Raw genomic sequence first — 107,048 nt, 5'->3', positions numbered from 1 at the left:
CCTTCTATTCAGTAACAAAATAATATTTCTGCCCATTTCCTAAAAAGAGACCCTCTCCTTAATGCAAATTCCAAAATCATAAGAAGTAGATATCATGAAAAATAAAATATTTTCTAATTTAAAAAAAGGGTTTGAGAAAGTGTTTCCAGAGACTGGAATTTGAATTAGCTATATATAAACAGTCAGCAAACTGTTTATCCCTATTATTATCATCCCTACTATTGCTTTTATTTGGGTTTTAAATTTGTACAAGCTGTTTGTGATTGTTATTATGAAAGACAGAATAATGAATTGAAAAATATAACTGAAGGCTCACAGAAGACTGTAGATAAAACAAATGTGGATTGTTGACAATGTAATTTTTTTCATACCCTTATGCTGGTACCTGTAAGAAAAGGAAATTATTTACGGGTGGGCTAACCAGCCAGCAAGAGCAGTTATTGCTTACTATTTTATTTTACTTTTAGCCATTCTGAGAAATTAGCCCCATCATTATTCATGGATTACGATAGCCTTTTGTTCATTTTTCAAAGAGAATAATGCCACAGATCACTTGTAGACCAAAGGTTTGAAAAAACTATTCTGCAAGGCAAGCTTACCTCACCACCCACTTCCTGTCCTAGATACCCCCAAGTGAAAACAAGAGCAATTTCTGGCTCTCCAAAACAGCACAAGGGACACTGCAGTTGTTTCTGGTCTGAAAGGATGCTGTAAAGGGTTGCTTGGTGATTTGGGAGCTGAGGAGGTTTCGTAAAATTGGAAATCAAAGGCAAATTTGTGTCCTTTTTTCCAATACTTTGACCATTATATATTCAAATATCAGCTGCCTCTATACTGAGAAGTTCCTAATCCTAGCTATGAAGATAGCAAAGTGATGAAACATTACAGAAAAAATATGTAAGGGGTAGGATGATGTTCATGGCATTGTGATTCAAGCTCCACCACTTTGGTACGTGCAGGTTTTCTGCACTGGCACAGCTGTCTTCCAATCAGCAAGCAAGCCAAAGTCCAGAGATTTGCAAATTCAAAGGTTTTGGAAGCAGAGTCTTTTTTACCTAGAGCTAGAGATGACAACTGTAACAAAATAAAGGCACGGCACAGGTCAAGACCAGGAGTCTGACAAACATACAACAAATCCTCCCCCCCCCACCCCAAATAAAGAGGCACAATAAGATGGAATCTGGAATTCAAAGCCCGGCAGAACTGAGGCTTGAACAGTTGTTTCCACATTTTTTTTCTCAGGGAGTGAAGCCAATCGAGCCAGGCTGAACCACCTCCCAGCAGCACCATTCAGCTACGTTGCTCATTAGAATCTATTCTCCTGTCCTGCCTGCTTCTTGACTGCCCTATCTGACATGTGAAGATCAGCCCTCTGATTCTATATGTTTAAAACATGCCTCTGCTTGGGACAGGGTTGGGTAAACCTCAGAATGTGAAAGGCCTGTTAATAGGTTCAGGCAAGGATTCCTGCAGGCTTGCTAGACCTGACGGAGCAAGAGTGGAGTCATTGGTTTCGACGCCGCTTGCAATCACCTCGCTTATGAAATATACTGTATTTGAGATTTTTGTACATCTGGTTCCCCTTTACCCTGTTTGGCACAAACATTTCTGTCGTTTCGGTTGTTACCTTGCTTCTGTTGTTTCTACAGCTGTTTTCTTTTTACCCTAATGACATCATCAGGAGATACTGAATTTTCGTTTTCTATTTTCCATGCCAGAATTTTGCACCCAGATATCAAACTGGCTACGTTGTGTCGTTCTGTTGATTTTCTTTATTTTTGTTTCCCGCTCTAAGGTTCTCTTTTTTCCCGGGATATAAATGGAATTAAAATAAATAAAATAAATAAATAAATATACATAGAATGAAGGCTATTGCTAAGCACATTGATTTGTGCTTTAAATTGTAAGCCACCCTGAGTCTTCGGAGAAGGGCGGGATATAAATGGGATTAAATAAAATAAATAAATAAATAAATTTGAGGATTCACAGGACTTAAGCAAGCAAGCCCAGAGGCTGACTAATGGATTTAAGCCTCATTTTTTAAAACATAGATCCTTATGAGCCTCAGCCCCAGTCCACTGCAGAGGCAGCCCAAAAGCACCCTTAGCTCCACGTTCGACTGAGCTTCTCTCTTTCCTGATACCAATCTTGCCACAAAAGCTATTAAGGTTAAATGTCTATGGAGTTTCTCAGTCATCCAGGTCATAGTTATTCCAAAGATGCTTTTTTCACAAAGCAACTGGACTTTCTTGCTTTTTCTCTGAAGATGTTTCACTTCTCATCCAAGAAGCTTCTTCAGCTCTGATTGGATGGTGAGGAATGGAAAGATTTATACTCCTTGCAGAGTGCTATTGATTTGCATTCTTTTAGTGAATCATTAATGCTACCTGGAGGCTTATCTGTGTCATCAGGGTCACCTAAGTGGTGCAAATATGTGTGGAGCCTTCTAGGAACTGTGATCTGTGGCAACATTTTCTGTTTTTGTCTTGGAAGTGGTTTGCCCTTGCCTCCTTCCTAGAGTTGAGAGAGAAAAGGATTTTCTTAAAGTTACAAAGACTTGAGATTTGTGCTTAAGGTGGGACTAAAATTCATGGACTTCATTACCAGTCTAATGCTTTAACCTCTACACCAAACTGGCTTTCATTTCTGTTACCTATTGAGAAATAGAAGTAAATGAAATAAACCATTCCATGCCATGGTTTCCTTAAAGTCATTTTTTAAAAGTGACATTTGAATCTGGGCTGTTTATTAAATGAGTTGTTTTCTCTAAAGATGAATCTTTGTTCTTCTTGCTCTCTGTGCTGTGACAAATTCCATAGCCAAAGTAAATGAGAAAACCTGCAATACATTGGATAGCAATATCATTCTTTTCCTTTCAAAATGTAAAATAAATAGAATAACCCCATCACAAACACCCATATAAAATAACATTTAGGGTAATGTAGTCTATGTAAGTAAAATGCTTGTTATCAAGGTTATCAAATTTAATACCTCATCCCTGAGTCATACAATTAACAAAAATTGCACATAGTAGTAAGCCAAAATGTGCCTTGTTTACTTTCAATTCTAGCCAGATGTGGTTTGTCTAGTAAACCATGGTTAAACAATGGTTCACAACTCACTAAATCAAAACCTCAACCCAAACCGTAACAGCATAATAAGTTAATAAACTGCCTTTCCTCTGGTGCTTTGGGCTGGTAGAATCCTTAATTTTATAAGTTGTATATAATTTGGATTTGATGGCCTGTGTGTCTCATTGTTCTGATGGTGTGCAAACAGATTTCATTGAAAAGCATCGGTGATACCCCAGTCAGATGCATTAACCGATGTTTTAATTTAAATTTTAAACTGCTCTATAGCCCCAGAACCAAAACAAAAAAAACACACAGAATAGGGAGAAGTCATTTAAACAATAGAATCCATCTCCCTGCTCAATGCAGAAATTCACATTCAACCATGTCAGACAAATGGCAGATTAGCCTCCATTTGGACACATCCAATGAAGGAGAATCAACCACCCATCTGGTTAACTGACTCCACCGTCAACTAGCTCTTTGTAGCCTTGAGAAGCAGAAAGCACTGCAACCAAGACAATAGTCTTGCAATGGGATTTGAGAAAGTGTCTCAGAATTGACCTCCCTTGTTCTATAATCCTTTCTTCTGTTAAAGAATAAGCCATAATTAGAATTTAGTAATTTTAGTGAGATAATAATCAAGAACTTTGCCTTATCAGGTATTCAAGGGAAACAGATGGACAAATCATGACTTATTGATTTGAAGCCTATTGAGTACATCTCTAAACTTACCAATAAGCAACCATACTGAGAACAGAACCCAGGTCTCATAGCTCAGCTGGGCCATCAGGAAACTATTGACTAAGATACTGATGATAGGTAGGAATGGCAGGCATGGTACCTAAATTAATACAGATATTTAGGCATTAGACTTTAATATAAGTGTGGCTTTCTATAGGCCTCATATAATACACCAACATTCCTTTTGGGATTCCTAGACTCTTCCAAAATGGGCGAAGTTAAAATTGTCTGATCTTTTTCTACAGGGTGAGAGGGTGGTTTTAAGACTTAAAATATCCAATGTATTTCTTAAAATCTATGCAACCCACAAAAAATCAGATCTTTTTTCCCAGGGGGGATTGGTAAATTTTAATGAAATAAATAGATGCATACATTTTTACAGTTAACTATTTCACCCTACCTAAGATATGCAGATGATACCACTCTAATGGCAGAAAGTGAAGAGGAACTGAAGAGCCTCTTGATGCGGGTGAAGGAGAGTGCAAAAGTGGGCTTGAAATTCAACATTAAGAAAATGGCATCCGCCCCTCTCAATTCCTGGCAAATAGATGGGGAGGTAATGGAGGTAGTGACAGATTTTATTTTCCTGGGCTCCAAAATTACCACAGATGGGGACTGCAGCCAAGAAATTAAAAGACTCTTGTTCCTGGGGAGGAAAGCTATGGCAAATCTAGACGGCATACTAAAAAGTAGACACATCATCCAGCCAACAAAAGTGCAAATAGTCAACGCCATGGTTTTCCCAGTTGTAATGTATGGCTGTGAAATCTGGACCATAAGAAAGGCTGAGCGCCAAAGAATTGAGGCCTTTGAACTATGGTGCTGGAGAAGACTCCTGCGAGTCTCTTGGACTGCAAGGTGATCAAACTGGTCAGTCCTAGAGGAGATCAACCCTGACTGCTCTTTAGAAGGCAGATCCTGAAGTTCAAATTCAAATACTTTGGCCACCTAATGAGAAGGGAGGACTCACTGGTAGAGGACAGGAAGGCCTGGAGGAATGTTGTCCATGGGGTTGCGATGGGTCAGACACCACTTCGCAACTAAAAACAAAAAATTTCACCCTAGAAATTTTCCCTGGTTTTCCCCTCAAAAACAAAAAAAGTATCACCTCCTATGATAAGTTCCCTTTTCTACTTCTTGTCCTTTTAATCATTAGGAGCTAAATGATTAAGCCAAATACAGCAGGACAAACAGTACTTTAATAGGGCACATCCAGGAAAAAACAGGACTGGGAATAAAAAAAAATGATCCTGGACTAAGGCAATGGTAAATCACTTGTATTTTGTCAGGAAAACTACAGTACATGGACACACCCATAAAATCATCAGGATCAAGTTAGATTAAAAAGAACTTACAGTATTATATTTTTTTCTGAGTCATTATAAAGAAAAAACAACTAATTAATTAAAGTAATTAATTAATTAATTAATTAAAGTATCAGAATTGAGCCAGAACAGGAACACCTCTAAGGAGAAAGCCAAGCATTCTACTAGGGGGTCAGCATTCCTCTGAATTAAACTCATGAAAATCTGCATATTGTAGAGGTGATTACAGAACTCCCATCTTATCCTGTCCGTATTTCAAATTACAGAACTCCTAAACAACATGCCATCATCACTATCACTCCACCCCAGTTCTTAACACCAACACTATCACCATGGGGAGATGATTCTTCAAATCACTGAGTAAATGCTAAACTACTGGAAGTGTAGAACAGCTTTGAATCATGAGAAGAACAAAAAAAGAAGAGCAGCTTCATTTAAAAAATGTACACTTTGATTCGAAAAACAAAATTAGAGAAACAGAACAGACTACAAAGAAACAGTTATTAGGCCTCCCCTTCACAGTTGTCTATGTACGTAGCTCGACTTCAGAAGATTCCATCCATCTGGACCTAATCTCAGCATTAACAAACTTAACCTACCCATGAAATACGTTTTTCTTTTTAGCCTATCTCCATGAAGGCATCTTCATTTTGTTTCCAGTCTAACAAATGAAACACGGTTAAGGTCCCGTTAGGTGTTAACAGTGTCAAAGTGTTTGTTTTTTTTGCTCCATTCTGCCATTGGAGCATGTTAGGGTGCGTAAAACTTGTTAGCTTTGTCATCCATTGGTTTAGAGTGAAGTGACAGTAGTGATTTGAAATAAGGACATGATAGATTGGTAATGGGAACAACAAAAATTAAAGAAATCTGCTTCATTTGTAGATGCAGATTACTTCAGTTAATGAATGGATGGCTGCCCAATGTTCATACCTCATGCACATATTTGGCTTGCTAACCAAGCATTTTGCTGCTTACCATGAAATCTACTTTTTTCTGACTTTGAGGCTGTCTCCAGATGACCAGAGATGCCAGTAGAATCCCCAGCAAGTTGGAAGAAAGGCAGACAATACACCACAGAGTTCCAGATGTCAAACATGGCCATCTTGTGGAGGTCAGCACGCACATAACACAGATGAAAAAAGCTGGATAGAACATGATCCGTGAAAAGCATGCAGGGGACAGGCACATTTTCCTCATACAAGACCAGACCATCCCTTTACATGCAATGGAAAAGCTCAAGACAGATTGACATGACTGTTTAACCTAAAACCCTTTAGGAACTAGTAAAGCTGGTGTAAATCATTAGTTAGTTATGCCTAGGGTTATAGAGCCATTTTGAATGTTGTTCAGTACACATATGATCTGGTTCTTTCTACTCCAATTGATGGCTGTAATATTTAATCTGCATTTATGCATTTATTTGATGCAATACCTTTCTTATCTAATTTTTATGTGTTCAGTGAACAACAAGCTCAGAGATAATGATGCCCAAGGATATTATGGTTGGTCAAGGGCTAAATGAAGATGAACAAAATGAAATCTAGACTAGATAGGATGCTAGTGATCAGATTTTTATTATCTTAAAATAACTGCTTGTAGTCTGAGAGAGCTTTTTGCTTTTAAGCTGGTTGGATTTGGCAAAAGGAGTTCACACCATGATTATGTTTTAATTTAAAAAGCATATCTACTGTATAAATGGTGCAAACTATAACAGTTAGCTTTCTAAGGGGAACATTATAATGTATGTGATTAAATTATAAATCTGCAAACTTTTCCACACACTGATCTTAACTTTCAAACATTTTAATGCTTAACTATATTCAGAAACCTGTTATAAAACTATTTGAATGCTTTGGTGGTAACATTTTGAAAATATTTAAAGATGTCTTTGTTATTTTCTATACAAAAATAATATTCCCCTATGTTGTTCCAATTTCAGGGATTATATTGGACCAACTTTCTTTGCCTTTAGAAGAATAGTCAAGGGACATCTCTTTCTCTTCTCATATTGATTCTTAATAAGTTTAGTGCTTTTTTAACCTGTGTTTCCTTATTCTTCTATTTGGTATTTTATATTTTAGACGTTAGCTGTCTTGATTATTCAATTGAACCCATGAATATGCTCATGGACATTTCAGGCTCCCTATTACTTAAAATTTTAAAGATTATTTTAACAAAATAATTGGGAGGAGGGGGAGGAAAAAGCTGGCTATCTTCAAAACAAAATCTCTAATAAGAGCCTTGGTGGAGCAGTGGGCTAATGCCTCCTTAAGTAACACCAGCTGCCTGCAATTAGTGCAGGTTCGCATCCCACCAGGCTCAAGGTTGACTCAGCCTTCCATCCTTCCGAGGTAGGTAAAATGAGGACCCAGATTGTTGGGGGCAATTAAGCTGACTTTGTAATAATGCCGCTTGGGAGGGGTGTGAAAGCCCTAATAAGCAGGCATATACATAGAATGAAGGCTACTGCTAAGCTTGTAAGCTGCCCTGAGCCTTCGGAGAAGGGCGGGATATAAATGGAATTAAAAAAAATAATAATGTTCTTTTATTGATAAAAATGGCTCCAGGATTCCCATAGGCATCATTAGAAAATAATAAAATAAAATAAAGTAAAGTAAAGTAAAAATAAAATAAAAATAAAAATAAAATAAAATAAAATAATAAAATAAAATAATAAAATAAAATAATAAAATAAAATAAAATAATAAAATAAAATAATAAAATAAAATAAAATAAAATAAAATAAAATAAAATAAAATAAATAGTGGCTGCTAATTTAAAGAAAAGAAAAGAACATTATATCCTGAAGGGCTAGAGGTGGTGATAGAAAGCAACCAATTAGCAATCTATCTAATGAATGCCCACTATTTTAATTAGGTAAGCCTTTCTCCATGACAGCCATTTTCTGAAGAGACCAAAAGCATGCTCTCAGAATTCTAAATGTGCCCAACACTCACCAAGAATAAGCACTGTGTATGCCACCAGTCTGGAAGAGTGATGGGACGGAATTGTATCAGGGTGTATTAGGAGGTCTATCCAAGCCATTCTGCTTACAGTTGTCTTTTCTATTGGGTCTGGAGAACCAGGATCAGGTTGGTACCTGCAAAAGCATTTAACAAAAAAAATCAATGGTGTCTTATTTCTGATGGAACTGGCATCTCCAGGCGATGTTAAAAATATGTCAGAACCATTGCAAATAAAGTCGTTGTCAGAAAATTAAGAAGGCTAAGGGAGGCAATGGAGACCTATGAGCAAACGACAGCTTAGTTTTTGTGGTTTCAGATTCTGATTCAAATTCTTCATTAAAATTTCCAATGTAAGAACAAGACAGTTGGGTAGACAGGGAAAGGGAGATGCAGAAATATGAAACTGCAAAAAAAAATCTCCATGGGAGTAATGATCCTATGCTCCAGGAACAATGTTCCAGGAGCATCAATGCTGTCTATGGAAATTAACTGAATATGAAAAATAATATATTACATGATAATATATCATTAGCATTCTTCTAATATTGAGTCATTCTAAATTCAAAGAACTATAAGAATATCTGGAATATTGACAATCATATATACGTTTTCAGTATTCTCATTTGGTACCAATAGTTACAAGTGCAGCTTATTACCTGAGAAGTAGAATGGAGACAGCAACTAAAGTGTAGGCCAGCAGTGTTCCAATAGACATCACATTAACCAAGATCTTCAGATCAAAAAGGACAGCCAGCAGTGCTGTGAAAACAGAAAAGGGTGCCTACTGCAAGCAAAATCAGTTGAATATTTTCTGTTGTTATAGACATCTGTATAAGGACAAGATGTCTAATACTTTGTTGAAACAGCTCTTGTAAATGCTCGTCATGGTTTCAGTCCCTTGAGTTAGAAATGAGGTATGGGAGGATTTTTGTGTGAACAGGGAGTGTACTTTGAAAATAACTCGGTGTACTCTGGACCTCATGTGAGGTCAGCACCTCTCTGCTATTCATTCAGTAAAGCACCCAACTTTCGGATTTTTGAGTGAGACTGTAATAAAAGGCACTATTTTAGGGAGTCAACTTAAGAAAGGGTCAACAGCATCTCTAAACTGTTTTCAAAGTATGGACAGCCCTAGCCATGATTCAACAAGGGTCAAGTTCAACTCAAGGAATATTTATCTTTATCATTATTTTTCCCAGAAAAAAACAATATCTAGGCTTACCTGAAACTGCTCCAGATACCAAAGTTGAAATAACTGGATTTTGTTGGCTGTTCACTCTGGCTAAAACATGAAAGAGAAGTCCATCCCTGGCCATTGCAAATAAAATCCGTGGCATTGGGAACATAGAGCCCAACAAGCTGAAAAAGAACCGCAAGAAAAGAGTAAAATATCCATGCTAATAACTCTTGTTTCCAGTGGCAATCTGCATTACATGCATTGGAATAGAATTTGCAAGAGAAAAAAATCTACAGCTTCAGGAGAAATGTGAATCATGGAATTGATATTTTGAGAATGATATACCTCCATAGAGCTTGATGACAAAACAATGTTTTAGGTCAGGAAATCATTGTACTTTAACCTCCAATATGCCATACCTGATAATAAGTAAAATAATCTGCAACGTGTACTTGACATACCTGAGACACATATACCTACAGTGATTTGTTCTTACAGTGAGCAAAGCGGGTCCACTAAAAAGCCAATCACATAAAGGATGGACAGGCTAAAATATATTATGTACAGTATTTGCCCTCTTTTGTTTCATTATTTTTTGTTTTAATCCTGTTCTGAATGTAAACTGCTCCAAGTCACTTTCTACTGAAGCAGCAGAGAAGCCTAGTAAAATTAACAATAATCAATTACTGTATTTTGTCTAAAAAAAATCAAAATCAGTGAATTATAAGGAATGGCTGTAGACTCAAGATAATCAGATGGAAAGACATGCTCATAAAATGCATCATTCATTCATTTACAGAATTTGCTATCCCAAAATATAGTGATTGCCACATATAAATTTACTGAGCACTGATCTACCAGAGCTTATTAATGACAGTTAAATGGAACCCAAGTTTCAGAACCTTTAAAATCAATGGTTAGCGAGTCAACCTTGTGTGACATGTTGCCTTCCTGCCTTTGTCACGGTCTTGGACATATCTGTATGGCTATAGTTAGAAAATCCTACACAAGATGGCTGTTGTTATGTTCTTAAAACATAAGGATACGAAGTAGCTCTACCTGGTTGTAAGGGCACAGAGTGACCCCACGGCAACAGCATACTTGGCTGGTCTCCATCCAACATATTCAAAGGCCACTGGCAATGGGCTTAGTGGATCCAAAAGGTGATAGGGCATCATGAGGGTCAGGGCAGCAGAAACACCAAAATATATCAGGAAACAGATGAGAAGTGAGAAAACAATTCCTAGGGGGATAGATTTATGAGGATCCTTCACTTCTTCACCTGTTAAATACAGATGAGAACCCGAAAATCACTTTGTAATATACACTTTCATACTTCTGATTATTTATTTAATGATTGTATGAATTGTGCACAGATATGAAACCAAATTATGATAGAGAAATAAAAACCCAAAGGAATTCATCTACTACTAGGTACCACTGTGCAGTCAGTCACTGGGACTGGAAGCACATTGAAATAATATGGCTTTAAGATACTTCTAGACTTAGTGAGTAAGGGACATAAATGCCTCTGAGGGAAAGAGCTCTGAAAAAGGTCTATCTCCTGGGGCAGGGCGAGTGATTTCATCTCTAGATGACCAGATTTCATGGGCTGACTCCATTCTGATAAGGTATTGTCTATCTTATTTCAGACACCAAAAATGTAGAGTATTTTCCATTTTCCTCTTAGGAGAACCACAGAACATAGGATACCTTTAAAAGCACCTATATCTCTTCTTGAATTCACATCAATTTTTATAATAATAATTTATTAAATTTGTATGCTGCCCAACTCTCAACATCTCTGGCTGGCTCACAACAATTAAACAAATAAATTCCAATAAAACGTAAAAAAGAAAAGAAAAAAACATGCTCAATGAAGTAAGGGGTTTCACTCTTCCTCGCCAAAGGCCTGGGTCGTCATAGCTCATCTAAACAACAGCAGAGTGGTGGCCATCCAGATCTTGGGGGGGGGCACTGCTCATTCCAAAAGGTAGGCACTGCTACAGAAAAGGCATATTTCTCAGTGGGTTAGGACACTGAGCTTGTCGATCAGAAAGTCGGCAGTTTGGCGGGTCAAATCCCGAGTGCTGCGTAACAGAGTGACCGCCTGTTACTCATCCCAGCTTCTGCCAACCTAGCAGTTCGAAAGCACGTAAAAATGCAAGTAGAAAAATAGGTGGGAAGGTAACGGTGGGAAGGTAACAGCGTTCCATGTGCCTTTGGTGTCTAGTCATGCCGGCCACATGACCACGGAGACGTCCTCGGACAAGCGCTGGCTCTTCGGCTTTGAAATGGAGATGAGCACCAGCCCCTAGATTTGGAAACGACTAGCAAACATGTGCGGGGAACCTTTACCTTTACCTATACTCTTTACCTATCCATGGATTAACCATTAAACAAAATAGGTATATGCTTCTGGCACCAAGGGAAGGGGACACCCCCTCCCCCGGTATCGTGCCTTTAACCTTTTAACTGCCATGCTCTATTTTTCAGCTCTTGTTGGGCCAGGTGTAGGCAGTGGTGGTATTCAGCCAGTTCGCACCAGTTCGGCAGAACCGGTAGCAAATTTTTTGTTGCCCAGGCCCAGAATGGACTTCCAGAAGCAGCATCCACACAAAGAACAGGTTGTTCACATATATGAATCCTGCCACTGTGTGTAGGACATCAATTGGCCTTAATCTGGCACTGTTCTTACCTGTAGTTGCAATGCAATCAAATCCAACAAAAGCATAGAAGCATGTAGCAGCTCCAGCCAGAGTGCCTGAAAAGCCATATGGCATGAACCCTCCATTTCCATATTTCCAGGTGTCATTGCCAACCACAGATTGGTTACTTTGAAGAAAAAACCACATTAAATCAATCAATCTGAGAAAATGCTGAATGGGTATATTTGAACTAATTGGAAAGAAAGTATTTTAAAGAAGTGTTGTTCTTCCGGGATGATCTTGGTGAATTTAACTACTAAAATCAATTAAGAGTGCTGTGGGGTATAGAAGGAATGTTATACTGGGAAAAGTAAAGTTCCTGATTTCTCTAGCGAAAGGGCAGCTCAGCTCACAAATGAAATAAATTCTAGCTATTCCTCTAACAATAAACAGAAATATCAGGATTATGGTACCTTGCAGAAAACATTCACATACTTAAAGCTTTTTCTTTTTTTGTAAACTGATACTGAATCTTTTGAAAACATATTTTGTGGACATTTGTTGGTTTTTTACTTGAGCACTGATGAAACTAGTTTCTTACCTAAGGTTACTGTCAATCAGCCTTCGCAGATCGTCTTCACTTAATGTCCAATTTTTCAGGTCTCCTTTGAATAACCCACTAATTGTTATGAAGACAAGGATGACCACATTAATGGTTGTAAAGACTTTATTCACTGTGGTAGATTCTTTTATACCTATGGAGAGGAGGCCTGTGGAACAAAGAAGGCAGAAGAGGATTTGTGCCAAGATCTTATTGTTGTTAGGTACTATACTTATGAATTGCATATGGCACAATGTGAAAACGTATGTCAAGAATATCTGGATATGGTGTTGAACAAGCTCCCTTTACTAACTGAGAGTACAGTTTCTGATTCTAAATAGCTTGTAACATATAACTGCCAAAGGAACCAGCCAGGGATATTTCCTGCATTATTTTATTTATTGGATTTGTGAATGCCACCTCACAGCAAGAAGTTTCTGAGTCTAATATATAATTAAAAAAAACATTAAACCAACCAGACCAAAACAATACTCCCCAATATGCAAACATTCAGCAGCCCCCAGGCCTAGAATCCAAGCCAAATCTTAGGAACTTCTAGAACCCAAGGAGAGTGAGAGACCTAAATATCTCTGGGTTAGGGTTCATTACAATCTTAAAGGATGGGGCTACGTCAAGCACTCCAAATAACATAGTAATAGGTTGTGGAGGTGCTAAGGGACTAAAGATCAGAATGCAGGTTTTCCATGTCAGATATCTTCAGTGCAATCTTCAGCACCTCCCATAAATGCTGTGAAAGGTTTCTGAAATTCTGAAAGCAGTCCGTATAACCCAAATGGAACCTGGTCTATTCTGAAATAAAGCAAGCATGTTAATATTGTTACATGAAACGTGTCTAGGAAGATAGCTACGAGAAAGTCATCAGCAGCTCATTTTTTTTAGTTTCTACAGTACGCAGGGGTAGATTTGGAAAGCAAATAACAAACTTTTATTTAGTACTTTAGTACTTGGCAACTGCCAATGTCTTCTTGCAGCCTTTTCAAACCCTATTCCTCCCAATCAGTTGGAATTTAACACCCAAAATTCATATCCATGCACATATTGAATAAAACCATTCCTTGCCCTGAGAACACATGGCATGCTAGCAGGTATAGTAAACGGTAAATCTAGTGAGTTGTGAGTGGCAACTGCAGGGTTGGGACAGTGTAACTGAGATTTTGATACCATCATTTGAGTCTGCCGGAGATGAACAAAGGGCATAGTAAGAAGATAAATTTGTTTGCTTCTAGAAAATGGTTACTTTGATATGGGGTTGGTTTCTAATAGTTACAAGATTGAGAAACAATCATGCAAACATACCTGTAACCAGGAAAATGAGGCAAACAGCAAAGATATCTGGATATTCAGCCAGGCCTGGGATGCTCGTGGCCAGATGTATGTTGAAAACATTCCCCAGGTTTTCACCCAAAATTTGATCAAAAGTAGCACTCCATGCTCTGGCTATACTGGAGGCTCCTATAGAGAACAGACCAGGTAAACCAAATATTGTCAAATATCAGGCAGAGAATACCAAACTTTAAAAGCATCATATTTTGCAGTCCAATCATCTCTTCTATGAACACACATCTACATTGCACAAGAAGATGTTGGTAATTCGGGGGGGAGGAGGAGGAGGAGGAGGAGGAGGAAGAGGAGGAACCAAAAGAAAAAGAGGAAGAAGAGGAGAAAGAAGAGGAAGAGGAAGAAGGAGGAAGAGGAAGGAGTTGCAGGTCCAGAGACAGCCTAAGATAAAAGTTTAGTATATGACTTGAAATTGGCTTAGAAATTGAATAAATAAACAAACTTATTCCATCACTTTTATTATCTCACTCATATACAACCTAAGATGCAGAGTCCAATTCGTCTATTTCACACAGGCCCTGAATTGCATGCGCACACACAACAATCAGAAGGGGGCTTACTGCAAAGCTAACACTTCAGTGCATTTAAAATACCTTGAAATAGGAACTGTACAGTGAATTGGCTTTGTGCCTCTTATCATTCACAGGCCAATAAAGAAACCTCATGGGCTGAATTACACTAGCGTTCCCCTTGCCTAGTCTACGCTGCATGGCAGAGGATCTTTAGATTCTACAGCATTTTTAACAGAGGCCTTTCCCAGGGTAGCCCAAAGATATGGGGTTTGGAAACTAAATGGGTTATAATATTTAACCCATTCTCTCTAGAAATTCACATCTACTTAAGCACTGTCTGGCTATCTTTTCTTAGGCCCAAAGCTCTGATATAATTGAAATCTAACACACTACTAGAATGGAGAGGCCCAAGCCACGATAATACCAATTACATAGGACAATAGCAGGTTCCACCCCGTGACGAATGCACATAGCTCTCCAACTGTGATGTAGCTGTAGAGATATGCTGATCCTGTTAGAGGCACCCGGGCTCCAAATTCAGCATAACAAAATCCTGCCAAAATGGATACCATAGCAGCAATCAAAAAGGAAATGATAATGCTAGGTCCTGAGGTATTCTTGGCTACTTCCCCTGCTAAGACATACACCCCTGCACCTAGAGTACTGCCCACACCAAAGGCTACTAAATCCAGGAGATTAAGGCAGCGATGCAGGTGTGATTCTCTGTAGCCATTGGCAGTTATTATTTTCCGACGAGAAATCATCTGAAAGAGGGAGATCATGGAACTCCGGACTGGCATCTGAAACAGAAAGAGAAGATCCAGTTTTTCTTCTATGTGTGATATACTTTCAGATATTTAAAGAAGGCTATCATAGTCATCCTGATGACACATAATGGCAGCATATGGTCCAGATTTGCTGATAAACTCAACAATTGAGCTAATTCATAAGTTATTTATATTTATCTTATGAATCTTTTTTTATTTTTTGTCTTTTTCTTCAGTATTCAATGCATTTTACTTTTGCATGTCGCTTTTTTATTTTAATTTTTTTTAAAAAGCATACTGTTTTGCTAGCTCGAGGACTGGAGGAATGCATATTAACAAGGAAAAGAATCAGAAACTGATAAATGTTTTACATGAAAATCGTTACCTTACAAACTGCAGTTAGATGCACGGACAAGCAAATGGAAACAAAACCCAATAGCCTGAAAAATTATATACTACTACATAAAAGCTTATTCTGGTATACTTTGCAAACAATATTTCCTTAATCATTTTAATGCACGTCATATGTTGATTCAGGTGAACGAACCTTGGAAAAAGCTAATTTGGAGGGCTGTGCAGAAAATAAATATATAAATGGGATATAAATAAAAAAAATAAAAATAAAATAATCTCTTGATGAAAAAATACAAACACCACATTCAGTTAGCCCGAGGGTGGTCCATATAGGGCTTTAGAGCCAGTTCCATTTTGATGCAAATCCCATGAGATTGTACAAGTTTTTTGTAGAGCAGCTACAGCATAGTCCCATGGTGACGAGCTTATGGCACGCCCTCTCTGTGGCCACGTGCGCCGTCGCCCTGGTCCTAGGTCTTCAGCTGGGTTTTATAAAACCTTTTCAGTTTAGGCCTCTGCTGCCATGTGCAAAAAGGTTCAATCAATCAATTTCAATTTCTCGCGGGGGAAAAAAAGATCTCGCAAAGTTGGAAGTGATTGATTGAACTTTTTAGTTCCACCCAGTCTACCGTTACCACCACAGCCATGCCCACCCAATGGGCCACGCCCACCTGGCACCTGACGATACGTAAGTGGGTTTTGGGTTGCAGTTTGGGCACTCGGTCACTGGCATAGTCCATGCAGAATTGCTAAGTTTATTTTGGAAATGAGCATGCTGGAACTCTGCAAAGCTTATAGGTGGGGGTGGGGGGGTGGTCATTTCTCATTCCTGGAAATGCCTGCTTGCTACCTTTTCCTTTTCCCTTCTAACTCTGCAATGTCTTTATGCTGAAGTTTGTGGACAGAGAGAGAGAAAGCTATAAATAGTCTCTCCATCCAAGGAAAACATGTGCACTGAGTGAGGGAAGGAGGGCACTAGTTCAATGTTATATTCTGTGTTCTTCTAATGGGCAGCTGCAGAATCATCTGGAGGCCTTGGAGGCTGTGCAAAGGACAGCTGCTGGCCATTGAGAAAGTGGCGAAAAGGATCTGGGGAAAGTTCAAGAAGTGACAAGGGCAGTTGTGTATAAAAATGCTCTCAGATATTCTCAGACAAAAATGACTTGAGTGGAAAGGTTGAGTCTGTTGCTGTTCTCTCTTCAGTCAGCAGGTTGCAGAGTTGTGTAACATAGTAGCCAAAGGTCGATTTGAAGATGGCCTTTAAAAATAGCCAAAAATAAATAAATACAATAAATCATCATGTTGCCCACTCATGAAGGTGGAGATAAAATATTGAAGACTGATGCTTCAATCAGAATGATCAAAGCTAGGCAAATTAATTTAACTGCCAGTTATTTGACCTGAAATCAGGTATTCTTTCTCATTTCTTCTTGATCAAGCATAGAAAATGCTTTTGGCTAAGCTTTTTTCCCCCTTGATTTTGTTTTTTAGCAATTAATCTACCTTTATACTTGCACCTTATTTCCTTTCACACTTCTCCAGATTTTCAAGATGCTCACTTTAGGTCCTAAATATAGATTTTGATTTGTAAACATGCCAAATCATAAATCAAGTGTTTTTAGAAATGAAGTTTGTTATTTCAAGTTCATCTAGCCATCTAGTCTGTTTATAACATTCCCAAATCAACATTCTAATCGCTCATTATCTGTTTACAGTTAGTTCTCGACTTCCCATCACAACTGAGATTAGTATCTTGGTCATTGATCAAAGCGGTCCTTAAGTGAAATGACCATGTGACTGCTTTGTTCAATGACCACAATCCTAGCTCTCCTAATTGTGATGATTAAATGATCATGTGGCTCACTAAATGACCACACAAGGCTGGCACAGGGGGGAGAACAGAGGCTCTGGGAGGCCTGCCACCTGTAACTGTACCTGTACCTTTTAAAGTTTAGAGCCTGTTTGGTCTAGTGGTTAAGACACCAGGCTAGAAAGTGAGAGTTGACGTGTTCTAGTCCCGCCTTAGCCATGAAAGTCAGTTGGGTGTCCTGGGCCCAGTCATTCTCTCTCAGCCCAACTCACCTAACAGGGTTGTTGTTGTGGGGGAAATAGGAGGAGGAAAGTATGCTGGATATGTTTCCCATTTGGAGTTATTTGTAAAAATAATAAAGGCAGGATACAAACTAATAAAATACAGGCCCACAGGCATGTGGAAACTGCCAAAGCTGGGAGGCCTGGCACTTCTCCATAGCCCACTAAACCAGGGGAGCCAGGGCCCTCCCCCCAACTCACCATATTGGGGTCTACTTACTTTTGCCTTTTCCTACCACTGCTGATAAAGCCTTTCTAGCCTATAAAATGATTGCCTTCACTAGCTTTCTGGCCTGAAAAGAGCCTTTATAGCCTTTGTCCTTCTAGAACAAGAGAGAAAAGAGCCTTTCCAGTCTTCAGATTGAAAGAGAAAAGTGCCTGTCTAGCCTTCAGAACTTTCCTTGCCTTTTTGGCCTAAAAGCCAGCGAAAGCGATCATTCTGAAGGCTAGAAAGGCTCTTTCAGCAGCTGCAGAAAAAGTTACAGATATGAGACCTCCGGGATGGCAGGGTGAAAATAGGGCCTGGGTGGTGGAGATAGCTAGCCAGGGATCAGACAAAGGCCTAAAGAGCCATGGCAACTTTGTGCATACCGATGGGCCAGGTGGGCTGCTGAGATGGAGGAGAGAGAGAGGCACTTGGGGAAGGGTGAATTGCTGTGTCCCTGCAGTTGTAAGGGTGGGCACCCTGCCAAATGCTCAAATTTTGATCATGTGACTGTAGGGGTGCTGCAACAGCTGTAACTTCAAGCACGGAGTTGAACCGACAAATGGACATTGAACGAACAGTTGAAAGTCAAGGACTACCTGTCTCCAAAATACATTTTTAAATTCTTAAACTTGCATAAAACTTCTTTTGCTAATGATTGTAGGAAATTCACCCAGTGTATGAAACTTGCATTCTGAAGGTTTCAAATATTGAAAAAGCAGGTAACAAACCATTTCCAAAACTAATTAAGAAAAAAAGTATGCAAACGTTTGAGGATGCCGAATCATGGCTTGGGCCAAGATGGTGAGCCCTTGGCTCCCAGAACAGTAAACTGGCTGCCTTATGTCTCCTTGCAGGGAGTTTTCCTTCCACCTTTCCCAGCACTAAAGCCTTTTCTAGAGAGTTGGGTCTTTGCATAATGCATCCAAAATATAGTAAAACAATCTAATTATGTCAAGGAATTCATTAATCCTTATTGCCAAATAATCATGGATAACAGCTCTAAAATGTTATTACAAAAGTGTATTGACTCCCCCAAAACAGGGTAAAGTAAAACAAGTGTTGATTTAAAAATAAAAACATGTATCAATGTAGGAGATTTTCAGGAAAGGCAACAGAATTATAATAGAGATAGGCTTTAGAGCTGGGGTCCCCAGCCCCCGGTCCATGGTGTGCGGCATGCCAGAAACTGCTCCGTGCAAACAAGTGAAGCCCCATCTGTGGGATGCAGGCAGCACATGAAACCACGCCTCCTCCGGTCTGCAGAAAAACTTCTCTCCATGGAACAGGTCCCTGGTGCCCAAAAGGTAGGGGGCCGCTGCTTTAGAGCAACTTCCAATCTGGTGGTTATAATTGCTGGGAATGATAGCAAAAAATAGTTTAACATAAATGGAAGATACCAGGTGGGGAAGCCTACTTTGAAGGAGGAAAGCGGCTTTGGAATGAACTGAGGATTTTTGCTTTGGAATAATAATCAACAATGTTCATGATGAGAAGTAATGAAAGGTAGTCTTTCCAATAACATGAGTAAGACAGATGCCCAATTTTCCATTCCAGACTGCATTTTTAGAGATAAGTTACTTGTAGGTTAATCAGATTATTCTTCCTTTTTCAATGGATTTAAGAAAACCCACACCTAGAGGACAGGGAGGAATTTATGCTTGTTACCAAGCTACTGTTATGAGAATGAAATTAATAATAATAATAATAATAATAATAATAATAATAATAATAATAATAATAATAATAATAATAATAATAATAATAATAATAATAATAATAATAATAATAATAATAATAATATCGTAGTAGTAGTAGTTGTTGGAAGGGACCTTGGAGGTCATCTAGTCCAACTTCCTGCTCAGGCAGGAAACCCTCTACCATTTCAGACAAATGGCTGGCCAGTCTCTTCTTAAAAACTTCCAGTGTTGGAGCATTCACCACTTCTGGAGACAGGTTGTTCTACTGGTTAATTGTTCTAACTGTCAGGAAGTTTCTCCTTAGTTCTAGGTTGATTCTCTCCTTGACTAGTTTCCATCTGTTGGTTCTTGTCCTGCCTTTGGGTGCTTTGGAGAATAGCTTGACTCCCTCTTCTTTGTGGCAGCCCCTGAGATACTGGAACACTGCTATCATGTCACCCCTTACCCTTCTCTTTGTTAAACTACACATACCCAATTCCAGCAACCGTTCCCTATATGTTTTAGCCTCCAGTCCCCCAATCATCTTTGTTGCTCTTCTCTGTATAGCTGGTCTGCATATGGCACAGAGTTAGTATACTGCGATTTACAGATTCCAGCATTCAAAACTAAAAACACAAGCAAAACACGTATGCCACATCAGAAGAATGAAATGGTCAGAGTTATACTTTATTTAATGAAACAGCATTTGCTGAGGGAGAGGGAGGCAAGCAAAGCTAAGAGATCATATTTCATTGAGCTAGAAGATACTGTTCTTAAAAAAAGTGGAAAAATTATACTTACCCATATATGGTCATAAAGTCAGTTAGTGGGATGTTGTCTTTGATTTAAGTCATGTGACCCATCTGTGGGTTTTTGAGCTCTTGTCCATTGCTGCTGCTGCTGCTGCTGCTAATGGTTACTAGCTCCAAGTCTGAGGAAAGTCCTCTCTAGTGGGGCTCCCTTGACTTTTGGCAAGCAGGATCAGCCCTACTGTTAGGCTAACTCAGAGGTAGGCAACCTCGGCTCTTTTATGACTCATGGACTTCAACTCCCAGAATTTCTGAGTCAGCTGCTGACTCAGGAATTCTGGGAGTTGAAGTCCATGAATCATAAAAGAGCCAAGGTTGCCTACCCCTGGGCTAACTTTGTGTATTGCCCTGTTCACCGCCCTGTTCACCGCCCTGAGTCCTTCAGGAGAAGGGCGGTATACAAATTAAATTATTAAATTATTATTATTAACTGAAGCTGTCAATTTTGACAGCTATTTTGGAGTAACCTCAAATGGATAGTAGATTTGATTTTTTAGAAAGGAAGGGTTTTTCTGCCTTAGGTGTCAATAGAACTTGGTTATTCTTGTGGGAGTTTGTCACTTTAGAAAAGGGGGTATTTCTTTTTTCTACTTTCTGCTGCAGCAAAAGCAGTAACTACTACTGCAACCAAAAACTTTTCAACAGCATCATCCTGCAGCTTATGTGGCAATACTTAGCATTCTTCCAGGCTGTTGAATCTACTTTCCATTTTAATTTTCTTCAGTGCTTCAGAAGGATGCTACATCAGAAACACAATGGAAATTAAAATGGCATCTCCATTATTCATTATCCATGTTAGATAGAGACAGAATTAAAGAAGGCCAGGACAACTGCTCAAGGATGCTGCTGGACCCAGTCCTAATTGGGTTTTGTAGATATTCATGTCATCCTACCTGGATAGTATAACTTGAGTCAGTTTTCCCCAGCCTGGGCCTTTCATATGGTAAGATGAGCACTCCCAACATGACCTATCAACTCAAAGTGATTTTCTCTGGATATTCTGTGCATTAGTCTAATCACCTTCTTGACACAATGGATGTGAGATGATCTCACGAGGACGATGGATCGTTAAGGTGCTTCCAAGTAAAAGGCATCACGCAGAGATGAAATCATATTAGCTTTATTCAATGATAGATCAAAGAGAAAGAAATACTTGGCATGAAAGCATTCATGCCTGCATGTGAGAGAGAAACAAAATAAAAGAAAGCAAGCTAGTATTACATAACTAAAACAGAAGAAGAACTAGAAGCTAGGAGTAGAATCTTAAGAAGCTAGGACTAGAAGAAGGAGCAGCCACTCGTGCAGAGGTATTTATGGGGGGTCTTTGTCCCTCCCTGACCATAAAACACTCTGCCAATGGGGTCTGAGACCCTTGGCTCATCAGTGGAAGCAAAGAAGCCTCTTTGCTCCCATCTGATGACCTTTTTGGGGAACTGCCATGGCTGGCACAAAACATCTAACAATGGAGGCAAGTGATTAAAGTTTAAAGATTGCATTTTTATTTAAACCCAAGGCACATAGTAAAATTCATTTTTCAGCATTTTCTATTGCATTCTATTAAGGACTAAGTACATTTTTTGCGCGTGCTAGAAGGGGCCATTCATATTCTTGCTGTATCCTAACCTCATAAACACGCTTCCTCAGAAACAATTCAACAGAGTTCCATCTGCTGGGTCCGTGTGCAGAAACTGCAATTGAGCCGATTAATCAGAACCCTCTCCTCTCCCAAATCCCCGAGAGAAAGGCGAGCCCAAAATTGAGACAAGACACATCTACGCCAACCATTTTCCTTCCTGATGTACTCTGGGCGGTATTTCTTTTCCCGGCAAGTTAGAGATGTGCAAAAAGAGGCTCGCCCGCTGTAGCCAGCCTGGCGTTTCTCCGCAGCAAACATCGTCCTCTCTTCCCCACCCCACCCCCACCCCCCTTTAGGCGCGAGAGGGGGGCGAGGGTGGTGCCAAGGGCCGGCCAGAATGGGAAGATTCCGAGGCGTGTGACGTCACGGCTCTAGCGGAGCGCGGAGGAAACAGCTGCATTGCACCGAGGCCGGCCTGCCTGGCTTTGATCCCTGCCCTAGCAAGAGCCCGGTTGCTTAGCGGTGGATCCTGCGGCCTCTCCTTTCAACTGCCTTAGGGAGCCTCGGCCCAGCAAAGTAAGGATTTGTATGCCTGCCTATAGCTCGCTCCCTCCCTCCCTCCCTCCATCCATCCCTCTCTGTGTGTGTGTGTGTGTGTGGATATGAACAATTCAGCAATTGCACTGGTAACAGCTGCTAAACAATCTTTATTTAGCAAACTCATAAGCGGGGGAATAGTGCCACATCGATTCACATAAGGGCGGGGAGGGGTGGAGCTCCTCGTTAGTGACTTTTCTCTATAAATGTATATTTGTAAGGCGCCGGCGAGGTTGGCTTAAATTCAGGGTAAGCATTGTTTGGTGATTCAGTCATAGAGAACTTTTTCTTTTCTTGCCCTCCTCCTCCTCCTCCTCCTCCTCCTCCTCCTCCTCCTCCTCCTCCTCCTCCTCCTCCTCCTCCTCCTCCTCCTTCTTCTTCTTCTTCTTCTTCTTCTTCTTCTTCTTCTTCTTCTCTCTTCTTCTCCTTCTTCTCCTTCTCCTTCTCCTTCCCCTTCTTCCCCCCCTTCCCCTTCCTCTTCTCCTTCTCCTTCTCCCTCCTCCTCCTTCCTTCTCTTTTATACGTGGGAAGAGAAGTTACTAAGTTATTCAGGATGGTTTTGCTGAACTAAAGAAAATCTTTGGAGGGATTTTGTCAACATGGTTCCAGTGAGTGAAAATGGTTCCGATAAACTGATGATTTTTTCCCCCAGTGTAATTCAGTCTTTGCATCCCGTCATCAAAACAAAATAGTTACTTGTTTAAACTGTAACCAACTTCAAATCTGAGAGGTGAAACAGTACCATCCATACACGTGTAGGATCTTGAAAAAAAATCTTCATAAACTTTTTGTAAACTGACTGATACTGCCTATTTGGGAGCTTTATTTCTGCTAGCCTTGTACAGTTGCATTTGAAAATTTATCTTTTCCTTTTTTGTTTACTAGTAAGCAGGCACAGTTGAAATCTTAAGGGCCCTTTTTGAGGGAATCCATTTTTGGCCTTATTACCTAAACTTCAGTAGAATGTATTTGGCAGAGACTGTTAGTTGTAAGAATTAAGCCTCATGAAATTAAATATCGAAAAAGAATAAAACATTTATAATGTTACTTCTTTTTGGTTTCAAGGCCGATTATTTTCATCTCTGAAAATAATTAGCCAATTGATTTATTCGGGGAATTTTACCCAACTATGCTTTCTTCCAATGTTCCACAGAATTTCCACGCAGGATGGAAAAGACTTTTTCCCATTTAATACAGAATAATATATTTTCAGTTAATATGCTTGCCATATGTTGGCAAAGGAATCTGATAACTCAAAGCCCCCTATTGAACTGGTCCCCTTCTGCTTTCTACGGGCTGGGTGGGGTCCTGAGTATCATACAGCTTGGGAAAGGTTTTTTGCACATTGACTTGGAAAGAACTCCTTCTGAGTTCTATGCTATTTATTTAAATTGGGAAGTTGCTTTCTCCCGCTGCAGGCAACAACCGTTTTTTAATGATTGCTTTCCTAGTACATGACTTTCAGTGTTGTTTTTTTTTAAAAAGTGCTGTATTGTATTAGTTGGTTTGTTAATGAAAACTTCATTTTGATACAGATTTTTAGCTGTATTAAGTAATGGTGAGTGAGTACTGGGACGATAGTTTAAAATCTGAACAAGATGCCTTTGTGTAATTTTTTTTTCTCACTGTCTTTAAGAAACCTGGCAGTTTTCAGGAAGGAACCTAAAGAAGAGAAAAGGCATAGTTATTTTGCAGCATCTAAGGTAGAGACCCTGGATACTTGTATGGAAAAAAACCCCCTGACTGTCAGAAGACAGTGTGCTCCTATTTATTATTTAATTTCTTACTGAATTTTCTTTTGTAAGAAAAAAAGCAATAGGGAGACAAGGGGAGAAGCATCAGAATTTTTTAAAAAAGATATATGACTGCCTTCACCTAAATCAGGGGTAGGCAACCTCGGCTCTTTTATGACTCATGGACTTCAACTCCCAGAATTCCTGAGCCAGCTTGGCTGGCTCAGGAATTCTGGGAGTTGAAGTCCATGAGTCATAAAAGAGCCGAGGTTGCCTACCCCTGACCCAAATGTTTGTTAAGCAGGGTAATAATCATACTAAAAGCTTTTATCTTGAAGTACCTGCAGACTGTTCTTAAAAGGTTAATTATAGGCTATTCGCTCAACTTTTTTCCTCCCTTTGTGGACACAGCTGCAATTTCATTCATTTAATTTGTCAAATTATTTATCAGGCTGCTTACAACATTACTGTTTAAACTCCTGAAAAAGAGTTTTCTCTTTCAGACCAGACCAGATACAGAAAAAGAGTTTTCTAGACCAGTGTTTCTGGACAAAATCTAATTTTTAAATTTACAGAACACAGAATGAAACTGGGAACAAAGAGGTCGATGTTTTCTTTCTTGACTTCAGTTAATGAGAGCCAGGTTTACAATTTCATCCTCTGCTTTAATAGATCTTAGTGGGATGTTGCAGTATCTTTATGAATAGAATTTTTATACAGTAGACGTATTTTAGAACTACATCTTTGAGGTCTACTGTTTGTAATGCTTCATGGCGCCTCATTTCAATGGCTTCAATTTATCCTTTACAGTAGTGACATACATTTATCTAGTTTTGTGTATTTATCAGTGGGGGGAAAGAGTCTGATTTTTCCCCCCTTCAGAATGGAAAAATGGTAATCTAACACTTCATAGGAGCCTATTTCTTATTCATCTAGCCTTGATGAATCGCTAACTTTGGTACAAATGTGGGTTACCATAATAAACTGAAAGGGTTGTTTGTTTAATACCTTCACCTCAGTGCAGCTTTCCCTGCAGTAGTGCATATGAGAATACTAGTGTGTTCCATTTAATTATATGTGAGTACAGAACATCTCCATCAGAATACTAAGACGTATGTATGCAGAAGGAAGAAAGTCTTAGTCATGTAATTTAGGTTAATAGATACCAGGATGATTTGTCACCCTTAATTCCCACCAGTTTCTGTTTTATTGAAAGTGAACATTGGACAAGATGCTTTTTTCTCCTCTGGTCATGTTGAAAAGTTACACAAATGAGTTTTCTCAGTAAGGCAACATGAAATGCAAGGTACATAATGTTAGATGTTAAAAATGTAAACTTGAAACAGGAAATGAAATACAGCCTGTGTGTATCAAACTAAAAGTATTAATTTCTTGAAAGCTTTCTTGCCACTAAATTCTAATATTCAGAACATAGCAACAGCCTCATTTGATCAGTATGTCATTCTTGATGGATCAATGCCAAATCCTTCTTACCAGAAGTACAAAACATTGTTTTCTTCCTACAAGCACATTTAGTAAGCTGTGAAGATGTGCAGCTGTTGTTTCCCACTCATCCTGGCTCAATTATTTGTTCACCACTGAAAACCTTGAAGATATTAGCATGTGCTGACTGTGATATTGTCTATGTGAAAACTAAATAAAGCCAAAACTGGTTTAGCTTTATGCATATACCACATAGCTACTGACATTTGGTTACGTGTCTCTATCTAAAACTAGGTTAGAATGAAGACCAAATTTCCCACCTGCTCTTAGGAGAGGCAAGATAAAAATGGCAAAATTAATTAGAAGCATGCACATATTCTAACCAAGAATTATAAATGGATAGCAAGGGACTTTTATTTAAAAAAATCATCAAAATTTCAGTTTCATTAAACATGTCTTTTCATATCCCACCTATCTCTTTTACATTTTTTTTGTTTGCTTTAGGGATGACCTGGATGACTGAGGTTTTTTTTTGTTTTAATAGCCAGCACAGTTTATGATTTCAGTCAGATCACCTGTATTATCAATCAACATAAAGCAGGGATTGATATTCCAGCTTTGACAGTCCTTGCAGATTTCTGTATTGCATCAAATAAAATTTGAGGTGCTTCACAGTACCAGAGAATGTTACAGACTAATGAAGGGAAGTGAGAATTCATAGGCTTGGTTCACACATCTTGTTTAAATCATAATATATTTGTTGGTTTTGAATCCATGGGAATCTTAATTCATTGTGGCTTATTCAGCAAACCTAGTTAAAATAATTTGTGATTTAGTATGGAAGGACAACGTAATAGTATATTTTGTGGAAAATATTTTGTCCATCAAAAAGCATCCATGGCTGAATTCTACTATATTAGGCCCAACCAGGAAATATAGCCAGTATTGCAGATACATGTTAAATGATAGAAAATGTACCTACTATCTTATGCAGCTGATATGTGATGATCCTGCATGCCTTAATGTGTACTGTATGTTAGTGTGATAAATTCTTACTTATTGTGTGCACCATTGTATTTTTATGGCTTCCTGTGAAATACTGAAGAAATGCAAGCAGGTAGTAGGGTGTGCCTTATTTCTTCACACTGGCACTTTTGCTAAAGACTTTAAGGGGTACCTTCTCACTGAATCGTATCCCTGTAGATTGACTGCAGAGCAGTGATGCACTGCCATGCATTTTTACTAGCTGGAGATGCCTCATGCATCATAGAAGTAGTTGTGCTTACATTGAATGTCATGCAGGTGTGCAAAGTGGAAAAAAATATTCCTCTTTGTAGTTAACAAGCTGATCCTGACCTGCCTCTACTAATCCTGGATTTTTTTGCATGTCCTTTCCATAGATGCATAAATGCTTCAACATAAAAAAAACCTGAATTTGTTTAATAGATGTGGCTTTCAATTAAATATGTTGTCCTTTTTGGCATCAGCAATTCTTTTTTATGCCTTTATCATCAGACATGTCTTAAGAATTCCTAGTAAACACCAAGGGTCAAGAAGTATTACTTATTGTAAAAAATGATATCTATAAATAACAAAATTGCAAATCACCCCTGAATATATGATGTGTGTGTATATGAAAAAACTTACGTGTGTGTGTGTGTGTTTTGCTCACACAAGCATGAAGCCGAAGACACAGCCTGAAGATGACGAGTGGGACCTCGTCGAAACGTCGCCAAGACACTATCAATCTTACACGGGAAAAGACCCAAATACGCCAAGACCTACATGTATGTGTGTGTGTGTGTGTGTGTGTGTGTGTGTATACACACAAACACACACATACACACACATACACATACACATACGTGTGTGTGTGTGTGTGTGTGTGTGTGTGAAGTCTGATCTGAGTTAAGTAGTTTTTCACAGGCTTTCTATATTTCTCTCAGCAATATTTTAGAACCATGCTTTCAAAGACTAACCAGGGTTTGTTTTTCTATTTATTTACAGCATCCCAAACGTCTGTGAAATTTGGACAGAAAACATGTCAAACAAAGGAAAGGTGAGAAACATTTGGTGTCTAGTTAGGGAAAATCTCAAGGAGTGATGTGTCAGATACTGCTTGAGCACAGAACCTTTCTGCTCTTCATTAAGTCACACGAGCTTGAACAACAATTATGGCTGCCTTATCGAGGCTACTGGTGGAAGAAGTTAGCTCATTCAAACAGCATGATATTTTTTTTCTGGCTTGTGCATATAAGTAGCAGAGAGTTTCTGTGCTCACACAACAACTAAGTCACTTGTTTGAAATTATTTCAAAGTGTGGACAATCCTAATACAGGCAGTCCTTGCCTTATGGCTGCAATTGGGCTCAAAATTTCTGTTGCTAAATGAGACAGTTGTTAAGTGACCTTTGCCCCATTTTATGATTAGTTGGTGCATGATTAGTTGTAAAGGTAAAAATATTCCCTGTCCAGTTGTTGAATAATCTCAACTCTTCCAGTTGTTTAGATTATTCAAATAAGATTAAAGTTGCTTAATGGTACCTTTTTGGGAAAAGGTAAGTCTAGATTACAAAATAGAGAGTATTGTGCACCTGGAGCAGGCTGTGTTTAAATGATTCTTTTCAAGTAGTATATAAAACCTTACTGCACAGAATTAATATAACGGGCAATAGTGGTTAAAACAGTTGAGATACCTCCTGTAGTTTTGTGAGATCTGGACATGTAATCTGAAGGTCAACACATTCAGATCTGTATTAAAAGGGCAGAAAAAAGGATTGTGTAGCAAGCAATGAAAAGAGTCCAATACAGTAATTTGAAAGCACATTAAAATATAGGTGTTTTGCTTAGACAAATACAAGTCAGGGGCAAAATAGCAGAATCCTGGGTGTATGTAATTATGTGAAGATGGTTGCATTGTTTCAAGGTAAGCTGTATCTTTAGGGGGAAAAAATGAAATTTGAGTTCTAAAATCAAAGACACTAACTACTCTACACTTTCAATTTCTTATAAGACTCTGTGTTAGGCCAATAATGTATATTTAACAGAATAGAGTTGGAAGGGACCTTAGTTAGGATTTCCCTAGATTTTGATGTCTGCAAAAGTAAGAGGCGATATCTGAAGAGTATCATATCTATGATACTGGAAACAATAAGTTGCAAAATTTGATTAGAGTGCATACGTGCAGAACAAACTATGCATTCGGTGTTCCAATATCTCAGGGGTTGCCACAAAGAAGAGGGAGTCAAGCTATTCTCCAAAGCACTGAAGGCAGGACAAGAAGCAGCGGATGGAAACTAATCAACCTAATCAACTAAGCAACCTAAAACTAAGAAGAAATTTCCTGACAGAACAATTAATCAATGGAACAACCTGCCTCCAGAAGTTGTGAATGCTCCAACACTGGAAGTTTTTAAGAAGAGATTGGACAACCATTTGTCTGAAGTGGTATAGAGTTTCCTGCCTGAGCAGGGGGTTGGACTAGATGACCTCCAAAGTTCCTTCCAACTCTGTTATTCTATTCTGTTCTGCTCTGCTCTGCTCTGTTGTATTCTGTTCTAAGTTTCTGTTTGTGCTAGTGCAGGTCTATCAGATAAAAATATATAAAAAGAAGCTGCTAATGCTATATAGATTACAAATTTCAAAGAGACACGTCTATGTGAAGTTTTGAAAGTCTTGTATATTCAGTATTCTAGTGCAAGATTTTCATCAACTAAGAACTCAATGCAGGCTTTCTTTATGAGGATAATGGTGTAAAAGAGAGAAAAAAAACCCCTGAACTTTGGAATCCATGGTGATACTGTCACAGTTTTTCCAAGCATCTGAACAAGAGCTTGTTTTGGGAAAATGAATCCATGTCTGAAAATGCATGAAGTTCTAGGATGAAAACTGTAAGATTTGAGAATGGCAGCTGAGGTTGTGCAGATACCGTATCATCCTAGATAATTGATTTATGATGCACCATTCTGCTATTAGGAATTCGCTGCCATATGTTTTTACTCATATTGCACTTCTTTTCCTTATAGTATATACCTTATAATTTTTTAAGTGATTGTGTTATCAGAAATTATGAACATGTATATTGTTTAAGGTTAAATGTTAGCAATAGTGATAAATGCCATGTGCAGTGCCATTTCTGAAAGTAATGTGTATGGTTCACCAGTGGTAATCTTTCTGCATTACAATTATTATTTATTTCTTTAATATGTATTCTTTAAAAAAAAGCTGAATGTTCCCTTGCCATACCAGAAAGTGCTGATGTGATTTTTCAAATGATGAAAAAGGATTCATTTCTTGGCAATATTCACAATTTTGAGAACTTTTGTGTTGGATCTTGTTGTAAAAATATCCTTTCTATCAGACATAACAGAAGAAAAGTATTATTTTGGAATACATTCAAATGGCAAATCCTTTGCCATGCAGGTTTCAGATTTGTTTTAAATGGTAGTGATGCCATTTCAGTATGACCTGACAGTTGGAAGAATGCATTATAAACAGCATGTGGTGTTAAAGGAAAAAAATATGTGGTGTTAAAGAAAAAATTACGCATTACTGGGGTGCCTCTTTAAAAAATTTGCTGTTCAAAAAAATGTATGATTCCTATATAAAATGGGTGCCTATATAAGATTTTTAGAGAAAGATTCTATTGTTTGCTTTGGGTAGTCACATTTGTTAAAGAATATGGGTATGCCTGAAGCTTTCTTCCTTCTTGTGACCATCTAATGTCCAATGCGGTGAATAGAAACATTGCAATATAATATAAATGAATTAATTAATGAATTTATTTAGGATATAAAATGAAAATTATACTTGGAGCTGTATTCTGGACCTCAAATGTCCAATTTAAAATTGTGGTTCAGATTGTGCCACTCTTTTACAGATATGTTCAAGGACTTTTGAGGCATATCAATAAATAAAAATGTCACAAGATATCTGAAGGTGGTAAGGGTTGGCAAAGCTTGTCCCTTCAAGACGAGGCAATCAATAGAGTATAGGAGCATATGGAGGCAGTAGGAAGACAATTTGCAAGGTTTCCCCATCTGTGTGAGTATTGTAATAATGCATTCCAGAAGGAGAGAGAGAATACTTGAGAAATGATTCACCCTAGAAAATAGAAGTAAAGAAAGTAGAGGAAAATTACAATGTGGAAGAAAGATGGCAGTGTATCAGAGTCTGGATTCTGCTCTTTTTGTAGTAGTACTAGAAGAGGTGGCACAAAGATGGTGTAAGAAGTTGACGTTGTCAATAGAAGAACCTAGGACAAAGTAGTTCTATTTATAACTTCAAGGCTCTGGGCATCTGTCAGAAAGCCAGGGTGACTCATAGATGCGGGGGAAGGGATATGAGGAAAGAGAATCTATTTTAATGATACAAGTGAGATTTCAATCGGAGTCTGCTACTCAGATGCTTAAAGGTTCTTCCAATGTTATATACCCTTGCTTTGCCATGGTCACTTCCACATTTGCTTCTTCACATGAATAGTTCCTAGCTCAAGGCCAGGTGCTTCCTGGGGAAGTAAAGGAATTGTATTCTAGAGAAATGTGGAGTGTGATAGTTCCCATAAACACAAAGGATGGACGTCTCAACTCTGTCATTAAAATCAAAGTGAGCTGTATTCTATGACTGTCCCACTGGAATGTGTTTCTAAGTATATAAGCAGCCAAGTAGTAGTCACAGCTGTCGATGTGGAGAAGAAATTGTATGTGCTAACGTATCGTTTATCACCCTACATTTACCTTTACCATCTTAGCCGAAAGCATTCTGAGAGGGGCTGCATCTAGTGAGAAGCAGCTGGGCGCTGCCTGTAGAAATTGCAGCAACTTCCTGAAAAGAAATCTGCTACGGTCTTCATTGTGATTTGAATCAGGGAATGGCTCTGTGGAGGGAGGTGGTGTGATGGACTACAGTGAAGCGACAGTTTCCCAGGAAGGAGGGAGCACATTCCAAAGAGGAGAGGGCCAGACAAGCCGCGGTTCATACCAGAGCTGGAATGTGGGAAGAAGAGATTTAGGATAACCAGTCTCTAGAATCTCCAAGGATTAGGTTAGGGTAGTAAAGGTTTAGTTTAGCAAGATTTTTTTCTGTACGATGTAAGCAAGTAAAGAATTGAACTTTGATTGGATTGTGTTATATCATTCTTGGCTTAGGCCTGATACATATTTGTGAAGAGAACTGTTCCATGTCTGTGGAGATTCTCAGTCATCCAAGTCATGGTTGTCCCAAAGCTGCTTTTCAAAAGGCAACTGGACTTTCTTTATTTTTATTTTTTTGAAGACGTTTCGCTTCAGAATTGGAAGAAGCTTCTTGGATGAGAAGCGAAATGTCTTCAAAGAAAAAACAAAGTCCAGTTGCCTTTTGAAAAGCACCTTTGGAGAACTGCTCTGTCTTTTCTCTCAGAACATGTGATGGAACATTAGCAGCTCAATAAATTTGCCTCTGATCTGCATTGTTATTTCATACATAATACTACATTCATCTCTATCAAACTGTCCCAAAGGGAAAAGACAAAATGCTAGAGAATCTTTTGCAAGAATACTTGTAATAGATAATTTACTTATTGTGAATGTACATTAATGTTCAAAAATGGGTTGGGGAATGCCACAGTTCTGAAATGCTTGCTTAGGCTGAGCCTTGTAATCTTAAAAATATCTTTTGGATCATATGAATTAGCTCTAAGCAGCTTAAATAGGGCTACTACAAGTTCATTTAACTTTAGATTTTAGTGAAATTCCAAGAAGGAACACACACTACAGTTCTGGAACTACCAACTACATCCTTTTTTATTGTCATATTATCATATATAATTCCGCTCTATGGTACATTGAATAGATCTGGATTGCACTCAGATGTTGTATTCACTTCTGATTATTACCACAATATAAGAAGGACATTGAGAAAGTAGAAAGAACACAGAGCAGAGTGACAAAGATGGTGATGGGGTTTTAAGACTAAATCCTAAAAAGAATGGTTAGAGAAACTTTAGCTAAGGAAAAGAAAAGGAGAGATGTCTTAGGTTTTCCCCCCCCAAATATTTGAAAGGCTTTCATAAGAAAGAAGGTATGGATCTATTCTCCATAGATCCTGAGGTAGGACAAGAACCAGCAGGTAGAGGTTTTGTAGATGGAGATCCAAGCTTGAAATAAGAGGGGACTTCCTGACTATGAAAACTATTAAGCAGCAGAAGAGCTTTCTATCTGAAGTCCAGTCATGAAGTCACTGGAGATTTTCAAGCAATGGCTCTTAAGTAATTTGTCTGGAATAGTCTGATGATTCTATCCTTGGACAGGGGATTGGAGTAATAGATCTCCAAGATCTATGATTCTATGATTATTGTACATTCTATAGATGACATGTTTTGAAATTAATAATAATTTGATTTTTATCTTTTTTTTACTTTAGGCTGGACGATATAGGGGTTCAGTGAAGGATTTCCCAAACTTTAATGCCAACCAGGATGCAGAGGCACTGTACAGTGCTATGAAGGGATTTGGTATGTCTTCAATACTACCTCCTATCACTTTGAATTAAAATTTGTTACAGTTTTCATACATATCTGGCTTTTTAAAATGTTTTATACATGTGATTTAAAAAATCAGTAGTAGTGTTTTAGGTACGAAACCAACTGGAAGAAGGCAGTGGCAAATCATATCCACAAATGTTGCCTAGAAAACTGCAGGGAATTGTCCAGGCAGTTGTCAGGAATAAAAAAATGACTTTAAAATACCCCTCCCTACCAAAAAATAAATCCAATAAGAGCAATTCATGACAATGGCATCATCTGTGCATTTTCTTTTCTATGGAAATAGTGTGCAAGAATGGTGAGAAGAAGAGATAATACAGTATTGTCTGTTTTCTAAGTTTGGCATACAGGTAGTGGGACTGTTATCCAGATTTTTTTTAAGGTGATTCTAATATATGTTATATAACTTTGCTGTCAGTTTTAGGACCCAGTTATCTTAAAATGACTTTAGGCTTTGTCCCCCCTGCAGGCAGTGATAAAGACGCTATACTAGATCTCATAACATCCAGGAGCAATAAACAAAGAAATGACATCTGCCAAGTATATAAGGCGCTCTATGGAAAGGTCAGTCTCAGAATGGATGGGAAAACTGGAAAAAAGAATTTATACAAGGCTTGTAATATCATCTTTAATTACTGGATTGTGAATGGCAAACATCCGTTCATCCAGATATTTTGACCTCTCCCCTATGTGAATTTTATCTTTTTATGCTTCATTACTGTCTTCCTCTACATCATGTACATCTGATCTTAAGGTCTTATTCCATAGTCATGATATACTAATGATCAAACTGAATTTTTACCTCCTTCAACTAAGGAACCAAGGATATACTTGGAGCAAAATTTTAGGATCCGTTAATCATTGACAATGGTGAGCATATCTTTTACTCGGGCAGCTGGCCCCCATACTCCAAGGGGAAGACGTCTCCCATCTTTTAAGTCTGTTGTAAAGGATATACATATATTTACCTATAGGACCCTTTCCTGTGGAAGAATAGGAGGAAATAGGTCATGAGTCCTATATGTCTAAGTGAGTGTTCGAAACATATGCTTTGAACAAACAGGATAGAAATAATTTGTTATGCAGAAATTGTTTGCTTTTAGCTACCACCTCTTTAAATGTCTGGAACTCAGGAGATCAAGTGGGGTCTCTTTCACTTTGCAGGAGATGTCTTCAAAGAGATGTAAACAGAAGAAAGCTTGCTTTTTTATTGGCTGTCAAAATGGAGGACAAAATAAAAACAAGATTGGTCTCTTTAATGCTGAATCTTCTGATTCATTCACAGAATTTAAGGGGAGTGGCAGCCACAAATAATGTATAAGAAGACAATGTTGACCATTTTCTGACATTTAAATCTCACAACAGTTCTTTTACACATTGTGTAATAAATAATAAGTTTCTCCTTAACAGTGGTATTCACATAGATTAGATTTTAATTTAAAAACAGAAGTCTGTTTTTTTGCTTTCCACTAGAGAGATGCTAGTTGATATGTTAGCAAAATAAAGTTTTATTTGTTTCTGCTTCCAATGTTGATTTCAGTTTTTTAATTGATTCTAAGACTATATTTTTCTGTGGTGAGTGGTCTTCTTATAAACTGAGCAAAACAAATACTTTTTTAATTCCTTACCTTTTCTTCCTTTTTATTAGGACCTGATTGCAGATTTGAAGTATGAATTGACTGGGAAATTTGAACGACTGATTGTGGGTCTAATGAGACCCTTGGAGTACTTTGATGCCAAGGAAATCAAAGATGCTCTAAAGGTAAAAAGTTTAATTACGGTTGTCATTACTTCTGAACTCATGAAAATACTAGTCATTTTACTATACTCTTAAAGTACATTTTTTCCTTCTGGAGAGCATTTCCTTTTCCATCTTTTAAAGTAACCATAATATACTATAGCTGATACAGATAAGTTGTGTTCCTTATTCCTAGGGGATTGGGACTGATGAGAAGAGCCTGATTGAGATCTTGGCATCTCGGACCAATCAACAGATCCATGCTCTGGTGGAGGCTTACAGAGATGGTGATTACTGCAAGATCTTTTTATTGAGTTGGCTTCACCTACTGTTAATTCACGGCTGTTAAAGTTGCAATAAGATCTACAGGCTCATGCTGGAGAGATTATTGCTGAGATGAAGTTAGCAGTTTTCTCTCTGTCTCTAGCAGATATTTAATCCTGAATATTCTGGAGTAATTTACAAATAATAAGTTTTAGCTTTACCTAAGTGATCACGGGCAAAGGTTCTTTCAGCCTTTTGTTCAGTTTGTACAATTATCTCGATATATTGCTTTTGTCCTTGTCCTTGTGCTGTTAGTTTGTGTAGGGATGCATTTATGAATGCTTGCTCAGTTTTGTTTTTGGCATTTATATATATCGGATGAGAAAAACAGCAAGGTTTGTTAGTAACCTTTGTATGGTTTTTATAGCATATGAAAGGGACTTGGAGGAAGATGTCATAGCAGACACCACAGGACACTTCAAGAAGATGCTCATTGTGCTGCTTCAGGTATGTTGGTCTTTGTGTTCTCTTTTAGCTTTTATTCTATCCTTATTTAGTCGTATTAATAGAACTGATGCATTGGGGTTTTTTAATAGGGAAACAGAGAAGAAGATGACGTTGTGAGTGAAGACTTAGTAGAACAAGATGCCAATGTAAGTAATGATACTGCCTAAGTGATGATTCAGCAAAGGAAGAATTTAATTTTTTTTCAAAGAACAAATCCAGTCCTAGAAAAGAAAGCATATTCTAGAGGGTGAACTAAGTCCCATGTAGATAATTTTTGTAAGTTCTGATGTACTTTTTCTCTACAAATTCCACAGTGTATGGCCCTTGGTAGTAATCAAAACTAAACACTCAGAAACACCCATTTTAGTGTAAATAAGGATAGGTCTGATAAATGCTTTTTTGTATTATCTCCATCAATAAATAAACTCCTAATACAGGTGGTCCTCGATTTATGACCATAGTTGACCCCAAAATTTATGTTGCTAAGTGAAACATTCATTAAGTGAGTTTTGCCCCATTTTACAACTTTTTTGCCACAGTTGTTCAGTGAATGACTGCATTTGTTAAATTAGTAACACGGTTGTTAAGTGAATCTGGATTCCCTATTGACTTTGCTTGTCAGAAGGTCACAAAAACTGATCACATGACTCCAGGACACTGCAGCCATTATAAATATGAACCAGTTGCCAGGCATTTGAATTTTGATCATGTGACCATGGAGATACTGCAATGGTTGTAAGTGTGAAAAACGGTTCCAAGTCATTTTTTTCAGCGCCGTTGTGACTTTGAATGGTCACAAAATGAACTGTTGTAAGTCGAGGACTACCTGTATGGGTCAAATGATTTAGCTCTGATTGGTTTCCTATGCTGTTACTTTTTTGATGTAGATAATATTTATAGTTTGTCAATGTAAAAGAGTAAAGAATAGGACTTCAGAAATTCTTAACTGAATGCTAAATTCAAGAAGATATTCTCATTGGACTATATAGCCCTAGAATTTAGGTTGATTTGTAAATATATTCCGAAGGCTTTGGTAATCTGCCATAGATTTGATATATTGTTTTGTTACATTGTTTGTTATAGGCTATACATTTATATAGTGTTGTGATTCAGGGTCAGCCTGTGGGTTCAGCAGTTGGGTCGGACGACTCAGAGGAGGAGGAGGGGGGTGTTGAAGAGCTTGCTGAGGGGATTGGACAGCTTGATGAGAGCCCCCAGCCAGGCCCCTCTCATCTGGTCACGACGCAGACCCAGCTGTGTGAGCCTGACAGCGTGGATGAAGATGACCCACAGCTGGCCCTGTTCAAGGACGCCCGACGCAGGAGGCAGTCAATCAGGAGTAAACAGAGGAAGGCAATGGGGCACCTCGGAAGGAGGCAGAGAGAGGCCACGCCCTGAACTGTATTTAAGGGGAATGTGTGGGAGGGCTGGTTTGCTGAAGGCAACCGCTTGGATAGTTCCTGTTTCTTAGCTCCTGTTTCATGGTTGGTGTCTTGTCTTGCTCTGTTTTATGTGAATAAATTTGGCAGGCTTTATTCCAGCCTCTTGCCGTTTGTAAAGGGGTTGTCCCTGCTTTTGCTGCAGGGCCGGTAGCAGGCTGGTACAGAACATATAGTACTTTTTCACCAGGAATTGAAAGTGGCAAGCAAACCTTTCTCCAATTTTCCTCACAGTAACTATACAGTATAGGTAGGATGGTTTAAGAGGAAGATGGTTAAAGATGATTGGTTAAAAATCATTTAGTAAATATTAACATAAAGTGGTCTTAATTTTTATTGAACTATCAGATTAATATTACATATCAGTTTTGAGAATTCACTAATGTTGAATAGAGTTATTTGGATCATTGTTTTATGATGGTTTAGAGCTTCCAAGATACGATGCTTTGAAAATGTTGATGGTAACAGTAGTTGTTTCCTTTTTCATGTTGTCCTGTGCACTTATGTTTTCTAAAAGGACTTGTTAGAAGCTGGAGAGCAGAAATGGGGCACAGATGAAGCCCAGTTTATCTACATTCTTGGAAACCGAAGCAAACAACACCTTCGGCTAGGTGAGCTGGAACATTGCTGTAAAGGAAATAATAAAAATAATCTGAATCTCAAGAATCTCAAATTTTCTTAGCAACTTGTGATCTCTTTTAGCAAGACTTCATGTGTGGTAGATAGGTAGGTAGGTAGGAAGGGAAGGGAATGGAATGAGGGAAGGAAAGGAAGGAAGAAGAAGGAAGGAAGGAAGGAAGGAAGGAAGGAAGGAAGGAAGGAAGGAAGGAAGGAAAAAGTTACATTAAGATTATTCATTGGAATCTGGTCATGATGTCCTTCTGAAAAAAAAATAGTTAACCAAGACCGAAATTACCAGCCATTAACAAATAGCCATGTATAAACACAATGTTGAAGGTTCTTTGGAAAATATTTTAATTGCAGTTATTTTATTGATTTAAATTGAGGGATATATTATTCCACAATCTCTTTGCTATATAAATATATGAGTTTTTCTGTTGCATTGCCAAAAATAGCTAAATTGAAATATTGTGCCAGATTCAAATATTTCCTAAAACAAAATTAACATTTGTAGAACGTTTTTAAATGTTTAGGGTATGTCAAATGAATGGTACTCTATGCCCTTGCATCATCTACATATTAATAGCATAATGCAACTTGTCTTTACCAGAAAACCTGAATCTAAGAAGAGAAAAGTGAAAGTCTAAAATTTGTTAATTTTTTTTAAGATGATGAAGCATTGTGCTTATAAATTTAGCTTTCTCTTTAGCACTTTTTTAAACATAAAAAATCACATGGAGCAATTATTAGCTGAAGTATTTTCTATTGAAAAACATTTTCATCTCCTTGCATAGCTATGATTCAGTTTATCTAGAGATCGGTGGTTGTGAAGGTTATTAATTTTCTGAAACAAATAAAAAAATAGAACAATGGGTTTGCAAGATGCATCAAGGGCAGTTGGTCATTTACTGCTTTTTTTGCACATTGGGTTGGCAAAGGAAGTAGCTACCATTTTATGAATTCATTTAGAGTTGTGGATGCTAACACATAATCTTTTTAAAAAATAGCCAGACGAAAGATATTTTAAGATTTTTAAAATGAAAAACATGTCCAAAATCTCCTGAAATCCCAAGTGATGACATAGAGATATTTCTAGACTTTTCTATCTCATAAGACTTGGTTTTTAAAATTCTATTACATATAATTATAGTTTCAGGGCTTCCTCTAGTAGTAATGGATGCACCATGCTGCTAAACTCAACTTTATTGAAAGGTTTTACAGTACATTTTAAGTATACTCCATCCCTCCCCCTTCCCCCCACATCCCCCCTCCCCCCTCCCCCCCCAACTTCCCAGAGCTGAAAGCAGGGTATTGCCTCTAACAAGCTTAAACTAAAATATGCTAACCAACTATGAATACACTTTAAATCCTATCGCACTTTAACTCCCCTTAGGTAAAGGTAAAGGTTCCCCCGCACATGCGTGCTAGTCGTTTCCGACTCTAGGGGCCGGTGCTCATCTCCGTTTCAAAGCCAAAGAGCCAGCGCTTGTCCGAGGACGTCTCCGTGGTCATGTGGCCGGCATGACTAGACGCCAAAGGCGCACGGAACGCTGTTACCTTCCCACCGGAGTGGTCCCTATTTTTCTACTTGCATTTTTACGTGCTTTCGAACTGCTAGGTTGGCAGAAGCTGGGACGAGTAACAGGCGCTCACTCTGTTACGCGGCACTCGGGATTCGACCCGCCAAACTGCCGACCTTCTGATCGACAAGCTCAGCGTCCTAACCCACTGAGCCACTGCGTCCCCTTATACATAGATAAATAATAGTACATCTTATAAATCTCAACTTTAAACTCTATGAAATGGCAGTAATGCTAAGTATTCCATTCAAGTTATATTGTGGTATTGAGGTAGCTCTATATCAAGCAGGTGTCATCTGGAATTCAGCACAAGATGCTTTTGATATAGCAATGAGCCAAATGCATGTGTGTTTATCAGAGAGACAGAATACCCATCTCCCACTTTTTTCAGTCTTTAATGAGTATCAGAAGATTTCGGGAAAATCCATTGAGATGAGCATCCGAGAAGAACTATCTGGGGACTTTGAAAAATTGATGCTGGCTGTAGGTAAGCTGGATCCTATCTTATAAAGTATGTTTTGAAGAACAGAAGCAGGCACGAAGGGACTTCAAAAGCCAGAATTAGTCAAGTTATATCTGGATGAAGTTAACTTTGGTTAAGATGAGGAAGATAATAGAATGCATGTAACTTACTTCTACGAGGAAAATGTAGATGATTTCCAAACATCTAGCAAATTCATAGAATTTTTTGAGATAGAAGTAGCGGGGGAGAGAGGGATATCTCTTTCTCTGATTGTTAATAATTTCACCATTCATGGTTAAGGGTAGTAGTTATATGTCCAGAGAGAAATTTGGGTTGTTCAGAATAAAAGTTGGCAGTAACATCTGTGTTATGAGCATTTTCTTTGTCAGTTGAGCGTTAAGAAATCCTGTTGGAAATAATGTGATTAAGAGTCGGCAAGAGGAGGGGATGGCTGCCTAAAACTCTACTCAGGAGTGCATCACAGTGCAAGATTGAACAGCATTTTTTGTCATGTGTGACACCAGGCAGTAGGTTTTGAAGAGTTTCAGAAAATGCATGTTTGACCCACAGACCTAAAACTCTCTCCCAACACTCTCTCCACAGTGAAAAATATCAGGAGTACAGCTGAGTATTTTGCTGAAAGATTGTTCAAAGCAATGAAGGTGAGTACCACTCCAGGCATTCTAGAGTGGCTTTCATCTCCTACTATATGTATCTTCTGAACATTAGGAGGACCACTGCTGACTTCTCTAGATTTTAACTGTTTGGACTTTTCTAGTATCAAGATTAAAACATTGAATGGAAATTTAAATCCACATCCACCTATCTGGTTCCAAGGAGTGAACACTTAGCTAATTTTAATATTTATACCTTGTGACCTTTACTATGATAGTTCATAAAAATGAGGTGCTAGCCTTCACACATGTGCTTTGAATCTGTGCCGACTAAACCATACAGATTCTAACTGCACAGGATTGTATACCAGCGTATGTTTTTGAAAAAAGTTTTGGATAAACTAAGTCTATTTAAACAGCCAAGTTTGTATCATAAATGTTATTGCAACAAGAAGCTACTTGTTTTAGCTTTCACCAGTCACAATTCATTATAGGTATAATATGTAATCAGTATTGGTACAAAGAATGATACAAAAAATGTTTGTTTTAAAAAAAGGTCAGAGAACAAGAAAATTAAGAAAACGTGTTTTAACATAATCCATATTTCTAATACAAGGTTTTTTTTATTAATTTCTTAGCCAAACATTGGCTTTAGCAAATAGTATTAACAAGCCATATTTGGAGGAACATATTCAGGATAATATATGCAATTAATAGAGAATAAAATATAATTTATCATAAAATAAATGTTAAACAATATTGACATGAGTATTAATCAGTTATTACCATTATAGTTAATAACTTTAGAAAATGTTGCCTTATTCTGCTAACGTAACTATTGTAAATGATGAATCGGTTCCTTTTGGTGGGGTTTATAGTTTATGAGCAGTATTCCAAATATTCCAGCAGTAATTTTCTAGGATGCCCTATAAATTTTTCCGTGGCTGAAAAATGTCTGACTCTCCTAAAGATATGAGGCACAAGTAGCACGTGCTACTAATATTACATCTGACATTTTGGAAAATAATGAATTCAACTGATAGATGAATTATAGTCACACATAAAAAGAAGAAAAATCCTTTGAAGGTGTTTTGAGATGCACATAGCAATTGGGAATAGCTTCCCATATTGGATTCTAGCATCTTCATTAAAAATTTGAACATCCCATGGATTTTTGTGACCTTAAATGATTCATTCTAGGGTTTCGGGACAAGAGACAACACACTGATTCGCATCATGGTGTCACGGAGTGAGATTGATATGTTGGATATTCGGGAAATATTCCGGACTAAGTACGAAAAATCTTTGCATCATATGATTGAGGTAAACACTATAAATTTGCACTGCAGAGGGTGTGTGAAATTTATCATAGTAATTTATATTTATAGTGCACTGAATATTATTAAGCAGGGACCTAGTGCTTTTGAAGGTATCTGCTATCTCATTCTTCCACTTGTGTTCATGTTATGCTTGGAAGAGATCATCAGCAGACAAATGATTCAGGCAACCTTAGAGAGAGGCGATTGGGTTAAACTTTCCTTTGTGAGAGCTTAGGTTATTTTTTGCGGCCAGCATTTCAGTATTGTAACTTTCATCTTAAGGTTGATTTGCCCTTTGGCTATAATTGTGAAGACCTGAGTTTTCCTCTCTCCCTTTTTACAGAGTGACACATCAGGTGATTACAAAAAAGCCCTACTGAAACTCTGCGGGGGAGATGATGAGTAAGTCCAATTCTGAAGCATGGTTTCTTGTGGGGGAGGGATGCTTTTTAAGGGCCCTCCGTTGCTGAAACTCTTTTTGAGTTTCTGTACCGTATCTCTAATAATAATATTTCCCAACTGGTCTGTGAATTTTTTTTTCCTTGCAGGGCTAGTTTCTACTATATCGTAGCAAATACCTTCCCCCCAAAATTTTAGTAGTTTTTCTGGAAAGTGAGGTTTTTCATCTGAGGATGGCCAAATGGACAGCAGATCCTTCACCTCAGTTTTTGTTTGACAGGCTAAATATGTGTTTGCCTGCCTGGAAGGATTTTGATTCTTTTAAAATACTCTTAATGTTCATATTATAATGATGGGGGAAATCTGTCTGTGTGGTCACTAAGAGTCTTGATCAACCATTTTATAATGTATTTTTAATCATAATACCTCAGGCACAAAATGTAGTAGGAAGACATTGCTATGTGTTTTGAAATGCTCTGATCAGCAAATAATTGATTATTACCCATTTCTATGTTTAAGCCTCCATATACTAGATCTAACTAGGTTTAGCTTCCTCTCTCTTTATACCTCCATGTCAGAACTTGATCCAGTGTGTGGGTACATACTGCTACTACCCAAATTCAGTAGTTTAACCTGTGAGATTTTATAGTGAGACACTTTGGACCATCCTTCACTAATCTGTTGCATTTCAGATACACTAGATCAGTGATGGTGAACCTTTTAGAGACCAAGTGCCCAAACCGCAACCCAAACCCCACTTATGTATCGTCGGGTGCTAGGTGGGCATGGCCCATTGAGTGGGTGTGGCCCATTGGGTGGGTGTGTCTGTGGTGGTAGCAGCAGACTGGGTGGGACTAAAAAGTTCAATCAATCAATTCCAACTTTTCAAGTTCTTTTTTTTTCCCCACAAGAAGTTGAAATTGATTGATTGATTGAACCTTTTTTTTGTTTTTTTTGCACACGGCGGCAGAGGCCTAAAGCAAAAAGGTTTTATAAAACCCAGCTGAAGTCCTAGGACTGGGGCGACGGTGCTCGTGCCCACAGAGAAGGCTCTGTGTGCCACCTGTGGCACGTGTGCCATAGGTTCGCCACCACGGCACTAGATGTTAACTTTCATCACAACAGTGATCACTGCAAATGTTAAGTAGTGTAGTTGGGACATCTAGAAAGTAAATATTGCATGAGATGATGGCTTGGGTAAATTGCATATGTCAATCTTTACTGCTGGTTGTGATGATCAGTGGTTTTACTAAGCATGAGAACTACTAGTGTGCCTCTTACACTGTATGGAAATCAGTGCAGAGAAGAGTGGAGTAGCAGCAGTAGTAATACATCTTTTAAAGAACTCATACAATCATTTGCATTATCTATCCACGTGTTGCTTTTGCAGTCCTCAGATGACACTGAAAATAAAATTTTCCGTTGAAAAAGTAACCAGGCAGGCTACATTTAAATGCAATAAATAAATAATAATAAAATACATTTGAGACAAAGGGTACCTTCGTTCATTATTTTCCCACCTTTTCTCTTCATTCAAAGCTATGTTGATCGTATTGCACTTGTATCAGAGGGACTGAGGCGCTGCTAGGTTGAAAGGATTAGCTGGTAACATCACTGTTGGGGGAATGCCTGGAGCTGGTGCAAAAGACAGGAGCTCACCCTGTCCACAGCAGGCTTACTGCTTGTCAGCCTAGCATGCTAACAACCACACAAGCCACCATGCTCCTTCAGCAGTGTTGATGCTTTATGTTTATTCAAAGAAAGGCCTAATCAAGATTTTAGAGTTGGGCTAGCATGGGCTTTTAATAATTTGCCTATGATCCTAGTACACATTAAGAAGGACTGCAGCTGCCTTTTGCAAAGAGAAGAAAAAAACCTCACCTAAACTAGATAGACAGCTAGATAGCTAGATAGGCAGGCAGGCAGGCAGGATGTTGTTTTGAGAGTTTAGGTACAGGAGAATTGGGATAATGTGACAGGCACCAGCTGGATTTGCACAGGATCTGCATCTTCATGTTTTAATGTGTCTCTGCAAATGTCACCCACCTTGTATCTTTCCATCCCCTCCCCTCCCAGTGCTGCAGGTGAGTTCTTCCCTGAAGCTGCGCAAGTGGCCTATCAGATGTGGGAACTTAGTGCAGTGGCCAAAGTGGAGGTTAGAAGCCAGCCTTTCCTTCCCCTACCTGTGGCTTGCTGGCTCAAAACCACAACTGCTTCACTATGCGCTGCTAATGCTCTGGACCTTAGATATCTTGCCTATTCAACACTTCTCCCTTCCTAACAACTTCTAAACCTGCAACTTTAACTAATATGCATTCATGCCTAAAAAACTTATTTTCCCCTTCCTTGCTCTTCCACATTTTTAGGAATTAAAATTTGAAGATATTGGTTATTTCCCAGTATAATAGGATATCTGATGGTAAAACTAAAAAACAGTCCAATGAAAGTGCCTTCTTGTAAGTGCCAACACGCACCCAGTAGAATCACTGCAGCTTCATGAATGCATCTGCAATATGGATCCTTAGAGCTATGTTAAGAAAATAATCCATAGCTTCTATTATAAAATCAGATTAGCAATAGGTGGGTTTTCTTCTTTTCCTTGCTTTGCTGTGTGAGCCATTCAACATACTAAACATTTCACTAATTAATTTTAAGGGGTGAATTCACATACGTCGCATAATAGTGGATTATTTTACCAAGCAAACCTGCTCCTTTCTCAGACTATTCTTCCATCATGACATGTTACTGCCTAATACAAGGAAGCAGTGATTAAATTATTGTATATAATCACTGGAATGGACTGTGTGAATTCATCCCAGGCTTTTTGCATGTGAAACAGTTGGAGAGTCAGTCCTAAAGGAATCAGGTCTTTTTCAATTAATGTCTAGAAGATTGCTGATGTAATTGGAAATAGGCACTGAGAATTTGAAATATCCTTTAAAGATGCCCTCCAGATGCTGACTCTGGGAGATGCATAAGGATGGAATTTATCCAGCTGTTCTCCAATTGTTTTATTATATTTTCTTTGTTTTAAATAAAATAGCAATTGTTAGGAGATGGATGGGGGTGCATTATTTGGATGCCCTTCTGCTTTGCCCTCGTTCTATGCCTCTCCCATATTAAAATAAATAATTTTAATTTAAACTACTCTTACATTTCTGCAGCTGAAAGGAACTATTTGTCCAGCTGCAAATTTCAACGCTGATGGTGATGCACAGGTGCTCAGGAAAGCCATGAAGGGGTTAGGTAAGTAAACCTGTGCAATGTGTTGATGCAGAGTAAGAAAAATCATCTTTTTATTCAATGGTAAAGTAATAACATTTGTAGACTTTCAGGATAGGAAGCATTATTGCTTGTGTAAGGACCCACTTCAACTAACCACCCAAGAAAGCAGAACTCTTGAAACAGGCATTGTCTCAAAAGGATACTTTTATCAGTGACAGTAGGGAAGTCAAGGCGAGATCTGGGAAAAATCCCGGGCAAACGGTATAGTTAAGCTAGCAATATTCCTCCTCCCACCAGTGTCTTAATGTCCATTTGAAATTCAGCCAATCCACAGGTGGCACGATGTGCAGGTGACTGGCACAGTTGGTGCACATCTCAAAGTCTTCTCCAGCTTTTGTATCTCTGCAACCATCTCCCTGATAAGGGAGATGCATTCCTATCTCAAGGATAGAAGCAGGAGAGGGAGAGTAGAAAGCAAAAGTTATTCCAAGCTCCCCCTCCCCCCAGCAGAACGGCAGGCCCCAAAATTAGAATATATATGCAAGGGAAAACAAAGAGGCTTTGGGCACCTGACAGCTTGTCCAGATTTCTTCCTAAGGCAGCCCTTTTTAGCTGAATGCTTTTAAAGTGTAGGTAATTTTATAAATCCATTCCCCATTTCCAGTCACATTCTAGGAACGCTGTAACCCGCACCTCCACCTTGCCATGTAGAACTCCACTGCTAGGTTTTATTCTACTAGAATCAACACCCGATGTTAAAACAGTAGTTCTCAACTTGCGGTCCGCAGGCCTTTGGGGGGGGAGGGGCGATGTTGTCACGGGGTCCACGAAGGTTTGAAGACATGTTGTGATTTAAATCTTAAGTCTTGGTGGTCCGTGGCCATGATCCATGGCCACAAAAGGTACTTAAATGGGGTCTGTGGGTGAAGAAAAGGTTGAGAACCATTGCTCTGAAACATTTCTTGGCTGTGGTTCTCCTTCCGGCCATTTCCTTCATGTAGCTGATTGGAGAGGTTGATAATCTTTGTAAATCCTAGGCAGCCATGAAACAGAAGTGTCTTTCAAAACAAACCAGATTACTCTTCTGATTCTGTGTTTATGGAAAGAGAAGAATGGTTCCAATATTGCTAGAAGCAATCATCATCTACAAATAATCCAGGCAGGAAATGCTCCATAAGAACCGTATCAATGCAGAATGCTTGCATCATGTTAGTAACTGATAGTGACCAAATGATACGCTGCTGCTTCCTCTCAACACCCAGGAGATGGCACTGTTGTATCAAAAGCTCATTGTAGTTAGGAAGAATGCCCAGGATAGAGATTTTGTTATACATTTTCTAATAGCAATAGCAATAGCACTTAGACTTATATACTGCTTCATGGTGCTTTACAGCCCTCTCTAAGCGGTTTACAGAGTCAGCATATCACCCCCAATGATCTGGGTCCTCATTTTACTGACCTCGGAAGGATGGAAGTCTGAGTCAACCTTGGGCCAGTCAGGATCAAACTGCTGGCAGTCAGCAGAATTAACCTGCAATATGGCATTCTAATAACTGTGCCATCAATCAATAACTGATTGCTCTCTCAAGCCTCTGCCTAATCTTGATATTCTGTTGGTGGCTCTTGCCATTTTATTTAAGCTCAATGTGATAGGTAGAAAATGAAGAATGTATTCAGAGTGATTAATAGAAACAGTTGAATGGTTTTACTTCTATTTATTATTCTTTTAAATTGCTCAGTAAGAGGCATTCCCTGGGCATTCATTCAGAAGCACAAACTACATTGCATTTGTTTATTTATTTAGGAGACTTGTTCCCTTCTCGAAACTTAACAGACTAGGTGGCTTAAAAAAATCTTGAAAAATAAATACAGAATAAAAAAACTGTATTTTTATTCATTAAAATAATAAAAGCCAAACTCCCAAATTAGATAGTATAACCAACGAACTAAGATCTGTTTGGTTGCTTATAATTAATCCCCAAAAGCTTTCTGGAAAAGCCAAGTTTCACCTCCGAGAAGGCCATTGTGTATGCGGGTGTGGGGGTGTCATCCTTGCTTCTTGGGGCAAACTATTCTCATGGAAGGAGCTGTCGCAAAGAATACCAATGCTCTTTCTTGCTCTATAACAACTGTAATTAGTAAGCTGTGGGCTTGCAAAGTAGTTTACAAATTAGAGATCCTGGATCCTTCATTGAATAGAATGAGCATGCTTGGAACTTGAGTTGTATTAATGGCAATAGTTCATATGCAGGCAGGTTAAGTGTATTTTTCTTGTCCATTCCCAAATCTATTTTTAAGAAAGGAATGAGGCTACAGTCTATAGCAGGGGTCTCCAACCTTGGCAACTTTAAGACTTGTGGACTTCAACTCCCAGAATTCCTCAGCCAGCAAAGGTTGAGGACCCCTGCTCTATAGGGCGAACATAGTGCAGTAAATCATACTGCACAGGAATAATTCAGGGATTTTCCACATAGAAACCAGAAGCAAGCTGATACAATGTGCTATTGAGCAAGTATGCTTATGCACTGATTTGATTTTTCCTTTGCTCCATACTTTTGTCTAATTTACAGTTTCTTTAGTCAGTTGTACTGGGCTGTAATCAGGTTGGCTGAAACAAACTCTAAGGATGGTGGATTTGTAAGCAGTCAGACAATACTAGGATTTTTTTTAAAAAAAAGTCCTGCAGGCAGTAAACTAAGTGACTGATTTTCTGTCTCTCACCCCAGTGGTCAGCCTATGGAACATTTTCCTTTTTATTGTTCCATGGGATTACTTCCCTGACTAAGTGCAAGAGTCAAGATTAAATATTATTAAACTGGGAAAAATGGTTGAATCTATTCTGTTTTCTGGGTTTCAGGCACTAATGAAGATGCAATCATTGAGGTAGTCACACAGAGGAGTAATGATCAGAGGCAAGAAATCATAAAAGCATACAAGTCTCATTATGGCCGGGTAATTAGTACAATCTCTTCTTTTGCATCTCATTCCCTTTCTCCAACATTCAATTGGTTTACTTATTGCAGTAGCTGTTATACAGTAACTCTTATAGATGGCCTATTTTAAGTTTGGTGTTACTTTTAAAAATAAAGAATTAAGATCATCTTTCCCCAGGTTGCCTTCTCCAATTAGATGCCTTCTAGATCTTATGCATAACCATCTCAGCTGCTAGTTCAAAACTATGGTTTGTGTGTGTGTGTGTATTATTATATTAAGGTTTCTAGATTTTAGAATGCTGATATAAACATGTGTCAGAGGTCCATATGCCAATGTTCCTTCTTTTTTTTTAACAACCCCCCCCCAAAAAAAACAGAAAATCTAGCACAGAAGAGAGCAAAGAGGAGCATGTTTATAATACTTGGGAAATGTGTAGAACTTCTCCCAATATCTTTCTGAACCTTTTGTTTGCTTTTGCGCCATAAAATTATTTGCATGCATGAGGCATTCCGGATGGGAAAAATATATTAGAAGAAAAATTATTCTTCCCTCCTTGTTGAGTATCATGGACCAATCTATTACTCATATCACCATCAATGTCAGCTGGTCTTTTTACTTTTTCTTTTAAGGAGGCCATCCTTTACCATTTTGTCCAGATGTGCCTGAATGCGTAACCTTAGGCATTCCCTTCCTTAGGCGGGAAATGAAAAGGATGAGTTATGCATCTTCTTTGTGTCTGGCACACTGACCTATAAATATCTATAAATAAATAGATGACCTCCAAGGTCCCTTCCAACTTTATTATTATTATTATTTTATAGAACTGCATTAAGGGATACAGTGTGTAACTATTTGGGGGCTTCTATTTTTAATTACAGATTACTTTTAATCTGAATGCAGATTTTGACTCTGGTGAAAAGCCTCTTAGCAAATCAATAATTATTAAGCTCTACCTGCATGTGGGGGCAGTTACAGCTAGAGTCTGTTCATGCCTTCTCTATTTGCCATCATTCTTCCTTCCTGCTCTAGTCACGGGATAAGATTGACACTCCCAAATACTGCATACATTATGAACCCAGATCTAATGAACCTGAGGGGTAATATGTGGCCCAATAGAAGTGGATGAACTTTCATTTCAGAAAGCCTCACCGTGGACCATGCTTGTCTCAAGGTTCATCTACATTGAGACAAAAATTAAAAAGAATTGAATGGCCACAAGTGGTCAATCCATGCTTCATCGTATTATGCCAGAGCACAGGTCGGCAACCTGCGGCTCCGGAGCCGCATGCGGCTCTTTGAGCCGTCTCTTGCGGCTCCCAGCCGCCCGGTGCGCGCGCACCTCTTCCAACGGGCAGTGGTGCGCGTGCACCTCTCCAAATGGAGAGTGGCACCGCCCGTTTGGAGAGGTGCACGCGCACCTCCCCGAATGGGCGGAGGTGTGCGCGCACCTCCCCAAACCTTTGGAGAGGTGCGCGCGTACCTCCGCGCGAATGGGCAGCGGTGCCGCTCTTTCAGGAAGCCCGCCGCGGCCCGTCTGTGAAGCTGCCGAAAGCGGCAGCTTAGCAGACGGGCCGCGGCAGCTTCCGCAAAGAGCGGTGCCCCTGCCCATTCCGAGAGGTGCGCGCGCACCTCTCCGAACGACCGGAGGTGCGCGCGCACCTCCCCAAACCTTTGGGGAGGTGCGCGCGTACCTCCGTGCGAACGGGCAGCGGTGCCGCTCTTTCAGGAAGCCCGCCGCGGCCCGTCTGTGAAGCTGCCGAAAGCGGCAGCTTAGCAGACGGGCCGCGGCAGCTTCCGCAAAGATCGGCGCCCCTGCCCATTCCGAGAGGTGCGCGCGCACCTCTCCGAACGACCGGAGGTGCGCGCGCACCTCCCCAAACCTTTGGGGAGGTGCGCGCGTACCTCCGCGCGAACGGGCAGCGGTGCCGCTCTTTCAGGAAGCTGCCGCTTTCGGCAGCTTCCTGAAAGAGCGGCGCCGCTGCCCCTTCGCACGGAGGTACGCGCGCACCTCCCCAAAGGTTTGGGGAGGTGCGCGCGCACCTCCGGTCGTTCGGAGAGGTGCGCGCGCACCTCTCGGAATGGGCAGGGGCGCCGATCTTTGCGGAAGCTGCCGCGGCCCGTCTGCTAAGCTGCCGCTTTCGGCAGCTTCACAGACGGGCCGCGGCGGGCTTCCTGAAAGAGCGGCACCGCTGCCCATTCGCGCGGAGGTACGCGCGCACCTCCGGTCGTTCGGAGAGGTGCGCGCGCACCTCTCGGAATGGGCAGGGGCGCCGCTCTTTCAGGAAGCTGCCACGGCCCGTCTGCAAAGCTGCCGAAAGCGGCAGCTTTGCAGACGGGCCGTCGCCATCGGGCAACCGGGAACCGGTTCCATCTCATTTTTTAAAAAATGGCAGCCGCGTGCGTCCGCGCATGCGCAAAAAACCTTTTTGCGCATGCGCGTGCATGGACACACGCACGCGGCTCCCTCTTTTTTTAATTTGTGATGGAACCGGTTCCCAGTGGCTCTTTTTCTTTTTTAGGTTGCCGACCCCTGTGCCAGAGCCTTTCTTCTAATTCAGCATTGTCTTCCTGACTGGCATCAATTCTTTGGAGTTTCCTATTCTTTTAAATAAAATATTATTAGAATTTTGAATACAGGGAAGGAAGGAAGGAAGGAGAGAGAAAATGCAGAGATCAAAGAGGATTTTAAAGAAATGGCTAAGTTAACTTTTTACTGTAGGGTTATAGCATTGTTTACATTTCCTCTATATTGTATTATTTTTATTCTAATCCTCAAAGCCATATATCTTTTCATTTTTTTTCTTTCCTACAAAAAGCCAATAAGTTTTAACTGCCCTGTAAACCGCCCTGAGTCCTATGGGAATAGGGCGGTATACAAATCCAATAAAATAAAATAAAATAAAATAAATAAGGGATTTCCAGTGATTGTTAAATGTCCTGTCTCTAATTAAAGCAGTCAATTTGGCCATACTTCTTTGGAGTTTCCAATTTTGTTTTCCTTCACGAGTGTCTCCTCTGATAGGACCTTATGGCAGATCTGAAATCTGAAATATCTGGACCTTTGGCCAAGGTTATTCTTGGACTGATGATGCCACCAGCCTTCTATGATGCAAAGCAACTGAAGAAAGCCATGGAGGTAGAGCAGATTTCTTTTTAATATATTATCTGAAGAAGAGAAAGATAAATTTAACCCATACAGAGAGAAGGGAAGAAGAAAAACTCTTTATTGTGCTGTTATCTCAAAGAATAATTAAGTCCTTGAGAGAATTTCCTTCTTACTAAAGATTGCCAGCTCAGGCTGATTGGTTCAATTCTGAGCCAACTTTTTTTAATCTCCAGAAGCTAAAATACCAGGACATGGATGCACTAGGCATTCCTTGTAAATGTGAGCACTTAGCTGCCCTGAAATATTAACAATGACTAATTGATCAAGTATCTTTACATCACTCCAGGGGGCTGGAACTGATGAGAGTACTCTCATTGAAATTTTGGCCACACGGAATAACCAAGAGATTCATGCAATTAATGCAGCCTATGAAGAAGGTAAAGCATTTCTTCAATAATTCTTAAGGGGAAAATGGATGCACGAAACAAGAAAGCTTTTATCAGTTGCTGTATAAAATGCCTAAAATTGTGCCAGTATACATTTTATTTACTTGCTTTCTTACTCATTGGGGTTTTCTATATGGCTCCCAATCTAACAGGTTGGTAAATTGCTGCTATATTGGCAAATAAGCAAGGTAGGCTGTCCTTATAAATAGCAGGAATTGAGCTTGATTCAAAGGAAATAATCCCCTCTCATATTGGTCTGTTTATTGTGTCAGATCAAGGTTAGAAGCTACTAACCTTCAAGGGTAGAAGCTACTCAGAATAAAGTATTTCTATTGGCTTCGTTCCATGTGAATATCCTATTCACACTAAGAACTGGAATCAGGACTTTGATGGATGTTTTCTAGTGTTGAGGTTGCATGTAGCTGACCTTGAAGGATTAAGCAGGGCCAGGCATACAGTAGGTAATTTTTTGAAGAGGAGATCACTGGAAAATCTCAGGGCTAATAGCTAGACCGAAAGTTGAAAAACATTCTGGCAATCCAATTTACATTTTTAAAAACAACAACAACATGGGTGTATCTTTTTAATCACCAGAAATTGCATTTGAATCCAGAGTATCTTTGAAAACACTTTCTTCTGCTTTTGTGTTTTTCCAGCCTATCATAAGTCTTTGGAGGATGCACTGAGTTGTGATACTTCAGGACATTTCAAAAGGATCCTGGTCTCTCTGGCACTGGTAAGAAATTTCCCCCCACAATGTATTCTTAAAGCTCCTTTAGTTAAAGATAAGTGTTTTCTATCTGATATTTCTGAATATCTAATGATCAGATTCAGTTGTTAAATCACCTTTAAAGGTTGCCATTCTACTACTACTACTACTATTACTACTACTACTACTACTACTACTACTACTACTACTACTATTATTATTATTATTATTATTATTATTATTATTATTATTATTATTATTATTATTATTGGATCTTGTGCATTTGATATTGGTACATTCAGTTGAAAAGAAACAATTCTGTGTATATATTTTGCATGCAATAATGCTGCTGAGCTGCAGTGGACACAGGTTTAAAAGATAATTCCAACCTCTGTTTCATATGGTCACCACCAGAAAGAAAGCAGGCAGCCTAGGACTTGAAAGCTGCTTCAAACCGTATTGCTTTTATTTATTGTGCAACAGCAGACTTTTAAAAGGCTATTTGCATTAAGGTGATAAAATCTAAAATTGCTCAGCACACGGATACAAGCATATAATGTGTTTATATGTGGCTATAATGTTTTTATCCTCAATAAGAATGATAGAAATCTCATTTTGAACAAATAACACAGAGTACAGTGTTTTCTGAAAAAGGAGTGGAAATAAACTATATGCTTCCCAGGCCTGTACTTTTTCATAATTGATGCCCCCACTTTAAGAGATAAATACCCCCCCCCACGTCATTTATTTTGCTGGATATGAGCAGCAGGGAGGGGACCATAGTTGAAAAAGGATAAAGGCAGTGCTAGAGGAAGTTTTCTACTAATAAGCATCAGGTGACGGTATTGTAATTAACCATGTTGCCCAGGGCAGAATATGGCACTCTGGATATTATGAGGTTCAATTCTCAGTTGCTCTAGAAAATATGGCCAGTGACTAACAAGCTAGTAGCGGAGCATATAAAATCGGATGTATCACTGGAGGGTAAAATCACAAAATTCTGGCTATATAATGCAATGGGAAAAACAGCTATGCTCAGAATGGTCAACAGAAAATGGCAACAAGGCTGCCAGAAAACATGAGGCATCAAAACTGACATCAGCCAGGGCATAAAACAACTGAAATAAGCTGTAGAAGATTAGAAAATATGGAGAGAGCTGGTCCATTGAATTGTCAAGAAATGGACATGATTGAATGGATAGCATCATCACCAAAGAATGCTGGGAGTTGTAGTTGTGCAGTAGGTGGCACATGGAGCCATCAGATCCAGCTGCAAAAATTAGATGGCAGCAAATGAATATGGAAAACTCTAATTATTTGGTGTCATCTAGTGGGCTTCTAGATCTTTAAAACCCGAGGTTTTGTAGCTCATAGCATTGCTTCAGGCCTATGGACAATTAAACTAGTAGCTGCCAAGAAAGGTAATGAATTATTTAAAGATGTTAATTTCTTGCCCATTCCCACTGGCCTATTTTTTTGCTTCTTATTAATAGTTTTCAATGTCTAACTGCAGGGTAACCGCAGTGAAGGAGGAGAAGATTTTGGAAAGGCTCATGCCGATGCTCAGGTGAGTAAAGCCACATGTGCAGGAAGGGTTCTGCTGTGGCTGTTGTCTTTCTCCCATGATGTAGATTTGGAGATACTAGACTTGATAATAAGTTAACCTTGGGTTGCCTGAGCTATGCTTTGCCATAAAAGATACCCCCAGAGCAGAGAAAGGAGTAGAGAGCATTTGAAAAAGCTCCATTGGACTTCTTGCTCTGAGCTCATGTATATAGAAACAGATTTGGGGCAAACAGCATGTGGACATGTGATTTCTTTAGGCTTTGTTGAATAAGCTGCAATTGTTTGGATTCACCCTTAACACTCTAAGCCGGGGTAGGCAACCTTGGCTCTTTTATGACTCGTGGACTTCAACTCCCAGAATTCCTGAGTCAGGCACGCTGAGGGGAAAGGGAGAGGTTTCCAAGCTGAGCCATGGTGGCTCAGGAATTCTGGGAATTGAAGTCCACGAGTTATAAAAGAGCCAAGGTTGCCTACCCCTGCTCTAAGCCCACACCAATGCCTTATTATCATGTAGAAACCCAGTTGCACTGTGCAGGTAATTCATGAATCTCAAATTTCAATGTGGGTTTTAATTGAAGCTTTTCATTTCCCAAAAAGTAATAACAGTAACTCATCTTTTTCCCCCCAATTCCATGTTAAGGGACACTCATATTAAACATAATGTTAAAATTGGTTAAGTAATCCATTTTTAATGTATGCCAGATTCAGGAAGGAGAGCAAATGTTTGTAAGTCACCAACTGAACTTTGGATACTATGAAGTGTTGCGGTTTGGACTGTTTCCATGAGAGGGCCTTCTAATATTTCTGCAGGGTCATGCATGATTTTGAAAGCAGCAATGCTTGTGACTGCCGCATCTAAATAAGAAAGTTGCAGAGGCTGGTAGCCCAAATGTGAACCTTTTAGCCACATCACAGAAAACCTAACACTTTCTGTATTTATTCAGTGCTTAAAACAAGCCGGGGATACAGAATTGCTTCAGATCAACACCACATTCTCCTTGGTTTCACCATCTGCTGTTATTTTAGCATGGGTGGCATATTCTCATGCTGAAGCTGGAAGTGTTTTTCGCAGACTTTTTTTCTTCACTTAAAAATTAATCTTTTTTTTTTGCACAAGTTAATTTCTGTTATTTTCCACACTTCTTTGCCCAAAGAATTTTTCTGCTGATCTCTTCAGTAGCTCGCTGTTCCTTTTTCTTTGCTATGCTTTCCTTTCCTATTGAAAGTTGTGGGGAGCAAGGACTTTAGTCCTTTTCAGCTATTCGGGAAACCATTGACAGTTTACTTCCTATCCCCACCTTCCTCACATAGCAATCGTACTTACATTAATATACCGCTTCATAGTGCTTTACATCACTCTCTAAACAGTTTACAGAATCAGCATATTGCCCCCAACAATCTATCTCTTCTGTCTGTGACAAATCAAGGAGAAAATTCCTCTGTTGAATGCCGAGGCTCTGTGGATAAAGGAAGTTTTCTGGTACAAATTTAAAGTTTAAACAAAACCATGAAGAGAGCTTTCTATGCTGCTATTTGAGAATGTGGGACCTCTTTAATAAAAATGAATTGTGAAGTTCAGAGCATGTATTTTTAAAAAATATTGTTTCAGAAAACCCCACCTACTAATAACATACGGTACAAATGGATACGTATGCATGCTACATATGCACATTATATCATATATGCTGCAGCTTTTTAATCCTCCTCCCCCATTGGAAATATTCCTGGAGCTGCCTCTGGAGCAGGGAGGGACATCAACAGACAGCTAGCAGTTTCCTAAATGCTGGAAAGAGGCTCCTGTGTTGTAGGATCCTTATACCTAATACACGTAATCAGAAAATATTAGTGCAAACATCATGTCTGTGCGTCAGGCAGACCTTCCTTTACAGAGTTGTGTTTATTTCTGTTTCCATGCTATTTCAGGATCTTCTGTCCCTCTCTGCCTCTGTATTCATGGGAAAGATGACATAACTTTTCAAAATAGTGTATTTCCACTCATTACTGAAAAATAAAGTTAAGGGAGGTGTGCATGATTAGCCCCTTCATGTTGAAGAACTGCATCCAATCAGAGTATCTGAATAAGAAATGACAATGGGGCTCCTTTTGTTGCCATAATGAAGGAGGCTATATGTGTGCTGATGTGATCTTGAGATCTTAGAATGCCCCAATTTATTTATGACATCCCTGGAGGGACCTGTGCCGCACCATCTCTGACCTTGTTGCCTTCCTCTCCCTCTCTCTCTCCCTTTCTTTCTGTTGTCAGGTGGTTGCTGAAACCCTGGTGAGTGCCTGCCCTTTATTTGTCCTTGACACATTCTGAATGTCTGTGTAGTTTTCCCAACTACATTGCTTTGATCCACAAATACATTTGCTTTTCTTACCTTGTGTTCTGGGGAATGGTAGAATTAATACATTGAGTGTAAAGTGTAGCTGAAGGTAGAGTTGAATTAAGTGAAGGGTCTGTGATTCTCATCCCGGGGAAAGCTCTTTGGCCAACAAATGAGCCTTGGTGGAGCAGTGGGCTAATGCCTCCTTAAGTAACACCAGCTGCCTGCAGTTAGTGCAGGTTCGAGTCCCACCAGGCTCAAGGTTGACTCAGCCTTCCATCCTTCCGAGGTAGGTAAAATGAGGACCCAGATTGTTGGGGGCAATAAGCTGACTTTGTAAAAATGCTGCTTGGGGGGGGGGTGAAAGCCCTAATAAGCAGGCATATACATAGAATGAAGGCTATTGCTAAGCACGTTGATTTGTGCTTTAGATTGTAAGCCGCCCTGAGTCTTCAGAGAAGAGCGGGATATAAATGGGATTAAAAAAAATGGCAGAGTACATCAAGGTTGAGAAAAATAGCAACCAAAGGTCCATATATTCCATGATTCTATTGTGTCTGCTTGGGAATACCAAGTGGAGAGAAGGAAAGAGAAAGAGAGAGTGTGTTTTCCGCTGGGCCTACTGTGACCAATCAGTGGTCTTTAAAATCTACCTTATCTGAGGTCCCTTAACTAGGAATGCCAAAGATTTCAGAGACTTTTTGAATGAAAAGCATGTGGCCTGTTTGGAATGACGACAAAAGATCCACTACCAATCTGGTTGCTATAATGCTGTGCCCCTCTGAGCTCACACAATCGTATTTTCCAAATCAATATTAACTTGCTTCCCTAATTTTGGATTTTATGCTCCCAGCCCAAGATAACTGAAAAAATGTGTGTCGATAGAATTATAGACAGTCCTCACTTAATGGCCACAATTGGGACCGGCAACACGGTTGTTAAGCGAAATATCACAGGACTGGACTTACGATGTCAGTTCTGCTGCAGTCATTGAGGAGACCACCCACAGTTGTTTAAGCATGGCATTACGTGACTGCGACATGCAACTTACTGCCGCTTCTCCATTGACTTTGCTTATCAGAAGCTGACTGCAAAGCTTGCACATAGTGATCAGGTGACCGTGGGGCCACTGCGACAATTGCAATTTTGGTGACTGATCATAAAAGTTTTTCAATGCCATTATACGTTTAAATGGTTGCTAAACAGTCATTAGACAAGGACTACCTGTATTATCCCTTGTTGGTTTGTTTAGGTTTTCATTTCCCAACTGTGCAGCTGGAAGAGTAGGAAAAACGAGCACTATCTTGAGCTTACTGCAGAGCAACAAAAGGGCAACAGTGAATAGTTTGAAACCAGGAACAGCCTTTTAACTATGACATAAAGAGAATTAAAGATATTGAGAATAATTTGTACTGATCCACTGAATGTGCTGTTTATTTTTCTACGCATAAGTATCCCATAGGAAAATGGATTCTTGCCTGTTATGGAAAAGATTGATTTGGAACTTTGCCCCATCGTGCACAAAAATGAATTCAAAAAGTAATATTTTTTGCTAGATAGAAAAGCAGTTGGATACTCATGTGGATTGGGGAGAAATCTGACTTCATAACAGAGATGCTCATTTTTTAAAAAATAAATAAATTTGGCTCTATCTCTGTAACAGTCTTTTGACATGGAAACTCTTATGGTCCATTATTAGATCCATAGGAATGGCAGTATGTTCTGTATTTATTGATAAAGAATAAGACTTGGGGAGAGAAAGAATATATCACACAAGACTTCCGTGGTGGGTTTGGGCTGATAAACGTTTTCAGTCACTGCACAGTAGTAGTGAAGAATAAAATGCTGGTATCAAACTAAATAGATTGGACAGACAGATTTATATAGCATCTTAACAATATTATGACCGGCTGATCAGATTATTCCAAAACAGACTTTTGATATTCAATCGATCCCATTCTTTGTTGTTGTTCTCCTCCTCCATCCCTTCGTTCTTCATTGATTTTGCAGAAATTGTCTGATGTTTCTGGTGATGATTCAACATCCCTTGAGACCCGCTTCCTGAGCATCTTGTGCACCCAGAGCTATCCCCAACTCAAGAGAGGTAGGAAGGCAACAGGGATGTGTTGTAATTGTTATATCTTACCTTTACATGTACACCTCAAAGCAATGTACATCATGTTCCTGCCTCCTGTTTTCCCCACAAAAAGCCTGTACGCCTTGGACTGGCCCAGCCAGTTTTCAAGCCTAAAGGAGCACTAGAATTCAGAGTCTTAAGTTTCTAATCGAGCACCTTTAACCACCTCCCAAAACTGGCTCTCCCAAAACGTATAGTTTTTATGCCATGTTTATAATCATGACTAAGCACGAAATAACTGATTTGAGGTTTCCAGGCTACGTAGTCATCTGAAGCAGTTATCTGGGTAGAGCTGTGAGAACTAGACTATGAAAAAAACATGTCAGCAGAGAGTTAAAGTTTCCTTTATCTTATGTTGTTGCCATCTAAATGGCCATCTGGATTTTTTGCAGTCCGGATCTGGTAGCCCTGTGTTTTGGGAAAGTGTTGTGGCATTACCTAAGGGACTGGAAGAAAAGGGGCTGACACAATCAACTTGCTAAAGAAAGTTAAAAAAAACAAAAGTCTCCTTTGCTTAAGAAAGCCAGCATTTTTGGATATAAAAATTCATGGGCAGGAAGTTCATTTAATCATCTAAGCCAGGGGTGTCAAACTGCCTGCCCGCGGGCCGGATGCGTCATGCTAAAACCACGCCCACCCCATTGCCAGCAATGGAGAAAAAGTCAAGCTATGTCGAGACACGTCACGTGACGTTGCGAGTTTGACACCCCTGATCTAAGCCTTCCCTGTCAATGTTAATCGTTTATTCTGCAGCTTTCCATGGCATCCCCTAATTGTTACCAGCCCAGAAACTCAATGAATAATCTTTAAATCAATCTTGCATTGGAAATTTAGGTTTTACATTCTACCCTTGATCCTTGTAGTTTTTCAGGAGTTCATTAAGATGACAAATCATGATGTGGCCCATGCCATCAACAAACGGATGTCCGGAGATGTCCGGGATGCCTTTTTAGCTATTGGTGAGTGTTGTTTTATATGAGTATAATATAGAAAAATGTATTTTTAATGCATGTAGAATGCAGCCTTTACTAAAACCTCTCAGAGTGAAGTTGATCTTGCAATGTTTTGACAGTTGAGCAATTTTTTTGTGATTTGCATAGATGAAGCAAGCTTCTTGTAAAAATGTGGAGTGTGGTGTTTCACAGAAATATGGCTGTGTTGCAAAATTGGATTAATATATGAGAGAGAATGCATATGCAGTATTGTATGCAGCAGTGGAAAATAAATTAATTGCCCTAGAAAAGAAACAGGGGGATGGGATGATTACTGGAGATTTTCTACAGGCTATTAAAATGCAACCCTTTTCTGATTGTTTATTTTCAGCTCTTCTGTACCATCCTAAAGCTAGAAAGCTGACTGTTTTTTGAAAGTAACATTGATCCTACACATAGTACCAAGTGTCATTCTTGACTGGAGTGTTTCATGTTGCCTAGCATGACTGTGGCCTGGCAAAGTTCTTTCTGGCTCAGATTAAGCTTCTGTGTGTGAAACTGTACTGGAACTGAACAATCCTTCAGTCATCTTAGTTTCAGCCATTTGTGATGGGTATTGGACTCTTTTAGCCAAGGCTTTTGTTCAGACCTACTGTTGGCCCTAATATGGTCAAATATACTTGGGTACAGGGTAACTCACCTCTTCTCTTCATCAAGCCTTACAAGAACCATTTGCCTTATTTGCTTGCTTGTAATGCCCGCACACAGGGGACGCAGTGGCTCAGTGGGTTAGGATGCTGAGCTTGTCGATCAGAAGGTCGGCAGTTTAGCAGGTCGAATCCCGAGTGCCGCGTAACAGAGTGAGCGCCTGTTACTCGTCCCAGCTTCTGCCAACCTAGCAGTTCGAAAGCACGTAAAAATGCAAGTAGAAAAATAGGGACCACTACGGTGGGAAGGTAACAGCGTTCCGTGCGCCTTTGGCGTCTAGTCATGCAGGCCACATGATCACGGAGACGTCCTCGGACAAGCGCTGGCTCTTCGGCTTTGAAACGGAGATGAGCAGCAGCCCCTAGAGTTGGAAACGACTAGCACACATGTGCGGGGGAACCTTTACCTTTACCTAATGCCCTCACTGGACTGGAATGGACCTTTTTTTTTCCTTAGCCTCTTCTGTGTCCTGTCTGATGGCACCCAGAGGCTAGACAGGTACTGAAGAAGAATGGACAGAGAAGCCACATCTGCCCATGCCCCAAAAATGTCCTCATTCATGCATATTTGCAGATCAGGAAGTGGCTGCTCAACCATGCCTCTTATTGCAATTCACAGAATTGAGGAGGGAATTTTTTGAGTTCTTTGTTCCTGTTGTTAACTGGGTTTTTTTTTTAAATGATGAGGCATCAACATGGCAATGAAGATGCACCCTTCTAGTTGAAAATCTGGACTCAGAAAATTTCTGTGCATAAAGGATGGGAACTGAGATGTAGTTCAATTTGTGAAAATCTTTTTTTAAAAAAGAGAAATATTATGATTCATGTGTTATTTGATATTTATTGGGAAGGCCTTATCTTTTTTTTAAAGGATTTTATTAGTTTTTCTCTTACATACATATATTAATTTTTCAACCAGCGTGCTGTCTGGATTCAAAAGCGCTAATACATAGTCAATTCCTAATCCTTGGTTCTTTCCTCTAGCCATTTGTAGAATAAGTCCCAGATTTGGTAATATTCTGTTTCTTCTTTATCTTTCAATCTCATAGTTAATCTGTCCATCTCTGCGCATTCCAATATTTTTTAAATTATTTCTTCCTCTGGTGGTAATCCTTCCTTTTTCAAATATTGCGCGAAGACTATTCTTGCTGCTGTTGTGACGTGTAGAATCAAATATAAGCTTTGTTTATTAATCTTTTCTGGGGGAAGGCCTTATTATCATTAACAGTTCTTTTGTGCATAGTTGCTGTTAATAATGTCATCACAGCCTGTATTTCTTGTTTCTCATTTCCTCCAATTTTCCAATGAGGTTACAGCCCCTCATTCCCTCTGTCCCGTCTCCCTGGCTCCGACCACACCTGTAATTCAGGATAATACTTCATGCACTTGATGAAGTGCGGACACTGGTTGATGGAAGCCTAATAATAAATATTAAACCAACTCATAATATAGTTGCGAGTTCTTAAAAAGCCATGCTGTGTTTTTCTGCAACAAACTTCTTTGGAAATTGCTCCCTCCCCCATCTACCTCCCTGTTTGGAAGTTCAATTCCATAATTTTACATGGGCAGATTTTTTTAAATAATCTCCCTTCCTTCCCTCTTGCATTTACTAAATGAAAAGCTGTACCATAACCAGTTTTATTTAGAACTTTTCTGAGCAAGGGGTGGCTGAGACAGAATATATTGCATGCAGGCAACTTTTGTCGGCTCTTTCCTGGCAACACATTCATGTTCTCCCTCTTTGTCTCCCTCTTTCTCTGAAGTGCGGAGTGTTAAGAACAAGCAAGCTTTCTTTGCCGACAAGCTATACAAGTCCATGAAGGTAAAAACAAACACCCATTTGTTGTTGTCGTCCCAGGAAGGAAGAGTCAGTATTACTAATCAAATATTTTGGCTGGTTTCTTTTTTCTTCCGGTATTAAAGAGGTCAGAAACGACTTATTTACAGGGGAGGTGATGCTATAAACAGAGATTTTAGGAATCTCCAGCCAGCTTAACCTGTTGGTCCTTTGTGTAAAGAGAATTCCTTAAGAAAAGGTTGCTAGAGCTCAGGGGAAGTCACGAGGGGACACGTTCTCTTTTGGTCATCCCACCTTCAGAACTAGGATTCAGCAGGCTAGCAGGAACCAGATGCAGTGACCCAACACCCACCCTGAAGGGCACTCAGATTTATCAATGCTGATACATATTTTGCAAGGCAGGATATGAAGCTTCCATTCAGTTGCCTGTTCTTTATAAATTTGCGGGAGCAGCAAAACTTCCCTGTTGCTAGGTGATGGTTGTTGTTGCCATCTCTTCAAAATATTTTGCAGTAATAATGTGAGTGGAAATCCACCACTTCCTGCCTCTCTCATGCTGCACCTGGTGGGTTTTTGTAACCTCTTCAGGGTGCTGGCACAGATGACCAAACTCTCATCAGGATCATTGTTTCAAGGAGTGAAACTGATCTGCTCAACATCCGGCGTGAATTTTGGGAGCTGTACGACAAGTCTCTATATCACATGATTGAGGTAAAGAAACTTTCGGGTTTTGTGAACACCATTTTGCCTATTTTGGTGTCATAAGTGCTTTGACCTTTTATCGTTCACCTCACTTTTTGCCTATGACTCATTAGCCTCATGGCAGCCTGACTGAATATTAAATTCAAGAGTACGAAAAGAGTTCCCCATAAGCTGAAAAGAACAAAATAGATCAATCAGTAGGGTTAGGCTAAGAGTATGTCACACACAGAGAGACACCTGTGTTGATGTTAAGAACAAATTTGTGCTCTAAAGTGTATGTTTGTTTAAATACTGGTACCTTTATTAGCCAGTTACAGGTAGTCCTTGACTTACAACAGTTCATTTACTGACAGTTCGAAGTTACAACAGCACCGAAAAAGTTACTTATGACTGTTTTTTTTACACTGATGACCATTGCAGCAATCCCATAATGTGATCCAAATTTGGATGCTTGACAACTGACTCATATTTGTGATGGTTGCAATGTCCCGGGGTGGTTATGCGATCCCCTTTTGTGACCTGATAAACAGATTCAATGGAGAAGCCAGACTCACTTAACAGCTGCAGTGATTCACTTAACAGCCGTGGCAAGAAAGGGCATAAAATGGGGTAAAACACAACTGACTCACTTAGCAACAGAAATGTTGGGCTCAGTTGTGTCATAGGTCAAGGACTATCTGTACATGAACAGCAGCTGTTCAGTCAGTGTGCTTTGCCTTCTCTGACACCACCAGGGAAACACACACACACACACAAACCCCATACACACACACACGCACACACACACTCCTTTTTTGGATTGGTATGGAGTTTTTGACCCAAAGATCTAGTTCAAACATGTCAAACTGCAACGTCACATGACGTCCTGCAATGTATCGGGACAGTTTTGCCATTGCCGGCAATGGGGTTGGCACGGCTTCTGCATGATGCGTCCGGCCCGTGGGCTGGCAGTTTGACACCCCTGATCTAGTTCCTCAATCAGGTTTCTTTAGGACTACGCTTAGTATACTTTTCTAAAAAGATGCTAAAGCAGTGTTGTTCAAACCTGGCAGTTTTGAGATATATGAACTTCCAACTGCCAGAATTCCCATCCTGGCTGAGGAATTCTGGGAGTTGAAGTCCACACATCTTAAAGCTGCAAAGTTTGAAAAACACTATGCTACAAGAACCTGTTGTAATCTGTTCACCTCAGTGAGTTAATGGCAAGGTGAAAACAGTAATCCTACACAACTGGAGGGCATGACTTAAAAGGTTGGATTTTAAGGATGTGTAGTTTTATAATGTAAGTTTGACAGCTATGGTTTTTCTTGAAAGAATTCTGTTAATGATTAAGATTAAGAGTGGTACAACTGAGTTCCCGGCAGAACTATAATTCTGATGGCGCTTTGTATATAGCATTGCTTGTTGAACCACTTTTAAGATATGCATAGTGGGTACTCAGTAAATTAATTCACATTTTTACATACTTGATTATTTGGGTGCATTTTCTGATTTTTTTTATCACTTTATTTTCCTTATTGCAGAAGGATACTTCAGGAGATTACTGCAAAGCACTGCTAGCTGTTTGTGGAGGAGAAGATTAAGCAGTCAATTAGTGCTGTAGAAACCCATCTTACCTGAGCTGTTGTTACTCACTTATGTGCAGCCTAAAAGTTGCAATTGCTTTGAAAACTTCAAGGATATTTTGGATTCACTGAGGCCTCACATTGTGTTAGAGAAAAATAGCTGTTATCACAGAAGAGCTTAATATTGCAAACAGCAAAGACCACAAGGATAATCAGTTGAATGGTTGGAGGGGGGGGAACTGTCTGATTTTTGTCAAAGCTGACCAGTGGCCACCTGTTTAATGAAGCCATACCTTTATAGGTATATTGTGAACCAAAGAAATAAAATGTTGAATACTGCCGGGCACACAATTGTTCTTGTTTGTTTTGGAACAAGGAAAGCACATAATAAGAGTGTCTAATTTTCGGGCATGCAAAAATGTATTCTTCCAGCAGTTTATAAATATAGTCATGAGTGCTGACAGTAACAAATACAAATCCACCCAAATCAAAATTAGAGATGACTTTAAAAAAAAATTGAAGGCAGAGCTGTACTCTGCTTGTGAGAGCCTGCAAAGTGCAGCATAAAAGGAATGAGATTTACCTATTTTTCTTTATTAAATTCACATTTATTTATTAAACTTAAATACCACCAGGTTCAGTGGTATTTCCTTACAGTAATTTACAGCAAAAACAAAACAATCATGGAGCAGAATTAAGACTACTAATTGTGGGCGATTAAGAAGTTTGATATATATAAATAAATACACCACCAGAGCCCTCTGAGAGGGAGATAGGTGGTTAAGAAGTTTGATATATAAATTCAATATTAAAATATCCAAAATAGCATTTGTTATGTGAAATAATAACAATAACTAATCTTAATGGCATAGGAGCCTTGGTGGCACAGTGGTTAGAATGCAGCATTGCAGGCTAATCCTGCTGACTGCCAGCAGTTTGATCCTCACCAGCTCAAGCCTTCTTCCGAGGTCGGTAAAATGAGGACCCCCGATTGTTGAGGACAATATGCTGTCTTTGTAAACTGCTTAAGGCTGTAAAACATGTGAAGTGGCACATAAGTCTAAGTGCTATTGCACTGAAGAAAATCTTACATAAGAATTCAGTCTTTCCTTGATTCTTATTTCACTTGAATATAACAATCCATAAAGAGTAAGGATCAGCAAATCTCATCAAATCTATGAAGTCATTGGGATTGGGGAAACTTGGAGTGCTTCAAACTTGTTTTCCCTATCTGAAAAATGGGCTTAATAAAATGGGCTGAATTTATCCGGGTGGATATGGTGATCTGTATTTATATAGGTGCCTAAGAATAGTAGGACTATTATGAGTAACCAGCAACTTTTGATACTTGAGCAACTCTAGCTTCCTCACATCAGAAGCATCAAAGTTTGTATTTGATCTCATTTTCTTTAGTGCTCAGGCAAGCTGAACGTTAATTAGTAAAATGAGATGCACGAGTTTTCTCAAATTAGGAAGAGCCTTCCCCCCAAAAAAAACAGAAAACCTTATTTGTAACAGCTTCTCAGTAAAAAAGTTATTAAACTAACGCAGTATTTTTTCTAAGGAGGTTTTGAAGATAACTTCTTTATACATCTTGACAAAGTGAACACCAGGCTGGTTGCTGACCAGAGTGTCTTCCTTCCCACCACCCTGATAAATAGAATATTGTATTGCCTTCTGTGACTTTGCTTGAGGGTGGCAGCAGAATTGCCTCTGAACACAGGCTGTCATCTAGAATGGTGACTTACGATCTGGTGTACAACCCTTTTGTGCAGCAGACATCGTTGTGAATGTTGCCTAAAATGTTAAATTTAAATTTACCGACAAAGACTTAAAGGGAGACTAGTATAGCTATTTTGATATTGGGGTAGATCAGGTTGCCCTGATAGACCGGTTTCACCAGAAAACAATTTGCCTAAAATGGTTATCTAATCATTTCTAATCACTTCATCGTTTTATGATAGAAGAACTATTGATGAAATAACAAAATAGAAGAATGGGCCCGATAGCCTACAATCAAAATAATGGAGCTGGGAATGGACTGATCATTGTCTTTGACCACTGGGAGAACGTTGGGAAGCCTAATGGACCTTTGGATTGCTTCATTTGCTTTTGTTTTTTCTTCTAATGTATCACCACAGATGTTCACTTTTAAACTATAACCATCAAGCACACCACACTGCTAAAATGTTCATTTAATGTGGACCAGGCCAAGGACGTTTCTGACAACAATCCAAACAAGAATCTCATTTAATTGGGGTATATTTTAAAACTTCAGTGCCTGAGCCCTGAACTACTATAACTGAATTATATCACTTTCTGGAGATGCTTATAGAAGTAAAAATAAATTTAAAATCATTTAAAAACATTTAAGGAGCTTGCACAAAAGAAAAGTTTTGGTTTTTCTCTGCTATATACATGTAGAGCAGGCATGTCAAACTGCCAGCCCATGGGCCGGCTGCATCACGACAAAACCGTGCCCTCCCCATTGCCGGCAATGGGGAAAAAGTCACGATACATCATGCGACGTCACATGTCACGAGTTTGACATGCCTGATGTAGTTTGATGACACCACAGATGAGGACTGGGCAATGATGTTCACAGCTAGCGGGCTGTTAATTGTGCTACTTTTTGCAAATAGGTTAACGTGTTGCCATGCTGTCTTTCACAAATGGCCTGAAGCTACAGGATTAATTCCAATCTTGGACATTTAAACTACCATGGTTAAAATAAAATTTTTAAAAAATATATTGCACCTTGTCATTTTGTAAACTGTTAATACTGTGCTTTAGCTAAACAGACTGGATCTGAAATGATGAAAAGGGAGGAATAGATAGACGGATGAGTATATGAATGGATGGGGAGATGTGAAATTACCAGGCATTTTAATTAACCTCAGTGAATATTTGCTCTTATATTAGCCTGTAATTAAAAGAGTTTAAGTTTATTTCAGCCTTTATTAAGTGGGTATCTTAGATGTTCCATGTTGGCTAGAATCTTGTGAGATACAGTCCCAATACACTGCATCTGGACGGAGCCAGGTAGTGAAATGTATATTAAACTGTCATGACATCCCACCTTTTTTGTTGATTGGTGACCTAACCTTTTCACTGGGTGTCCTATTAATGTAATGAAAACTTAAATATTTTAACCCATAAAATAAAGTGAGTGAAAACCAGTCTGGTTTAATAGTTGAAATGATGGGTTAGGGATTAAGAGATTCTAATCCTTAGGTATGCAGAGCTGGGTCACCGGGGGAGCCACTCACTCCCTTTCAGCTCAAATATAATCAAACTCTGCAACAAGCCAGCTGAAAAACCAAACCTCATATCATGCATTGGTAAACTTTACTGTAAGAAGGCAAGTGCAGAATCTAGTAGATTCTGCAACAAAGCACAACAAATACGAAGCAGAAAAACCAACAGGGAAAGTCCAGAGAGGAAAAGACCCCAATGAACACAATAGAAAAAGAGATGATAACAAAAGATGATGAGAGGTTGGTTACCCTTGATGACACAAACATGATGTCAGTGCAGAGACCATCATGGCAAAATGCCCATTGAAAGTCAGAAACACAGTGAACAACTGAAAAACAACAGCCCACAGAAACTAATGATGGCATTAATACAACTATTCTCACACTTATCACATTTACTTCCGTCACTAGCTGGACTTTGTGGTTTAGAAGCTTTTTTTTTTTCTTCAAAAAAGCCAACCAAACAGTGTAAACCAGTATTCTAGATTCATTTTGGTGGGAAGGCATAAGAGTTACTGAGTTCATTTTCTAATTTCAGGAGCACTTCATCTTATTTAAATCATTCCCCTCATAAGGAACATTTAGTCAAAGCATCGTTCCGCATTGCTAAATGTTTGTGTTCTATACTTTTAAGAAAAATTCCTACATAGAATCTTGAAAATTGGATCCTTAAGACTAGGCATACTTTCATTTTTATTATTATCTTTTGGGAAGTAGCATTACATTCAACCAACATCAGAGATACAAATTAGTGGAGCACAAGTCTTTCGTAGCTGTATCTGATCCTTTGTATGTTAGGGGTAAGGTAAAACACATAGACTAGACCAGAATAAATACATACAATTGTTCTGTCACAATAAAAATTAGCGCCTGGCATCATTGGAAAATAAGGTGCTCTAGAAGTCACACAAAGCTTTGAAAGCTGGAAACAGCCTTAGGAGTTCTGGTTGTTCATCCTAATATAAGGTGTAGCAAAGGGGAGTCTTCAGCCCCTGGTTTCCATATATCTCAAGGTCCCTACTTAAACAGTGAGAAAGGGGATAGCACCAATGTGCTATGCTTATGTATTATGGGATATTATTCTCTCCCACCTGTTCTAATTTATACTCTAAATTTTATCTGGCCTGGCTCATACTTTGCACTAATCCAACACATGAATTATTGGGTTCCGGCATAGTTTTTTTTGTGAATTCAAACATTGTAGTTTGCTTAGTAATATAATAATAATAATAATAATAATAATAATAATAATAATAATAATAATAATAATAATAATAATAATAATAATAATAAGTTGGAAGGGACCTTGGAGGTCATCTAGTCCAACCCACTGCTAAGGCAGGAAACCCTATACCATTTCAGACAAATGGCTGTCCAGTCTCTTCTTAAAAACTTCCAGTGTTGGAGCATTCACCACTTCTGGAGGCAGGTTGTTCCACTGGTTAGTTGTTCTAACTGTCAGGAAGTTTCTCCTTAGTTCTAGGTTGCTTCTCTCCTTGACTAGTTTCCATCCATTGAGTGTGACGAATGAAGGTGGCTAAGTGTTAATTCAGTAAAGCATAACTAAACAAATCAGTGAACAAGACCAATGTCTAAGGCTGAATGGAGATTTGAACCTGGAAATTCCAGGTCCTAATTCATTGCGCCTAAGAAGGAAACATAATGTTCTTGTTTTGTGGAGACTTACTAAAATTAAGTGAAATAAAAATGAATCTTTATTTTTAATGACTTTGTGATTTAGTTCGATTCTGTTTTAATTAAAGTTAAAATTACCTAGCACAGTAATAGGAGATCTATTCCAATTTTATATTTCTCTAGTTGTTTTTCTTTTTAGTTGATCTCTGATATCAGGTATACACCTCATAATGCTTTCCTTTACCCACCCACCCCACTCCAAAAATGTATGCAATGTATAATATATACAGTTAGATTAGATTTATATTTACTGTCATTATTCCAAATAGACATTAAGGAGTTACTATTCACTTCTGAGAATTATTCTGACCTATTCAAAAATGCCAGATGGCTTAGTTCAGGCCAGTGATCTATTTCTGTATTCCTTAAATAATTTTTTTCCAAAAAAGGATCCAAGAGCTTGCTGCATTTTCCATGCTCAATTATACAGCCTGTGTGCACAAACATTGCACGCTTGAACCCAGAATAGTATTAAATGAAAGTATGGAAAACTTTATTTTCAGAAGGATCACAAAAAATGTAAACACTGTCCTAATTTACAGAATACCATTTTTATTCCTGAAAGAGCAATTGTTTATTTTAGAATAGTCTTTGATCTTGAAAAGTTGGTAATCCAAATTTAATTCACAAAAAAGGAAAAATGCTGAGAAATCAATCTGAATGGGCACCCAAATCATTTGATCACATTTTCCTCACTAATGTTGCACACATCCTGTTTCAGTCATGCTATATGCATTGTTTTTTGATGATTATCTATCATCTATCTATCTATCTATCTATCTATCTATCTATCTATCTATCTATCTATCTATCTATCTATCTCAATTTATCAATTTGTATCTCTTTATCATCTGTTTGTCTATATCTATCACTATACAGTAGTGGCCAAAATTGTCGAAACCTTTTGGGAAACGTGTATTTTTGAGGTTTGATGGCTAATAACACCACTTTTTTTTGAAGTAGTACCATAAAATTATAAATCAATGGAAAGATAATTTAATCAAGAATGTAATGCAACATAGTTTGTTCAATTATCTGTACTGTATTCTATGAAAAGTTATAGCCAAATAACCAGAAAAAGGAAGCACCACTTGCTTAGGTTGATATCAGGCAGCTTTCCTTCATATGATCATAGCCAATGAGCATGAGTGTTTAGAGAGCCAATCAGGTGTCATCTTGTTTTGGCAATGAGCCAATCAGATCACAGTAGGATTCAGTTATTGATGTCATGTATTGAAGCCGAGAGGGGGACATTTGTCAGTGTGTTATGTGATCGCTATCAAGTTGGTGGGTTTTTTCCCCCCCTTTCATTTAGTGAGCTTGTAAAACATAATAAAATTAAAGTGATGGTGCAAAGAGTTGACTGGTTGCCCAGAAAGTGATGTACAGTAGTATTATTAAGTGAACAAAGCTACAGTTATAAAGAAATTAGAAGAAAAATTGGTGGAAACTTAACAAAAGGTGGCATTTCTACTGTACACTTTTCCCAAAAGGTTTCCACAATTTTGGCCACTACTGTATCTCTATCAATCTATATCTATCTATCCATCCATCCATCCATCCATCCATCCATCCATCCATCCATCTATCTATCATCTATCTATCTATCTATCTATCTATCTATCTATCTATCTATCTATCTATCTATCTATCTATCTATCTATCTCAATCTATCAATTTCTATCTCTTTATCATGTTTGTCTATATCTATCTCTATATCTCTATCAATCTATCAATATCTGTCTGTCTGTCTGTCTATCATCTCAATCTATCAATTTCTATCTCTTTATCATGTTTGTCTATATCTATCTCTATATCAATCTATCAATATTTGTCTGCCTGCCTGCCTGCCTGCCTGCCTGCCTGCCTGCCTGCCTGCCTGCCTATCTATCTATCTATCTATCTATCTATCTATCTATCTATCTATCTATCTATCTATCTATCTATCTATCTATCTATCTATCTATCTATCTACAGCTATCTATCTATCTATCTATCTATCATTATCTATCTATCTATCTATCTATCTATCTATCTATCTATCTATCTATCTATCTATCTATCTATCTATCTATCTATCTATCTATCTATCCACCCACCTACCTACCTACCTACCTATCCACACATTATGTAAAACATTACCCACTTTTATCCTCTTTTGTGGGTGTGCATAAGTAACTTCTGGAATAGCTACTATTGGAGATAATTATTTTAAGGGGTGACATTTGGGTGTTTTTTGCTTTTCCTGAAGCCCCGAGGGGCAAATTGCCAACCCTCAAATTCAGAAAGGCATTTTCCTTAGCTCATGACTAATAATAATAATAATAATAATAATAATAATAATAATAATAATAATAATAATAATAATAATAATAATAATAATAATAATAATAATAATAATAATAATAATAATAATAATAATAATAATAATAATAATAATAATAATAATAATAATAAAGTTGGAAGGGACCTTGGAGGTCATCTAGTCCAACCCCCTGCTCAGGCAGGAAACCTTATACCATTTCAGGCAAATGGCTGTCCAGTCTCTTCTTAAAAACCTCCAGTGTTGGAGCATTCACCACCTCTGATTAATTGTTCTAACTGTCAGGAAGTTTTTCCTTGGTTCTAGGTTGCTTCTTTCCTTGACTAGTTTCCATCCGTTGCTTCTTGTCCTGCTTTCAGGTGCTTTGGAGAATAGCTTGACTCCCTCTTCTTTGTGGTAGCCCCTGAGATATTGGAATACTGCTATCATGTCACCCCTCACCCTTCTCTTCATTAAACTACACATACCCAATTCCAGCAACCGTTCCCTATATGTTTTAGCCTCCAGCCCCCTAATCATCTTTGTTGTTCTTCTCTGTACCCTTTCTAGAGTCTCGACATCTTTTTTACATCGTGGTGACCAAAACTGGATGCAGTATTCTAGGTGTGGCCTTACCAAAGCATTGTAAACTTCACTTGATCTTGATTCTATCCCTCTGTTAATGCAGCCTAGCACTGTGTTGGCTTTTTTGGCAGCTGCAGCACACTGCTGGCTCATATTGAAGTGATTGTCTACTAAGACTCCGAGATCCCTCTCACAGTTACTACTATTGAGCAAGGTACCACCTATACTATACCTATGTATTTGATTTTTCCTGCCTAAGTGTAGAACCTTACTTTTTTCACCACTGAATTTCATTTTGTTAGATAATGCCCAGTGTTCGAGTCTCTCCAGATCCTTCTGTATCTTAAGCCTATCTTCTGGAGTATTGGCTATTCCTGCCAGCTTGGTGTCGTCTGCAAATTTGATGAGTTCCCCATCTATCCCCTCATCCAAATCATTAATGAAGATATTGAAGAGCACTGGGCCCAGAACAGAGCCCTGGGGCACCCCACTACACACTTCCTTCCATAGTTGTAGAAGAGGATGGAAGCAACAGAAAATAATGTCTTAATGTTTAGAAGAGGTGATGACACCAAAACAGAGGAAGAAAGAAAAAGTCTAGTTATGAGGAAACAAAATAATACAGTACTCTAAGTGATTTCCACAGGAAAAACTGCACTTGCTAAAGATCAGAAGCTAAAAGATGCATACAGCTGTATCGCGTGGTATTGTCTGGGTCCAGTGAAATATCCAGGAAAAGCAGAATTGTGTTTCAAAAATTGCGACATTTTGGAAAAAATACAACCCAGATAATAACAAGTCTAACAGAGATTGAATCCAGATGTCTGGCACATATTTGCTTGAGCCTAATAACAATAATATTTCACATCCTCTTTTACCCCTATCTGATTCCTGGAAAAAAATATCTGACTCTCAGCTTCATGTTGTGCTTTTGTAGACATTTTTTGTTTATTTCTATACAATAGAAGGAATAATAATAATAATAATAATAATAATAATAATAATAATAATAATAATAATAATAATAATAATAATAATAATAATGTGTCCATAAAGTTGTGGGAACATAGGGTAGAAAACGTTGTTGAGAATGAGATGGTGAAGATCTTGTGGGACTTCTGAATACAGACAGATTGCCATTTGGAACACAACACGCCAGATATCACAGCTGTAGAGAACTGAAGCGTACAGCTGATTGATATCAGTGTAACACGAAATGCCAGAGTTGAAGAAAAAGAACTGGAAAAAATTACAAAATATTGCGACCTGGCCATTGAAACTGTGCAATTATGGATGAAACATGTAACAGTGATACCCACTGTCATCGGGGCACTGGGAACTATGTCCAAAAACTTTGCAAAATACATCAAGAAACTGCAGCTTCCTGTAATAACTCCAGCAATGCTACAAAAAACTACGCTACTCGGAACATCTTACATTTTAAGGAGGTTGATACCTAGGATGCTGGCAGCAACCCATGTCAACCATCAGTGCCAGTCAATTTGAATGTTCAGTTGACTGAGGTTCATGTTTAATGAATAAAAAATATAATAATAATAATAATAATAATAATAACAACAACAACAACAACAACAGCAACAACAACTTTGCCATTAGTCAATTGCAAAAGGCGGCCTTACTAGGAGCTTCCATCCTGCGACGATATCTATAATACCATCAAACATCCACATCTGCCTATCCCAGGTCCTTGGTAAGGACTTGATAGGTAGACAAAAACGCCAAATCCAGTCTGAACATCTGGCTGACTGTGCAATGATCAATAATAATAATAATAATAATAATAATAATAATAATAATAATAATAATAATAATAATAATAATAATAATAATAATAATAATAATAATAATGCTGGAAGGGACCTTGGAGGTTTTCTAGTCCAACCCGCTGCTCAGGCAGGAAACAAATGGTTGTCCAGTCTCTTCTTAAAATTTTCCAGTGTTGGAGCATTCACAGCTTCTGAAGGCAGGTTGTTCCACTGATTAATTGTTCTGTCAGGAAATTTCTCCTTAGTTCTAGGTTGCTTCTTTCTTTGGTTAGTTTCCATCCATTGCTTCTCCTGCCTTCAGGTGCTTTGGAGAATAGCTTCAGGTGGTACTAAAACTTCTATTTTTTTATTCTCCCCTCAACATAGAGCCTTGGTGGAGCAGTGGGCTAATGCCTCCTTAAGTAACACCAGCTGCCTGCAATTAGTGCAGGTTCGCATCCCACCAGGCTCAAGGTTGACTCAGGTCTTCAGGTCTCAGCGAAATGATCGAAGGTCGGGGGCAGTCCTAAGCTCCACGGGCAGCTGGTTCCAAAGGGCAGGCGCCTCCACAGAGAAGGCCCTCCCCCTGGATGTTATCCGCCGGCATTCTTTTACCGGCGGCACCCTGAGAAGGCCCTCCCTGTGGGAACGCACAGGAACTTGATGCCGGCAGCAGGTGTTCCCTCAGATATGCTGGACCCAAGCCATTTAGGGCTTTATAGGTCATTACTAGCACCTTGAATCTCACCCGGAGGGCAACCGGAAGCCAATGCAGCTTGCGGAGCAGAGGTGTTACATGGGAGTAACGGGAAACCCCCATCACAACTCGCGCGGCTGCATTTTGCACCAGCTGAAGCCTCCAAGTGGTCCTCAAGGGCAGCCCCATGTAGAGAGTGTTGCAGTAGTCTAAACGGGAGGTCACAAGCGCATGAGTGACTGTGCGTAGGGCATCTCGGTCCAGATAGGGTCGCAACTGGCGCACCAGGCGAACCTGGGCAAAAGCCCCCCTGGTCACGGCTCCTATATGGTCTTCAAAACTGAGCCAGGAGGACATCCAAGTTGCGAGCCCTATCAACGGGGGGTAACACCTCACCCCCCATTGTTAAAGATGCAATAGTCTGGTTAACCCGAGATGCCGGTATGCACAGCCACTCAGTCTTGGCAGGATTGAGACGAAGCCTGTTTCTCCCCATCCAAACCCGGACCGCCTCCAGGCAGCAGGACATCACGGTGAGGGCATCACGGTGAGGGCAATAAGCTGACTTTGTAATAATGCCGCTGGGGGGGGGCATAAGCAGGCATATACATAGAATGAAGGCTATTGCTAAGCACATTGATTTGTGCTTAGATTGTAAGCCGCCCTTGAGTCTTCGGAGAAGGGCGGGATATAAATGGGATTTAAAAAAAAAACTGAACTAAAATTATTTTACTCATATTTTGGATGTGGATTAGAACTAAAGAGAAAAAAGGATAAGGAAATATGTGTGGAAATGTTTGATGCTAGATTCTAAACACACACAAATCTCAAAAAAAAAAGCAAAAAAATTGAAATACAAGAAACAAGAACAATTATTTGGGAGGCAGATACCAAAACTTATTTATTTATTTATTTAGCGTATGGCTGGTCACACACAGAATTAAAAGCACTTCATATTTACAAGTTAGAACAGTTAAAACAATTTTTTTTAAAAAAAGAAGCAATTATAAAACCTAAGAGGAAAGCAGAAATAACATTTCAGAGTTTAATGTCGAGTTTGGAGATCCAGTTAGTAGCTGCCGTTGTTACGCAGAGGAAGTCCTTAAAATCTCCTGGGTATCTTCTATTAGTGCATTCCCTCACTATATGTTGGATAGTCTGTCGGGGAGCCCCGCAATCACATTGTGCTGAAGGTGTCTTTCCCCATTTATACAGAGAATCGGCACACACCCCATGAGTCGTTCTAATTCTATTGTATGTCACCCATATGTGTCGGGGTAGATTAAATCCTGGAGGTATACTATTAGGATTAATATGCTCAGAAATATCTTGGGAGGTATAGCTACCAAAACTTAATATAGTTGGAATGCTGACTAAACAAGACACCTTATTAAGTTGCTGGTTTTTTTTCCCTCCATAAAAACTGCAGGATAGATATTATTGAAAGATTTTTGCTGACTAGAAATGCATTATTTCTACAGGTGAGTGGCAATGCCTTTACACAGCAGTACCTCTGATTATTCTTTATTTTCTTTTCCCAAGCATTTCAGGTTCCTTCCTTCCTTCATGTGTACATACAGGTAGTCCTTGACTTACAACAGTTCAATTTAGGGACCGTTCAAAGTTACAACGGCACTGAAAAAAGTGACTTATGACCATTTTTCACACTAATGACCATTGCAGCATCCCCATGGTCACGAGATTTACATGCAGATGCTTGACAACTGACTCACATTTATGATGGCTGCAGTGTCCCGGGGTCATGTGATCATCTTTTGCGACCTTCTGACAAGTAAAGTCAATGGGAAAGCCAGATTCACTTAACAACCGCGTTACTAATTTAACAACTGCAGTGATTCGCTTAACAAATGTGGCAATAAAAATAATAAAATGGGGCAAAACTCACTTAACAAATTTCTCACTTAGCAACATAAATTCTGGGCTCAGTTGTGGTCACCTGTACTACACACAGCAGGGGAAATTTCTCTGGGAAGTTCTTTAATAACAAGGATCAAACACATTTGTTCACTGGAGCACACATTATTATGGTGTTGGAGGCAGCAGAGGCTAACCTAAAGAGGGCAACCTTATTATATAAATATATGGAAATTAGTTATAATTGGTTCAACAGAACAACTGATTGGATATGTAGTCATAAATTTGATTGGACATGCATGCATACTAATTCGGTAAAGACAATGAGGTAACGAAAGTGGTACTATAAAGGCAAGAGTTCACTAACTTAAGATCAAAGCTACCTCCTCTGAATAAGATTACTGCTGAGGTGTTATTATTTTTGGGTGCTATCTTTTATCTCATAGAGACTTGATCAACATTCTTTGTGTCTAAATGCTTTATAGTGGAACTGACAGTTTATTTTCCCTGGGAAAATGGATTTGGGAGGGGTAATTTACTTGACTTATCTAATGCCATTTTCTTTCTTCTACAAACACCAATTTTCCCAAGAGAAAGAAACATGAGAACACACCGATGAACATTGAAAATGCACATCTAATGAATAAAGGGGGAAAAAGTCACACTGGAATCTGCTCTGAAGCTTAAGTTTTGTTTATCTCCCATTTTCTGAAATACACTAAGCCAAGACTTTTTTTTATGAAAATCTATACACCATCTCAAACCGATTATACATTCAAGGAATTTAGATACTGATTCATATTAAAGTGAGTTGGAGGGAGGGAGGAAGGGAGGAAGGAAGGAATCCCTCTGAATTAAAGGGACTCATCCTCAGAAATATGAAGAAATCTGACATTCCTAATCAATCTGCATAAATGTTGCACAAATCTCTCAACTACATAGTTTAGAACTTTAGAGAGCATCTCAAGCAGTGCTGCAAAATCAAATTATAAATGGCTAGAACTACTGCATACTGTATGCTTTCAAGAACTCTTGAATTATGCTGGAGGAGAAGAATGTATCTTCTCCATTACGAAAAAGGAAGCTCTTTTGTAAAAGAATTTCCCTCTGTCCTTTTTCTCATACTGACTAAGACAGGGGTGTCAAACTCAATTTCATTGAGGGCCGCATCAGCATTGTGGTTGCCCTCAGGGGGCCGGGTGGGCATGGCCTACTGGGTGGGCGTGGCTAGAGTGCGTATGGCCTACTGGGTGGGCGTGGCCAGCTCTACATCGTTCGCATCAAGGGTGCCTGTTTTGTTCTGATAGACGAGGACTCAGAGTGGTTTTTGCAATGAACGAGTTTATTGAATACACAACTGTCAACTGGCAACTGTCAAGTGTTGCAACCTTTTATAGTGGAACTATTTGAACTGTAACCAATCAGAGGTGTTTATTCTCCCGCTTCTTGCTAACTGCAGCCAATGATTGCACCGGAATCTCCCGCTCAAACCTAGCTCTGGTGCAGTCTGCAAAATCCCTTGCTTGCAACTATTTACATACACAACACCCCTTACCCCCCAGTTGTTGTTATTTCTGAACAAAATCCTTCAAGTATTTAGGTGGCCTATGGATTCTAGAAGGGTATCTATTGCCCTGACTGCTAAGGACACCCTTACCGGATTGTCTGCTTGGCTGATTGTCTCCATTGGACCCGTGCTCTTGATTAACTGGCCCTGATGCTATCCTATTGCTGTTTTGTGGATTTGGTTGTGTTAGAATATCATCTGATCCTGGCCTACTCCGCAGGGGTATTTCCCAATCATACTGACTATATTGCTGTTGGAGGTTACCCGGGACTGAGTTGTTGTGCAAATCAGCAACCCCACTATCTGGCAGGTTGTTATCACTGAACCCGGGTGTAGTGTTCCCCACAAATATGCCTAGATCCCCTTCTTCTGGTGCGCACCCACTATTTCTCTTCCTCAACTGGTCTATGTGTCTCTTGCAGATCCTATTCCCTTCCCCCTCAATAGTGTATGACAGGGGCCCTAAAATTTCAGTGACCACCCCTGGAAGCCATTTGTCCCCTGGTGCATAGTTCCTAGCCCAAATTAGATCCCCCACTTTAAATGTTCTATTAGGAATGTCCGGTTCAGCGCTTGCTGGAAGTCTGTCAGGGTGTAATCTGTCCAATTTGGTTGTTAGTCTTCTTCCCCACCTCATTTCAGCTGGACTTTTGCCCGTGGCAGTACATGGGGTCGTGTGTTGGGTCAGCAAGAACTCGGCCAGTCTTTGATGCCAGTCACCTCTGATGATCCTTTTTAAAGCGTCTTTTGTGGTCCTCACATTACGTTCTGCCAAGCCGTTGGAGGATGGGTGGAAGGGTGCTGATGTCTTGTGCTTAATCGAGTTGGCCTTGAGGAAATCCTGGAATTCAACAGAGGTGAATTGTGGCCCGTTATCAGACACGATTACATCCGGTAACCCGTGAGTGGCAAAGAGGCCCCTTAATACCTGTATTGTTCTACCAGAAGTCGTAGAACTGACTGGTACTACCTCTAGCCATCTAGAAAAGCTGTCAACAACCACCAGAAATGTTAACCCTTGGAATGGTCCAGCGAAATCAATATGAATCCTGGACCAAGGATTCCTCGCTAACTCCCACTTATGCGTACGAATGTGTTGTTGTTCTGGCCTAGAGCGTTGGCACAGATGGCAATTGGCAACGCATTCCTCAATGTTGTTGTCCAACCCAGGCCACCACAAGTGGCTCCTAGCCAACGCCTTCATGCGTACTATTCCTGGGTGGCCTTCATGTAATTCTAATAGAATGGCTGGCCTGTGAATTTCAGGAATAACCACACGGTTTCCCCACAGTAAACAACCCAAATGAACTGACAGTTCATCTTTCCTTCTGAAATATGGAATGTACTGGGCATCCGGATTGGCATTAGGCCACCCACTTAGAACCCAGGCCATTATTCTCTTTAAAGTAGGGTCAGTGTTTGTTGCCACAGCTATATCTTTAGCTGTTAAGGGCCAGTCTGGGATGTCCTGTAGGGACATGATTTGTCCCGCAGGGGCAGGGTCATCCTCAGTGATGTTCAAGGGCAGCCTGCTCAGGGCGTCAGCATGACCCATGTCTTTGCCCGGTCTGTATTGAAGGGAAAATGAATATGCTGAGAGGAAAATGGACCACCTCAGCATTCGGGGTGACATAATTTGGGGAGTCTGTTTATCTGTGGTAAACAGTCCCAACAGGGGTTTGTGGTCAGTCAGTATGGTAAAGTTCCTACCGTAAAGGTAGTCATGGAACTTCTTTACTCCTGCCACAATTGCCAATGCTTCCCTATCAATCTGCGCATAATTCCTCTCGGCCTTGGTTAGTGTCCGGGAGTAATATGCGATTGGTCTTTGTATCCCTTGGTTGTCTAAATGGCTGATCACGGCCCCCACACCATAAGGTGAAGCATCACACGCTAGGTAAATGGGTTTATTCTCTATAAAGTGGGTTACAGTTGATTGGCTGGAAAGAATGTCTTTTAACGTTTGAAAACTAACTCTATGTTTATTCTGCCACTGCCAAGGAGCCTTCTTATCTAAAAGTCTGTGGAGGGGTTCTGCAATGGCAGCCTTGTGAGGTACAAACGTATGGTAAAAATTTACCAACCCAAGGAAAGCTTGTAGTTCAGCCTTGTTTCTTGGCTCAGGAGCCCATTTAATGGCCTTAATTTTGTCAGGGGTAGGATGTATTCCATTCTTGTCTATCCTGAAGCCCAAAAAATCAGTGGACTTAACCCCAATGGAACACTTTTCCTTTTTTAATTTCAATCCAGCCCTCCTAAATCTGCCCAGTACCTGTTCCAGCCGCTCTACTAACATTTCTTCATCTTTTCCAGCTATCAGGACATCATCAAAGTAAGGGCATACACCAGGTATGCCCTTTAAGGTCCTCTCCATCACTTCTTGGAAGATGCCTGGAGCTGCTGCAATACCAAATTGCAGTCTGTGGACCCGGAACGCCCCCTTGTGGGTAACAATCGTTTGTGCTTCTGCAGCCTCTTCAGAGACAGTCAATTGTAAGTACGCATGCGCCAAGTCTAACTTGGCAAACATGGCGCCGTCCTGGATCGTCGCGAGGACCTGCTTCACCGTCGGGACCGGGTAAGCATGCTTTTTCATTCCAATGTTCAGGGTGGCCTTATAGTCAGCGCAGATTCTCACATCCCCATTAGGTTTGAGGGGTGTGACAATCGGCGTTTCCCACAGGCCGCCCTCAACAGGTTCTAGGACCCCTTGGCCTACTAGCCTGTCGAGCTCGGCCTCGATTTTTCCCTTTAGGGCGAAAGGCACCCTTCGGGCCTTAAGCCTGATAGGTTTCACTGAGGGGTCTAAGTTAAATTTAATCGGGGGCCCTTTATATTTACCCAAAGACCCATCGAATACGTCTGCAAATTCATTGCAGACTGATTCGAGGGTCTTATTTTTAATTACTGAATTTATTCCCCCTACCCAAATGCCCAGGGCTGGGAACCAGTTAAGGCCAATTAGGCTAGTCCTATGCCCCTCAGTAACTATTAAATCTAAGACCCCTTTAAAGCCTTTAAATTTTACTCTAAGGCTAACCTTTCCTTTTATTTTTATGGGGCTTTTTTGAAAGTCTGTTAACTGAATTTTTGTGGAACTAAGTGGAATTTTTCTTCCACTTAATTGTTCAATCCTCTCCAGGGTTTCACTGGAGATTATTGACACTGAAGCCCCTGAATCTATTTCCATTCTGCAAGGAACCCCTTGCAGATGGACTATGATTTTTAATTTTCCTTCTGGAAAATTGCTGTTTTTCCCTTTTCCCCGGCGGTAGACACGCGCCACCTCCCCTAGATTTGGAATTTTAACCCGGGGATTAGGGGTCTCTTTGCCACTAAAGTAAGGGGTTACCCTACCTTCGGGCCACACATCGACTTCGTGCAGGCGGTTGTCCCGAGCGCGGCTCCTACAGATGGCCTGGATGTGGCCCGTCTTCCCGCACGCCCTGCACTTTGCATTTCGGAATCGGCAAGATGCTCGGGGATGGTTGCCTCCGCAGCTGCCGCACCGGTTTTGGCTGTCGTTGTCTCTCGGTCTGGTTGCGGTGTCCCTCCATGGTCGTTGTGCCGCGGTCGCCTGTCTTTGCGGAGTTGCGGGTTGTTGTCGGCGGTTAGGATCAGGCCCCTCACTTCTGGGCGATCTTGGCGCCAATTTTCCGAATCGCCTCGAGACTTCGGCGATGTCGTCTTCCCACTGCTGGTCCACCTCCCCGCAGTCCACATAGCCCTCTTGGTTGATCTCGGACGCCGCTGCCATGCTACTGCGGGGGGGGTCGCGATACCCGGTAGACTCGTACGTTAGGAGTTCGTCTATCACCTCCTGCAGATCGCCGGTGGGTTTGGCGATTATCCTGTTTTGAAGCTGCTCGTCACGCAAGCCCAGTACAACTCGGTCCCGAATTCTTATCTCTAAGTTATCGTATTTACACCGTACTGCGGCTTCCCTGACGGCAGCGACAAATTTTTGAATGGATTCCCCCGGTCTCTGGTTCCTTTTCTCAAAGATGCGGCGCCAAAAGAGCTCAGACCTCCTGGGGGTGAAATGGACCTTTAGTTTGGCTAAAAGGTCGGCATAAGGCACGCTAGAGACTGGTTGCGGTTGACACAGTCCGACAGCGATTCTGTAGACCGGTGTGCCGCAAATTGTCAATAATGCTGCCGCCTTTTTCCGGTCATCGGTGATTCCGTTCACTAGCAGGAACCCTTCCACTTGACCGATGTATTCTTCCCAATCCTCGGGGAAGTTTGGGTCGAATTCCTTCAAGGACCCTATTTGCGCCATTCGGAGAATTTTTTTTATTTCACCGCGGCCGCCGGTTGACTGTGACTCGTTTTCGAATTTGCCGCCTTTGCGCAACAATTCGCTGATTCTCTGGTCTTCTGTCTATCCCACCTTCGTCGCCAATTGTTTTGTTCTGATAGACGAGGACTCAGAGTGGTTTTTGCAATGAACGAGTTTATTGAATACACAACTGTCAACTGGCAACTGTCAAGTGTTGCAACCTTTTATAGTGGAACTATTTGAACTGTAACCAATCAGAGGTGTTTATTCTCCCGCTTCTTGCTAACTGCAGCCAATGATTGCACCGGAATCTCCCGCTCAAACCTAGCTCTGGTGCAGTCTGCAAAATCCCTTGCTTGCAACTATTTACATACACAACAGTGCCTATGGGGGCCTGGGCAGGAGTGGGACAGATCTGAGGGTCTCTGGCAGAAGGAGGGTCTCTGGGCCAGGGCCAAGGCAGTGGGGGCCGTTCCCTCACTGTTTCCAGGATGGCTTCGCGGGCCACATGAAACCACTTTGCGGGCCGGATCCGGCCCCCGGGCCTTGTGTTTGACATGTCTGGACTAAGATGTGCAATGCCTAGGTATACTGGGGAAATAAAATGATAAAAAAAATCTCTAATGCCATTGCCAAAGTGGCTAATAGATTTTTAAACACATATCTGAAAATAATTTTATTTCAATTAATAGAAAAAGAAACAGATCTGATTTTATCTAACAGAAAGCAAAAACTAAAGAACATATGTTCCTTAATAATGAAAAATTAAACAGTAACAGAATGAAAAAAAATTACAGTAGTCTATACCCATCTACAAACTGCCTGTCAACCAACCCTATCTAAAACTAACAGTGTGTTCCCGTATAATCCTAATAAACATTTCAGCAGTCTCAGTTTGTCACCCTATCAACAGATTTGATTTCTGTTATCTCAACTGAGGTAAAAAACCAAAGGACATACAAACCGTAGCCTTTAGCATTTTTATTTATTTATTTTTTTAATCCCATTTGTATCCCGCCCTTCTCCGAAGACTCAGGGCGGCTTACAATCTAAGAAGCACAAATCAATGTGCTTAGCAATAGCCTTCATTCTATGTATATGCCTGCTTATTAGGGCTTTCACCCCCCCCCCAAGCGGCATTATTAAAAAGTCATCTTAATTGCCCCCAACAATCTGGGTCCTCATTTTACCTACCTTGGAAGGATGGAAGGCTGAGTCAACCTTGAGCCTGGTGGGACTCGAACCTGCACTAATTGCAGGCAGCTGGTGTTACTTAAGGAGGCATTAGCCCACTGCTCCATCAAGGCTTGGTTACATAAAACAGATGATTTCATACACATCAAAATCTGTATTTTAATTACCTACATAGGTGGTGATGAGTTTCTGATTCACTAATCACATAATGAAACTATGGTCTATCTAAATTCTTATCTCTGGAATAGGTGCTAAAGAACTCAGCAGGTTTCACTTCTAAGTATATATACATAAGCTTGTGCAGCTATTTACAATTCATTTCATCAGAGTCATTCCCTATTATTTTTCATCTCTGCCCTCATTTGGAAATGGGGTAACACAGGAAAGTCATTAGAAAATATTTGCAGAGGATGAGGGCTTAGAACAAAGACTGCTGTGGAATCTGACTAGAAAAAGGTCTCTTTGCTCCCAGTCATGCTGGAGGTGGGGAGATTTCAGTAGCTTTTCCACCTTCTAATTTAAGAAGCATTCAAGCCTTTTAACCTGCCTCCGGGCTCTGCTATAAACCTGCTAACCCTAACCAGGGCATTCCAGTCAATGAATGTAATTGTTGGACCCAGAGGGCTCCATCTTTCATACCGAGATAAAAATAAAGGCTAAAAGATCATAAGGAGGATTGACTCTGGATGAACTGATCTGTCAGGTCAGAGTATTAACCTGGCAAATGGTCCTTTGGAACGATCTAGATTTTGAATTCAGAAGTAGGTATTTCTCAGTAAAGACAAGGGAGAAAATATGGTGTCTGTTGACCCATTTCTCAAGCTCAGAATTAACAGAATAACAGAGTTCGAAGGGACCTTGGAGGTCTTCTAGTCCACCCCTCTGTTCAAGCTGTAGACTCTATATACTCAGAATAGTCCCTCAATAGTTTATCAAGAGAAAAGTTCAGTATTTCTTATCCACTCAGCAGCATGGCATAATTTATCTAATCTTTTTGTTGCTTCCCTTTAATTGTTTTATTAATAATTAACTAGAAAGACCATAGGAAAAGCAAAAAGAGAGGGAGAGTGAAAGGGTACATATGCATGCATAAAAATACATACATAACATCGTAATCCCTAACTCAATTACCTTGTTAATTATTATTATTTATTAGTTCATAAATCTTGCACTAAGACCAAGGCTGAAATAAAAATTCAAACAATGAGATACTGTGATGAAAATAAAAACAAAAGAAAATGCACATTATAGGAAAAAAAGCATTCAGGTTGCTCTTTTCTCTTACTTTTTCCCTTCTCTTGTTTTTCTTCCTCTGGCCATTAACTACTAAATATTTTATACTATGCTTTAAACATAATTTATCTAATCTTAACATAAGCAGAAGGTCTGCTCCTTGGGATTTAATTAGTAGTGTAGTCATACACATATTTACGCAAAATAACAACTCTTTCTCCCAGCTAAATATGTGTAGAATTGAAATAACTTAATTATCAACAACATTCCTGCAAGGATTAAAAAAGAGGATTAGTCTTCTGACCCTTTCGCTATATGTGGCCTTTGAGGCCACATTCAAAAGAGCAGAGGGATCAGGACAATAGCTACATTTAATTTTATTTATACTTTAAAGTCAGTTAGACTTAAACATAACTGATGTGTTTATTCTCTGTTAATGTATAAAATAATTTTTGTGCCTTCAAGTGGCAACTGCCAGGACAACTGCTGAACAGCTGTGATATAAAAAGAAGCCCTGCTGGGTAATATTTAGAAGGACAAACGCTTAGTGCTACCAGAGCTCTCCTCCCACAAAGTCTCAAGTTAGTCTCGTTTGCACTACTTCTGTATTCCAGTTTGTACTACTTGTATAAAATCACAGAGTGGTTTGTTTTAAAGCTGGAAGAGGCCTTGGTACTTTCAGGGAATAAAGTTATGTTTCTACCTTTGACTACCCATGACATAGAAGTAAGGTTGAGCATTGGTTCCTTGATCTTCAGATAATGACATAAGCAACTAGGTTAGTTTCAGAGCAAAGGATTAGGTCAAGGCTTCTTTTCTTCCTGAGACATGACTTGGATGGTCAAAACTGATGAGTTACTGGATGATTTTTAGATACAGGCCAATTTCCCACTGGGCGACTTTGAATGTCAGCCAACCAGGCATTGCCGAGGTGATGCAAAACCTGTCCTCATTGCTGTTATTGCAGGACCACAATGATTGTAAGACAGTTCTAGAATCTGCTGGGGCTCATGAGCAGGGACTCTGCCTTAGACAACTAATCTGGGGTAGCCATTGCTCTGCAGCTTCTAACGACCCAGAAGAGCTTTCCCATTTCTTTTTGATCCTTGTACAGTGTCTCAACAAAAGTGCGTATAGTAAAGGCTATGGTCTTCCCAGTTGCAATGTATGGCAGTGAAAGTTGGACCATAAAAAAGGCTGAGCGACAAAGAAGTGAGGCCTTTGAACTGTGGTGCTGGAGAAGACTCCTGCGAGTTCCTTGGACTGCAAGGCGATCAAACCAGTCAGTCCTAGAGGAGATCAACCCTGACTGCTCTTTAGAAGGCCAGATCCTGAAGTTGAAACTCAAATACTTTGGCCACCTAATGAGAAGGAAGGACTCACTGGAGAAGAGCCTAATGCTGGGAAAGATTGAGGGCAATAGAAGAAGGGGACAACAGAGAATGAGGTGGCTGGATGGAGTCACTGAAGCAGTAGGCGTGAGCTTAAATGGACTCCAGAAGATGATAGAGGACAGGAAGGCCTGGAGGAACGTTGTCCATAGGGTCGCGATGGGTCGGACATGACGTCACCTTCCCTGTTTCCCCTTTGTTCCTTGGGGTCCTCTGCATTCTTCAGTGCCGCAGGGCCACCTTTGGCTGTGAGAAAGATTCTGTGGTTCTGGTTTGCTCAAATGTACTCAGATTAACCCTGAGTACATGATTTGCATAGACAGTAGAGATCTCAATGTTCTGGAAATCCCCTTTCCTGACCAAAACTTCCTCCCTGGACTCAGAAAGCGTCATCGTTTTTTGTTTCACTGCTTTCTTTCAGCGCAAAGCAATGCAACAGAGCGCTCTGAAGGGGTAAACAAAGAGCCCTCCAGATGTCAGAAAGGAAAATGTCCTAGGAAATTTTCAGTGCTACCCTTTGTATCTGTTCTTGGCCAGCGAATAGCCTTCTTGCCTTGTTTGTTCTGCCTCTTTTACCGCTTCGGGCCTTGTTTTCAGAAGATGGCTTTTCACTCATTCTCTTTTTTAAGGATATTAAGCAGGGAGAAGTGATCTCCCATCCTACTATATGCTGCACGTAAATTGATGTTTATATTATTGTTCATATCTACATGCGTAGTTTTTCTTGCTGACAATTTACTGAGCACAGCTGATTTATCAGAATATTCCAGAACATTAATACATTGGGCACCCCAGAGATACAATTAATAGGCTGATCTTATTTACAGCTTGAAAATGCAAATGTCCTGGACTCCCTTGAACTCATTGGGACTGATTTCCAAGCAGTCACTTTGAGATTCAGGGATACTGTGGGTTTTCTACGTGCACTGAATAGTGGTTAAAGGGGAACCAATGAGACCCAGGATCTAGTCCACTCTCAACCACAAAAGGCTCACTGGATAACTGGGCCAGTTATTGTGTCTCAAACCTACCTCACAGGGTTGTTGCTGTGTAAAAAATGGGAAGGGGGACACTATGTATTCCATCCTCAGCTCCTGAACAAAAAGTAGGGTATAATTTTAATAAATAAACAAGTCTCTTCCTCTCTCCCTTTTCTTTTTCTCCATGTTTGTTTTTAATACTGTCCTCCAGCTTTTCAAGAACTGACTTTTGGACACTGTAATTTATTTTGTAAGTAGAACATTAGTCTACTAAACCACTACCAAGGTTTTTCAGAGCTTCTTTGCTTTTAATCAATAATTTCCTTCGTGCAATTTCTGCTTCTTTACTTGTGTGATTCAAATGCAGTTCATTCATATGCAGTTCAAACAGGCAGCTGTACAAATATTTCCAGCAGCATCTGCAGCAAACCCCAGTAACGGCAAAATAATGACATGCATATAATAAGATTTCCATGCATGTACCATCCTTATCTTCTTGTGTCTTAATGTCAAATGCAATGTATCATTTGCGTGATGATATCAGATATGTCAAATGCAATTCATCCTAGTCTTCCAAGCCATTTCAATCTTAGTCACTGGGAAGTCCATAAAGCTTGAATATTTGTCCAAAAAAGGGGCAGTGCTGAATAATATACAATTATATGTGTGGGAAGTATATAACATGAGAATGAAGAGGAGTTCTAAATACTGCAGGCAGCAAAAGGATGGAGAAATTATGATGCTGCCCAATCATTCTAAGCTTGTTATAATACTTCACAAACACAGAGAGGCACACACATACACAAACCCTCATACAAATATACACATTTTGGTAGAGACAGGTTCCCTGAGGAGGGGCTCCAGCATGAGTCTGAAAGCTCATAAGACTAAAACTCTGGTCCCAGGGACTGACCCTGATGGGATCCTGCAATATTGTACACACATTGCTTCATCTATTTCAAATGAGCTGCCCAATTTTCTGATTGGGCCTAGCTAGCTAGTAACTTGCTGGTTCACTCATTCATATACTGTATGTTTGTAATAAGTTCATGCCTGCCAGAACTGGAGAGGTTCTCAATGATTTACAATTCATCTTTAATAGCACATGTCTGTGGAAAGAAATAAAATAAAATCTCAGCGCAGAGTAACAGAATAAAACAGGAAGGAAGGAAGGAAGGAAGGAAGGAAGGAAGGAAGGAAGGAAGGAAGGAAGGAAGGAAGGAAGGAAGGAAGGAAGGAAGGAAAACTGAGCAATCACTATTTTCAGATAGCAACAAAGTCTGTTTTTCCTCTGCAATAATTCTGGATCTAATCTAACCCTAATTCTAAATCTAGGAAACACAAATATTACCCATTTGAAAGCAAGCACTGGTTGAGCTTCCAATAATACAAACAGGCAGCTGTACAAATATTTCCAGCAGCATCTTCAGCAAAGCCCAGTAATGGCAAAATAATGACATGCATATAATAAGATTTCCATGCATGTACCATCCTTATCTTCTTGTGTCTTAATGTCAAACGCAATGTATCATTTGCGTGATGATATCAGATATGTCATTTTTTGCTGCCTTCCTGCAGATCTGCACATTCATGTTCAAGATCACCAAATGCACATTAATTGCCTTTGAACTGGGTTACACATTGTATCAGACTGATTGTGTGAGATGATGATTTAAAGCCTTTGAACTATGGTGCTGGAGAAGACTCCTGCAAGTCCCTAGGACGGCAAGGCGATCAAACCGGTCAGTCCTAGAGGAGATCAACCCTGACTGCTGTTTAGAAGGCCAGATCCTGAAGCTAAAACTCAAATACTTTGGCCACCTAATGAGAAGGAAGGACTCACTGGAGAAGAGCCTAATGCTGGGAAAGATTGAGGGCACTAGAAGAAGGGGACGACAGAGAATGAGGTGGCTGGATGGAGTCACTGAAGCAGTAGGCGTGAGCTTAAATGGACTCCAGAAGATGGTAGAGGACAGGAAGGCCTGGAGGAACGTTGTCCATAGGGTCGCGATGGGTCGGACACGACTTCGCAACAAACAACAACAACAACAATCACTAGAGGTTTTCAAAAATAGACTGGACAATCATTTGATTGGGATTGTATGAGATTCCTGCCTTGACCAAGGTTGGACTAGAAGACCTCCAAGATTCCTTCAGCCCTATGATTCTGTGTTCTATGTTCTAAGCTTTAGATAAATTATTTTTCTGATTGTTACTTTGGAAGTTGAAGGAATAGGTTGTTGATAAATGATGAATAAATTCCTGATCCTGCATTTTATTCAAATATTTCACATGATTCAGTTGGGGACAGATTGAATGTTTTCGTCCAGTAATAGCAAAGCAAATAGTACCTGAATTGTTGATTCATGCCTGACTCCTGCTGACACTACATATCCTTGTAGTTTTCTTGGAAATGATGTGGAAGTGACTTTACATTTCTTTCTTCTAAGTTACTTTTCCTGCTTTCCCCACAGTTCTAATATTTCTTAGAAATATCCCATCTAAATACTTAATCTGGTCTGACCCTGCTTAGCTCTCTTGACCTCAGTCAAGAACTGCTGGATACTAATACACATTAAGAAAAATGTTTAATTTCCATGGTTGCACACATGGCTTAAAATAGCTGCCTGTATGCATTTCCCATCCAATCATTTTAGATTTTGGGCTTGAAGTATAGAGTCTGACGAAATAGCTCTATTTATATTTCCTCAGAGGCTGATGGAGGAACTTACTGTATAAGAATATACTGATGAAGATAAATCTAGTTCTATAACTGAACAGGCTTTCCCAACCTTTCTCCAGGTATTCCCAGAAAAACTGACAGCATGGCCAGAATTCAGGAAACTCAAGTCTCAAATGGCAGGAAATTCTGGTTACTGACAACTCAATCTATCTGGGGTGGGACAAAACATTGCAGAAAGTCAGCAAAGGTTTCCTCTGGAATGAAAAAGTGCTTAATCAAGAGCAGTGTTTCTCAATCTTGGCAATTTGATGATGTGTGGACTTCAGCTCCCACAATTCCCCAGCCATACCTCAAGTTGTCAAGGTTAAGAAACATTGCTTTAGAGCAGGGGTAGGCAACCTTGGCTCTTTTATGACACGTGGACCTCAACTCCCAGAATTCTAGGAGTTGAAGTCCACGAGTCATAAAAGAGCCAAGGTTGCCTACCCCTGCTTTAGAGGATACCAAAAAGCAGTATTATTATTTTATTCAGTAGGAGCTACTTATCCTGCATTGTAATAAGGTCCAAGCAAACCCTTATTAGTCTTGGATCTTCAGATCTTAGCAATGGAAGGCACAAGAACAAATCACCCATCTCTATTAACAACTGTGTTCTTAGAAAATGAGTTATCTGAAACCCTCATAACTTTTGCCTCAGAAATATAAATGATTCTAGTGAGACTTGGAAATAAGTTACTGTAGTCTTATAATAAGTTATATTTGGGAAACAGTACAGGTGGTTCTCGACTTACAACCATAATTGAGCCCAAAAACTTCCATTGCTAAACAAGACAGTTGTTAAGTGCCATTGTTGTTGTTGTTAGTTGCGAAGTCGTGTCCGACCCATCGCGACCCTATGGACAACGTTCCTCCAGGCCTTCCTGTCCTCTACCATCTTCTGGAGTCCATTTAAGCTCACGCCTACTGCTTCAGTGACTCCATCCAGCCACCTCATTCTCTGTCGTCCCCTTCTTCTAGTGCCCTCAATCTTTCCCAGCATTAGGCTCTTCTCCAGTGAGTCCTTCCTTCTCATTAGGTGGCCAAAGTATTTGAGTTTTAGCTTCAGGATCTGGCCTTCTAAACAGCAGTCAGGGTTGATCTCCTCTAGGACTGACCGGTTTAATCACCTTGCAGTCCAAGGGACTCGTAGGAGTCTTCTCCAGCACCATAGTTCAAAGGCTTCAATTCTTTGGCGCTCAGCCTTTCTTATGGTCCAGCTTTCACTGCCATACATTGCAACTGGGAAGACCATAGCCTTGACTATACGCACTTTTGTTGACAGGGTGATGTCTCTGCTTTTTAGTGTGCTGTCTAGATTTGCCATGGCTTTCCTCCCAAGGAGCAAGCGTCTTAATTTCTTGGCTACAGTCCCCATCTGCAGTGATCTTGGAGCCCAGGAAAATAAAATCTGTCACTACCTCCATTTCTTCCCCATCTATTTGCCAGGAATTGAGAGGGCCAGATGCCATGATCTTGGTTTTCTTAATCTTTAGTTTCAACCCAAGTTTTGCACTCTCCTTCTTCACTCGCAACAAGAGGCTCTTTAGTTCCTCTTCACTTTCTGCCATTAGAGTGGTATCATCTGCATATCTTAGGTTGTTGATGTTTCTTCCGGCAATCTTAATTCCAACTTTTGATTCATCTAGCCCTGCCTTTCTCATGATGTGCTCTGCATATAAGTTAAATAGGCATTATATAAGTGCCATTAGTTCCCCATTAACATTGCTTGTCAGAAGATCACAAAGGATAACCACATGGACACTGCAACCATCATAAATACATGCCAGTTGTCAAGTGTCTAAATTTTAATCAAGTGACCATGAGGATGCTGCAATGGTCATAAGTGTGAAAGATGGTCATAATTCATTTTTTTCAGCACCATTGCAACTTTGAATGGTGACTAAGCAAATGGTTGTAAGTCAAGGACTATCTGTATAATCAGCTTCTGAAGAGTCTCGAAGTACTTCTTGCATAAAGAGCAAAAACCACAGATTTCATAAATTAGGAAGAAAATATTAGTTCACCAAAAATGATCTTAAAAAAATGTCATAATACTTTTCTATAGTTGGATAGTTTTGGAATACTGTCGTTACTGTTTCCAAAACAAAGATATGGCAGAACAGCTAAAGTACAAAAAGGGCAAACTAAAATAATCAGGAAGACTTAACTAACTCCCCTATGAGAAAGTAACGGCATTTGTGCTATTCTAATCTAGAAAACAGAGAATGTGTAAGGAGCTTGACAGAGATATGTAACGTTATGGTATAATGTTATATAATTATATAAAATTATTATATAAAATATATTATAAAATGTAATAAATATAATATATAATATAATATAATATATATAAAATTACATTATATAAAATGTAATGTCAATATAAAAGGTGGGGGAAAATGACATTGCTATAGGCAAATTCTATAGGCCAGGGCTTTTCAACCGGTGGTACGTGTACCACTTGTGGTACTTTGTCACATGGCAGGTGGTATGCGATTGCTAGCCAAGTGTAGCAGAGGAGGGGAATGAGCCTAAGCAAGCCAAGCCTGAGGAAGAGGGATAGGCAGCTGCAGCTGCAGGATTGTCTGGGCTCGGCAGAAGCCCCAGGAGCCAGCAGGGCTCCAGCTGATTGGAGCTTCCAGAAGCAGCTTGGAGCTGGAGGTGAACTGAAGAAAAAGGGGGGGGGGAAGAGAGGAGAGGCTATAAAAGAACATGGTTTTGGTGGGGGAAGGGGAAAAAAGAGAATAGGAATGGTTTTAATCCATTTATTTTATTTTATTTATTTATTATTTTATTTTATTGGATTTATATACCGCCCTTTCCCGAAGGACTCAGGGCGGTTTACAGGGTATTTAAAACAAAGACCAATACAAAAGTTAAAAACAATTAAAAAAGATTAAATCAAATCCCTAAAAAATAAAAACCCCAATTAAAATTCTCAGCCTGGGCCGGAGAAGTCAAAGAGCCAGGTCTTCAGGTCCCGGCGAAATGAACGAAGGTCAGGGGCAGTCCTAAGCTCCGCGGGCAGCTGGTTCCAGAGGGCAGGCGCACCCACAGAGAAGGCCCTCCCCCTGGGTGTTATCCGCCGGCAATCTTTTACCGGTAGCACCCTGAGAAGATCCTCCCTGTGGGAGCGCACTGGACGAAGGGAACTTGATGCTGGCAGCAGGTGTTCCCTCAGATATCCCGGACCCAAGCCATTTAGGGTTATTTAAACAAATGTAATTAGTTAAAAGTTATTTAAACAAATGTAATTAGTTTTACCCCCTTTAATTGAGTCTGTCTGTGGCTTTTAGAGTTTAAAGCTAAAGCTTTTCACAATTGTGGGAGCCTTTCTGTCTGAATTGCAACATTGTGACACTTGACAAGCCTGAGGCAGCTTAAAGAGGAGAAAAAAAAGGAGTTCGTGTTTCTTTTCTTGCTTTGCACTTGATTACTGTGTCTTACTGAGCCCAGAAGAAGCACCAATCAGCTGGAATGTTGCAGCATCTCCAGAGTCTTGTGATTTACATTCAGATGCTTGGCAACTGATTCATATTTATGACGGTCACAGTGTCCCAGGGTTATGTGAAGTGACCAAAACCTGCTGCAACCACCCAGCAGATGGGGGGGGAATAAAAACCAAACACCCCCCCACCCCACCCCTGCTGCCAATCCTCAACAGAAATGCTCACATGAAAACCTCGGACAGGAAGAAGAGCGCTGCCAGGTGGGCAGGCAGGCGTCTTGCTCGGCTGTGGCTTGGGGGGGCACTTTTTTTAGTGCCATTGTAACTCCAAGCAGTCACTAAGCGAACTGTTGTAAGTCAAGTACCTCATCACTTTTTTTCCTTTTTTTGGGGTCATCAAGTTTTTGACACCTTGCTAGGTGACTAGTGGTACTTGGATATTGCCATATCCTAAAAGTGGTACAATGGGTGAAAAGCTTGAAAAGCTCTGCTCTAGGTGGCTTAAGTAAGAAATGAAGAGTATAAACGGAAGTAAAATAATAGAAAAATAAAATAAACAATGAAGAATGCAACATGAATACATCAATATGATAACCAAAAAGATAAACAGGTGTGTGGGGAGGAGGGGAAGTCTGGCCTTCAATCCAGCAACACTTCCAGTGTGGTCAATAGGCAGAGCCAGATCTTCAAGCTCTAAAGTTATAGTTTATAAAATAATTTAGTATGTCTCTTAATTTTTGACTGGAAGCTGGACAGAATTTGTTGAAAGATGGGCAGCTATATAAATATTTTAAATAAAAATAAATAAAATAAAAAATAAAGTAAGGTAAAATAAAATAAAATAAAATAAAAAAGGCTGATCCAGCAAAGAATGATATCTAAAGGATATGGTAAAAAAAAAAATCACACATATAAAAGCCAGTTTTAATTATATTGTTGCAGTTGCCATCTTGACTTTTATCGCCATGGCATGCAGACATCTCCAACTGAGCCTGAAACATTGTTCAAGGCCACCAGCGAAAAACACAGTTAAAAGAGTGCTGATTACATGTTTATAACACTGCCTTTCCCGAAGAGCAGGTCATTTACTCTCTAAACACTCTGGTTTCTACAGAATGCTTTTGCTTTTCTTCTCAAATCTCTCATTTCTCCACAGTGTGGCAATTCTCTGTCAAAGAGACCAGCTCATAATGCACCATTTGCACAGTATTGTCACCCTTGAGTCAAACAAATTAGCTTATGTTTTCTGGTACTGCAAGATACTGTATACCAAACTGTAAATTGGCAATGCAACTTGGGTTCACATAACCCGATAAGCTAAAATAGTGGCTCAGAGTGCCATATAAAGTGAGCTAGTAAGAGCGACCTCAGCCAATGCTTATAGCAGTTTTGTCACAGAAATGTGATATTATGGGATGATGCATAAAGAAGACAGGCTCCGGGGAAGAAATAGTAACATGAAGGCTAAAATGATTCTCTCCATTTGCTTAGATTTTTTTTTTCAAGTTTCCATTGTTTGGGCCACAAATTTTGGGTTTGATACCACATGTAAACATTTCTTTAGTACTCAAGAAAAAACCTCAACGAAAAGCCAGTTTTCTAGCAAATAAACATAGGATTCCATCTACCGAATATATTTTCTCAGTGAACTAACTATTCACGTAGCAGTGACGTACTTTAGCATCCCCACTCTGAGCTGCCGGGGAGCCCTTTAAATTATCTTTGGATCCTTTTCAAAACCACCAGAAAAGCTGTCTAAGGGCCTCCTTCACGGGGAATTCCCCGTCTCCAAGCTAAATGTAAGCCTGGGTGTGTCTTCCATTCTGCAGTTGATTAAAGCATCTTGGAAGGCTCCTTTCGACCCTCTCTCTGATTTGCCTGAGTGAGTAGTCAAAGAAAACATTTGCTACAGATTTTCTGGGAGTTTGGGGCAAGATGGTTCTCTGGTTTGGATATAACAGAGAGGTTGCACTACCCCTTAATTTAGGATTTTCATGTTTAGGGCTTCCTGATAGAAAACTGCAAGAAAGCAATGTTTACTGACTTCAGCAGCCTAGGAGTTAGTAGTTTAGCTAAAATAAGTTTTCTAAAACAGAGGCAGAAGAAATTCAAATAAAAGTTTGGATAATGGTAGGGCTTCGATTAAACACAAGAAAGAACTGGTATATAATCACTGGAAAAAATAGATGCTCTAGTGCAGGGGTCGGCAACCTCGGCTCTTTTATGACTCGTGGACTTCAACTCCCAGAATTCCTGAGCCAGCATAGCTGGCTCAGGAATTCTGGGAGTTGAAGTCCACGAGTCATAAAAGAGCCGAGGTTGCCGACCCCTGCTCTAGTGTATCAAGGAGCCTTGGTGGAGCAGTGGGCTAATGCCTCCTTAAGTAACACCAGCTGCCTGCAGTTAGTGCAGGTTCGAGTCCCACCAGGCTCAAGGTTGACTCAGCCTTCCATCCTTCCGAGGTAGGTAAAATGAGGATCCAGATTGTTGGGGGCAATAAGCTGACTTTGTAAAAATGCTGCTGGGGGGGGGGGGTGAAAGCCCTAATAAGCAGGCATATACATAGAATGAAGGCTATTGCTAAGCACGTTGATTTGTGCTTTAGATTGTAAGCCGCCCTGAGTCTTCAGAGAAGGGCGGGATATAAATGGGATTAAAAAAAAAAGGAGATTGTCAATTCAAGAGAGAAAGCTCTTTATACAAAGTTATCTTCCAAGGAATGTAAAATAGGAGAATTTATTTAACAAAATGCTGGAGAAGAAACTCTGGAAATATGCTTCTGAAGGTGACTTTGCAGAGACTACTTGATGGGCTATTTTTAGTGGCAGCATTTATTTGAGATAAAAGAATGCCACGGCTGTGTAAGAATAAGCATAGCTTTGCTGGATGGCATTGTCTTTAAAGTATAAATTCCTTTAAAAAACAAAAGAAAAAATTTTAAAATTCTGAATAGAAGGCACAACAAGCAGAAAAACAAAACCTATAGTTTCCTTCAGTGTTGCTGCCTTGTTACATAAAGGACTGAGAGAACTTTGATGAAAGATATTAGGCATCATTCACATGGCTGGAACAGCCACTTGGCTACAAGCTGTGTTGTTAAACTAATTAATCTATTGCATGCTGATAGAATTCTTGTAAGGTTGTTTGTGCAAATTGTCACTCTCTTTTAAACTCTAGATATTTTTTTTATTTTTGTTTTCATGATCAGTTTCCCAAAAAGATTTCTATACCTATAATGAGTAAATTCACCTTATCATACCTTATTTTCTGTGTTGTATTTCAAAAGGTCTGTCCATACCAATTATGGGACAGAAGGGTGGGGTGTCCACCATATTTTTGTTGTCTTAATGCTGCTTCTTTCCAGAGGCAATGGATAGTTTGCTGGCAAATCCAAGATAGGTTTGCTATGTCAGCCAATTGAATACAGAAATATATATCCCACATCGATAAAGAATATTTTTAATGATTTTTTAAAAAGATTACATTATTAAAATGGGTGTGTGTGTAGAGTGATATCTCACATCCCACAAACCCAGTATCTCCTGATCAGAACCATTTAGTTGTTTTTTAATGGTAATTTTACTAAAAATTACAACTAAAGATATAAAAAACTAATCAACAAATGTTCTCTTCTTCTTATATCCCCTTATCTATGCTTAAATTTCCTTAGTCATTTCAGTCCTGATCAGTAAAAGCTCGTTAAGGGTTACCAGAGATAAAAGCATATCTGTTTTAATTTTGATCAAGTAAGCCAAATTTATATTCCTTCCTTTCATTTCTAACAATCTTTCTTTGATATTTAGTATCTTCAAATAATGTCTTAAAACAAATTCTTTTCAGTTTTTCTTTATCCTTTTCATAAAATTCTTCAAAGCTTTAAAAAGCCTCTTCTGAAAATCCACTGTAGGAAGATTATCCAGGTCACCCTCTTGATTCGTTATTTATGTATCCCTTGTAAGTATAAAAACATCAGCTAGTCTTTTTTGTATGTCCAGGGTAGCATCTTTTCCCATATCATTCTTCTAGCTTGTTATATTTAGATCAGATCAGCCTGGTCTTGTCTGATAGACTTTGTTCCTCTTCTATAATGTATTTTAAACATAGTCTATCTATAGAGTCAGACACTTTTGAAATTAGCTTCTGTGTCCATTATTCAAAAATATACTTCAATATGTTGAAAGTTAAAATATTTTGCTCCATTCTGTATAAATAAGTCACTTAAATGTTCTTCTCTTTTATTTGTACCTTTAGTTCCTTCTAGTTCTCTCTGCAAGTATCCTCAACTTATCAACCTCTAGTTTAATGACCATTTGAAGGTACTCCTTGGAAAGGTTGCTTTATGCCCTGTAAAGCACTTCCACCACTGTAATGTCACTCTCCCCACTCCCCAGCATGCAGGTGGACCACATGAGATAAATGTAGGAGGAGAATTTATCTAAGCCAAATATGAACCTAAGGGTAGGATTTCCATTGCTAGCCTAATGTACACCAACCCCAGGTTTATTGTGACAAATTCTTCTCCATTAACGCTTCAAAATATTGTTCAAAATGGTGAGTAAACCTAATTAGAATTCTTATACTAGTAATCATCACTGTCCCCCCCCCCCCCTTTGTCTCATGCTTGGGATTCCTTGCTTGATTCAGAATTAAGGTCAATTGAAACATTTTTCTGAAGAAGAAAAAAAAAGAGTCAACTTTAAATCGAACAAACCCTTACAATGAGTTAAGTATTTTCTCAGATGCATTTCTTTCATTTAAACAGGTTGCTTTAATGCTCCTACAAAACAGGTATATATTGAAGGCAAATTATACAGCTGTTTGCAAACCAAAATGTTTTCACAATAAACCCAGCTAGTCAGCATGCCTGTCATTGCTTCATGGAAGCCTCTGAGACAGATGTATAACCCCGGACCCTGAGCCTAATTTCTAAAGCTCTAAGCAGCCTGCTGAACAGGGAAGGAAGAAAAATGAGAGGGGTGGGTTACAAAAAGGAAACAGCCACCTGGCTCCACCTACCATTTTCTACTCTCATGAATCTCCGGATAGATTATGAAATTCTCATCCGTGCTTTGCAACATTTCCATGTGATGCCTCTGGTATAAACTTTCCCACTTGTTAAAATTCAAGAAAGATATCCCAAAAATTCTAGATCTACCAGAGGGCCATGCAACTTGTGATCTCAGGTGCGTGGTTGATGTACACAAATAGACTGTCCTTAATGTGAGCTCACATGAAATAAAATAACCATTTTAATAGCCACAACATTACAACATTAGCAATTCTGGCACAATTTGGTATTCTCAGCTACATTTTCGCAAGATCGCAGAATGGAACTCTAAACGTTCATGAGCTTTTGTGATCTTATGAGATTTTTAATTTTTTAAAAAAAAATGAATTCCTAACTAATGTTGGCATTCCAACAGGCATAGTAGTAGATGCACCATGTTACCCAAAAGCAATGTGTCATCAACCCGGTTATGTCATGGTCTTAAAAAACTTGCAGTGATGCTTCAGTGGTCCACATAAATGGAAAAATTAAAAATGCTGGCAGAACACATAAGAGTATAGAGTACTGTTTCAGAATAACATGTCTACAGAATTTTTTGTTAGTTGCGAAGTCGTGTCCGACCCATCGCGACCCTATGGACAACGTTCCTCCAGGCCTTCCTGTCCTCTACTATCTTCTGGAGTCCATTTAGGCTCACGCCTACTGCTTCAGTGACTCCATCCAGCCACCTCATTCTCTGTCGTCCCTTTCTTCTCTTGCCTTCAATCTTTCCCAGCATTAGGCTCTTCTCCAATGAGTCCTTCCTTCTCATTAGGTGGCCAAAGTATTTGAGTTTCAACTTCAGGATCTGGCCTTCTAAAGAGCAGTCAGGGTTGATCTCCTCTAGGACTGATTGGTTTGAGCGCCTTGCAGTCCAAGGGACTCGCAGGAGTCTTCTCCAGCACCATAGTTCAAAGCTACAGAATTTACTCCCCAGTATAATGATAATGGCACCAGGGATTCATAATTATTACACACCATTTTCATGATCAAAGGCCTAAAATATATGAAGAATGGCTGTAGAACTAGTCTAAAGAAAAGAAGAAACAAGAGCGACATGATAGCAGTATTCCAGTATTTGAGGGGCTGCCACAAAGAAGAGGTCGTCAAACTATTCTCCAAAGCACCAGAGGGCAGGACAAGAAACAATGCTTGGAAACTGACCAAAGAGAGAAGCAACCTGGAATTAATGAGAAACTTCCTAACAGTGAGGACGATTAACCAGTGGAACAGCTTGCCTTCAGAAATCGTGGACACTCCATCACTGGAGGTTTTTAAGAAGAGGCTAGAGTGTTACTTGTCTGAAATGGTATAGTTCTCCTGCTCGAGCAGGGGGTTGGACTAGAAGACCTCCAAGGTCCCTTCTAGCTCTATTCTATTTTAAGATAAGGCTTTTATTTTATAATTGTCTTACCTCATTCAGAGAATTTTATATGGAACTTTGAATACAGCCAACTTCCATTTGCTGTTCTCCCAAGTCCTTTTATTGCTTCTGTTTTTTCCCCCTTGCAGGGGAAAATCCATTAGGAAGGGCCAAACGATATTATTGCAAATGTCTTTTAATAATTAGCACTAGCAATCACATATCTGGAAACATCCACGGCTGTATATTATATTTTAGAAGCTGTGGATACCTTAGGTTGAACACTCCTGAACAAGGTCCCCATAATATTAAATCAGATAATGGCATTTTGAAAGACGCAGCTTGTTACCACTGCAATAGGAACATTTGCCTAAAAAAAAAGTACTGAAGTCCACTCCTTATGGAGTCACATTGCTCTCCCACTTTCTCCTGCCTTCAGCTCTATGCAGATAATTTTTTAAAAATGCATGACCCTCCCCATTATCAATTCCATGTTGAAGTGGTGCTGAACTATAGCAACATAACTAGCTGTGTAATACTTGCACAAGCAAATAAATAAATAAATCTCTGGATATAATTGCCGAGCAAGATTGTTCTGAAACGCCAAGCTGCTGTAAATTAGTTTATAATACCTTACTAGCACTTCCTACGAGCTTACCTTATTTTAATCATCTTAGCCTATATTTAACACAATGCAGATTTAACACGATCCCCCTTTTGTAAAGAAAACATTACATTTATTTTGCACACTCATGCTAGAGGAGGAATCATCTGGTTGCTATTTTGCCACGCTCTTCGGTTTGCTGCCTCCCTAGCTAGATTTAATTCCGATCAAATCTCATTGCATTTTAATCAATTTATCCTTTGCAAAAGGGACTTTTTTATGCTTTATTTCGGGAAGGCATGGAACAGAAAGAAACGGACTGAAACGTAAAACCGAGCAAACTTCAACATCCCCCCCCACCAGGAAAAGATCAGCGAGGAACGCACCACAAGCTGAAGCAACCATATTTCTTGTTTATGCAGAAAACCGTTATGGCCAGCTCCCAGCTTTGAGTTCAAGGGCGGACTCGGGAGATAACGTCAGAAGGCAGATTGTTGACTCGCGGAACCGAAGCGCAACGACGCGCGCTTAATACATTTACCAGCCCATTTGGGCTTCCCCGCCCCGGTTCCTCTCTTTTGTGCCTCTGCGGGCGGCAGAGGGAAAGTTTGCTGATTAGCTGAGCGGCTTGTCAATCAGGCGCTCGGGAAATTCCAAAATGGGCGGATCGGAGTCAAGGTTCCTCCTGGGCAAGCGGAGAGGAAGTAAAAGCTATGCCAGTGAACGCAAAGCTTTGTAGGTCCTGAAGCTGTTTGGACCTCGATCCGTACAATTTTAGCAGGTAGGACTAGCTCACCTCCTCCCCTCTCCCTGCAGGAAGTCGAGTTCATTGCCTCTCTTTTAAACTGAAGCATGAAGTTCTGGGTGTTTTCGATACGTGTCCCAGATGCTCTTATGTGTGGCACGGCTTTTTCTTTTTTTCTTTAAAATAATAATAATAATATAAAGGGTGCATGTCACATTTCCTGGTATTTTAGGGTTCGGGAATAAAGGCGAAATAAGTGAGCATGGGATAAACAAGAGTATTGCTGTAAGGGATGCATGCAGAGGCACGTCTGAATTCTCTTGTTTGGACCACTTTCTGGTGAACGATTTTTCTTAATCTCACTTAGCATTGCACGTAGTAAACAATGATGTTGTAACTGTATTGAGTTTTGGGGGGTTATCCAGAAAAAAAAGGTGAACGTTCCCTTTGAGTTTCCTACATCCCTTTGAATGTAGATCCTTTTAAAAAATATCCTTGTCCTAGTGCACAACTGAAATTCTGTTTGACTTATTTCTCCTTGTTGTTAAAACGTCAGCTCTCCTGTATGTGGCAACTCTTTGAAGTAGATGAGTGGAAAGATCACATCAGATTGTGGTGTCATGTAAATGAATTAAATTACTGACTCATTTGCCAAGCACTGTTGGTGTTTGGGAGCAACTGATGTGTCTGACATCTGGGGCCCAATTCTTTTCATATATATATATATATATATATATATATATATATATATATATATATATATATATATATATATATATATATATATATATATATATATATATATATATATATATATATATATATATATTTGTTCAAAGTTAAAATATGTGGATTCCCAGATAAACATGCACAGGATTATATAACCTTTTTAATGTCTTCCATAGATTACAGGTTTGGTTATGTGGGAAATATTTTATTTTCTCTTTCCCAGAGCGAGTTAGATCCATGTAATTAATGTTAAAATATGATTGGCTGGTTTGTGGCTGGTATGCTTAGTAGGGCAGCTAAATCCAATTAATGGTAATCATTCTATAAATGGTTGATCAGCATGTCATGGTCAGAGTGAATAGCTACTAGTGAGCAGGGAAGTAAAGCTAAATCTCATTAGTAAAAATAACATATTCAAATTGAAGGAGGGGCACGGATCTAGCCTCAGGCTGGGAAACTGGAAAACAATATAAGCAGCTACATGTTCAAATATTTTTCTTGATAACAATATAGTAGTGATTTGCTGCTACAGTATTGTGTGTGTGTGTGTGGGGGGGTGCTTCTACTTTTCAGTCTAGCCTAACCTATATTCCTGGAATTTCCTGTCATTTTTCTTTGTGGTGGTGGTGGTGGTGGGGAGGTGCTGTAACAAATTCCCAATTATTTTTCAATTATTTTGGTTTGTCAGTTCAATTTCTCATTCTCTATTTCTCAGAATAAGGGAAAATAAGCATAATCACACATTTTTCTAAGATATAATACAGGCAGTCCTTGACTTAACAGTTCATTTAGTGACCATTCAAAGTTACAATGGCACTGAAAAAGTGACTTATGACCATTTTTCACACTTATGACCATTGCAGCATCCCCATGGTCACGTGATCAAAATTTAGATGCTTGGCAATTGTCAAGTATTTATGACAGTTGCAGTGCCCAGGATCATGTGATCATCTTTTATGACCTTCTGACAAGCAAAGTCAATGGGGAAGGCAGATTCACTTAAAACCATGTTACTAACTTAACAACTGCAGTGATTCACTTTACAAATATGGCAAGAAAGATAATAAAATGGAGCAAAAGCCACTTAACCACTTTCTTGATTAGCAACAGAAAGTTTGGGCTCAATTGTGGTAGTAAGTCGACTACCTGTATTGTTTTGGGGGGCTTAGAGTATTGTGTGAACTGAACCTCTTGATTTGGAAACCAAGGTTTAGCATAATGAGTGAAACCAACTAATGGTTACTAGTCAAGTAACAGAGTAGTTGAAGCTACAAAGCGTCGTGGAAAGCTTCACTTCTGAGTAACTTTCTGTTGGAGGTATCCTTGTATTTCAGGCTATATTGAGTTGAATGAAAGTAAGAGTCAATATTTTGTCAGTTATTTGATACTGGTGTTTCAAAATTCTGTCTGTTGTAAATATTTTTATTTTCACAGAAGCTTATTATCATTATATCATGGTTGAATTAAAAAACACACAACCTGATTTTAAAGGGAAGGCAAGGCAGTCCTTTTTTAAAAGATTTTTTGATTCTATTCCGGCTTTGCTGTTGGCATCATCATACAGTAGGCAAGTTTATGTTCAGCAACAGAGTTGTAATATTACCATTAAGGTGAAAGGCTCAATAAAAAAAACCCCTGAAATCATCACCAGTGGCCTGTGTATAGAGTATGGAGATCAAAACAAAGAGGTAGATTTGTGAGAAAGGATTGTTATGTGGCATATCCCCAGTTTGGTTTCTGTTACTTCATATACTCCATACTCACTGGAGAAGAGCCTAATGTTGGGAAAGATTGAGGGCAAGAGAAGAAGGGGACAACAGAGAATGAGGTGGCTGGATGAAGTCACTGAAGCAGTAGGCGTGAGCCTAAATGGACTCCAGAAGATGGTAGAGGACAGGAAGGCCTGGAGGAATGTTGTCCACGTGGTTGCGATGGCTCGGATACTTCGCAACTAAGAACAGCAACAACAACAACAACTCCATATGCAAAATAACATTGCAGTACATATAGGTCGTCCTCCACATATGACCATTATGGCGACTGCCCACTACAGATGATGATGATGATGATGATGATGATAATAATAATAATAATAATAATAATAATAACAAGAAGAAGAAGAAGAAGAAAAAGTAGGAAGGGACCTTGAGGACATCTAGTCCAACCCCCTGCTCAGGCAGGAAACCCTATACCATTTCAGACAAATGGCTGTCCAGTCTCTTCTTAAAAACTTCCAGTGTTGGAGCATTCACCACTTCTGGAGGCAGGTTGTTCCACTGGTTAATTGTTCTAACTGTCAGGAAGTTTCTCCTTAGTTCTAGGTTGCTTCTCTCCTTGACTAGTTTCCAGCCGTTGCTTCTTGTCCTGCTTTCATGTGCTTTGGAGAATAGCTTGACTCCCTCTTCTTTGTGTCAGCCCCTGAGATATTGGAACACTGCTATCATGTCACCCCTCACCCTTCTCTTCGTTAAACTACTCATACCCAATTCCAGCAACCGTTCCCTATATGTTTTAGCCTCCAGTCCCCCAATCATCTTTGTTGCTCTTCTCTGTACTCTTTCTAGAGTCTCGACATCTTTTTTACATCGTGGTGACCAAAACTGGATGCAGTATTCCAGGTGTGGCCTTACCAAGGCATTGTAAAGTGGTATTAGTACTTCACGTGATCTTGATTCTATCCCTCTGTTAATGCAGCCTAGCACTGAGTTGGCTTTTTTGGCAGCTGCAGCACACTGCTGGCTCATATTTAAGTGATTGTCCACTAGGAATCTGAGATCTCTCTCACAGTTACTACTGTTGAGCAAGGTACCACCTATACTATACCTGTGCATTTGATTTTTCCTGCCTAAATGCAGAACCTAACTTTTTTCACAATTGAATTTCATTTTGTTAGATAGTGCCCAGTGTTCGAGTCTGTCCAGATCCTCCTGTTTTTTAAGCCTATCTTCTGGAGTATTGGCTATTCCTGCCAGCTTGGTGTTGTCTGCAAATTTGATGAGTTCCCCATCTATCCCCTCATCCAAATCGTTGATGAAGATGTTGAAGAGCACTGGGCCCAGAACAGAGCCCTGGGGCACCCCACTACACACTTCCTTCCATGTAGATGCAGTTCCATTGAGGACCACGCGCTGAGTACGGCCTGTCAGCCAGCTTCGAATCCATCTGGTGGTGATGCTATCTAACCCACATTTTTCTATCTTTTCAAGCAGTAGGTTGTGATCTACTTTATCAAATGCCTTACTGAAGTCCAAGTAAATTATATCTACAGCATTCCTCTGGTCCACTAGTTTTGTCACTTGGTCAAAGAATGCAATAAGATTTGTCTGGCATGATCTGTTTTTGACAAACCCATGATGGCTTTTAGTGATGACTTTGTTTGCATCAAGGTGTTCGCTGATTTGTTGTTTGATTATCTTTTCCAGAATCTTCCCAGGTATTGAGGTTAGGCTGATAGGTCTGTAATTTCCTGGATCTATTTTTTTTCCCTTTTTTGAATATGGGAACTACAGCAGCTCTCTTCCAGTCCTCTGGTAGTTCCCCAGTGCTCCAGGATCTTTGAAAAATATAGTTCAGTGGTTCTGAGATCACGTCTGCCAGTTCCTTGAGATGTATATTGCGACAGTCATAAAACCAGTTGGTCATACAGATTTTATATTTTTTTGCAGTTGTCATAAGTGCAAATCCGGCAGTCACAACTATGAACCTATTGTTTGTTATGGGTGTGATTTTGCAAAAAACTGGAAGTAAGTGTTGAGTTTTGGCAAAACCGTGGTTAAAAATAGTCACATGACTCTGGGATGCTGCAAATGGCCATAATTGTGGTTGTGTTGCCCAAAGGTATGGTTACGTGACCATGGTAGTGGGATTGGGGGTGGGGGTGGGGTGACCATCAGAACTTTGACTTGGGTCATTAGGTCCCCTTTTTCAGGCAGGTTGTAATTTTGAACAGTTGCTAAGCAACTGGTTGTAAGTTGAGGTCAATCTCTATACGTATTGGCTTCCACTAGAACCTGCATTATCTAGAAGCCAAGGTACATGTGCTGCACGTGGAAGATTTTTCTCTTGCACACATCACTGCTAAACATACTGATATTGTTTGAGTGACGTTTGTACACAGAGCTTTTTTAAGAATGCCTGATGGAATTACTCCACTGTCCTAATAGAATCTCACAGAATCCATCTGATCTGTTCATAGACTAGTTTCTTTGATTTTGTTTTAGCTTTTGTTGGTGAGTCTAGCCACTGTGGTTTATTCAATAGCCTGTGGTTAAACTATGGCTTAGTATCTATATGAGCCAAGTCACCAGCTCCTTATTGTAACCTTTGGGTGAACTCCTGTATTGGTTACCTGTACTGGAAGTGGTTAGGCTGTCATAGTGTTCCAGGATTCCCTCTGCAGCTTTGAGATAACCTCTGTAAAAAAAAAAGTCAGGATGAAACCAAATAGTTGACTTTTGCCCTTACTTGTGTATCTGTGTATGTATGCATGTATGTACAGGAAGTCCTTGACTTACGACCACAATCAAGCCCAAACTTTTGTTGCTAAGCAAGACAGTTGTTAAGTGAGTTTTTCCCTGATTTACGACCTTTTTGCCACAGTTGTTAAGTGAATCACTGCAGTTGTTAAGTAATGCAGCTGTTAAATGAATCTGGCTTCCCCATTGACTTGTTAGAAGGTCGCAAAAGGGGATCACGTGACCCTGGGACACTGAGACTTATAAATATGAGTCAGTTGCCAAGTGTCTGAATTTTGATCACATAACCACGGGGCTGCTGCAACAGTCATAAGTGTGAAAAACAGTCATAATTCATTTTTGTTCAGTGCTGTTGTAACTTTGAGTGAACTGCTGTAAGTCGAGGACCACCCGTATACATATTCACATATTCTGTCGGTGTGTGTATATGTTGTATTCATGAGCATTCCAGGCAATAGTATAGCATTGGTTTGAAGGTAACCATGAACAAACTTCCTAGAAGTAAGGGTACACAGACTGTTTATTATAAACTTTAGACTATTTATAATAAAATTGGACAGTGAGAGGTGCTGTGGGCACAAGAAAAGATGTAGTTTTAAAATTGTGCTGGGTCTGTTCTCTTATTACAAAAAGGAGACAGTCCCTGACGTGTGTACAAAAGCGAGTCATTCAGGATGTTGAGTTCTGATCTAATCACTCCTCCTTGAGATTCACTGTCTATACTTTGTACCAATTTAATGCCAGCTCTGGATACATATTTTATTTCCCAACTGGTGGTTCTTATTTGTGGCTAAATCATTTGGACTTTTACCATTATT

At 39.6% G+C, this 107,048-nt stretch overlaps 3 protein-coding genes across 16 annotated transcripts in view; 2 read left to right on the top strand and 1 right to left on the bottom strand.

Annotated features, from left to right (window-relative positions):
* Nucleotides 1-5,760: 5,760 nt before the first annotated feature.
* On the bottom strand, nucleotides 5,761-15,911 carry LOC308662893 (cationic amino acid transporter 2-like; the record flags this gene model as incomplete). Its single annotated transcript, XM_081319037.1, has 9 exons — nucleotides 14,828-15,911; nucleotides 13,850-14,005; nucleotides 12,533-12,701; nucleotides 11,982-12,118; nucleotides 10,343-10,565; nucleotides 9,329-9,465; nucleotides 8,763-8,865; nucleotides 8,098-8,240; nucleotides 5,761-5,801 (listed from the first exon to the last, which is right to left on the bottom strand). Exons 1-9 carry the CDS (start codon nucleotides 15,201-15,203, stop codon nucleotides 5,761-5,763), a joined length of 1,485 nt encoding a protein of 494 aa, XP_081175163.1. The 5' UTR covers nucleotides 15,204-15,911.
* Nucleotides 15,912-22,279: 6,368 nt separating this feature from the next.
* Nucleotides 22,280-65,897, top strand: ANXA6 (annexin A6). Of its 3 annotated transcripts, none has more exons than XM_081319989.1 (26): nucleotides 22,287-22,460; nucleotides 27,665-27,716; nucleotides 33,055-33,145; nucleotides 33,645-33,739; nucleotides 34,824-34,937; nucleotides 35,110-35,200; nucleotides 35,605-35,684; nucleotides 35,774-35,830; nucleotides 37,641-37,734; nucleotides 39,716-39,811; nucleotides 40,391-40,449; nucleotides 41,602-41,724; nucleotides 42,064-42,122; nucleotides 44,196-44,274; nucleotides 45,284-45,365; nucleotides 48,202-48,296; nucleotides 51,301-51,414; nucleotides 51,731-51,821; nucleotides 52,487-52,566; nucleotides 54,053-54,106; nucleotides 56,369-56,386; nucleotides 58,443-58,536; nucleotides 59,433-59,528; nucleotides 61,972-62,030; nucleotides 62,595-62,717; nucleotides 64,232-65,882. In XM_081319989.1, the coding sequence occupies exons 2-26, from the start codon at nucleotides 27,699-27,701 to the stop codon at nucleotides 64,289-64,291; spliced, it is 2,022 nt and encodes a 673-aa protein (XP_081176115.1). In that variant the 5' UTR covers nucleotides 22,287-22,460; nucleotides 27,665-27,698; the 3' UTR covers nucleotides 64,292-65,882. The 3 variants fall into 3 exon arrangements, with proteins under 3 accessions (XP_081176117.1, XP_081176115.1, XP_081176116.1); XM_081319990.1 differs by lacking the exon at nucleotides 22,287-22,460 and adding an exon at nucleotides 24,166-24,184; XM_081319991.1 differs by lacking the exon at nucleotides 56,369-56,386 and having other exon boundaries at nucleotides 22,280-22,460; nucleotides 64,232-65,897.
* Nucleotides 65,898-100,953: 35,056 nt separating this feature from the next.
* Nucleotides 100,954-107,048, top strand: part of TNIP1 (TNFAIP3 interacting protein 1) — a 106,724-nt gene continuing 100,629 nt past the window's right edge. For all 12 annotated transcript variants that reach the window (XR_014025074.1, XR_014025075.1, XM_081317367.1 and 9 more), the window contains exon 1: nucleotides 100,954-101,062. The gene's annotated coding sequence lies outside the window, so the exon portion shown is untranslated. The remainder of the gene's footprint in view (nucleotides 101,063-107,048) is intronic.

The sequence above is a fragment of the Vipera berus genome (genome assembly GCF_964194415.1).
Source record: "Vipera berus genome assembly, chromosome: 2".
Taxonomy (NCBI): domain Eukaryota; kingdom Metazoa; phylum Chordata; class Lepidosauria; order Squamata; family Viperidae; genus Vipera; species Vipera berus.
The sequence above is the reverse complement of the archived record's forward strand: the minus strand, read 5'-3'. Positions and strand labels throughout refer to the sequence as shown.

Coding starts and splice junctions, on each gene's coding strand:
- ANXA6 (XM_081319989.1), top strand. Junction 51,822..52,486: donor TAATGCAGCCTATGAAGAAG/GTAAAGCATTTC, acceptor GTGTTTTTCCAG/CCTATCATAAGTCTTTGGAG. Junction 52,567..54,052: donor TCCTGGTCTCTCTGGCACTG/GTAAGAAATTTC, acceptor GTCTAACTGCAG/GGTAACCGCAGTGAAGGAGG.